This window comes from Microtus oregoni, unplaced genomic scaffold, assembly GCF_018167655.1.
Source record: "Microtus oregoni isolate MIOR12 unplaced genomic scaffold, Mior012 000015F_ref0000493, whole genome shotgun sequence".
NCBI lineage: Eukaryota > Metazoa > Chordata > Mammalia > Rodentia > Cricetidae > Microtus > Microtus oregoni.
This window is the reverse complement of record NW_024543074.1, coordinates 25945111-26071303: the sequence shown is the minus strand read 5'-3', so window position 1 is coordinate 26071303 and position 126193 is coordinate 25945111. Positions and strand designations below refer to the sequence as shown.

At 41.3% G+C, this 126193-nt stretch overlaps 1 protein-coding gene across 1 annotated transcript; it reads left to right on the top strand.

The window, feature by feature from the left end:
- Positions 1-50467: 50467 nt before the first annotated feature.
- On the top strand, positions 50468-123646 carry Ube2g1 (ubiquitin conjugating enzyme E2 G1). Its single transcript, XM_041664312.1, has 6 exons — positions 50468-50903; positions 98669-98771; positions 103998-104095; positions 108502-108680; positions 110677-110800; positions 120651-123646. Exons 1-5 carry the CDS (start codon positions 50858-50860, stop codon positions 110761-110763), a joined length of 513 nt encoding a protein of 170 aa, XP_041520246.1. The 5' UTR covers positions 50468-50857; the 3' UTR covers positions 110764-110800; positions 120651-123646.
- Positions 123647-126193: the final 2547 nt, after the last annotated feature.

The following is a 126193-nucleotide window of genomic DNA, read 5'->3' as shown; positions in this document are numbered from 1 at the left end:
AGGGCATGAGGTGCAGGAAGATGGTTCAGTGGGAAAGGGTGATTGCCACCAACGCTGACTACCTGAGTTCAGTTCCTGGGAATAACAAGATGGAAGCAGTGAACTGACTCCCAAAAGTTTCCTCTGGCCCCCACATGCACACCCAAAAAAATAATTAAAATAAAATACAAACATGTAAAATAAAAAAATTAAATAAAGCAAATGAGGTAAAATGTTAGTAAGAGATGAACCTAAGGCAAAAGTTATATAGACTTCTCTGATTTATACTGCAATTTTTCTGTACATTAGAAATGATTTCTAAGTACATGTTAAGTCAGAAGAACAACAATCTTGTTTTAAAATGGACAAAGCACTTGAGTAGATGCTTCTCTAAAGATACACAAATGACCAACAAACTCGTGAGAGGATGTTCGACATCGTTTAGGGAAATGCAAGGCCAAACCACAAGGAGATACCACTTCACACCGACTGAGCCACTGCAATAAAGAGAGGAAATGACAAGCGTGGGCCAGGATGCTGAAAAACTGGTAACCTCCGTGATGCAGGCACAGATGGGGACGAGTGTAGTGGTCCTCAGAAGGTTGAGCCTAGAATTGCCATGGCATACAGCAGTGCCCCTTCCCATACATACCCCACAGATTTAAAAGCAGGGATTCAAAGGGATTTCTGTGCACCCAGGTTCACAGCAGCACACACGTGCATATGAATAAAAGTGAAAACTAGTATAAAGTAAAGGTAGAGCTAAGAATGCAGCTAGGAACAGAGTAATAGTATTAGTATTTGTGTGGCCCTGAATGCAATGCCCAACATGGAAAGACAGAGAAAAGAAAGCTGTTGCAATATCTCAGTGGTAGAGTGTTTGCCTAGCATGCGAGAGGCCACACATAGGTCCTAGGTTCGATCCCAACACTGCAATAGTACCACTAAAATAATAGGGGAAACAATTTAAATGCTAAACATCTGAGAAACAGGCAATCTGTAATGTCGTATGCTCAAACAATGAAATATTATCCAGCCATTAAAAGGAATGACATACAACTCATCACAGATAATCCTCAAAAATCCTGCTGAGAAGCCAATCACAAAAGACCACACCATGTAAGACTCTATTCTTAGGAAACACCTTAAACAGGCAAGTCCATAGAGACAGCAAATTAATAGTTGCCAGGAGGTGGGAGGAGGAGAGACTGCTTAATGGGTGCAAAGTCTCTTTGGAGGGTGATGAAATGTTCTGAGCTAGCTATAAGTGACAGTGGCACAACACTGTGGAAACATTAAATGCCTCTGAATTTTGTGCATTAAAAAATGTTTGCATGGGGGGTAGAGAAATGGCTCAGCGATTAAGAGCACTGGCTGCTCTTCCAGAGGACTGGGGTTCCCAGCACCTGCATGGCAGCTCACAACTGTCTGTAACTCCAGTTCCAGGTGATCTGACACCTTCACATCAATGCACACAAAATAAAGTTAAATAAAATTTTAAAACTTGCTATTTTCTCTGGTTCTGGGAATAGAACCCAGGAACTTACATATGCTAGCCATGGCTCTCACTGGGTTACTTGCCCAGTACACACACACACTAGATAGATAGATAGATAGATAGATAGATAGATAGATAGATAGATAGATAGATAGATGATAGATAGACAAGCAGACAGACAGATAGATGATGGGTGATAATTAGGTATGTATATATGTAGGTAGATAGATGGATAGATAGATAGATAGATAGATAGATAGATAGATAGATGTGTGTGTGTGTGTGTATGTGTGTGTGTGTGTGTGTGTGTGTATACATACATAGTCTTAACTATATTGACCAGGCTAGCTCTGAATTTCTGGGATCAAGCAATCCTATTGCCTCAGCCTCCCAAGTAGCTGAGGCTGCAGACATGAAGCACCACACTTAAGATTTAATGTTATACAAATTTCACCACAGTTCTTGTTTCAGGTTTTGTGTTTGTTTGGGGGTTTTGTTTGTTTGTTTGTTTGTTGATGCAGGGACACATTATATAGCCAAGGCTGGCCTTGAGCTCACAATCGGCCTTAGCCTCCTAAATACTGAGATTACAGGCACGAGCAACAATGCCTGGCTCACCTCCGTTGTTTGATACAGACCGGGTGTGGTGGCACAGGCCCGTGATCCCAGCTACTCCAGAGGCAGAAGGGCTTCTGGAGCTCAGGGGCCTGGAGCTGTAGTGTACTCTAACCAGGTAAGTTTGGCATCAATGTGGTGACCTTTGGAATCAGAGACAATCGGTCCGTTTGTGCTGAAGAGTAGTAGGGGCACCCATGAGTAGCCACCACACTCTAGCCTGGGAACACAATGAGACCTCATTTTTTCATTAAAATATTTCATAGAATTAGCATTTTGTATAGTTTTATTAGTCCTTTGAGAATTCTGTACAATATGTTTTTGCTTTTTGAGACAGTCTCACTATGTAGCTCTGGCTATTCTGTAACTTGTTATGTAGACCAGGCTGACCTCAAACACACAGCAATCCACCTGTCTCTGCCTATCAGTGCTGGGATTTAAAGTGTGCACCACCACACCTGGTTTTATGTACCAATTTGTGCTAGTAAAATTTTGTTTGTAGACTGTTTTGAATTAATGTGGGGGCTGGAGAAATGGCTCAGTGGTTAAGGTCTGGCTGTTCTTTCAGAGGACCCAGGTTCAGTTCTCAGCACCCATATGGTGATTCCCAGCCATCTGTAATTCCAGTTCTAGGGGCTCTGATGCCTTCTTCTGACCTCTTTGGGTACTAAACACACATGGTGCAGAGACATATTCAGGCAAAATCATGCACATAAAATAAAATTTTTGAAAAATATACCAAGTGTGGATGAGATGCTGCCCAAGTGTTTTGAGTTGTGTAGAGGGACTAACTCCCCTGTAAGTAGAACCTGCCTGGCTCCTGTGAGTTCATTTACCCTCTTACTCCTCATGGCACCAGGACACATTTTCTTCCACAGGAAGAAAATTGAAAGTTCAGTCTCACTGGGCAAGGTAGAACACGCTTTAATCCCAGCACTCTGCAGGCAGGAGCAGGCAGATCTCTGTTAGTTCAAGGCCAACCTGGTCTACAAATTGAGTTCCAGGGCAACCAAAGCTGTTACACAGAGAAACCCTATCTCAAATAAAACCAAAACCAAATGAATAATAATGGTGATGATAATAATAATAATGAGAGAGAGAGAGAGAGAGAGAGAGAGAGAGAGAGAGAGAGATGGATGAGAACTTACCATTAACTCAATTCAATTTTGGGAGTCCAATCAGGGTGTGTATTAGTTGGAAAGACTTTTTCCTTTGTTGGACTATCTAACTTTTCTTCTTTGGTCCTAAATGAAGGAATAAAGCTATATATTTGGGTGATGGAGACAGCTTTAATAATCTTGACACAGCTACCCGAGGATGGCATCACCTCTTAGAAGCTAGGTAAATGCCTATGGATATTAACTTTTACCTTAATCTTCTTAAAATGAGTTTGCTCTTCTATATATATTTATTAATGTTCTGGGTATGGTTAAAAAATTCACAAACTTTTTAAACTGTGTATTTATTTATTATGTATGCAAGGCTCTGACTGCATGTCTGCCTGCAGGCCAGAAGACACCAGATCTCATTACAGGTGGTTGTGAGCCACCATGTGGTTGCTGGGAACCGAACTCAGGACCCCTGGAAGGGCAGCCAGTGCTCTTAACCTCTGAGTCATCTCTCTAGCCCCCAAAACTTCTAAAATTGTAATTGGAAGCAATTTAAAAAAATAATAAAGTTTGGGGGACTGGAGAAATGACTCAGCAGTTAATACCAACTGTGGCTCTTCCAGAAAACTTGAGTTCAGTTGTCAATACCCACACAAAAGCACAGACATATATTGTACACACACAAATGTGCAAGCAAAATGCACATATATAGCCGGGCGATGGTGGTGCACGCCTTTAATCCCAGCACTCGGGAGGCAGAGGTAGGCGGATCTCTGTGAGTTCGAGACCAGCCTGGTCTAGACAGCGAGTTCCAGGACAGGCTCCAAAGCCACAGAGAAACCCTGTCTCGAAAAACCAAAAAAAAAAAAATGCACATATATATAAAATAAGAAAAATAGTTTTAAGGTTGTAAATATCTAAAAAAGTAATAAAAATTATAAATAATTTTTAAAAAGAGTTTGCAGCTAGCCTGTCTCACAATACTAATAATAATGATAATGATAATAATAATACAATCTCAGCTGCTAAGTTTCAAGCCTGGGACAAACAGCTGAGGTGCCTCTTTAACATATCAAAGCTGGACCTGGCGGCCAGCTCTCTCAGCATCAGCATCCCTCAGTTCCAGGGTATGGTTCAAACATGGCCCTCTTTCCTGAACTCTCCCCTTCCCTCAGAGACACTTCTCTATATAATCCAGACTTTTGGTTATCTGCCCCTTCCTTTTGGATCTTTAGCTTCTAGACTGCTATACCTGGTTCCCCTTTTTCTCCCCTCCCTCTCCCACATGGCACAGCTCAGTCTGGCCATGTCCGCTCTGGACTCTCCCAGATGTGCCTGGTGCTGACCGTGCTCTCCCTCCTGTCTACAATGAGCCTTCTTCTCTACATACCTAGGAGTAGTCATGTCCTTTCCTTTCCTTTGTATTTCTTTTTTTCATTCATCTGTACTCAGGAGGCATAGACAGGTGGATCTCTGTGAGTTCAAGGCTAGCCTGATCTACATAGCAAGTTCTAAGGCAGCTAAATTATATAATAGAGAGACTATCTCAAAAAAGAAAGAAAAAAGAAAAGGAGGAAAGGGGGGAGAGAGAGAGAGAGAGAGTAAGAAAGAAGTCATAGTTAAATCAGATCTGGGAAGTCAGGCAGTGGTGGTGTACCCTTTAATCCCAGCACTCAGGAAACAAGCAGGGGGATCCCTGTGAGTTCAAGGCCAGCCTGATCTACAGAGCGAGTTCCAGGACAGTCAGGGTTACACAGAGAAACCTTGTCTCAAAAAACCAAGAATAAAATATAAAGCAAGTCGGGGGATACAGCTCAGTGGCCAAACATATACTTAGGATAGGAGGCATTGGGTTCAATCCCCAACATCAAAAGACAAACTGAATCTGCCAAGGAGTGAGCTTTCCATTGCAGCAGGCCTGGCTTCAAACTCCAGATTTCATAGACGTGGCCTCTCTGAGCCTCCTGTGTGACTGAGAATATTCATATGTACTTCTGAGGTTCGTTGTGAAGAAGATTCATGGCAACCACTGTGGAAATGGTTCCAGCCCAGAGCCTGACCCCCAGGAAGCACTGAAGAGGGCTGGGCACCACCGCTATGGTGGTGATGACTGCGATGCGGATGGGCTCTTGGCCCCTGCCACTCACCCACACATCCCACGTGGTCAGGGTGGAACTCAGAGCCCCAAATCAGAGCCCACAACTGGAGCACATGCAGACATCCTGAGATACTGTGCCCAGAGTTAGTCTCACTGCTTTTTGGCCTTGTGATTTTAGGAAATCGCTCATCTCTGTGGGTATTTCCTCCTCTGGAGAGCAGAGATAACATGGGATGTATATCATGGGGCTTTTGCGGTTTATATAAGATAATGTTCAAAACCTGTCTAGAACTTATGTCACTATCTTTTTTTCTCTTAGAAAGCAAGATCTAATTGGCCTTCCAGATGGTTCCACAGTAAAAGAACTTGCCACACAAGCAAGCTGATGACCTGAGTCCCATCACCAGAACCCATGTAAAGGTGGAAGAACAGAATCAACTTCCCTAAGTTGTCCTATGATTGCTGCATGTCCGCTGTGGCTCCTTCACACCCGTATGCATACACATCATAAACACAGTAATAATGTTTTTCATTTAAAGGAGCTGGAGCCCGGTGGTGGTGGCGCACGCCTTTAATTCCAGCACTTGGGAGGCAGAGGCAGGAGGATCTCTGGGAGTTCGAGGTCAGCCTGGTCTACAAGAGCTAGTTCCAGGACAGGCTCCAAAACTACAGCGAAACCCTGTCTCGAAAAAGAGAGAGAGAGAGAAAGAGAGAGAGAGAGAGAGAGAGAGAGAGAGAGAGAGAGAAAGGAGCTGGAGAAATGGCCTTGGACACTGCAGGAGCACGGTGCACATATATGCAAAGAAGCACACATGCATACACATAAATAAAAATAAATTCTAAAATATTTTAAATGTGGGAGTGTGTGGAGTATACCTTTAATCCCAGCACTTGGGAGGCAGAAGCAGGCAGAACTTTGAGTAGTCCTTGTCTACATACTGAGTTCCAAGCCAGCCAGGGCCAACATAGTGAGACACCATCTTAAATAAGAAAAGAAGCTCTTTCCTGCTGCTCCTCTCAAGAGGCAGGCAGGTCTTTGCCTCCCCCACCTCTTTCTCTCTGCCTCTCTCTTTTCTTCCACTGCTCTTGTCACCAGTGGCCAGTTCTTCCCCTCCCCTCTCCCCCTTTCCATTCCCTTTCTCTCAAAAAACTTTCCACATTTAAAAAAAAAAGAAGAAGAAGAAAAGAAAAAGAAACTGGGAGTGGTGGCACACACCTTTAAACCCTGTCTTGAAAACCCAAAAGAAAAGAAAAGAAATATCCCTTAAAGCAAAAACAAACAAACAAACAAAAAATCTAGTGCCTTACAGCAGGACATGAGGGTTTATGCTTATAATCCCAGAACTGGGGAGGCTGAAGCAGGAGGATCATGCATTCAAGTTCAGCCTTGGCTGCTCTGGGAGATTCTGTCTCAACAAGCAAAATAAAACAGGAAGAGAGGGGTCTCCTGTGTTGTCCATGTTGGAGTTGTTGACTAGTCACTACATTGGAGTTTGGTGGCCAGTCACCACATTGGAACTGATGGCTAGTCTCTGATGTTTACCCATCGCTGATTGTCCCTGCTCCCTGGGGGGAGCACCATACTGACTGCCTGGAATGGAGAAAGTACTGTGTTTTTGTTAAGTAAAATGGGGTTTCCACACACACATACTTTGGTCTTAGGCCCTGATGTCCGTGCCAAGCTGTAATGGGTCACAGGCTGAGCTCCATCATCAGTATAAACAGAGGAACACAAGGCACACAAGCCCTTCCTACCATCGCAAGCTTGTAGAAGCTACTCAGCAGCGTTGCCTACCGAGAATCAGAACAGGATAGGCCCCATTGTGGTCTTCCTGTTCAGCCCTCACCTTTGCCAGATCAACCTGACACTCTGCTGTGAGGGACTAAAGTGACCTCATTGTTTGAATGGAAGCCCCACTTCAGGCCCTGGCATCCATATACCCAAAGAGTATGGAATGTTTGGCTGGAGGCTCCACCCCAAACCTCCTCCCACTTGAAATTGCCTCAGTCCAAACTCCACCTCCAAGAATGCCCCCCAAACTATGACCCCTCTCCAGATATACTCAAGATCACTCCCACAGGGTATTTAAACTGCTCCCCAGAAAACAAACACGTGGTTTTCCGGTCTTCCTTTCCTGTCTCTTTGAGGGACTGGAAAGTCATCTGGCAGCCATTGTATCCATTAAACCTGGACTTTTTCTAATTTGGTTTGATTTTGTCTGATTCGGATTATTGCATCGTCAGAGAGGCTTATTGGGGTACAGAAACTTTCCACTCATAAGGACAAAGTACCAGGATGTAGATAAATCAGGGAGGCTGGCTGTTGACCAGGAGAACAGCCTAACAAAATGACCTGTAGTCTTAGACCCTGGCCTCCCAACACTAGCTCTCCCAACCCAAGTTCTCAGGGATTTGCCCTCTTGTGAGGTCTGAGATGAAGAGGCTTTGCCTACAGGCATTTTGGAAATCCCCAGAAAAGTAAACACACACATACAACAGAACTGGAGGACAGGACAGAGCCCTTGGATTTGGAGCAAAGCCTGGGTTCTAACACTGTGAGGGGACAATGGAACGTTTGCCCTCTAGGGCCCCAGCATCCCTTGTTGCCCTGGGGTATATGCTGGTGGCCCTGGAAGGTCCACCCAGTTTTTTGGTCTATGTGTATCTGGGATTCCTAGAGGACAGACATCCCACAGCATCTCCCACAAAGGGCCAGAAAGATCCACTGCATTGGTGTCTTCTAGTGGGGAAGGAGAAACAGCTCCAGCTGCCTTTCAACATATGGAAGCACAGAGCTAAGACTAGGAACTCCTGCTTTCCAGAGAACAGAAAAATATCCACGTGGTCATTAACAGGAAACATTTTTTTAATATATTATTTATCTTGATGGGGGACAACAACTTTCAGGCTACGTTCTCAATCCCTACCTTGCTGAAGTTGGCTGTCTCCTGTTCTACTGTTGTACCTATGACTCCATGCTAGCTTCCAAGTGATTCTCCTCTCCCCATCCCCCACCTCACGGTAGGATTACAGATATGAACCACCCACCATCCCATAAAACGAATCTTAAAGACATCTTGTTAAGTAAAGAAAAAAAACCATTACAGCCACAGACAGCCTTTACATGAGGTCACCTATATACTGTATCTAGATAAGCCAGTTTAGAGATTGAAAGTAAAACGAAGGTCATCGGGGCCTGAACTGTTGGGGGATAGGGAAGTTACTGTTTAATTGGTTCAGAGTTTCAGTTTCAGAAAATGAGAAAGGCCCAGAGACACCAGTGTTGACGATTGCACAACACTGACTAGGCACTTGGAAGCCTGACTGAGCTGGGTGTGGTGGGAACTCTGTAGTTCCAGACAACATTTGGGAGGCTTCAGTAAGAGGATCCCTGAGCCCCAGGAGTTCGAAACCACCCTGTCTGCACAACAAACCTAAAAATAAAAAATAAAAAATAAAGACAAGGGAGATCAATTAATTACCTCTCCAGCATGAAGTTAAACTCTAGGTTTAAGTCTCAGCACAGGGGTGGGGTGAGGAGTGGGTGGGATTAAATTGTAAATTGTATGCCATATGGCCAGGCTCCGTGTATATACCTGTAATCCCAACATGTGGGAAGTGGAAGAAGGAGGATCAGGAGTTCAAGATCATCCTTAGTTACATAGTAAATTGGAGGTCAGCTTGGACTACATGGTGTCCTATCTCAGAAGAAAACAACAAAATTATGCTTTGTATGTTTTACCATGCACTACATGTATCTCATCACATTTGTTTATGTATGTGATTGTGTGTGCGTCTGCATGCTCTGCATGTATCTCATCACATTTGTTTATGTATGTGATTCTGTGTGACTGCATGTACCACATGTAGCTCATCACATTTGTTTGTTTGTTTGTTTGTTTTTGTTTTTCAAGACAAAGTTCTTTTGTGCAGCTCTGGCTGTCCTGGATCCCATCACAAAAAAAAAAGGTTGGAGCCGGGCGATGGTGGCGCACGCCTTTAATCCCAGCACTCGGGAGGCAGAGGCAGGCGGATCTCTGTGAGTTCGAGACCAGCCTGGTCTACAGAGCTAGTTCCAGGACAGGCTCCAAAAGCCACAGAGAAACCCTGTCTCGAAAAACCAAAAAAAAAAAGGTTGGGTGGTGGTGGTAGCTCACGCCTTTAGTCTTAGTACTAAAGGTAGAGGTAGGCAAATCTCTAAGTTCAGGGCCAGCCTGGTCTACAGAGCAAGTTCCAGGACACTCAGGACTACACAGAGAAACCCCGTCTCAAAATTTTTTTAAAAAATGAGGGGGAGTTGCTTGCTGACATCCTGAGTTTGATTTCTGGTTTCCTGGGACCCACATGGTGGAATGAGAGAACTGACTCCCACAAATTGTTCTCTTACCACATACGGGCTGTGGCACATGTGTGCTACACACACACACACACACACACACACACACACACACACAATGCAAATAAAGAAAAACAAGAAGAAAAGGAGAGACCAGCAAGATGGCTCATGGGGAAAGCACTTACCTACCCAAAGTACAGTGTGGCAACCTGATTTGATCCCTGAGTCCCACAGTGGACAGAGAGAACCAACTCCCAAAAGTTGTCCTCTGGCCTCCACGTGTTCATCATGGCATACATGCACCCACACACAGAGAGACACACGCACATTAATAGTACATATATATATATATATATATAATAACAAATTTAAAATGTTTTACAAATTTAGAGTTTCTCTGTGTAGTCCTAGCTAATCTGGAACTCACTCTGTAGACCAGGCCAGCCTTGAACTAACAGAGATCCGCCTGCCTCTGCCTCCTGGCTTTTTTTTTAAATAAAAAGGGTGAAGAAGAAATTTCCAGCTTCACAGAATAAAAGGTGGCAGAAAAATCACCTTTTTCTGTCATACACAGAAAGACATACACTTTTCAGAAATCCCCAAGGACTCTTCTTTTGGAAGTAAGGAAGCTTGGGCTGCAAGTAACTCCAGGTGGATCAGCAACTGAACAAGGACACAAATTCTTTCTCATAATAAGGGGAAAAGTTGGCACCTTTGTGGTTCATTAGTCAGGGGCACCACAAAGTCATCAGGCTCCAGTGTCCTCATCTTTTCTCTCTGAGCCTTTTTTTTTTTTGAGAGAGAGAGAGAAAGGAGAGAAAGAGAGAGAGGGAGAGAGAGAGAGAGAGAGACTCACTATGTGGCCTTGGCTGGCTTGGAACTTGCTATGTAGGCCATGTTAGCTTCAAACTCACAGAGATCTGCCTATCTCTGCCTTCCTAGCGTTGGGACTAAAAGTGTGTACCACCATGCCTAGCTTCTCAGGAAAATCTTACTTTCAAGCCTCTGTATCTATTGTGCTATAACAAACCTCCAAAAAATTTACAAGTTACAGCTTTAGGCTCCAGCGATCTTGTGTTCGCTCCTGTGGTTCAGCAGGTAGGGAATCAGGGGTCAGCTAGACAGTGACTGTGGATGGGGTGTGTCTCTGCAGTGAGGGCTGCAGGCATCAGAAGGCTCCAAGGCCCTGTGGGGCTAGAGGCTGCTCACCCACAAGACTGGAAAGTGGGGGCAGCTGGTTCCTCTGCACATGGGCCCTGCACAAGATTGCTTAGATATCCTCCTCATAGTGTGGAGGTCGGCTTCCTCAGGGGTAGCATCCATCAAAGACCAAAGCAGCGAGGATTCCAGACATATTAGTCACAAAGACCTGTCCTAACCTACTGTGTCTGGGACCCAGTGACAAGAATAGCAGGAATTGAAGCTAGTTGGAGCTGGTACCACAAGCCACATCCTACGGCTTTTCATCTAACATGTAAGAAGGGAACAGACTCCTCCTGACACGTGTTCAGGTGCATTCGTCAGAAAGAAAAAAAGATGTCAGGATCTTTACTGGAAAACCTCCAAGTAGCTCTCCTTCAGAGCCTATGGCACAGGGTAGAGTCATATGCCTATGTCCCAGCTACAAGGGAAGCTGGCAAGGTGGCCACCACAGGAGACCACCTCTGTCCAAGAGGAAGAAAACACCAGATTTAGTGACACATACCTCTGGTCTCAACACTGGAGAGTTGGAGGTAGGAAGGCTAGAAGTTCAAGGTCATTCTCAGAACATAGCAAGCTCAAGCCTGCACTAAATGACACCCATCAGATGCTCAGCTCAAGAGTTAACAAGTGCTTGCTGCTTTTGCATGTGACCAGAATTCTGTCCTCAGCACCTCCATCAGGAGACTCACAACTGTCTGGTAACTCCAGCTCCAGGGGATCCCACACCGACATCTGGTCTCTAAGGTACTGCACTCACATGCACACACACACATACAGTCACACACACATACACATAATTAAAAGTAAAAATAGGGGGGCTGAAGAGACGGTTCAGCGGCTGAGGACACAGGTGCTGTTGTCAACTCACACACAGCAACTTCCAACCATCTGGAACTCCAGTTTCAGAGGGATTGATGTCTTCTAGAATCTGGCCTTTGCAGATACTGCACATATGGTGCACAGACATACACATAGTAAAAAGGCAGTGAGAGGGCTCCGTGGGTAAAAGCACTTGCTGCGCAAGCCTGACAGCTTGAGTTCAATCCCCGGATCCCATGTAAATGTGGGCGAAGAGAGCTGACTCATAAACTTATCTGACTGGCCTCCATATGCACTCTGTGGCATTGGTGTATATGCATGTCATGTGTACAATGACAATAATAGCAAATAATTTTTAATTAATAACAAAAACTAAAAATAAAATCTCTAGAAGGATTCACATACACATATATATGCCAGATATGGTTGTACATGTCTATAATCCCATCACTTAGGAGGTCATAGCTGAAACAGTAGGAGTTCAAGGCCAGCCTCTGCTACAAAAATAGTTCAAGAAGCATCGGCTTCTGGAGACAAGAGGAGGGGGGACAGAGAATGGGAATGAATACATGTCCACTGGGAGAGGAAACATCTTCCTCAGATGGATCCTAAGGAAGACTGAGAGGGTCGCTTGCCTATAACAAGGAATGAACAGACACATTCCCAGGAAAAGGAGGAGTGATCCCAACCTTTTAAATGATCTCATGACCCGAGTATGGTGGCATATGCCTTTAACCCCAGCACTTGGGAGGCAGAGACCAGCCTGGTCTACATAGCAAGTTCCAGGCTAGCCAAAGGTATGTAATGAGACCCTGTCGCCAAAAAAATAAAATCATCATCATCATCATCATCATCATCATCATCATCATCATCATCTTGTGATGTAGATTCCAGGGAAGAAATTTGAGGTGGCAGAAACTGGATGTGGTCCTAACCAGGGCTCCAGAAGTTAGTGAGCCTCGAGATGGCAGAAAGTGTCCAGCAGAAGCAGCTGCTGAATGCGGAGGATCCCGGGGCTAGGATCTCATGCCGGGATCCTCCTCTCTGGTTACAGTGAGGTTTCAGAAAGAATCCTTCCCCAGTGAGCCTGTGGACTAGTTAATTCCAGGTTTCAATAGCGAGCGACACCCTGTGGTCATTAACAGTTACAGCAGCCATGAACTATTCTGGGAGTGGCAAAACATGAGAACATTTCTTGGTAAATTCAGAGTGGTCTCAAGATGCTGGACCTCTTGCTAGGACTGCCTTTGCAAGAGTGGGCCATTAATTGTGAAAATAAGAGTGGTGGCCATGTTGTCTACTCAGCTGTGGACCTGACTGCAATTCCATAGTGGATACAAATGAGAAAGGCTTGTAAAAATGTGACCCTAAGTGTTCATAGAACCTAAGCCAAGCACAAATGATTAGGGCCTTCTGTTTCCTTGGTTTTCTTTTAACAACAACAAAATCTGGAGTAGTTTTGCTTTGTTTATTTTATATTTGTTTTATTTATTTTATTTATTTTATATTTTGTTTGTGCTGTAACAAATAAAGCTTGCCTGGAGAACAGAGTGCAGAGCTAGCCACACTAGTTAACCATAGAGGCCAGGCAGTGGTGGCGCACATCCGTTAATCACAGTACTTGGGAGGCAGAGGCAGATGGATCTCTGTGAGCTCAAAGCCACCCTGGGCTACTGAGGTTGAATCAGTCTAAAAGAAACAGAACCAAGTGATAGAGGCTCAAATCCCAGGACTAGGGAGGGGAAGATGGGAAGCGATGTGGCTGGGCGGAGAGGGGAATAGAAGGTGGGAGGAGACAGGAGCTCAGGATTCAGCCTGAGGTTTCATAGAGACAGCATTCAGTCTGAGAGACAGGATTTTTGACCCCATCAGTCTGAGGATTCGGCAGAGGTAAAAGGTTTCTCTGGTAGCTGGCTCCTTTACTTCTCTGCTCTCTCAGCATTTACCCTGATATCTGACTCTGGGTTTTTATTATTAAAACCAATTAGAATTCCTATTACAGTGCATGCCCTTAATTCCAGCACTGAAGAGGCAGAGATAGGGGAAGTTCGTGAGCTCAAGGCCAGCCTAGTCTATATATTAAGTTCCAGGACAGCCAGAGCTACTACATCATAGAGAGACCCTGTCTCAAAAAGAAAAGAGAAGAGAAAAAAATGTCAAAGCTCTTCTTTCCTTGCACTTTTTTACTTCCACGGGCACTAGGTATGGGTGTGGTGCACACACATAAATGTAGAAAAAACACTTACACATAAAATAAGCTTTAAAATCTAAATTTTAAAACTTGTGATTATGTGTGGCAATATAACTCAACAATAGATATTAAGACCATGTCTCAAAAATAAATAAGATGGGCATAGTGGTGTATGCCTTTAACCTCAGCATTTTAGAGGCAGAGGCAGGCAGATGTCTGGGAGTTCGAAGCTATTCTGGTCTACATAGAAAGCTCCAGACTGCCAAGCTGTGGTGGTACACGTCTTTAATTCCAGCACTCAGCAGGCAGAGACAGGTGGATCTCTGTGAGTTCGAGGCCAGCCTGGTCTACAGAGTGAGTTCCAGGACAGTCAGGACTACACAGAGAAACTCTGTCACGACAAACAAAACAAAACAAAGCTCCACACCAGACACGGCGACACAACAAGACCCTGTCTCTAAAAAGTTATAATAATAATAAAATAGTCTAAATAAATAAAGGCAGGGGTCTCCATACCCAGATTCCTATCAAAACTCTGGATTTTCTCCATAAATGTTTGCAACTTTCAACCTTGGCCAGAGAAGAGTCTTCTTGCAGTGCCTCATAATTAGTCCAAGTGGGAGGTGCCTGTGAGTGCTCCGCCCTGAAGGGGCCACATCCACCCTCAACCCCATTCCCAAGGCCCAGGGAGAATTGCAGAAGAGGGGCTTCGAAGAACAGAAGAGCAGAAGGATGGGGAAAGTGCTGGGAAATGCTGAATTTTGGACATGACACTACTGTTACATTCACGAATTCACAGAACACAAGATTAAGCTGTCAAATGCTAGCACAGATCAGGGAGGCCCCACCTCTGTCAGTTGATAGCGACTACAAGACTCATTTTTCTTTTAGAGTGTGGCCATTGATGGGTTACCAATGCTCCAGTGAATGCCCCACAACCAAGAATACACAGGCACTCAGTGAGTTATTAAAAAAATTTAAAAAATGAGCTGGTGGTGCATGCCTTTAAACCCAGCGCTCAGCAGGCAGAGGCAGGCGGATCTCCTCTGGGTCCTCTTGTAATCAAGCATCTTTCCCTAGCACTCTCGTAAGAATTACCCACATCAGGACCACCTTTATAGACTCATGACTTAAAGCACATTCCCTCTTGGATAAGAATTTTCCCTCCTTCTTGTCCCTGCCTCATGACACTCATGTTAGTCTTCCACTTCGGTCCATGGGAACCTGGAACCTCCTGAGTCCACTTCGTGTTCCCTAGCCATCAGGACCCTTGCTAATTCATGGACCTTCTCTGTTGTCATCCATAGCTCTCCTCCACATTTCTCTTCCTTTGGCTGCTCTGCCAAAGTTCCCGCCCCAGCGCTCCATTTCCCACCTGCACCCACACAGCTAGATGGAACCAAAGAGAAAGAACAGACTGTGCTTGCAGAGAACTTACTTTTTAGTCATCCCACAAAGCTCCAGCGGGTGCAAGACAGTGCCCAGAAAACCCCCTCCCTCCCCTGGGAGGTTTGCCTTCCCATCGTCCAGCACGAGTGTAGCAAGTCGTTGCCCCTGTCCGCGAAGCCCCTCCACTGTCCCCCTGCACTGTCTACTGACGTCCCGGCTTCAGTAAACACAAACAAAAGCCTTCACCCCCCACCACCTCATTTTAGCCCCGCCTCCACCTCAACTCCTGCCACCTTTCTCTGCTCAGACGCTTCTTCCCCATATCACCACTCCATTGTTCACTCTGTTGGTCTCTCTCTGCCCACTGGGCCATTCACCTAGCTCAGTGGACCACATCCACCTTAACTCGCATCTTTGAATCTCCGGGCTTCAGCAGTCTTTTCTTGGCATCACCTTAAGATAGAGCCTTCTGTTGGGCCAGGGATGCAGTTCAGTTGGTATTGCCTGGAGTGAACAGAGGAAGTTCAGTGCCCAACTCTACATAAAGCCAGATTGTGTGGCACATGGCTGTAATTTCAGCACACCGAAGCTGGAGACAGGGCAAGATCAAGAGTTAGAGGTCAGAGGCTGGAAGCTTGACTCGTGTTTAAAAACACTTGTTCTTACAGAGAACTTGAGTTTGGTTCCCTGAACTCAAGTTTGGACGTTTACAACCACCTGTGACTCCAGCTCTAGCTCAGGTTCTCTCTCTGGCCTCTGTGGGCACCAATACCCAGTGTGCACACACAGACAGACAGACACAGACACACAGAGACACACACACAGAGACACACACACAAATAGGTTTTATTCCTTGTTTAGGTTTTGTTGTTGTTGTTGTTGTTTGTTTTTAAGATAACAAGCTAGAGGTGGCTCAGTGGTTAAGAACACTAGCTGTTCTTCCAAAGAATCAAGGTCCAGCACCCACATAATAACTCAAAATTGACTAATTCTAGTTCCAAAAGATCTAGTGCCCCCTTCTGGTCCCCATGGGCACTGCATGCATGTGATTCAAAAGGCCCATAGAGTAAAATGAGAAGTTAAATGTCTTTCTTGGCTACATGGAAAGTTCAGAGGCAGCCTGGGCTATATAAGACTATTGCTGCCATGAGGACCAGTCTCCAGCAGTTCAGGCATTGAGGAGGAATCCATGGGGTTGGTGAATTAATCACTCACCTTGACTTTTCTATCTGAAGGAGTAAAACTTAACTCTCTGGGGCCAGCAAAGAAGACAAAATTAAACTCTCTGAGGCCAATGAAAAAGGAAGCACACACATACACACCCCCTTTAGGGTCTCTCTATCATCTTCTCGCTCATCTCTTTATTCTTTTTTTTTTACTTCTATCCAGATATATCCCTTCTGTCTCTCTTGATGTCTTCCTTCTAACTAACTTTATTTTTTCCCTTAGAGCTTGTATATCCCAGCAAAAGCTTCCAAGCAGTAATAAAAATTACAACGTTGTTACATTCTGTTGTTAAGTGATTGATTACAATGAATACAAGTAAAAAGCAGCATGTTTTCCATTTCCCTTACATGATTAAACATCTTATGTACGACAAGCGAAAAACAAGTTGTCCCAAGAAACCACATATATTTGTACCCAAGCAACTTGTTATAGATTAGCAGAGCATAAGAAAGCAAGATATTTTTCTCAGTCAGTTCTTTTGCTGGCCGGCTGTATTTTGTAGTTACAAAGAAAGGATCAATCACTTTATTATTTATCTCAAAAGGTAATCTTATAAAAAAATCTTAAAAGAATCACAAATCGGCCAGGTGGTGGTGGCGCATGCCTTTAATCCCAGCACTCAGGAGGCAGAGGCAGGTGGATCTCTGTGAGCTCAAGGCCAGCCTGGTCTACAACGTGAGTTTCAGGACAGGTTCCAAAGCAACTCAGAGAAACAATTAATTAATTAAAAATATTTAAAAAATCACAAATCTAAGCTGAGGGCAGAAATGGGTACAAGGAATTAATGATCACCCTTGATCACCAGTCCATCCTAGCAAGAGAGGGACATCAGCCAGGCTGCCGTTGTTCTTGTTTCTTGATGAGTCCTTCACTCAATTCTGTGCCTTTCTAAACTTTAGACTGTTTCCCAAGGTTTTTCATCTCAAAGCTATTAATACAAACAACTTAACCTAACCTTAAGCCATACTTAAAGTTTTGTTTTAACTATGATGCACACTGAAACCCATGAACACGTCTCTCGACATTAAGATTAAAAGAACTTGAGCTAGCCTAGCTTCTGGGACTCAGTTGTTTCTCTTAATCATTAACCTAAGCCACAGTCTATACAGCTCCTCGAGAGAAACTCATTCCTCTAAGCTGTGTGACACTTCCTTGTTCTTATTTTTTATCCTCTGCAGCCCCTGCTTTACCAAGGGCAGGGACAACACTATATCCTACCTTTACATATATTAATTATCCCACTAAATCTCTGTCATATCCCTCACTCTATTTATTTAAAAACCTCAATCATCAAAATTCTATTTAAACTAACACTATTATTGGGCAAGATCATTGCTTCAGTTAAACAGTACAGTTTAGGAGGAAATCATCTTCATAATAATCCACAGGTAAAAATGCCCAGCAGAGGGGGATATTTTCATGAGATAATCACACTACATTAAAGGCAATGGGAATCCCCCTGCACTTATTCACACCATGCCAGATGTCAGAGAAAAATGGCAGAGGCAAACATTTAAAGGTACAGCAGTAGCAAGAGACATTCTGAAGCCAAAGCCCTTGGAGCCTTACCTATCTGAGATTCACCCATCAGAGCTTTGCTTCCTGGTGGGCTGATCTCCCAAACTTCAGTTGCCATCTGTTGTTCCTCTGACATGGTCATTGGCATGAGACCTTTTCTCAAAAAATAAAAATTAGTTGCTGGAGAGATGGCTCCGTAGTTAGGAGCATGGGCTGTTCTTCCAGAGGCCCTGGGTTCAATTCCCAGCACCCAAGTGGCATCTCATAACTGTCTGTAACTCCAGTCCCAGGGGATCTGATATCTTCACAACAGAGAACATAAAATAAAATTAAATACTTTAAAAAAAAAACGAAGATAGAGGGTTGGAGAGATGGCTCAGTGGTTAGGAGCACTGGCTGCTCTTCCAGAGGTCCTGAGTTCAATTCCCAGTAACCACATGGTGGCTCACAACTATCTGTAATGAGATCTGGCTCCCTCTTCTGACATGTGGGCATACACGGAAGCAGATTGTTGTAAAATAAATAAATAAATAAATAAATAAATAAATAAGTCTTTTTAAAAAAGAATAGATAGATAGATAGATAGATAGATAGATAGATAGATATTAAGGGTGGAAGGATGGCTCAGTGTCTAAGACCCAAGTTCTGCTGCCAGTACCCACAGCAGACTGCTCAGAACTTCAAAACACCCACACACATGAAATAAATAAATATTTTGTTTTTTATTTTTAGATTTATTTATTTTATTTTTGTATGTATGAGTGTTTTATACAGGGGAGGTGCCTGATGCCCACGAAGGTCAGAGAGAATGACACCCTCTTCTTCTGGGCTCCTCAGGCCTCAGGTCTCAGGCACTGCATGAAGACATACGGCTCATGGACATAAAGGCAGCCAAACACCCGAATACAGACAATTGTTTTCTCGATTAAAAACCTAGGCATGATTATGCACATCTTTACTTCTGGCATTCAAGAGGCAGAGGCAGAGGCAGGAGTATCAGAAAATCAGAGCCACCCCTATCTTGAAAAACAAAAATAAAACAAAAGAATGACAAGGGATGGTGAGAAAGGCAAAAAGTATCTGCTGCCAAGCCTTACAACCTTAGTTCAGTCCCCGAAACACTAATGATTGAAAAGTTTCTGTACCCTGATAAACCTCTCTGCCAACACAATAATCAGAATCAGACCAAATTAAACCAAATTAGAAAAAGCTCAGAGGGGCTGGAGAGATGGCTCAGTGGTAAAGAGCATCGCCTGATCTTCCAAAGGTCCTGAGTCAATTCCCAGCAACCACATGGTGGCTCACAACCATCTATAATGAGGTCTGGTGCCCTCTTCTGGCCTGTAGACAAACACACAGACAGAATATTGTATACATAATAAATAAATATTTTAAAAAAATAGAAAAAGCTCAGGTTGCTGGACTGTGGTGGCACACGCCTCGGGAGGCAGAGACAGTCGCATCTTTGTAAGTTTGAGGCCAGCTTGGTCCATAGAGCTAGTTCCAGGACAGCCAGGACTATAACACAGAAAAACCCTGTCTTGAAAAAGAAAGAAAGAAAGAAAGAAAGAAAGAAAGAAAGAAAGAAAGGGGAAGGGAAGGGAAGGGAAGGGAAGGGAAGGGAAGGGAAAGGAAAGGAAAGGAAAGGAAAGGAAAGGAAAGGAAAGGAAAGGAAAGGAAAGGAAAGGAAAGGCAAGGCCCAGGTTTAATGGATACAAATGCTCCTGGATAACTTTCCAGCCCCCAAGAGAAGAGACGGGGAACGAAGACAGGAAAACCACATGTTTGTTCTCTTGAGTACAATTTAAATACCCTGCAGGAGTGGTCTTGAGTATATCTGGGGAGGGGTCATCGTTTGGCAGGCTTTCTCGGAGGTGGAGTCTGGACTGAGGTAACTCCCGGGGAAGGGGGCTTGGGATGGAACTTCCACCCAAACATTTCAGATTCTTTGGGATACCAGTGGCTGGGGTGAAGCCTAAACCCAAACATTCCAGACTCTTTGGGTATATGGATACCAGGGGTTGGGATAACACTTCCAAACATCGGTGTTGACAGAGAATCTACTCCTAAAAATTGTGACCTCCGTGTGACCACTGTGGCACACTCTACCATGCCAACACAGGGTTTCTCTGTGTAGCTCTGGCTGTGCTGTAACTCTCCCTGAAGACCACGCTGTCCTCGAACTCACAGACACCCTCCTGCCTCTGCTGAAAGAAAAGAAAGGAAGAAAGGAAGGAAGGAAGGAAGGAAGGAAGAAAGAAAGAAAGAAAGAAAGAAAGAAAGAAAGGAAAACTTCGAGGGGGGAAAGGGAGCAATCCTGTCTCAAAAAAACAAAACAAAAAACGAAAAGAAGGCGGATGCTGTAGCATAGCTATGGTAACATGCCTAGCAAGTCCATTTCAGGGCTACAGATACCGCTGATCATAAGGAAGTGGATGTGGCTTCGGGAAGATTAGCACTGCTGTCTGAGCCTCCAAAACAAAACAAGAAGACAAACAAAATCACTAACCAAGTGCATTGCTTCTCCAAAGCCTGTAAGGCAAATCAGAGCTATGATGGGCAGTGACCAAAAGGTGGCACCAAAAACTAAGGAGCAAACGCCAAACAAGAGGTCCAAGGGGATCAATGCACCACAAGGGGCTTCAGGAATTGGAGGGCACAGTGCTGTGCTACAGAGGGGAGGTCTCTGACGACATCTCAACAGGTGTTGAAATACAGGTTGGACTCTGGCTAGACCCCAGTCTTTCCATCAGGCACAGGGAGCCTCATTACTCAAGCTCCTCTACCTCATAGCCTGCCTTTCTTTGCATCAGGATCAGTTTGGGACTAAGGATTCTGGGAAAGGGGCAAGGCCACCCCTTTCCTCAATCCCTGCTTCTGGTAGCGAACGCTGCAGCTGTTCCTGGGTCCACTAGAGGTGCTCACATACACAAACCTTCTAGAACAGGGCATATCATCAATACTATGATGCCCGTGCTGAAAAAGAAGCAGTCCTTATATGATTTATCTAGAAGACCAGGGATATGTGTTTTCCTTAAACAAACCAACAAAGCAAAGCTAATATCAGCTCAGATGACTACAAAAGAGGCTGTGTGCCAGGCAGCAAGTCAGCAGAGTTCACAGGTCCCAACCATGAAGGGAAAACCCTGTTATCAACCACTTGGGGTTCCAGGTTTCAGGTTTTTCGTTAGTTTTTTTATTTTATTATTGTTTCTTAATGTAAAGCTTTTTCTTTGGTGTATGTGTGTTCCACATTCCACGGTGTATGAGAGGAAGGCAGAGGACAAGATCAAACTCAGGGGGCTGGAGATGTGGCTCAGTGGTTAAGAGGACTAGCTGTTCTTCCACAGGTCATGAGTTCAATTCCCAGCAACCACATGGTGGATCACAACCATCTGTAATGACATCCGGCGCCCTCTTCTGGTGTGTCAGCATACATGGAGGCAAAATGTGGTATACATAATAAATAAATCTTTAAAAAAAAAAAAAGATCAAACTCAGTTGTCAGGGTTGTCAGGTACATAGGCAGCAAACACTTTTACCCACTATCCTTCTTGCCAGTCCCTAGATTTTATTTCAGAAAGGAGACCTGGGTCCCTGAGTGGTGGCGCATGCTTTTAATCCCAGCACTTGAGAGGCAGAGGCAGGTGGATCTCAAAGCCACTCTCGTCTACATAATGAGTTCTGGGACAACTGGGGCTACAGAGAAAAACCCTGTCTCAAAACAAACAAACAAACAAAGGAGACTCAAGGAAGCCTCTGAGCTGCTAAATTTAGAGTCTCTTCCTTCAGACACACACCACACCATGCCCGTGAATGTGTGTGCACACATACACACACAGGTGCCATCAGATAAGATACCGCCAGTCAATGTTAGGCAAACCAAGGCTGAAAGTGAGTGTTTGCCCAGAAACTTCTAGGGCCAACGACATAGAGCTTATGAATCGTGGGTTTTATTTTTATGTTTGTTTGTCTTTTTTAAATTTTATTAGCATATATTAATTAAACAACAATAGTTTTGTTGTGATGTTTTCATGAATATATGATATATTTTATCATATTTATGGTCATCTCTTGTCTCTCAACTCTTCTTCTTTCTATGTATAATCTTGGAGCTATTTTGAGTTTGACCCAGAAGATGGACGTTGAAGTGGTGAATTTTGTAACTTCGATGCTCTAGTAAAAGTATTTCTACAGTAATTACGCACACTCTTTTGCCAAAGATGCTCATTATAAATTGCTTTTCTCTGACTTAAGTCTTTTAACTGCCTTGCCAACCTCCAGTCCCACAGGCACGGGGACTTCTGTTAGCCTAAGTGTCCCTGTCCTTTGTATTCACCATAAAGCCAAAGACAAACCTAGTTACCCAATCCTGGTGGTTGACTAGGTCAGGCAGAAGTCCCTGGAGGGGTGAGAGTCACAGTGGTCAACAGCTCATGCGTAAACACAGAGCCCTAGAGGAAGAGGGGGTAGGAACGCTTAGAGCCACTAGAAGGCCTCGCCCCTCTCTATCTGGAGAGGACCCAGTTGGATACCCTGAATTCTGGTACTTCTGTCACTTAACACAAGTCATCTGGGAAGAGAGAACCTCAACTGAGACAATGCCTCCATAGATTGGCCTGTAGGCAAACCTGTGGGGCAGTTTCTTGATTAATGATTAATGTGGGAGGGTCACTCCCTTGTAGGTAGTTCAGATGGCCCAGGGATGTAAACTAAAGCAGGTTGAGGTAGCTGTGGAGCCCAAACCCATATGCAAAGTTCCTCCATGGCCTCTGCTCTTCTCTGCTCCAGTTCCTGCCTCCAGGTTCCTGCTTTGAGTTCCTGCCTTGGCTTCCTCTAAAGATGGACGATAGCCTGAAAGGCAAATAAACCCTTTCCTCCCTAATTTGTTTTTTGATCTTGGTGTTTCATCACAGCAATAGAACCCCTAACAAAGACACCCAGCTCTAAAAACAAAGGAACTGACTAAGGCCTCTAGAGCCTAATCACTCACTAGGCTCCGCCTCCCAGCATTGTTGCCCTTGGATTAAATTTTTAACACACAAATTTGGTTATCAGGGCTAAAGATGCAATTTAGTTGGTAGAGCATATTAGGTACTTGCCTAATATGCAGAAAGTCCTGGGTTCAGTCCCCAACACCACATAAATGGGGCATAATGGCACGTACCTGTAATCCCAGTACCAGGGAGATAGAATCAGGAGGGTTAGCAGGTCAAGGCTAGCCTCAGCTATATGGAAAAGTCAAGGCTGACTAGTGTTGCATGAAGCCCTGTCTCACGCACACATGAGTGCATCCCCAAAATAAAAACAATGAGTAGGGGCTAGTTAAGTAGTTCAGTGTACAAGAAATAGCAGATATAAGTCGTTTCTATTAAGAACTCTAAAACTTGTGTTTGAAATAAGGAAGTCAAAAGAGTTTATCTTCCACTTTGTAAGACTTCTGCACAGAAGTTGTAATTCCCCACCTAGTTAAACCTCTATCAGCACAGAGGCTGCCGTTGTTTCAGGAATGTGACGACCTGGAGAAGTAACCCTTTCCCTTTGGAGCTGTGTTTCCTCTTCCTCCTTCATTTCCTGTGCGCCAGTTCTTTTCCATGCTAGTCAACTGACTAGGACGGTGAGGTCCGCCCAGAGCCAGCAGGGGAAAGATACAGTCACCACCGGCCCTAGAATAGAAAGCAAGAACACTTCCTGTCTGTGTTCGCTTTTCCAAGCACACCCTCTGGATCAAGAGCAAGTTTTGCTTGGTCCAGACACCTCAGCTGGAGTGGTGGTCTCTTTCTTTGCAACCCTGAGCTTATTTCTAACAGCTGATGAAGGAATTTTCCACCAAGTCTGATGACCTGAGACCCACAAGGTAGAGAACTGACTCTCTCAAGTCACCTCTGACCCCTACACATACACTGAGCGCACATATACAGGTACTTAATAAATAAGGAAATGTAATTTAATTTTATTTAGATGTGTTAGGTCTTAGAAACCTGGGACAAAAGGCTAACCTAGGTTTCTTTTACCATATCAAAGTGGACACTGGCCAGCCCTCCCGGCATCACTCTGTAGCTGTGGCTCCGCCCGGCACTTCCCACTCCGCCCCCTACTTTATGACCATAAACCTCTCCCTCCTAGAAGCTGGGCTTCTGCTGGGCTTCTGCTTCCCCTCTCCTGGCCTGATCCCCTATAACTCAGCCATTTTGGCTACTCTCTTACTCAGCAGCTCCTCTCTTGCTCTCCCTCCCCTTCTCTCCTCTCATGGTCTGGTTTATTCTGCCGGCCATGTTCAGCCTGGACTCTTCCTTCTGCCTGCTTTCCCCCTTAAAGCTACATAAAAATCTTTTCCATACTTTAAAAATAGTCATGTCCTTCTCCTTTTCTTTCTTTCTTTTTTTTTTGTTTTTGTTTTTTGTTGTTGTTGTTGTTTTGGTTTTTGAGACAGGGTTTCTCTGTGTAACAGTTCCACCTGGTTTTAAATTTGCTCTTATAGAACCAGGTTGGCCTCGAACTCACAGAGATCCACATGCCTCTGCCTCCTGAGGGATGGGATTAAAGGCGTGCGCCACCACTGCTCAATTTTTTATTTTATTTTTTCATTCAGTTGGTCAACACGTAGCAAATATAGTTTACTTATTTTACTAGTTCCAGTTTGAAGCCATTAAACAAAACTGCTCTATGCATTCTTTCCCTGCTCAGATCTCTCTCTCTCTCTCTCTCTCTCTCTCTCTCTCTCTCTCCCTCCCCCCCCCTTTCTCTCTGCCTCCCTCTCTCTCTTTAGTATATGCCTTCCTATACAGCCCAGGCTGGCCTAGAACTTGCCATCCCCTTACCTCTGCCTCCTGAGTACCGTGTAACAGGCATTATGTCACCGTGCTCAACTACAAAAGGATTTCCTTTATTTTTTTAAAGACAGGGTCTCACCAGCTCTGGCTGGCCTAGGACTCACTACATAGACAAGCGTGGCTTCAAATTTGCAGAGCTCCATTTGCTTCTGAGTACTGGGATTAAGGACATTGGTCAACAGAAAGATATTTTAAATTAATCAAGCAACTGCAAATTGAAAACAGGTAGGACTAGGCAGAGACAAATGTCTACCTCATCTTCAGCAGCAAAATGGGAGCGGTCCCTATACCCTACACCCACAGGCTACCTACCTCCCCTTGCTATTTGTGAATACAGAATCCTAGAGGCAGCCTCTAGCTTTTTGGAACTTTGGTAGCCAATCACCAGCTCCACAGGCCCTTCCCTGTAAAGGGTGTGTCGGGGAGGAGCAGGTCTACAGACCTGCAGAGGCAATAAGGAAGACCTGTGCTAGCCACAGCTGTGGTAGTGACCACCGTCTAAGAGGGATGGACTTGGGGTGTGCCTAGCACGTAAGGTTACAGAACCAGCAGTAAAACTTAAAGGCCTCCAGGACTTAAGAATTGAACTTGAACTATAAAACAATACCGGTCGGCCAGCACTGCGGCTCAGAAGCTAGCTGTGCAAGCTTAGAAACAGGTTCAGCCCCAGAGCCTACATAAAATGCCAAACAAGAGAGCATGCATCTGCGATCCTAACACTCCTTTTGGGCATTCCTGAAAACTGTCCTCTGACTTCTGCGAGTACAGTGGCATGAATGTGCACACATACAGGCCATAAACAGATCAATAAATGAAACATAAAATCCAGAGAGAGAGGGCTGGAGAGATGGCTCAGTGGTTAAGAGCATTGCCTGCTCTTCCAAAGGTCCTGAGTTCAATTCCCAGCAACCACATGGTGGCTCACAACCATCTGTAATGAGGTCTGGCGCCCTCTTCTGGCCTGCAGGCATACAGACAGAACATTGTATAATAATAAATAAATAAATATTTTTTAAAAAAAAATCCAGAGAGAGAGAAAACACATAGATTCTAAAAAACATAAATTTCATACATTTCAGAGATAGCGTGTCTGAAGGAAGTCTAAGTATTTGGGACAAATGAAAGCAGACCTGGAGCAGAGGGAGCAAGATAAGCAGGTCCAAGGAAAGGGTAAACTGGGGCCTAGAGGGAAGCATATAGGGTTGAGGGGGTGGATGGCTTCAGTGTGCCCTAAGAGACCATGACAAGGAGGCCCCACCCCCAAACCTGAAAGAAAAGGAAGTCAGTATCTCCAGCTGCAGTAAATCTTCAATGACAGGATAAGGGCAAGGTGAGTTGGGGCTTTGTGAAGAGCTAACCTGGACTCCTCAATCCTCCCTCCCCTTACTTCCCACACCAGAAGGGATAACAATCCAACCCACAACTGTCTGTAATTCCAGCTCCAGGGGATCTGTTAGTCCTCTTCTGGCCTCTTCAGACCCTGCATTCGAAGCCGGGCGGTGGTGGTGCACGCCTTTAATCCCAGCACTCGGGAGGCAGAGGCAGGTGGATCTCTGTGAGTTCGAGACCAGCCTGGTCTACAAGAGCTAGTTCCAGGACAGGCTCCAAAAACCACAGAGAAACCCTGTCTCGAAAAACCAAACCAAAACAAAACAAAACAGACCCTGCATTCCAATAGTACCTATAAATGCATACACTTATACACAGAAAATAAAAATAAATGTGTAACAACAGCAATGCACCTTTTGAAAGTTAAGGAGGGTACAGCAGGCTCAGAGTAAGGTGGTGCTGGCTAGTTTATGTTAATGTGACCAAGCCAGTCATTTGAAAGGAGGTACTGCAATGAGGAAAAACGTCCACAAGATGGGGCTGTAGGCAAGCCAGTAGTACCTTTTGTTAGTGGTTGATGGGGGAGGGCCCAGACCACAGTGGGTAGTGCCATCTGGGCTAGTGATTATGGGTTCCATAAGAAAATAGGCTAAAGCCTGGTGGTGGTGGTGCAGGCCTTTAATCCCAGCACTTGGGAGGCAGAGGTAGGTGGATCTTTGTGAGTACGAGGCCATCCTGGTCTACAAAGTGTGTTCTAAGACAGCCAGGACTGTTAAAACCCGGTCTGGAAATTCCCCCACCCCCACAAAAAAGCAGCCTGAAAGCGGTTGTGGTGGCACATGCCTTTAATCCCATCACTTAAGAGGCAGAGGCAACCAGATCTCTGAGTTCTAGTGAGTTCCAGGACAGCCACAGCTACACAGAGAAACCATGTCATGAAAACAAACAAAACAGAGAAAGAGAGAGAGAGAGAAGAGAGAGAGAGAAAGAGAGAGAGCGAGAAAGCGAGAGAGAGAGAGAGAGAGAGAGAGACACTAATAAACAGCACCCCTCCATAGCCTCTAAATCAGCTCCTGCTTCCAGGTTTCTGCCGTTTGAGTTCCTGTCCTGAGTTCCTTCAATGATAAACAGTGATATGGAAGCGTAAACCAAATGAAACTCAAATAAACCTTTTTCCCCAGGTTGTTTTTGGTCACGTGGTTTTGATTTGTCACAGCAATAACCCTAGCTAGGATAGGGGATAGCATAGTGTGTGGAGTATGGAATTGTAACAGGTCTGACAAGATGTAGAACAAAGATGTTTCTCTGTGAAACAGTCCTGGTTATCCTGGAACTCACTCTGTCGGCCTCAGGCTGGCCTCAAACCCACAGAGACCCACCTGCCTCTGTCTCCCAAGCGCTGGGATTAAAGGGGTGTGCCATCACCGCCTGGCCTAATAAAGATATTCCAAAGAGACACCTGAGTCTTTCACTCTATCAGAATAGTGAAGCAATGGACCCCCAAGAAATGGGAATTTCACCCCCTACCACTTGGGAGGCAGTGGCAGGTGGATCTCTGTGGTTTCAAGCCCAGCCTCTACAGAGCAAGTTCCAGGATAGTTCGGGTTACACAGAGAAACCCTTTCCCCAGGAATTCATGCTGGAAGAAGGTGCCATCCAGAGCACTCAGAGAACTTGTCCCTGGGTACGAGATCCCACGGTTCTAACACTCTGTCAGACCACCTTACAGACAGCGGTGGCTGAGCAGTGCACGGTGCATATCTTTGGCTCTCTACTTAACCGTGGGGCTGGAGAAATGACTCATGGTTAAGAGCACTTTTTGCCTTGCAGAGGCTCCAGGTTCCATTCCCAATACCCACATGGTAGCCCACAATCATCCGTAACTTCAGTTCCAAGGGAATCCATGCCCTTTTCTGGCCTCTGCAGGCACCAGGCACACATGTAGTGCACAGACATCCATGGAGGCAAAACATTCATGAAAAACAAATAAAATCTATAATAAGCAATTTCATCTCAGAACCCCAAAGATAGACTTGAGGGGAGTCACTGGATCTCTTTGTCCTTCTTCCCAGTGTGCAGATACTGAATAAGGCGCTTTTTGCTATTTTTTACTGTGACTTTGGCCTTCTAATTGGCTTCTTGAGGAAGGCTAGTCAAACTTGACTTCTTGGAGTACAGCATGTGAGCTTAAGTTCGGTAACAGGAGAGGAAGCTGAGAGCAACGGGAGTCCTGCTCCCATTCCCCTACTGAACCCTCAGGCTAGGGGGCACTGCACTGGATGCTATGCAGCTATGCAGTGTCCCGTGGAGCGAGGGCCTGGGGTGCCTGGGAGGACCCAGCGTGTGTGCTTGACCATGTGCTTTGTTCTCCTGGGTGTGTGTGGAGTCTGGAAGAGCAGCAGAACGGCGCCCTGCTATAGTGGGGACTTCGGCAGGCTTCCCAGCATCCTCCTTTCCCCACAGGGTTCCAGTTCCCTCCTATCCTCCAGACTGTCTTTTGCAGATCAGGCCTCAGGACTGGAACATGACTGCAGGGAGCACACTGTGTGAAAGGTCACGCGCACTGTCAGGGACAGGACTTCGTTGCCACTATAATCCCTAAGAGTTGAATAGGTGACATTCTGATAAAAGGCTCGGACAGTCTTGAGTAGATTTTGTTGAGATGTAGGGTTGTGCACGACTCACCTTCCACAGCACATCACAAACCTTAACTTCCCACCCAGATCAGAAAAGCCTAGTTTTCATGAACCATGTCACAAAACAGAAGAAAGAAGAGAGTCTAGTTTGATAATGATGTTCTAATTTTTTATTTTTACTTTATTTTACTTGGTTTTCATTTTTGAAGATAGGGTTTTACTGTGTAGCTCTAGTGTAAATCCCGGTCTCTGGCCGGCCTCCATCTTTGGAGACCCTGCCCCTGTTCCCCGCCAAGCCTTCATCCCTCCCCCGGAGGAGGTCAAGACAGCCCACCAAAATCTTGACCACTCCCCCAGTCTATTTAAACTGCTCCTCCAGAAAGTCCTGTCGCAGCTGTCCGTGCCCCCCCCCCCCCCCCCCCCCCCCCCCCCCCCGTGGCTTTAGCGGTTTCCTGGTTCCCCTCGGGGCAACCCAAGAGTGCAGGAATCCCATAAAACCTGGAGCCTTTAATCCCAGCACTTGGGAGGCAGAGGCAGGCGGATTTCTGTGAGTTCGAGACCAGCCTGGTCTACAGAGCTAGTTCCAGGACAGGCTCCAAAGCCACAGAGAAACCCTGTCTCGAAAAACCAAAAAATAAAAAAAACCTGGATATCCTTTAATTTGGCTTGTTGTGATTTGGCCTGATGGGGATTTTTGCATCAGCAGAGAGCTCACATGAGGAAGAATTCCTAACACCTGCCTGTCCTGAAACTCATGTTGTAGACCAAACTGGCCTCCAACTCACAGAGATCCACCTGCCTCTGTCTCTGCCTCTACAGTGCTGGAATGAAAGGCAAGGACTGCTACACTTGGTTGGGTTGTTTGTTTTTGAGGCAAGATCTCTCTCTTACCCAGAATGATCTGGAACATAATCCTCTTCCCTCAGCCTTCTTCCCAAGTAGGGTGATTACAGCATGACCCAATATGCTTGGCTTTTCTCATCTTTAACAGAGTATGAAGCTGGAAAGATGACTCAGCAGTTAAGAGCACTTGGTGTTCTTGTGGGGGACCCACATTCAGTTGGCTCACAACCACTTGTAACCCCAGTGCCAGGGAATTCTTGGTATTGCACACATGTGCATGTATACACACACACACACACACACACACACGTAAATAAAATTGGGGAAAATGGTTTGATAATTTATGTTTATTCCTGCATATGTCTATGCACCCCATGTATGTGAATTTTTTTTTTTGCCTGAATGTGTGTTCATGTACCTCTTGCATATCTAGTCCCCAAGAAGGTCAGAGAGAGTTTTTGATTCCTCAGAACTAAAGTAACTGATGTTTGTGAACTGCCACATGGGTGAAGGTATCAAACCCTGGTTGTCTAGAAGAGCCGCCAGTGATCGAAATGCTAAAATGTCTCTCCAGTTCCTTATTTTTAAAATAAGAAAAAATTGTTTTAAAAATTAAATTAAAAACCTCAAGGTTTAACAAAAGTCTGCTTATAAAGCCTTGTGACACACACACTTTAATCCCAGCACTCAGGATGGGAAGGCTAATAATGGGTTGTGTGTTTTAGGCCAACCTGGGCTACTTAGCAAAATCCTGGTTTTTAGTTTTTGTTTTGTTTGTTTAAAATAATAAATAAAATTTATTTATTTATTCTTGTGTGTTTGAAGGGGGGCTTATACACACCATGGTGCGTGGCGGTCAAAGGACAACTTGCAGTAGTCAGCTCTAGCCTTTCACCATGCGAGCCCTGGGGATGGAACTTGAGTGGTCAGGTTTGGCAGCAAGTGCCATTATCCGGGGAGCCGTTTCACCAGTCAGATCTAATTATGATTATACTCCCCAATACAGAGGCTGAAGCTATGGTGTCATGCATGGGAGGCAAGCACTCTTGCATAGAGCTACGGCTCTAGTACCTCCAACCCTGCTGTTAAGGGGAGGGGGGGGGAGTGGCAGAATATTCATATCCTTACCACCGGTGTTTTGCTATTTTACCTTTTCCTAAAAGATTCCCTAATGTTCCTTAACGATTTCATGGCTGGCACTTCTTAAACTCTGAAGGCACAAAGACCACTTACGGGCTGGAGAGATGGCTCAGAGGTCTGATCTTCCAGAGGTCCTGAGTTCAATTCCCACCAACCATATGATGCCTCACTACCATCTGTAATTTTATCTGGTTCCCTCTTCTGGCCTGCAGACTGAACACTGTAATAATAAATAAATATTTAAAAAAAAACAAAAACAAAGACCACTTAACTCCCGACAGGCCCCTGCCCCACGCAACAAAAAGAGGAAGGAAAACTCTCAGCCCACATTCTTGGGGGCTGCCTTTGCTGACTGAGATGAGAACTGAGGCGACGGCCCGAAATTAAACATCTGATGAAAATGATGCATTTTGATCTCATTCTCTCCTGTGTCTTGGCCCCTGGCCGGTATCCCGAGTCCCGCCCCTCCAACGGTCCCTAAACCACCTTAGGGGCCCCAGCTCCCATTTCCCTTTCAGACACTGGCTGAGGGCAGACTGGGAATTCCGTCTCACAGTAAGCCTGGGGACTGTAAACCAGTCACACCTGCTGACCCACTGGGGTACATTCCGGGAGGAGCTGGAACGACAGACACTGCGCTCAGTGCAGATCCGGCACCCAGCCAGTCGGTCGAGCTCGCCACCTATAGGTTCTTGGAAGCTGGCCCGGGCAAAGTCTGCCCAATACCCACTGACGACCAGAGAAAGCCCCGGAAACTTCCCAGGTCCAGCTGAGGGATGCTCGAGGCTTCTGGGGCGCCCATCTGCTTTCTTTATCATTCTAATTAACTGCCAGGGACACCTTTGGTCAACTGTGAAGTTATGCAAATGACTGAGGTTGGTATTGCTATTACTAAGAGGTACTTGGTTGCAAAACTGTTTTCTCTATTCTAGTATCAAATCCTGTCGATTCTGCACTGGGGGCCACTGCTCTCAGCCCCACCCCACCCCGTTGGAAAGCTGGTTGGGGGCTCTCCTAGCAGTGTAGGTGTGCGGAGAAGGAACTCAAGGAAATGAGCTGAGGCAGAGATTCTGTGCTGTGTCTTGTAGCACAGATCTAACCTCAGAGATTACTTGCTTCCGGGCAACTCAGTTTTCCTAGCCTGGAAGAGGGGAAAGAGCACCAAGCCAGGAGCTAAAAAGGCAAAGGGTAAAAAGCCCTTAGTGTCTTAAAGAACCAGAGCCTGAGGCAAGAGCATCACTAGCAGGCGCAGGAATAGAGGGAAAGAGGAGAAAGGAACAGAGGGAAGGCAGGAAGTGAGGGAGGAAGGGAGGAAAAGGAAAGAAATAATAAATCATGAATAGTTAAACTTGAATTTTGCAATAAGCAGCATTTTTTTTTAAGTTTTGTTGACTCCGGGCTTCATGTGTGCTAACCCCAACAACTAAATTGTTTTAACATGAATATATATCGCAAATGGATAGCACTATTTTCTTTTAGATTTATTTATTTTATGTGTATTGGTATTTTGCGTGCATGTGTGAGGGTGTCAGATCCTCTGGAACTAGAGTTACAGGCAGTTCTGAGCTGCCATGTGGGTGCTGGGAATTGAACCTGGGTCTTCTGGAAGAACAGCCATTGCTCTCAACCACTGAGCCATCTCTCCAGTCCCTGGATAACACAAAAATTTATTAACCAAAAATTGAATTCATATACCTCTAAAAAGACTTGAATGCCTTGAACATTTGAAATGTTTCTTTCGTGTTGTGCCAGGGCAAACCTGTGTGCTAGTCAGGGGCTTTCACTAGTCACGCCCTTCCTCCAGCCTAGCACCTGGTGCTTTCTGTGTGGGGGAAGAGGAGACAGAATCTCACTCTGGAGCCCTGGCTGGCCTGGAACTCACTACACAGATTAAGCTGACTTGCAGCTCACAGAGATCTGCCCACCACTGCCTCCAGAATGCTGGGATCAAAGGTGTGTGTGCCACCATGATTGGCTACAATGATTGTTCTCACGCCCAGAATGGGAGGACGTGTGGAACCCAGAGGTCAATTTCTAAGCATCACTATTTATTGCTTTCTATCTCACTTTCTTAAACCAGGGTCTGCATTGTGCCTGGTGCTAGGGCTAGTCCTCAAGTTCCTATGCTAGCTCCTCAGCCACACGACGGGTGTTTTTGCTGTTACTTGGTGGGAAAAATCTTTTGAGACTGGGAACTCAGAGAAAGACAAGCTCTGTGTTAACCTTCTAAAGAATCAGGCTGTGTCACTGTAGAAAGCCAGGGCAGGACACACCCCAAAGGTGGTTTAACCTGATGTGGCCTCCTTTAGACTTGTGACCAATCCAATACAATGGTTTCTGAAAGACTATTAGTCTAAGAAACATTTCTCCTTGGTCCAACCTGAAGGCAAGTTCCAATTCAATTCCCATCTTCCCTCCTAACCCCTCCCTTTGTCCTGGGGCCACTCACTAGGCTGCCTGTCTCCTAGATCACCCATTCAGCATGGTGGCCATTTCTGATGTACCCTGCACCCACCCCATCTCCCCAGTTCCACGTCCAATAAAAGCAGATCTCATCTTGCCACTCCCCGGCTACAGATCCTCCCACTTCGCATCTCAGGCTTAGTCTCAGCCCAGAGCAGCAGAAAAGCAGGACAAACCGGGACACTTGACGGAGTAAGACAAGTCTCTTCCAGTCACTAAGGAGAAACTGTTACTCACTCCATGAGTGGGTGAGAGCCCAGAGTCGGAGCTCCTGAGTAGGGGACTCTGTGACTCAGCCTGGGGTAACAGCCAGGCTTAATCCGGTTACAAATAGACCTCTGAGTTTCTAAATAAAAAATGTGAATCTAGCCAGGCAGCGGTGGCTCACGCCTTTATTCTGAGCACTCCACTCGGGAGGCAGAGGCAGGCAGATCTCTGTGAGTTGGAAGCCAGCTTGCCTGACAGCATGACTTCCAGGAGAGCCAGGACTACATGGTGAAGACATGTCTTGAAAAACAAACCAACCAAACAAAAAGAAACAAAACAAAAAATTTTAAAAGTCAATTAAAATGAAGAGATGCCATTTTTCACCTGTCATCAGGGGCAGAACAAATAATAAAAATGACCCAAATAGGTCCCTGAAACAGACTCTGCCTCACATTGTTATAGAGGAAATTCCATTGGGGCAGTCTCTGTAGTTATTAGTAACATCTACCAGAAATTTAAATACATAAAGTCTGTCCCCGCACAGGGGTACTCAGGCAGGTGAATGAATAATGTCCGTGTGGGTATTCGCTGCAGCCTTGTTCTCACAGCTAAAGTTTAGGACCTAAGAGAGGCTAAGTTTATGCTACAACCATCCAATTAGATGGTTTTCTTGTTTTGTTTTGTTTTTTTAATTTCATTTTTGTTTTGCAGTTCTAGGGATTATACCCAGGACTTTGAGCATGTTAAACAAATGATCTACCACTGGGCTGTGCTCCCAGCCTGATGAAATATTATGCTTTATTAAAAAGAATGAGGGGTGCCGGGCAGTGGTGGCATGTGCCAGCACTTGGGAGGCAGAGGCAGGCAGATCTCTGTGAGTTAGAGGTCAGCCTGGTCTACAGAGTGAGTTCCAGGACAGGCTGTAAAGTTACACAGAGAAACCCTGTCTCAAGAAAAGGGGGTTGGGGATGGGGAGAGGGCTTAGTGGCTCAGTTAGTAAGTTAGGCAAGTATGAGGATTTGAGTTAAAATCCCTAATAACCATTCCTGGGATTAAAGGCATTTACCAACATGCCTGACTTTTTGGTGGCTTTAATTTTTCTTACACACACACACACACACACACACACACACACACACTTCATATGTATTATATAGTTTATAATTTATGTATTATATATATAAATAATTTCAAAAGAAATGAATTTCCCATCACAGGGCTCCATGAGAATAATGAACATATCAAGCAGCTGCTCAGCCCTGCCTGAGCTAAGAAAGCCCTGTCCCCTGCTCTACAAGTTTGCAGGGGGGAGAATGCCTGCTCTAAAGCTTCAGCTAACCAACCAAGTAAGCACTTAGGTAGTGGCCATCAGATAGCCGTGGATGGCATGGTGGAGGGGGCGCAAGAGAAAATGTCACAACTGAAATCAGGATGTAGTGTGGGTCACCTGTCACCTGTCACCTGTCGGATAGGAGCACTTCTCTGGCTCTGGACAGATAACCATGGGTTAGGCTGTCTCTGCCAGGACTGGAAGAATCAGGACCCTGACAGCTTATGCAGATGTCAGTTACCAGGCTTCCCCTGCCTCCGCCTTCTGGAGCCCTTGGATGGCCCAAGGAAAGAATGAAAACCTTAAGGAGCAAGGTTGGGGTACCTGGGTGGGGGGCACTGGCTGTCCTCTGACCTCCACATGTTCTCCTCCTTAGTTTATGCAACGTCCCCCAAAGCAAATGAATAAGCAGCCTGGTATGATGACTTGCGCTTTTCTTTCCTTTAGAGTTTCTCTGTGTAGCCCTATATGCTGCAGAACGTGTTCTGTAGACCAGGCTGGCCTCAGACTCAGACATTCCAGCTCTCCAAGGCAGGCGACTCTGAGAATTTGAAAGTTCCAGGCCAGTCAGGACTATTTAGGCTATTGCCTAAAAACCAATAACAATTAAAAACCAAAACAAAACCTAAATAAATGTAATTTAAAAAAAACTTACTTTAAGTCAGGTGTGGTGGCATATGCCTTTGATCTCAGCCTTCGAGAGGCAGAGGCAAGTGAATCTCTATGAGTTTGAGTCCAAACTGCTCTACATAGGAGTTCTAGGACAGCCAGGGGTATGTTAGACCCTGTCTCAAAAAACAAACGAGCAAAAAAATTATTTCAAAATGTAAATATTGGGCTGGAGAAATGGCTCAGTGGTTAAGAGTATGCACTGCTTTTCCAGAGGACCCAAGTGCGTTCTTCCCAGCATTCATGTCAGGCAGCAGACAGCCTCCTGCAGCTCCAGCTCCAGGGGATCCAAAGCCTCTGGGCTCCACAGGCAAATGTACTCATGGGCGCAAGCCTGTCCACACATATACACATAATATTGATATTCATAAAATGAAATCAGAATCCTTAAAAACAAAGCTATGAATAGAATCACGTGTTCCTAACTTCCCGGGAAGAGGGGGATGCAGACAGGAGGGTATGCCTTCTGGCCTCACTTTGGCTTTTTCTCCTCTCTACCACGCTCAGCAGCTTACCTGCTTGCCTGCCCCTTCACCTCAGCATGTTCAAAAGAAATGGCTCCCACCCCATGCTAGAGCCAGGGTCCTATCCTCCCCATCGACTTCTCCGAGTCCGCTTTCCTCAAACAAGGATGTCTATGCAGACAGGTGGATGGCGGTCTGGAGATGCCAGCTACCCTGAGTCTCAGAGAGGCCTGACCTTACAAACATTTCTGACAGGCTCAGTATTAGGTCTTTCTCTTAATACTGGAGCCAAGGAAAAATATTCATGAATCAAGCATGCAAGCACTTCATTCCCAGCCCCTCGTTCCTTCACCTTTTCAGGTTTTTGAAGCAGAGGACTTAACTTGTTTTATTTCATTTCATGCTAAGCAAGCACTCCACTAACTGAGCGGCATCTTTAGCCCACACCATAGAAGACTTGAGTTCCTGTGCTAGATGAGCCCTGGCTACCTGACCAAGTTACTCCCCTGCCTGGGGCCTCATTGGCAGGGACAGAGGCTTGGCCCAGAAAGCTGCCTGTGATCAGGTGTCCCCAGGTGGCTCTTGTGCAAGAGGCCAGTTGATAGACTTTAGGAGGTGGCCTCCTGCCACATCTACAAAAGAGGAGCTTGTTTTCCATTCTTCTTGAGAATTCTATCCAGAAGCTGAAGACCGAGCCAAGCAAGTTGGGGCTTCTGGGAATACAGCATATGCTCTTCTGGGTGGGCTTTGACTCATAAAGTTGCTACCATTCAACCTCTGTCTGAGGCTGAGAAAGAAGCCAAGAGCAGAAGAACAAGGTCAGCAGGAGACCAGAACTGCCAAGGCCTGGGACATCAGGAGCCTGGATTAAGTTAGCCATGCCTGCCTTAGCCTGAGGTCAGGAAATCCAATACAGCTTCTGCTTGCTGTAGCAGTTGGGGAAAATGCTGGGTGATTCTGGTTGTTCGCAACCAAGGAGGTAATGGACACACAATTCCACTCACATTTTAAAATTAAGTTTTTTGGTTTTTGTTTATTACTAAGTTTATTTATTTAGATTGCTTTTTTTTTGTTGTTATTTTTTGGTCAAGTTTTCTTGCTTTTTGTTTCTTTTTGAGACAGGGTTTCACTATGTAGCCTCGGCTGACCTGGAAGCTCCCTATGCAGACCAGGCTGGCCTAGAACTCACAGAGATTTGCTTGTTTCTGACTCCTGAGTGAGTGCTGGAATTAAAGGCATATGCCACTATGCTCAGCTGTTTTTATTCACCTTGGTGCTGTGGCACACATGAGCTAAGGTGAACATGTGGTCAGAGGACAGCTTGCACTAACTAATTCTCTCCTTCCACTCTGTGGGTCTTAGAGATTAGACTCAGGTTGTCAGGTTTAGTAACAAGTCCCTTACTCACTGAGTCATCTTACTTACTTCACATTTTCAGTAAGAGAGCGGCAGTAAAGATTAATAACAGAGTGGAGAAAGTTTCATAAATTCCTGTCAACATTGCTTGGGCAGGGGCTGGAGAGATGGCTCAATGGTTAAGAGCACTGACTGCTCTTCCAGCACAGCTGGGTGGAATACAAGCATGTGAAACTACAGCTCCAGGAGATCCAATGCCTTCTTCTGACCTCTGGGGCACCCAAATGCCATGCATGTGTATACACACACACTTTAAAATAGATCTTAACAAACAAACAAACAACAACAACAAAAAAAAAACCTAAAAGAGCCCAGCTTGGTCAAGCCTGGTGTTGCAGCACAGGTGTTGCAGCACAAGCTATAAACTCAGCTGCTTGGGAGAACGAGGTAAGAAGATGGCAAGTTCAAGGCCAGTCTGGGTCCCATAGCTGAACTCGACCAACCTGGAAAACTGAGTGGGACCTTGTTTTAGAATAAAAAGCAGCTGGATCCCAGGGGCTCACTTGCCAGTCACGCTAGCTCAATCTGTGAGCTCCAGGCTCTGTGGAGGATGGTCTTTTAAAAGTAAGGTGTAGAGGGGTTTGGAGAGATGGATCAGTGGTTTAGAGCACTTGTTCTCACAGAGGACCTGCGTTCAATTTCAAGAACACATGTAGAGTCTCACAACCTCTTACTCTTGAATTCAGATAATTCAAGAATCTGACATCCTCTTATGACCTCCATGGGTATCAGGCACATAGGTGGTGTACTCATTTCCCTCCCCCATCTCCCCAACGGCCCACATCTTTTTTTTTTTTTTTGGTTTTTCGAGACAGGGTTTCTCTGTGGCTTTGGAGCCTGTCCTGGAACTAGCTCTTGTAGACCAGGCTGGTCTCGAACTCACAGAGATCCGCCTGCCTCTGCCTCCCGAGTGCTGGGATTAAAGGCGTGCGCCACCATCGCCCGGCTTGGGGTGACATTTTCATGGATGTATATAAGTCAACATTTATGATGTTAAAATTATGTTTTAAATATATGTGCTTTATTGTATGTCAATTATAACAACTATAAATGTGATGTGTTAAGCACATCCTTGGTACATCCAGGCGCTGGAAGTGTACAAAAAGATTGATTCTCATGCATTTAAGCTAAAGGAGTTGGAAGCTTCAGTAGGAATTCCAGAAGCCGTAAGGGAATGTATTATCTCATCTACACGGAAGGCCAGAGGCCACAAGTATAGGCTGATTGACCCTACTTCTAGTACCAGACACTATATTTACCTACAATTACGGAAATTGCAAGGGAACTTAGCTCCAAATAATGGAATCTCCTCTAACTGGTTTTTAAAGGATAGGTAGCTCACACAGTCTCTGACTCAGGGTGGGAGTGCTGGAGACCTGGGTTTGGAAGTCATAAAGCCAGACAGAAACAGTATCTAAATTTTATCAGCAGAAGGCCTGTGTTTGTTTATTTATTGAAACTGATTAAGTAATTAATTTAGTGCTGTGCCTGGTCTTCAAAGCCAGGGCTCCGAATGTGCTAGGCAAATATTTTGCAGAAAGCTTGCATTTTGCTCCCGTTAGGTACACTGCAGTTCACACTGGAACAGCCCTAGGACATTCTCTCCCATAGTTCCCCCAGTGCTTCTTGCCAGGAGTCTCTCTACTGCTTCCCTACTCTCCTGCAGCAGGCTTCTGAGTCAGACAGCTGTATCTGATTGGATGGACTTCCATGACCTGCCAGGGCTCTCAGCTGAGGGGAGGCAGAAGAGCCTTCCAGCATGCAGGGCAGAGGGGACACTGTATTGCCACAGAATGAGTTTCTGTACTGGGTGATCACACCCCAGTAATGGCCCACGCTCTGGGAGAGAAAGTTATTTATTTCCACTTTCCAGTTAAGGAAACCAACACTCAAAACCTGAAGCCACTTACCCACGGTTACACAGTAGAACCTCCTTGCTCTAGGATTCAGAAAACGTCTTCCTGTCTCCACAGTTTGAACCCTGTAGGTAAGATGAACGGAGAAAACATGGCACACCATTGGCTGCCCTCTCCTTACGACATGGCTCTTCCCTTGATCCAGAGTTCTGTAATGCAGGTACAGTTGGTTCACAGAAGGAGCCTGGAAAAACAGTCGCACAAATTACAAAAGGCAAGCCACCATTCTAATTGTCCCCAAAACAGGATAAAACCCACAGCTCAAGATAAAAACAAGAATACAAAGCCAGACATAGTGAAACACAACTTTAGTTCAATTCAATATACTCTAGTGGCAGAGGCAGGTAGATTTCTGTGAGTTCAAGGCCACCGTGGACTATGTAGAGTTTTAAGAAAGCCAGTGTTATAGAGACCCTATCTCAAACAAACAAACAAATACCCCAAAACCCGAGAATACAAAGAAACACAAATGATTTATTTTCCTAGTAATAAGTTCTATTTTTTTAAAATTGTAAACCAAGTTTTAATGCTTTATTTTAAAAAGCATTCTGAATCTTTTTTTTCCCCCACAGAGCCCATGTGTTAGAGGCTTAGCCCCCAGTGATTCTTTTTTTTTAATTTTATTGATTTTTATTGAGCTCTACATTTTAAGTTCTATTTTTAAGTACATATGTATTTTTAATTTTTGAATATTTATTTTATTAATTAAGTGTATGAATGTGTATTACATGTGTAACTGGTGTGCTGGGTGTTGGATTCCCCCTGCAACTGGAGTTACAGACAGAATCCACAATGTGGGTTCTGGGAATTGAACCATGGTCCTCCACAAGAGCAGAAAGTGTTTTTAACAGCTGAACTAACTCTCAAAAAAAGTCATAAGCAATTAGTACATATGCACATATGGAACAAGGCACGTCAATCATGCCAGCCTGGGCCTATACTCACTCACATCTAAAAGTCTCAGCCTCTGCCTCAAAGAGTCTAAACGAAGTAGAAGAAATGATAGCATATGCATGGTCTCTGTGATCTGTTTTTTGAGACAGGGTCTCACTGTGAATGGGTAACAGAACTATGTGGACAGGGCTGGCCTGGAGCTCACAGAAATCTGCCTGTCTGACTGACAGTTTTGTCAACTTGGCATAGTCTAGAACTTTCTGGAAAGAGTCTCAAGGGAGGGAGTGTTTAGATCAGGCTGGCCTGTGAGGTGGGCACATCTGTGGGGGAATAATCTTGATCACGTTAATCGAGGCAGGAAGACCCTTTCCTAGGCAGGGGACCCTGGTCTGTGTAATAGAGGGGAAGCAAGCGATGTGCAAACATACCTGTATTAATTCATTGTTCTCTGCTCTTGACAGGAAATGTAATGTGACCAGAAGCTTCACGTTCCAGCTACTCTGACTTCCCCACAATGATGGACTATGGTCTGAAACTGTGAGCCAAACTCTTTCTCCTTCTGGTTGATTTTGTCTTACGGTAGCAATAGAAGGCTAAAAGAAGAGTCTCCTTGCCTCTGAGAGGTAGGTAGTGAATACAGGAGACTCCTGAGTCAACCACAAAGCTAAATTCTTTTTTTTTTGTTTGTTTGTTTTTATTCAAAGGTTTCTCTGTAGCTTTGGAGCCTGTCCTGGAACTTACTCTGTAGACCAGGCTGCCCTCGAACTCACAGAGATCCACCTGCCTCTGCCCCCGAAGCACTGGGATTAAAGGTGTGCGCCACCACTGCCTGGCATAAAGCTAAATTCTTGATCTAGGGAGAGAAGACTGCTTGGGACAGATGAGGACCGATAGAGGCCTTGTTTGATGCACCACTGCATCTCTAGTTTACTGTGGGTTGTCACATATACAGACCCTGAAGATACAGACCTGAGAGGAATGCAAGAGGCTTCTTTAGAAGGCAGTGCCAGGCACACTGGTAGAGGAATGGAAAAATCTTCCCACCTGAAATACAATGAGCCAGGGTAAGTGGCAAACACAGAGAATATCTGGGAACTAGAAGGACATGTTCATGTCCCTTTAATGTTGACCCACCTTGCTGGCAGTCTACTCCAGCCAGAGAAAGCTCTTTGCAAACACAATGTGCCACCTTGATATGCCCAGGGGCCTTAGCACTCCCGGCAGCTCCTTTAGAAAAGTTACTGGGAGCTGGGGGAGAAGGTGGGGATTGAGAGTCTCACTCTATATTTTTAAAGATAGATTATCTATCTATCTATCTATCTATCTATCTATCTAGTTATTTATGTATGTATATAATGTTCTTCCTGTTTATACATCTCAATGCCAGAAGGTTGTGAGGCACCATATGGTTGCTGGGAATTGAACTCAGGACCTCTGTAAGAGCAGCCAGTGCTATTAACCTCTGAGCCATCTCTCCAGCCCCTCACTCTGCATTTCAGACTGGCCTAGAACTTACAAATGTAGCCCAGGCTACCCTCAATATCACAGCAATCCTGCTTCAGTCTCCTGAGTGCTAGGATTACAAACGCGAGCTATTGTACCTGGTTTTGTGTAGTACTTTGTTTGTTTGAATCAAGGTCTCCTTGGTCTCCTTATGTATCTGTGATGGCCTGGTACTCACTGTGTAGACCAGGATAGCTTCAAACTCCCAGCAAACCTCTCCTGAACCTGGAATTATAAGTATGGCATCACATCTGACTGCTGTTCTTATTTGGACAACAGGGTTATAATATCAGACATATTTCCATACCCGCTAATGAGAAAGCAGGTACAGGTATAATAGGGGCATACTGAGTGCTTTGGAGAGACTTTATCAAAGGGAGATGGGGGATGGCCTTGGTCTTGTATGCAATTCCATATATACTTTCCAGACTGCAGTGCTGTGCTGGGGGACACCACCCATCCAGGTGAGTTCTGCTGAAGCACAGAGGTGCAAATTCTCATTCAGAACCTCTAAGGCCCTGGGTTCAATGCCTTCGATTTTCTTGGATAATAAAATCCTTCGATAGCAAGATTTATCTCTGAACGTCAAAGTAGGAACTAGGTCCTGAATGTTTCAAGACTGCTGTTTACTCCCAACCGTGTCTCATTTGCACACACCTGCTGAATGACTATGTGAAAGAGACATGTGTTGAATGAATAAGGAAACGTCTGGAGTTTCAGCCTTCAGGAATGGAACAGTCATCCTATGTGAGCTGTGTTTGATCTCCCTGAAGGAAACGGGTCTGAGCAAACACGATCTGCTGTTTAGAAAGATTAGCTTCCACAGCCACTGCTCTCAGGATTTGAGCCACTAAGGATTCACACAGCTTTTTTTTTTTTTTAGCGTCAATAGATGATAAATTTCTCTCTCTAATGTGTTTCTGCAAGTGTGCACAGGCAGGTGCCATGCTTAGAAAGAAAACAGGCAGAACAGGGTATGGTGTTGCACACCTGTGGTCCCAGCATTTGAGAGTTAGGGCCAGAAGGCCAGGACATGTCAAGTTTGAAGCCAGCCTAGTCTACTTAGAGTACTGAGTCAGCCAGGAAGACCCAGGCATTTAAGGAAAAAAAAAAAAAAAAGCTGGCATGTCTGTACTCTCAGCACTCAGGAAGTAGAGATAAAAGGACCAGGAATTCAAAGTCAGCCTTGTTTACATGAGACTTTGTCTCAAAAAATAAAATAAAGAAAGGGGCCTGAGTAGATGGTTCACTGAATAATTGTTTGCTGTGCAGACATGAGAACACAGGTTCAGATCCCTAGCACCCCCACGAAAGGGAAGCTTGAGAATATGCAGCTGTAACCCCAGCTTTAGAGACTTTGTCTCAAAAAATAAAATAAAGAAAGGGGCCTGAGTAGATGGTTCACTGAATAATTGTTTGCTGTGCAGACATGAGAACACAGGTTCAGATCCCTAGCACCCCCACGAAAGGGAAGCTTGAGAATATGCAGCTGTAACCCCAGCTTTAGAGACTTTGTCTCAAAAAATAAAATAAAGAAAGGGGCCTGAGTAGATGGTTCACTGAATAATTGTTTGCTGTGCAGACATGAGAACACAGGTTCAGATCCCTAGCACCCCCACGAAAGGGAAGCTTGAGAATATGCAGCTGTAACCCCAGCTTTAGAGACAAGGGTTGCAAACCAGGAAGATCTAAGATTTGCTGACCAGCCAGCCTAGGCAAAGAGCAAGCTCTCTCAAAAATAAGGTGGAGAGCAATTGAGGAAGACATCCGACATCCATTCTGAACCCCACATGAGTCCATCTAGATGAGCACACCAGTACACACACACACACACACACACACACACAGTGTCATGACACACTCTAGTATCAACTTAAATAAAATTAGCAACAACGTTTTTGCTAAGACTGGCAAATACCTGGGACGAGTGAGATGACCAGACGTCAGGGATGAGGGCCACCTGGGATAAAATAAAACCCTGCAGAAACAAAACCCAGAACCTAAAACCGAAACAAATAAAAATGTGTTTAGATGACAAAAACAGGGTCCCAAGGGACAAAGCTGCTATTGAGCTTTTAGGGTGTCTAGAGGCATCTGTGTACACATTACTTTAGCATGATCCTGAAAGGATCCAGGCATGGTACCACAGGCAAGCAGTCCCAGCCACTGGGAGGCTGAGGCAGAAGTATGTAGAGCTCAAGGCTGACATGGGCAGTCTACAAAGATACTATCTTGAAAAATAGGAGGAGGAAGAAGACAAAAAGAAAAGAATAGGTTTGCTCAAACCTGTGCTATTATTGCCCAATTCAATTTCTTTCCTTCATAGTCAAACTTAGTCAAAGAGAGGAGACTCCTCTCTAGATTCTTCTACATGACTTCATACTGCAGCTAGGCTAGAATCCACTCTTTGCCATGGTGGAGAAAGCCTACTAGGTTCCCTGTGGTTTAGAAATCATACTGGCCTTAACCTATTAATGCAGAAATTCGATTCTCTAATTATAAACAAATCTTAGATTCCCGGACATACCCAGTTTGAACATAATACATTCTTTTTGCGTACTGTTGGATTCATCACTCGTCTTCTCCTCTAAGATTATGGGGACTGGAGATATGGCTCAGTGGCTAAGAGCGCTTCCTGCTCTTACAGAAGGCTTGATTTCAGTTTTCAATTATGTGGCTCACAACCACCTGCAACTCTAGCTCCAAGGCACACTATGCGTCTGGTCTATGTAGCCATCTGCACTCATGTAACATGTACACACATACCCATGTGAGCATGCGCACACACACACATGCACACTCTTTAATAAAAATTAAATTTAAAACTAACTCACTAATCTTTTTTTAAATCCTTAATTTTATTTACTTGAGATAGGGTCTCACTGCGTAGCGGAGGATAACTCGTTCTACAGCTCAATTTAGTTGTTATTTTTGTTGCTGTGACAAAATACAATTTGCTGTGAAAACAACAGCTTAAGGAAGGGTTTGGTTTGGCTCCCAGTCTGAGGATTCAGTTTACCGTGGTGGAAGACTGACAGCTTAGATTGAGGCAGCTTGGTACACCTCACCCACAGTCAGAAAGCAAAGAGAGATGGAAGCTGTTTTGCTTTCTCCTTTCTTTTTTTAAATTAAAAAATTTAGCTGGGTGTAGTGGCACACATCTTTGCTTGTCTTTTTATTTAAAGAATATGAATGAAATAAGAAAACAAAACAACCCCCCCAACCCAAAACCAAAATCAAAGCATAAACAAAACATAAAACCAAAAGAGCAACCAAACAACAACAACAACAACAACAAAACCAAAAAACTAAAAACCAAAACCAAGGTAACTGACACACACAATCTTGGGGGTTGGGGATTTAGCTCAGTGGTAGAGTACTTGCCTAGCAGGCACAGGGCCCTGGTTCTATCCTAGCTCTAGGGGGAAAAACATAAAATAACAAAAGACTAAAGTGTATGAGTATTTTGCCTGCCTATATGTCTGTGTACCATGTGTCTGCCTGGTGCCCAGAGGTCAGAAGAGGGCATTAGATCCCCTGACACTGGAGTTACCGTGTTCTGTGGGTGCTAGGAATTGGGCCCTTTGCAAGAACAGCCAGTACTCTTAACCAATGAACCATCTCTTGGGCTGTAGCACGTCTTTGTATTCAGTCCAGGAACTCAGCCATTGGGATAGTACTGCTCACACCTAAGGTGGCTCTCCCCACCTCATAGAACTCAACGTAAGAACTCCTTCTTGGACACGCTCTGAGATTTCTCTCCTAGATTATTCTAGATCTTGTCAAGTTGACAACATCAACCATCACACCTAGATAGACTTCAAACCCTCAATCCTGCTGTCTCTGAGTCTCAAGGCCTAGAGCCTTGTGTCATCACAGTTGTTTAAAGTTAAAAACATTTCTTTTGGTGTGTGTATGTGTGTATTAACCACGTTGAAGTTTTTGTGTTCTTCCAAAGCATCAAAAAGGAAAAGAAACTGAATACTTCATAAACTAGTTTCACTTAAAAAGTTATTTGAGATCAGACTGGCCTCAAACTCAGTGATCTGCCTGCCTCTGCCTTCCAAATGCTGGGCTTAAAGGCGTGCAGTACTATATGTGGGCTTATTTTCATTTCTATTTCATGTGCATGGGTGTTTGTCCTTCAAGTGTCAATACCACAAGAGGGTGTTGGAACTCTTGCAACCGGAGCTACAGACAGTTGTGGGTTGGGACTCAAATTTGGGTCCTCTGGAAGAACAGCTAGTACTTTGGACTACAGAGCCACTGCTCCTGCTCTAAACATAAAATCTTTTTTTTTTAAAGATTTATTTATTTATTATGTATACAACATTCTGCCTTGATGTATGCCCGCACGCCAGAGAAGGGCGCTAGATCTCAGTACAGATGGTTGTGAGCCACCACGTGGTTGCTGGGAATTGAACTCATGACCTCTGGAAGAGCAGCCAGTGCTCTTAACCTCTGAGCCATCTCTCCAGCCCAAACATAAAATCTTATACCCATTGTCTCAGTGTGTGGGTGCACCCCTCATGGGTATTAGAGTTTCTAATTATATTTTTTCTGGCAGTACCTTAGGTATAATTGATCTCTTTTATTTCCCTACTCTGCCCAGAGTACTACTTGATCCTATTATGCCATATTTTTCTTGGAAACCTTCCTCCTGGAATCTTCTATATTACCTTTCTAGTTTGAGCTGATTGACTGGGGTCATGCTTACTACATGGTCATCTCCTTTGGCTGCTCCTCCTATCCTGAGACCACTACATCCTAGATATGAAGTTTAGTTCTTTTTCTTGTACCTTTATTTTGCTGGAGCATAATAAATAATAAATCTTTAAATAAATAAATAAATAAATCTTTTAAAAAAAAAGATTTTATGTTTAGAGCAGGAGCAGTGGCTCTGTAGTCCAAAGCACTAGCTGTTCTTCCAGAGGACCTAAAGACAAATTCATATAAGGAATAAATGTAATTAGAATGTATTACATTATTTGGCTCTCTTATTCCACATTTATGAAGTCAAAATAGTATAGAAACAATTTAATGAAATAATTAAATGATAATTGAATTTAGAGAAATAAAGGATGAAAGGTAATCTAAGACACTACTGATTAAATTTTTTTTTTTTTGTTTTTTGTTTTTTTGAGACAGGTGCCTGTCCTGGAACTAGCTCTTGTAGACCAGGCTGGTCTCGAACTCACAGAGATCCGCCTGCCTCTGCCTCCCGAGTGCTGGGATTAAAGGCGTGCGCCACCACCGCCCGGCTCACTACTGATTAAATTTAAGGTAATTTAAATCACTACTGATTGCAGCAAAAATAAACATATAAGATCTAAAATAGTTACATAAGAAAATCATTATAGGACTATATCTATGCATATGTGGGAGAGAGATGTTCATGCATGTGGTGGTCAGAAGACAATTTGCAAATATTGGTTCTTTCCTTCCACCATATGGGTCCCAGGGATCCAACTCAGGTCATCATACTTGGTGGCAGACACCTTGACCTGCTGAGCATCTCAATGGCATTCAGGCATATGCTTTAGAGAAATGGGGTAATTACCACAAGAAATATATATATATATATATATATATGTGTGTGTGTGTGTGTGTGTGTGTGTGTGTGTGTGTGTGTGTGGAAAGGGCTGGCCTATGGCAAGAAGGACTTAGGAATGGAAATAGGCTACCACAGGCATTTTTGTTTTTCACTATAAGCCATCATACCTTGCTTGATTATGAATTATGGCTATTCATTGCTTCAGAAAAATTTAAAATTGGGTTGAAGATGTAGCTCAGTTGTTAGAACACTTGTCTAGTAGATAAGAAGCCCTGGGTTAAATCCTTAGCAGTGCATTAAAAAAATAAGAAAGAATAAAAGATACTTAAAAAAAGATTTTTTTTGGAAACATGGTTTCTTTGTGTAGTCCTAAAAAAAGATTTATTTCATGTATATGACTGCTTTGCCTGCATGTATGTACATGTACCATATGCTTTCCTGGCATGGAAGCCAGAAAAGGTCAGATCCGTGGAACTGGAGCTGTGGTTCTGAGCTCTTGCAAAGGATCTGGGTTTAGTTCACAGAACCTACAAGGCAGCTCACAACTGTATTTCTGTTTCTAGGGAATCTCTTTCTGACCTCCAGACGCAGTGCACACACATGGTGCACATATTTCCATGAAGGCACTCACACATACACATAATATAAAAATAAATCATTGGAAAAGAAAAAGTTATTTGAAAGAAAATGGATGCACCTAGAGAGAGAGTGCATCATGTTAAGTGAAATAAGCTGTGGTTACACTTAAGAAGACAAATGTGGCCTGGCAGTGGTGGTGCATGCTTTTAATCCCAGCACCGGAGAGGCAGAGGCAGGCAGATTCTGTGAGTTCAAGGCAGAGCAAGTTCCAGGACAGTTAGGGTTGTTACAGAGTAACTCTCCCTCAAAAAACAAACAAACAAAACAAAACAAAACAAAACAAAACGACAGATGTCTCTTCTCTCTTAGACGTGGAATCTAAATTTCAATACAAACTGAAAGTAGACTGGAACTATAAGAGGAAGGGAACCGGCCGGGCGGTGGCGGCGTATGCCTTTAATCCCAGCACTTGGGAGGCAGAGGCAGGCGGATCTCTGTGAGTTTGAGGCCAGCCTGGTCTACAAGAGCTAGTTCCAACTCAACACATCAGGGATACTTGCACATACATCAGTGTTCACTGAAGCACTGTTCAAAGTAACAAGTTAGGGACTCTACATATGGGTTTACCAAGAGATAAATGGATAAAGGAAATTATACATACGAGCAAAGTCATGTCATTTGACTAAACATGAGTTTTGAAGCTGGATCACATGATAGGTCTGTTTTTGTTGTTGTTGTTGTTATTTTTGAGGAATCTGATGGTTTTTATTAATTACTCTTGTGAAAGAATCCCTTAGGGCCTAGTAAGAAAAAAATTGAATATGTCAATGTTGGAATTTTATTGATATATCTCTTTTATGATATGGATTTATTTTAGACAATTATTAATAAAAACTTATTAATTTAAGTATAAAAAAAAAGAGCTAGTTCCAGGACAGGCTCCAAAGCTACAGAGAAACCCTGTCTCGAAAAACTGAAAAAAAAAAAAAAAAGAGGAAGGGAACCAGTGGGAGAGGGATGTGGGACAAGGTAATTAAGAACGTGTGTGAACACGAGCAAAGTACATGTATGAAAGTGTCATAATGAAACTCATTGTTCAAAAGGATAGGGGCTCGGGAGATCATCAAGGATCATGAACACTCTCTGTCTTTGAGAGGACACAGAGGACAGTACCAACATTTACAATCCTGCAACTGCAGTTCCAGGGCATTTGATGCCTTCTCCTGAGTTTTGGGCACCAGGTGCCCACACAGTGCACATAAACTCACACAGGCTCATACACATTAAAACAAACAACAATCCTTGAAAACAAGACCCAGCAGGGTGTGGAGGTGAATGTCTTGCAGTGGGAGGTGGACCTCTGGGTTTGAGGGCAGCCTGTCTGCAGAGCAGTTACAGAACATCCAGGGTGCCGGGCGATGGTGGCACACACCTTTAATCCCAGCACTCGGGAGGCAGAGGCAGGAGGATCTCTGGGAGTTTGAGACCAGCCTGGTCTACAGAGCTAGTTCCAGGATAGGCTCCAAAGCCACAGAGAAACCCTGTCTCGAAAAACAAAACAAAAAAAAAAAAAAACAAACCCAAAAACAAAAAACATCCAGGGCTACACATAAAAACCTTGCCTCAAAAAACCAAACCAAACCAAACTCCGAAATCATAAAATTGGCTTAGTCCGTAAATTGGTAGTATTCACTCAATGCTTATTTGTTCCCTTGGTCTGGTGGGACAGTGCTATAGGGAGGTAAGCCAGGGTCTTGTGCCTGCTAGTGCTTTAATTTTTATAACACACCTGCTGGAATCTGCTTCTCTTGTTCATTTTACTTGGAGCTCACCGAAGCTGCAGGCCTTTATGGGTAGAAATGTAGTTGCTTTCCTATGCAGAGTTTTTGTTTTCTACAGTCCAGGTACAGGGAACTAAGGATTAAACAAACATTTAGTGAAAGAACAAACAAAATTGACTGTCATTGTTATTTTTCCTTCCCTTTTCGTTGACTCTTCATTGCTACGACGTTGGCAGCACAAAACTTGGAAACGGGGAAGATTAAATACAGCTGGATAAGGTTTATTTTTCCTAACCTTGGATTTCACATAGTAGGTGCCTTTCTAGACAATTTCTATTATGGATTCCATCCCCTGGCGAAGACAGGGTATCATTCTGTAGTGAAGGCGGAGTCTTCTCCCAATTGCCCTGCCTCAGCCTCAGTGTTGGTATTACAGGTATAAAGCACCCACTCAATTAACCGGGTATCAAGATTGTGCTAATCACAACTCCACACTGTGCTCAGTCTTACTAATTGTTTATTTAAACGTTCTCTGCTATGAGATTCAGAACATTTTATATCAAGGATAATTCTGTGCATTCTTTATGAATTATCACCATGCTTAAAATGGGGCACACGAGTACTAAATTCGGCTTTGTAACAATAACTAATCCGCACACCTCGTATATGTAGTGCTAGATGGCTGCTGGGTGCCCGCTAACAACTCGACAGCTGCCCCTCTGGTTCCGTCGCTCAGACCTCCTACTGACATCAGGAGGCAGCGTCCTGACCCTTCGCGACCTCTTTGTCATGGCGTCCGCGGGGCGTCTACCAGCCCAGGATTCTGCAGTCAGGCGGGCGTGGACCTTCCCAAGATGGCCGGGCTGAGCCCACGGCGCGCGGTGGGCGGGGTTCCGCCGCCGGAGGCGGGGCAGCAGGGCCGAGGGGTCGGGCTAGCAGGCGTGCGGCTTCCCAAGTAGGCAGGCTCAGTGCGCTTGCGCGGAGCGGCCTGCGAGCAGTGAGGCAGTGGCGGGGGAAGGCACCGGTGGGGCCGACGGGCGGGCTGAGGAGGGAAGCGGGCGAGCGAAGTCCCAGTGCGCGCCGCGGCGGCCCGGGTATCCTCCCCTTCCGGGCGTGAGGCGCTGAGAGGAAAGCGGAGCGGAGCCGATTCGCATCGGCAGCTAGGTGCTTCTCCGGTCGCCCCAGACCGGCCTCCCGCGGCTTCGGCGCTCCAGTCCGCGGGGCCCGGGTTCCTTAACACACCTAGCCCCAGCCGCCGTCAGAGCTTGTCCGCAGTTCCTCGAAGCCCCGGCGGCAGCCCGGGCTCTTGGCGGGGAGGATGACGGAGCTGCAGTCGGCGCTGCTACTGCGAAGACAGCTGGCAGGTGAGCGGTGGGGCGCCGGGCCGCGATCGCAGGCTGACGAGCCCCTCGCCTCCCCTCGCCCGCTCGGAGGCCGCGAGGGTGGGAGCCCGCGGGTCTCGGCCGGCCGGCCGGCGACTGTGCTGGCCCGGCTCCGGAGGGTGTTGGGGGCGGGGACGCGCCCCAGCCTCGCCCTCGGACGGGCCGGGCGCCCAGGGCGGCTGCCCCCTCCCCCACGGAGCTGGGGCGTTGCGGGGGAGGGGCGTGGGTCCCGGCCGGGCCGACCCTCCCCGAGGGGCGGATCCCGGGCTCAGGTGCGGCGGAGGCCGCGGGACCTCAGGGACCCCGGGTAGCGTGCGGGCCCCGCGCCACTGCGAGTCCGAGTCCCGGAGAGGGGAGGCGCGCCAAACTTCTGGCCCGGCGGCGCGGGGTCCGCGGAGTTAGGGCGGACAACAAAAGCGACGGCCGGGTGGCCAGGGTGCTGGCGCGGGACGCCGAGGGCTCGGCGGGGTGCGCGACTCCGCTTCGCCTGCCTCCGCCTGGCACGAGCTCGGGGCTGCGCCGCCCGTCTGGGGGAGGGTGGGCGCGGGTGCCGAGGAGAGCCGCTCGCTGGCCGGCCGGGGCTTTGTGCTCGGCGCGGCTCCTGCTCCCGCGCAGGCCCGCAGCCACGGGGCTGTGGCCCTCCTCAGGTTCTGGCCAGGGGCGGCGGCTGAGTGCCTCCCCCGTGGAGTCTCTGTCCCCCTCCCCCATTGTCCCGGCCTCCGGCCGTTTGCGGCTTCCAGGTTGACTTTTTAGGGGGTTGGCTCCTACTCTGCTAGGACTGTGTGAGGGGAGCATGCGCGCTGGAGGTGTACGTGTGCGGAGTGGAGGGGGGGGAGGGAGGAGGCGGGTTGGTGGCTTCACAATGCCGCCCCACGTGCTGCCAGATTTAAAGAGAAATGAACCGGTAGTTACCCCTGCGGTCCAACGCCAAGCGTGTGCCTAGCTTGGGTCCGGGCGATCTTACCCCTCCTCAACCTGTAGCCGGTTCCCCCCCTTTCCCCGCCCTCCTCCAACCAAGCGCTGAGAGATAGATGAAATAGATTTCTGTGAGTTTGAGGTGTCAAATCACCTTTATGGCTTCTTAAGGAAAAGGTCGACAAGGGCTGGTACAGATTGTATAATTATGTTTATTATTAGACCATGAGCTAGCAGGTTTGGACTAAAATTCTAGATGGGACAGTGATTTTGAAGTGAATGGAAAAGTTATACCGGTCAGAAATACTTTTGTTCGAAAGAAGTGAAATAATTTATTTTACTTAAAAGCATCCTTTTACTGTGGTCTTTTCCTCCCTTTATTTTGTTTTGGGAGAAGGAATGAAGAGTTTACTCTCCTTAAGAATTTTTTATTACAGGCATGTGTATCTCTGAATTTGAGGCCTTCCTGGTCTACAGTTGTGAATTCCAGCACAGCCAGGGCTGTTTAGAGAAACCCTGTCTCAAAAACAACAAAACAGAATTAAAGAACAAAACAAAACAACTTTATCTGAATACGTTTTTATTATGTAGCAAATCATTAAGTAGACAGTAAGAACTAAGTATTAAAACAGAAGTGTTATGTAATGGAAATAAACATCTTTAAAAGTGCAAAAGATTTTAACAGTACTACTATATTAAAAAAAAAAAAGCACTACCCTGGCCGTCAGTGATGAAGCCTGCTTTAATACCAGCACCCTGGCTGCAGAGGCACGCGGACCTCCAAGTTCAAGGTCAGCCAGGTCTACAGAGTGAGTTCCAGGACAGCCAGGGCTACACAGAGAAAATGTGTCTTGAAAAACCAAACCAAAACTAATGCCCATTTGTAAATAGAACCTTTTTGGGGGCCGGTGGGGACAGTGTTTCTCTGTGGAGCCATTGGCTGTCCTGGAACTCGTAGATCTTTCTTGTTTCCCAAGTGCTGGGATTTGAATCCTTTGTCAGCACGGTAGGCTCGTATCCCTTTTTTTCTTCACAAAAATAATAGACAAAATATTTTTAAGGTTCTTAACCAATGGTTGATTTTTCTTAATGAGGTATCCTAAAATATATTGCAAGAGAGAATAGAACATGATTAACTTTTCAGGCTTCTTATAAAGTTACTTAGTTGTAAATTACTATTTACAATTATTTTGCTTTCTTGATTAGGGACAATGTAATAAGAAAGTCATTTTTTAGGGATTTTAATTAATTTGTTCAAAATGTATGGAACAAGGTTTGTTAGTTGAAATGTGAAAGTATTAGATTTATTTAGTACCTAAAATAAAGGTGCTTATCAAGATGCTTTACTTTAGTAGCAATTTATAAATGAGTTTTCTAGTATCACTTGAAAATAATAAAGAATGATAAAATGTAATCTCTTGAAATCAGTGAACTTACAAGATTTGATAATAAATGCCTTAAAAATATTAAAATACACTGAGTAGGTAATACAAACGTGTTAAATGTTCTCAGCACTAGAATTTCAACATTGGCTGCATTTGTTGAGCTAGTAGTCTGCCAGTAATAAAAGATTTTGATTTATTACCTGGGAGAATTTATCCTGTAATGAAGAACTTTGTTCTTCAGTACTTTAGCAGAACTCTGGGTTACAGAATTTTTCATCTCTGGTACCTTTAGGGCAATTGTTGGCTGTGCAGGGTTTTACCTGTGCAGTAAAGGTTACAGCATTCCTGTTCTGTACCCACTAAATACTAGTAGTAGTGCATACCCTCATTTGTGATAGTGAAAAATGTATCTGTTGCTAAAAGTCCCCTGAGACAAAGTCATTGGATTATGGTGTTTCACCATTTTGGCTATTGGGAAAGCCAGTTAAGAGCACCTTATACACACTCATGAAATTGGATAGCTTGTGTATTTCTTTGTGATATTATTAGGTTATGACTTACTCCCTTGCGGATTTAGTTAGTAGCAGTTTTCTGTGATTTATTACATTAAACACCAAGAAGTCCCTCAGTACAATAGACTAATTAAAAACATTTTAAAGGTATTATAAACGTGGGGTTAAAATAGAGTACAGAGCCTGGCATGGTGGCATAATGCCTTTAATCTCAGCACTTGGGAATGAGTTCAAGGCCACCCAGGTCTACATAGATCCAGGACAAACCAGGGCTACATAGACACTGTCTTAAAAACAAAACTACTGGAGAGATGGTTCAGAGGTCCTGAGTTCAATTCCCATGGTGGCTCACAACCATCTATAATGAGAACTGGTGCCCCATCTGTCCTGCAGGAATACATGCAGGCAGAACACTGTATACATAATAAATAAATATTAAAAAAATAAACCAAACCAACAACAAAATGCAGAGTACAAGAATTAACCATTTTTCCTTCTGACCAAGAGTCCTCTTTGAGGTTTTAGAGATTATTTTTTACATTTTGTCTTAATTGAGACAATGACTTGCTTTGTAATTCAAGGTGACTTTAGAACACCTGACCTTCCTACTTCTACCTCCTTAGTCCAGGTTACAGGCTTCTGTCCCAGTTATAGAGGTGATGCACTTAATGGCTTCTTTGCTGAGGACTGGCATGTACCAGCCACTGTGATGAGTATTTTACGCATTATCTTATTTAATCCTTCCTGAAAGAAAACGGAGGCTTAGCGAGGTTAAATAACTTGCTGAAGGTCAAATGAATGCTGCTAAGGGAATTGCTAGAGCCAGGGCCTTCTTATTTTATAGACTTCTTGTTTTCAGCTGGGTAAATTGCTCCCTGGGGAACAGTACTTGACACAGTCAATGAGGTAGAATTTTACCTTATTAAATTTTTTTATGTGCATGGGTATTTGACTGCATGTATGTATGTTTGTGCACTACATTTATGCCTTGTGCGTACTTGGTGCCTGAAGAGGACATCAGGCCTGCTAGAACTGGCATTATAGATAATTGTGAGCTATCATGTGGAGACTGGGAATCTGACTAGATTCTCTGGAAGAGTAGCCAGCTCTGTTACCTGCTGAGTCATCTATTCACTCCCTTGAAGTAGAAATTAAGAATCAATTGTCATGTGTGATGATGCATTCCTTTAATCCCAGCATTTTTGAGGCAGAGGCAGATGAATCTTTGAGGTCAAGGCTACATAGTGAGATCCTTTCCATCATGAAATACTGCCTTATTGTCTGTACTGTATTGTTTTCCATTTTAGTAAAACGTATTGTATAAAATGACACATAAAATCTTAAGTGCTGGAGATGGCTCAAGGTTTAAGAATATTGACTGTTCTTCCAGAGGACCTGGGTTTGATTCCCAGCACCCATAGAGGATAGCAACTGTCTGTAATTCCTATTCTAAGGGATATGATGCCCTCTTTTGGGTTCTGTGGGCATTAGTCACACACAGACATACATGAAGGTAAAATTTTCATATGCATAAAATGAAAATAAATCTTAAGCTAGGTAGGTTTAGTGTAAATCCCAGATTTGGGAGAGAGCCTATGTCAGGAATTTGTTGGCAATCTGTCTCAAAACACAACAAAATGAGCAAGCTAAAAAATTATTTATCCATTTATTTATTTATTTTTGAAAGAGTCTCATGTAGCCCAGGCTGTATCCAATAATGACTTGAACTTCTGATCCTCTAAGTCTTCATTATGTGACTGCCTGGATTAGTTAATACGTCATCAGCCAGGTTTTATGCTATCCCGAGTATTGGAAATAGAACTGCACTCTAGGCAAGTACTTTACCAGCTGAGCTATGCCTCTACATCCTACTTTTCCTCCATTTCATAGATATTCTAAAAGAGGAAGAATCCTCCTTTATGCAGTAACAAAATATTGGGGCTTTTATAATAGAAGCCTCAATTATGTATGTTAAAGTAATCTGAAAATTTCTATACCCTTTGGTTTCTTGCTAAGAACATTGTCATGTCAGATTTTGTGTGAGGAGCCAGTGAAAATGGAGAGTTTTCTGGCCTTGTTTTAGTTTGTATTTGTTGATATGGCTCAGGAATCCAGTGAGCATCTTTATTCATTTATTTATTTTTCTTTATTTTGTGGTGCTAGAGATTGAACCTAGCTAAATGCTAGGTACAAGGGCTCTTCTTCTGAGCCACTCTCTAAGCCCAAGAATTCCGTTCTAGAGACAGTTTCTCTGTGTAGCCCTGGCTGTCCTGGAACTCACTCTGTAGACCTGGTTGGCCTCTAACTCAAGAGATCCACCTGTGTCTGTCTCCCAAATATTGGGACTAAAGGTATGCACCACTACCACTGCCCAACTTCTAAGAATCTAATTTTAAAAACAGTGCTTCAGTGATCATGAAACTGCTGATTCTGAGCCATATATAGTTCCCTAAATCATTTTTGCCCCCGGAGGATTTCCTGTAGGTATCCAGTTTCTCATTTTGGGCTATTTTGTCTTATCAGTAGCCCCAAGTGTTAATTTAGGCTATTCAAAGAGTACTGAAAAAGCAGGTTATGATGGCACATACCTAATCCTACCACTTCAGCAGGTGTTTTGGATCAAGTTTAAAAAGAAAGATCCCACATGTCTAGAAATGGGAGAAAAGTTTACAATTAAACTACTGATTGTTCAAGTACTAGGAGAGTTTTCTTTTATTATTATTATTATTATTAAGACAGACTTTTACATAGGCTAGGCTGGACTTAAATTTGCTATGTGGACAGGAATGACCTTAAGTTTCTAAACTTACTGTTTTTTCTTCCTGACTGATAGGTATGCAGATAAATGGTTTTATTCAGTGCTAGGGATCCTACTTAGGATTTTGTGTATGTTAGACAAACACTACCAATTCAGCTACATCCTAGCCAGACTTGGGAGTTTCATTTTGTTTGGGTGGTTTTTAAAATTATTTATTTGTATTTTATGTACATTGATATTTTGCTTGCATGTATTGTCCGTGTGAAGGTACCAGATTCCCTAGAATTGAACCTGGGTCCTCTGGAAGAACAGCCAGTGCTTTTAACCTCTGAGCCATCGCTCTCTCTCCCTCTCCCTCTTCCTCTCCAGGATCAAGAGCACTGGCTGCCCTTCCAGGGGTTATACTTAGATTGTCAGGCTTGTCTGGCAAGTGCTTTTATTCACTGATAGATACCTTTCTCTAACCCCGGGGAACAGCAGTTCTCAACCTGTGAGTTGTGACCCCTTTGGGGGTTGTTGAATTATCCTTTCACATCTGAAAGTTCAGATATTTATGATTTATAACAGTAGCAAAGTTCTAGTTATGAAGTAGCAACAACAAAAACTTTATGGTTGGGGGTCACCACAACATGAGGAACTGTATTTAAGGGTCATGGCATTAGGAAGTTTGAGAACGACTGCCCTCTGCAAGATATATTTGACAAAAGCCAGTGTATAAGAAACTGAACTGTACAGTAAGACTAATACATTTAGAAAACAAGTAAAAGACAGACATTTCATTGAAGAAGGATACACAGATGGCAGATAGGCAAATGAAAAGATGTTTGATATCAGTAAATGTTAGAGAAATGTGAATTGAAAGCACAATAAAATATTGCTATATAACTATTAGAATAGCTTAAATTAAGATGTATGTAGAAAAATTCATCAAATGTTGACAGAAAGCAAGATCTTTCATATATGACTGTTGGGAATATGGAATGGTGCAATCATAGAAAATCTTTTTTAAGTTCTTTTTCCTTTTCTTCCCTCCTTCCCAGTCTCTCTTGTCTGTCTGTCTGTCTGTCTGTCTATCTGTCTATTTAGATATTTATTTATTTGTAGGCAGGGTTTCTCTGTAGTTCTGGAGCCTATCCTGGAAATCACTATGTAGATCAGACTGGCCTCGAACTCACAGAGATCAGCTTGTCTCTGCCTCCTGAGTGCTGGGATTAAAGTATGTTCCACCACTGCTTGGCTTTCAGTCTCTTTTATGCCAGGGTAGCCAAGGATGACTGACCTTCAGTCTCTGATTCTCCTATCTTCACCTCCCAAGTGCTGGGATTGTATGCTTGTGTCGCTACACAAAAAGTATTTTATTTTCTTTCATTGGCAAGACAGATTGATCCTTGTAGCCATTTTAAAGCTTAAATTTTAAATTACATTTGTTTGTGTGTGTGGGCACATGTGCCATGGTATGCTTGTGTAGGTCAGAGGAGTCTCTTATCTCCTATCATACAGGTCTTCCAGATCAGACAGAGATCCATTGAGTCATCCTGCTGTCTCCTAGTCTAATATTTATTTTGCTCTCACTTCCATCCTTTGCTGTCTTTCTTTTACCACATTGCAAACATTTTAAAGTATGCAGTTTGTTAGTTTAAGTCAATTCATTTTAGTAAAACACATTTAGAATTTTTGTGTCTTCCAAGTTTTTCATTTAATATACTCCTTTTCCATTATTTTCCTTGCTTTTCTGTGAAACTGATACTTGAGTTACTTCTGTATAAGTAGAAATCATACTATATTTTGATGTAGGAGGGTCATCTGTCTATGTGTTACTTTCATTGGTTAATAAAGAAACTGCCTTGCTTTTTGATAGGGCAGAAAGTTAGGTAGGCAGAGTAGACAAAACAGGATGCTGGGACAAAGAAAGCAGAGTCAAGCAAATGCCATGATTCTCTGACCCGATACTGACATAGGTTAGACTCATCCCGGTAAGCCACCACCTCGTGGTGCTACACAGATGATTAAAAATGGGTTAATCAAGATGTGAGAGTTAGCCAATAAGATTTTAAAACTAATGGGCCAAGCAGTGTTTAAATGAATACAGTTTCTATGTAATTATTTCGGGTGTAAAGCTAGCCAGGTCGAAAAGTAGCCCACGCTCCTATTTACAACAATATTTATCCTTTTATCACTTCGCATGATATCCTTGGGGTTTATTCATGTTGTACAGTATAACGTGACTTCTTTTCTCCCTCCTTCTTTCCTTCCTTCCTTCCTTCCTTCTTTCTGTTTGTTTTTTGTTTTATGAGACAGGGATTCACTGTGTACCCCTGACTGTCCTAGAACTCTGTAGACCAGGTTGGCCTCGAACTCAGAGATTTGCCTGCCTCTACCTCCTGAATGCTGGGATTAAAGGCATGAACTACTACTATGCCCTGACTTGTTTCCACCTCTTGCTCTTGTGATTAGTGTAACTGTGAATATATTTATGCAAATACTTCAAGACTCTGCTTTCATTTCTTTTGGATATGTACCCACAAATATGTTTCTGTTTTGTTTTATTTTACTTTATTTTATTTTTTTGGAACAGGTCTTCACTGTATAGCTTTTAGCTGGCCTAGAACTCACCATGTATACCAGGTTGATCTTGAACTCAAAGACATCTGTCTCTGCCTCTCACGTGCTGGTATTAAAGATATGCACTACATTAACGAGTTGTTCAAATTTTAATTTGCTGTATTTATTTTTGAAAAATGTAGGTTTTCAGTAAAGTTGAGCAGTACTGTTTCTTATGCTTCCTTTCCTAGGAATAAAGAGGTTCTTCCATGTTCTGCATCATCTACCAGAAGAATGTAATTAACATTTGTTATTGAGTAGCTTACAAGTGGTGGTTCAAGTAGTTCATAAGACTAGATGTCACAAGTAGTTCCAGCCTGTACTGGAGTCCAGGATTCCTAGAAAGCTGCTGGTTTTGAGTCTATGTTGGAATCCTTGAAGAATAGGTTTTAAAGACAGTGAAGGAATCCTTCTAAAACAGAATAGATGAAGTTGCAGTGAGCAAGCAGGCAAAAAGCAAAAGCTTTTTCTTTTTCTTTTCTTTTTTTTAAAAAGTATTTATTTATTTATTCATTATGTATACAATATTCTGTCTGTATGTCTGCAGGCCAGAAGAGGGCACCAGACCTTATTACAGATGGTTGTGAGCCACCATGTGGTTGCCGGGAATTGAACTCAGGACCTTTGGAAGAGCAGGCAGTACTCTTAACCACTGAGCCGTCTCTCCAGCCCCAAAAGCTTTTTCTTCCAAGGCAAAAAGCAAAAACTTTCTTCTTCTGTGTCCTTTTATGTGATCTCCTACAGGCTGCCACAAGGTGTGCTCTAGATTTAGAGTGGATCTTCCCACTTCAAATGATCAAATCGGGAAAACACTCCTAAGCATACTGGTGTTTTAGTTGATTTCAGATGTAATTAAGTTGATAACCAAGATTAGCCCTCATAGGTCCACCCTTTGATTCCTAGACTCATGTATCCTAACTTTGAGAAAAATATTAGCCATATATTAGATGCTGATTCTAAGCATATGTTGTCTTCAGGAGAACCCTGGCCCTGTAGTGTACTTTAAAGGGTCATTCTAAGCTGGGCCGAAGTGGCACATGCCTTTAATCCCAATTCTGAGGAGACAGAGGCAGGCAGGGCTCAATGACAAGGCTAACCTGGTCTACAGAGTTAGTTCCAGTACAGCCAGTACTATTGCACAGAGAAACCCTGTCTGGAAAAACAAAACAAAACAAGGCCATTCTACTGTTTTACCGGGTCAGCTGTTCAGGATGGTGAAAAACTTGGTAAGAAGCAGTGAATTACATGAGCATACGCCCGATGTCAAACTTCTCTGGCTTGAGGTGAGCTTCTTGGTCAGAAGCAATGCTATATAGAATACCACGAGGGTAGTAAAATTCTGTAAGTTCATGGATGGTAGTTTTGGCAGAAACATATGCAGAAAGGACAAATCTAAAACCAAAGTAAGTATTCCAGTAAGGACAAAGCATTGCCCTTTTCACAATGGAGTTTACTATACTTGGTTGCTGGCTGGTTGCCCAGGGTACTAATGTCATATTGGGCTTAGTGTTAGTCTCTGCTGCTGGCAGATCTGTCACTGAGCCATAGCTGGAGCTAGGTGCAGCCTCAGTTGCTGTAGAATATCCTGGATTAAAGGGGTCATGGAGAGAAGTTAAGGCTTGTCTACTATGTGGCAGAGTTAGTCCCTGACAGGAACCCAGAAGAGGGTATTGGTGAAGGTGCAACACAGTTACAGTGAACATGCCAGTGTTTTGGAGATGCTGTACTGTGAGATGACCAGGAAAGCTCAGACTGTAGAGGTACCTAGTCTGAGCCTATAAGAAAAACTGTGTGCTGTGGATGACTGAGCTGGGCAAGTGCTGCTGCCAGGTTACTTTGAAATTCAGATTCAGAGGATCCTGAGTGGGTCCCAGACATTAAGCACTGACTCTTTACACTGTTGGGCTTTGGTTTTGCTTTGATTTGAATGTACCTGCCCTTGTTCTGACCTCTTTGAGTAAGAAAGTATGCAACTTATTTTTTTTTAAATTTATTTATTTATTATGTATACAATATTCTGTCTGTGTGTATACCTGCAGGCCAGAAGAGGGCACCAAACCTCATTACAGATGGTTGTGAAGCCACCATGTGGTTGCTGGGAATTGAACTCAGGACCTTTGGAAGAGCAGGCAGTGCTCTTACCCTCTGAGCCATCTCTCCAGCCCCCTGCAACTTATTTTTTATTTTTATATTTTATAGAAGCCTACAGTTAAGATATTTTGAAGTTTTAGATACTTCAGATATTTAAAGAGATTGAATTTTTAAAGTTTGAGGTTTTTTTACAATTTGTTTTGTTTTGTTTTTGAGACAGGGATTCTGGAACTCGTTCTGTAGGTAGACCAAGCTGGCCTTGATCTCAGAGAGATTTGCCTGCCTCTGCCTCCAGAGTGCTGGTATTAAAGGCTTGTGCCACCCACCACTGCTTGACTCATTTTGATTTTTGAAACTGCTCTGGCTATCTAATCTATACTTATCTGGGATTTGTTTGTATCCCATGTTGCCTTCAAGCTCGTGATCCTTCAGTATTAGCCACCCAAGTGCTGAGACTACAGGTATGTGTCACCTTGCCCCTCTTCAGCTTTTTCTATCCTCGCATAATGGAAAGAGAGGATGAAACTCCACCTTGGAAGAGGGATATTTGCTAACATTCCAATTTTTTTTTTTTTTTAGTTTTTCAATACGGTTTCTCTGTGTAGCCCTGGTTGTCCTGGAACTCACTCTGTCTGTAGACCAGGCAGGCTGGGAACAAAGATCCACCTGCCTTTACTTTCAGAGTGCTGGGATTAAAGGCCTATGCCACCACCACCATGTAGAATTCTTCTATAAGGAAGATTTCTGTCTTTCTTCCCACTTAGTTGTTTAGTTAGTTATTTATACGTATGGGTTTGAATATTTTATTTTATAGTTTGGGATATTAAGACTTTTCCAGGAATTGATAGAGTTGGGCCATATTGTGGAGGATTGGCAAATTTTAAATCTTGCTCTTTTTATCCATATTACCCCCATTACAGATGGTTGTGAGCCACCATGTGGTTGCTGGGAATTGAACTCAGGACCTTTGGAAGAGCAATGCTCTTAACCTCTGAGCCATCTCTCCAGCCCCCCCTTTTTCTTTTTTTTCTAGTAACTTGGTTTTCATCTGTGTCTGCTTTGTTTAGTCATCATTTAAGTTTTCATTTTGGAAATCATTTCTAATTTCCTTTCTTCTCCCTTCTCTTTCACCCCCTCTCTTCCTTCTTTTTTTATCTTTCCCTCCCTCCGTCTTTGCCTCTTCCCACTCTTCATTTGTGTGCCTACGTGTGCATATATAATGAATGGATGGATGCAGAGGCCCATGCAGTAGATGGAACTCATCAGGCATTTTCTGTTTTGCTATCTAGTTTATGAGACAGTTCCTTTCACTAAACCTGAAGCTTGAGATTTCACCTAGGCTAACTAGCTAGTGAGCTCCCAGTATCTGTTTGTCTCCACCTTTCCTCCCTTTCATCCCTTTATGTTACAGGCATGCCAACCCCCCCCCCCCCCCCAGCGCCTAGGTCCTTGTGTTGGAGAGAAAGCACTTTTACATTCTATGCAATCTCTCCAGTTCTCATTTCTAATTTCTTTGTAAATGTTTTATTGCATGTGGGGGTGGCTGAGTATTATGGTTACATGTGTTCACTTCTTCCTCTGTCTATGGGTTCCAGGGATCAAACTGTGTTTGCCAGGCACGTGTGGCACACCAGCTAGCAGGGCTACATAGAGAAACCCTATCTCAAAATAACAAAGGGTGCTTGGGAGTCTAGTGGGGGATAGGGGATATGGGGGAGGGGAGGAGATTGGAGGGACCAAAAGTCAAAAAACACCTGAAGTATTTGCCCTACCCCCACCTCATCTTGATTGGTATACCTCCTATTCCTGTCAGCCTTCCCCTAACTAGAATACTTTCACTTACCTTGTGAATCATCCCAAGGGTCCCTTGGAGACTGTTTTTTTATGGGTCAAGTAATAATTAAGATTGAAGTAAAAAATGAGATATTTTAGCTGGTTTCCTTTATTCTTTATTCCTAATTCTTTCATGATTTCCTATTTTAAAATGAGCTAGATAAAAGTTTTTTCCCCCTGTAGGTATGGTAAGATATTCTGAAGATAATGTGATTATATTACTTAAGTTTTTTAATAGATAACATTGACCCTGGAATTTAATAAGATGTTTTTAGTCTCTAGGTGCAAATTTTATAAATAGTTTTAATTTGGAAAATAAATAGTGCCCAAAGTGAGATATTCTGTGAAGCCTTTATTATTTCAAAACGTTGTAGGTAAAATTTTTTTTTTTTTTTTTTGGTTTTTCGAGACAGGGTTTCTCTGTGGTTTGGGAGCTTGTCCTGGAACTAGCTCTTGTAGACCAGGCTGGTCTTGAACTCACAGAGATCCGCCTGCCTCTGCCTCCCGAGTGCTGGGATTAAAGGCGTGCGCCACCACTGCCCGGCTGTAGGTAAAATTTTTTAAAAATTTTATTTTTATTAAAAAAGTTTTTTTTTATATGTGAATGATTTTGTTTGTTTTGTTTTTTGAGACAGTTTTCTCTGTGTAGCCTGACTGTCTGGATCTAACTCTGCAGACCAGACTGGCCTCAAAGTTACAGAGATCTGTCTTCCTCTGCCTCCCAAGTGCTGGGATTCAAGGTGTGTGCCACCACCACCTGGCTAAATTTGTGCGTGAGTGTGAGTGTTAATGAGTATTTTTGGCTGCATGGTATGTATATGCACTACATGCATCCTGGTGCCATCAAAGGTCAAAAGAGGGCATTTGATCCCTTAGAACTGAAGTTATAGAAGATTGTGAGCTACCGTGTCAGTGCTAGGAAACAAATCTGGGTCCTCTCTATGAACAGCAAATGCTCCCTAGAGCTGAGTCATCTTCAGCTCCGTAATTATTTTTATTTATTTATTTTGACTTTTTGACACAGGGTTTCTATGTAGCCTTGTTTGTCCTGGAGCTTGTTCTGTAGGCCTCAAACTCAGAGATTCGCCCATCTCTTCTTCCCAAATGCAAGGACTAAAGGTGTACGACATCACTGTTGGCTATTTTTATCTATTTGTGTATTAATGTTTGCCAGGTGTGTGCATGTGTGCCTGCGGAGGCCAGAAGAAGATGGCTGATTCTCTTTAGCAGAAATTACAGGTGGTTGTAAGATGCCTTACAAGGGTGTTGGGAATGGAACTCAGGTTCTAGAAGAGCAGCATGTTTTTAACCACTGAGCCTTCTTTTTAGCTTACTTTTAGGTAAAATTTAACTGCCTTGAGAGTTTTCTAAATTAGCTACCTTACCCATGTATTATATTGATCGCTATTTGCCAATCTGCTCTTTATTACTAGAACGACAAATAGAAAATTCCTAAGAATCTATTTTCCATCAAAATAGTTTTCATTATTTGAATTGTCTTTAAACATTAATTGGGTTTAGGATATACTGGTAAACATGTTTTTTGTTTAGTACAGAAGATAGTCAAACGTTGTAATTGCTATAAAATAGTATTGTAGAGGGAGTTGGGTGAAATATTGTGATATCTGAGGGTATCAAAAGGGTAAACTTGAAATGGCAATGACACTAGGGGAATCTTAAAAGTGGTTCAGCAAATTGAGAGGTGGGGATAGATGACTTAACAATGTAGGGCACTAAACTTAAGTATCTATCGTTAGTCTTAAGACATCATTAGGGGGGCTGGAGAGATGGCTCAGCGGTTAAGAGCACCGGCTGCTCTTCCAGAGGTCCTGAGTTCAATTCCCACATGGTGGCTCACGACCATACAATGGGATCTGATGCCCTCTTCTGACACGCAGGTGTACATGCGGAGTAGTCATACATAAAATTAAATAAAGTTAAAAAAAAAAGACATCATTAGGGCCCTCAAGAAGATGATTACCCTGAGTTTCTTTAAGTAGGTCACTTAGATTATATATAACTGCTCTATAGATACTTGACAGTAAATACATTTTGAGATTTCTTGCTGCCATATTCAGCTATGTCCATAAACTTTGCTTTTCCTCCCTTTATCCCACTCACCCACCTAAGAATTGGACAAAGGCTTTTTAATTAATCCGTTGTTGTGGATCAAGAATTTATTTTTTATTTTTTTGGTTTTTCGAGACAGGGTTTCTCTGTAGCTTTGGAGCCTGTCCTGGAACTAGCTCTTGTAGATCAGGCTGGCCTCAAACTCACAGAGATCCGCCTGCCCCTGTCTCCTAAGTGCTGGGATTAATGGCGTGTGCCACCACCGCCCAGCTCTTTATGGCATTTTTTATACACACATAGTTTTGGCTGATTTTACTCCATCTGCTCCCAGTAGTCCCCCTTCCACTTTCATATTTTATGTATCCTATTGCCTCCCACCTTTCTTTCATTTAAACACATAATTAGAAACTAGGATCTGTGTGTGAGAGAGAACGTGTTATTTGTCTTTCTGAACCTGGGTCACCTCACTCAACATATTTTCATTTTCTCTTTTCCTATGAAATTCATGATTTCATTTTTCTTTACAGCTCAATACAAATCCATAAAAATATGGAAAACTCCATGAATTTCTATCACTCTAATTTTAGTTTCTGTGCTTTTGAAATAATCACTATCCATGTGCTTTTGGTAGAGAGACAGAAGGATGGTTTAAACACTGGTTTTTGAAAAAAGCACTTGTTTGTTGCTCTCCTGTTATTTCTCTCTTCTGGCAACAATTTGAGTATCCTTGTTTTGGATTCTCTTAAACTATTCCCCAGTAGACAGAAAGCTGTGTACCTAACCTGACATAAGCTGGATGGTGGTAGTACACCACTTTAATTCCAACATTAGGGAGGCAGGGGATCTCAGAATTCAAGGCAAACTTGTTCTAAGTTTCAGAACAGTCAGGGCTTAACAGACTAACTTTGTCTTGGAAACAAAAAAGATACCTGTACTAAATTGTGCTCTGATGTGTGTTGTCACCTTCTAACCTCTCCCTATATAGATAGCTATAGGCAGCAGCCCTTTCAAACTCATTTTGGATATTGTGAATTATGTCTTTTTTAATTTTTCTGTTTCTGTAGTGTGCTGGAGATAGATCCAGGTTCTCAGAGATATAAGCAACTCCTCTTCTACTGAACTACACCTCCAGTTCTGTAGTTTCCTTTTAAAATGGACCTTTAAAATTTTTTATTTTTATCTTATGTGTATGAGTGTTTTTGCCATGTCTGGTGCCTCAGGCCTGAAGAGGTCATCAGATTTTCTGGAATTGGAGTTACAGATGGTTGTGCACTGCAGAGTGGGTGCTGGTAATCAAATCTGGGTCCTCAGGAGGAGCAGCCAGTGATCTTAATTGCTGAGCTATTTCTCTAGCTCCAGAACTCTTAAGAATTTTTTACTTAAGTGTTTTGTTAACATGTGTATGTATGTGTCCTTCGTGCATGATCTGGAACCTGAGGAGGTCAGAAGAGGGTTTAGATAACCTGGAGCTGTAAGTTAACAGTGGTTGCGAGCAACCCGGGTGGGTGCTAGGAATAGAACCTGGGTCTTTTACAGGACAACAAGTTCTCTTAACTGAGCCGAATTTTTAACCCATAAAAGTCACCTTTAGGAATATCTTGTAGCAACATAATCACCTTTATCAGAAAATGGTATTATTTTTATTGTTGATAGTGGTTGTGAGACTATCTGATCAGGTTTTATATCAGCTGCTAGAAATCTTGCACTGAATGGTCATCTAAAATTAAGTACTTGTTAGTTGAGAGGTGAAATTGTAAACCTTTGGGACTCAGATAATGCAGTTTTTTGCTTCTGTATTGCCCCCCCCCCCCCCTTGGTTGTTTCTTTTATTTTGAGACAGGGTTCCTTTCTATACCCCTGGCTGTTCTGGAACTTGCTGCATAGACCTGGCTTTCTCTCTCTCTCTCTTTTTTTTCTGAGACAAGTCCTCATTATATAGCTAGGCTAACCTAGAACTTGTTATATAGATCATGTCTCTTTAGTGCTGGAGTTAAAAGCATGTGCTAACTCCCCTGACTTTATTTTTTTTAATTATTATTTTTTAAAGATTTATTTATTATATATATACAGTGTTCTACCTGAATGTATGCCTGCACATCAGAAGAGCTCACCAGGTCTCATAGATAGTTGTGAGCCACCATGTGGTTGTTAGGAATTGAACTCAGGAACCTCTGGAAGAGCAGCCTGTACTCTTAACCTCTAAACCATCTCTCCAGTCCCCTTATTATTTTTATTATTTCATTTTCAATTTATGTCTTTGACTGTTTGCCTGCATGTGTGCCACATGCATCATGTAGAAGCCTGTAGAAGCCAATAGAAGGCATTGAATTCACTGGAACTGAAGAGCTACCATTTGAATGCTGGAAACTGAACCTGAATCCTCCCCAAGAACATCAAGTGCTCTCTTAACCTCTGATCCATCCCTCTAGCCCTAATAATACACTTAAAAGTATATCTTGATATATTAATATTTCTGATTCTATTAATGTTTCTGCCTTTTCCTATTTCTATGCCCAATTCCTATTATTTTGCATTTTATGTGTCTCTTTAAAAAATGCTGTATTTGGATGCTGGGAATTGAACCCAGGTCCCCTAGAAGAACAGATAGTGCTCTTACCACTGAACCTTCTCTCCAGCCCTTTGTATTGATAGTCTCACACCCCTCAGCTTGTTCTTTCTTTCTTTCTTTCTTTCTTTCTTTCCTTCCCTTCCTTCCTTCCTTCCTTCCTTCCTTCCTCTTTGTGTGTCTCTCTGTGTATGTATGTATGTATGTATATATGTATGTATGTACTTACTTACACATCCTGGGGAGCTTAGTGTAACGGGAGCATAGACATCTTACCAGTGGCTACACCACTGAAGAAAATATCTCTCCATTCTCCAGCAAGCACTCACTGCATATAAAACCTTAGGGAGGGGTGGGGCTTCATAAAGTCCTCTTCCAGCAACTGGTAAAACTGCTTATACATGCTCAGGGAAGGGTGGGGATTCACAAGCCTTTAAAAAGAAAAGGGCTGAAAAACCTCAAATAACCTTAAGATCAGAAAGGCTTAAAACACAGGAGATTATTACTTAGTTAAGGTTGTCAGGCATATCTGATCAGTGTTATTTAGTAATACAGAAGCTACCATCTGAAATGTCAGAGCCTTCTGGAGGCTTCTGCACTAGCAGTTTAGTTACTCTTGCTACAAGTGAATTTTGATGCAGTGTGACTTAAGTTACAGGTTGCATCTAGCAGTATAGGGTTACATCTTGCCACATAGCTTCCCTGTTGAGGCCTAGGAAGATAAACTTAGCTGTTAACAGCACTAATGACTACTGCATTATATTACAGTACATGCCTAGAACTTGGCATATAGTAGGCATTCAGTAAATATAGGCTAAATAAATTATGGTGTTAAGAATCTGCTGAATTTAAGTTTTTGTTGGGGATGTTAGAAAAGGAATACCTAGATTACCAGCACATTATATTGGAAATTAGTTTGTTTATATTAGCTCTTAGAGTCTGGAGGAGGGCATCAGGTTCTCTAGAATTGGAATTACAGCCAGTTATGGGTGCTGGGAATTGAATCTTGGTCGTTTGGAAGATCAGTCAGTGCTTTTTAATGCTGAACCATCTCTCCAGCCTCAAAGTAATCTTTTTGATAATAGAATTTCCACAGCCATATTTGCATTCGCAATCAGTGTCTTTTTTCCTCAAACATCTCCTCCTTTGCCTTTTCACTGTATTCACTTCGATTCCTGCTAACTGTAAAAAGCTTTACATATGGAAACTTAACTGCAGCAGCTCACCTACTCTGATGGACAGTGGGACCTGAGCATAATTTATGTCTTTTTTGTGTATTCAGTGTTCATACTGTGAACTAGTATTATTAATACTTGGTATTTATTGTTAGTATAGGAAATAAGTAAAGCCTTTGAGAAAGAAGGAAGAAAGCATCCATAGAGTTAAAATTAGTTTTCAGATTAATGGTATAAAATCTTTTTTTAGGGCTGGAGAGATGGCTCAGCAGTTAAGAGTACTGACTGCTCTTCCAGAGGTTCTGAGTTCAATTCCCAGCAACCACATGGTGGCTTACAGCCATCTGTAATGAGATCTGGTGCCCTCTTCTGGCTTACAGCCAGGGTACTGTATAAATAAATAAAAAACCAAAATCTGTTTATAAAAAACAAGTTGTGTTGGACTGATAAGGTGGCTTAGCAGGTAAAGACATTTGTCACCAAGTCTGATGACTCAAGTTTGATCCCCTGAAGCTACATGGTGATAGGAGAGACCCCTATTCCTGCAAGCTGTCCTCTGACTTTGTACATGCTGTGCATGTACAAGCACAGCATGTACAAAGCACACATAAAAATAAATAATGCAGTTATGTAATTGGTATAGGAGGTCCTTCTGTTTATGTGTTGCTTTCATTGGTTAATCAATAAAGAAACTGCTTGGCCTGATAGGGCAGAACTTAGGTAGGTGGAAAAGACATAGGGGAGGAAGAAAACAGAGTGAGAGAGCCGCCATGGAGGCGCCTGGTCAGACATGCTAAATTTTTCCCGGGAAGCTACGACTTCATGGTGATACACCGATTATTAAAAATGGGTTAAATCAAGATGTGAGAGTTACCCAAGAAGAGGCTAGGGCTAATGGCCAGTGTTTTAATTAATATAGTTTCTGTGTGATTATTTTAGGTGTAAGCTGGCAGGCAGCCGGGACAAACAGAGGGACCCTCTCTCCACCAACATGTAATTCTGAATATGATATTCTTATCAGTAACAGATACTAGAATACTGTTAGTAAAACTTATTCAAAAAAGTTATTCAGGACTTTTAATGTAAATTATGTAAAGAATCTTTTCCATTTTATGGGCTTTTTTTTTATGTTCTTCCTCTCCCTTCTCATTTCGAGTCTCTGAAATCTGTTCTATTTTTAGTTGTAGGTCTACATACTGAAGCCATCTCTGGTTTCATGCTTTGAAGATCAGCAAGAGCTACTCCTTGTAAGATGAGAGTTGTGTAATAGGTAATTAGAGGCATAAACAAGTCTTAGTAAATCACGAAATGTTATTTTTTTTTCCAGAAACAGTAATGTAATACCAAATGCTTGTTGGTGCTATGACTGAAGAAACTTCAGTAAATACAGTTGCTGACTGTTTGCTTGACAAGTAATTATTAGACATGATCATTTTTGTTATTAAAATTTTATTTATATAGTGTTGCTGATCAGGACTTAGGGCTTCCTAAACAAGTGCTTTGTCACTGAACTATATTCCCAGTCTTGCTTACTTAAATATTTTGTTTGTTTGTTTTGTTTTGTTTTTCAGGATAGGGTTTCTCTGTAGCTTTGGAACCTGTCCTGGAACTAGCTCTTGTAGACAAGAGATCCACCTGCCTCTGCCTCCCAAGTGCTGGGATTAAAGGCATGTACCACCACTGCCCAGCTCCTGCCCACTTAATTTTTTAAGATTCTTTTTAAGAGATGCAAAAGAGGGCCAGGTATGGTTTTGTATAGCTTTAATCTCAGGACGATCTCTGAGTTTGAGGCCAGCCTAATTTATATAGGAAGTTCCAGGGCAGCTGGGATTATATAAAGAGATCCTATTTCAAAAAATAAAACAAAAAACCCCCACTATATCTCCATTTTTATTATAAACTGATGGCTGAATAGAATTAATCCAAATTGAGCGACACTTAAATTTCTTTGGTCATTAGACTCTGATCAAGGTTTAGATTGAAAATGTTGGTTCTTTGTTTTTATTTTAAAGGTTGTCTTTACTAAATATTATGGGATAGATATAATGATACCCCAGTTTTTTAATTTTATGAGCTTTCTTAAAAATCATGCAAATCAGTTAAACATTACACAACAAAATTAATAAGGCATAAAGTCTGCATAATTCAGCAAACTCCTGTACAGTTTAATTCAAAAGGAAAAAAGAAAAAAATAACACTAAAAACTTTTGGAGTCAGACTTAATATTTTCTTTTTTCTTTTTCTTGTTTAAAATGGTCTAATTATATATCCCTGGCTGGCTGGCCTGGAACACAGAGAAATCTCAGCTTCTGTCTGCCTGTCTTTGTGTCCCAAGTGCATGCACCACCATGCCTGGCATTTTATCTTGTATTTGTGTCTGGCCGATTAGTGTTATCACTTTTCCTGTCTCTTCTGGGTGCCTAGATTATACAGAGATCATGTCAGACATTTACATCTTTTTGTAAAGATATATTTTTAGTTATTTCTGAATGTACACCATGTGTGCCCAAGTACCCTTACAGGACAGATTCCCTGGAGCTGGAGTTACAAGCAGTTTCTAACATCCTTGGCATGGGTGCTGGGAACAGAACCCAGGATCTTTGGGAAAGTAGCAAGTGCCCTATATTAGACTTTAATAATGAAATAGTTTGTATTCTGATTTAATTTTTTTGATGATTTGCAAGTTGAAGCTTGATCATCATCATTATTATTATTATTTTTTACAAAGCATATCTGAATTTTGAATTGGGACGTTTCTAAGGGCAGTTAAATGCTTACACAGTAATTTTGGATATCTTTTTTTTACCTTTACAATTCTGTTTTTTGTGCCAGAATTTTTGTCCAGTTTTTTGAAAAAGCATGTATGTATTTATCTTTGCCCTCTCTTCCTTTTTAATTTTTTTGTATTTATGCATATGGGTGTTTTGTCTGCATGTATGTCTGTGCACCAGGAGAGGGTATCTGATCCCATGGGACCAGATACCACCATGTGTATGCTAGGAATTGAACTCAGGACCTTTAGAAGAATAGCCACTTTTAACCACTGACACATCCTTCCAGACCCCTGTTGTAGGAGACTGTTTGTTTCCGGCTGCTCAGCCCCAAAATAACCACACAGAAACTGCATTAATTAAATCACTGCTTGGCCCATTATCTCTAACTTCTTTTTAGCTAACTCTTACATCTTAATTTAACCCATTTCTAGTAATCTGTGTATCACCACAAGGCTGTTGCTTACTGGGTAAAGTTCTGGCACCTATCTCCGGCGAGACTACATGGCTTCACTGATTCTTTTTTTCAGCATTCAGTTTAGTTTTACCCGCCTAGCTCTGTTCTACCCTATCAGGCCAAGCCAGTTTCTTTATTAACCAATAAATGGTATTCACAGCGTACAGAGGGGAATCCCACATCACCTCCCCTTTTCTGTTCAAATAAAAAGGAAGGTTTTAACTTTAACATAGTAAAATTACATGTAACAAAACAGTTATCAAGTAAGAATTACAGTTACAATATTTATATGTACTTTATCTTTCATAATTAAGGAAACTATGACTATAACTATATATTCTTCAATGCTATCAAAGACTACAGGAGGATATAATATTACCTAAGTAAACCTAAGTTGCATTGTAAGCAACTTCCAAAACTCTAGAATTGACAGAGATCTCTTTCTGCCTGGACAATCACCCAAAGTTCTTCTGTACCATTAGGGCATCCATCTTTACCTCCCTTAAAGAATGTTAGCATTTAATGAATTGTTCTTTGCAGTCTCTAACCACCAAGACACAGGCACCTACAGCACCCCTAATCTTTCTTTTTTCCTTTGTTTTCTTTTTTTTGAGACAGGTTTTTTTTTTTTTTTTTTTTTTACTTAACTTTATTATGTTTGTTGGTGTGAAGGTGTTAGATCTCATGGAACTGCATTTTCAGACAGTTGTGAGCTGCCATGTGGGTGCTGGGAATCGAACCCGGGTCCTCTGGAAGAGCAGTCAGTGCTCTTAACCACTGGGCTATCTCTCCAGCCCCTGAGACAGGGTTTTTATGTAGCTTTGGAGCCTATCCTGTAACTCACTCTATAGACCAGGCTGGCCTTGAATTCACAGAGATACACCTGTGTCTGCCTTCCGAGTGCTGGTATTAATGGTGTGTGTCACCACAGCCTGGCTCCACTAGTCTTTTTCATCTGTTCTTATACTGAAGCTTTTGGCCTTTAGGATAATAGACTGCTTAGGGAACTTTCTCTTCACTACACCTTTATAGTAATTTTTACTATGTAAATGGTGGGAGCAGTTACAGGCTTGTTTTAGCAGCATTTACTTTCTAACCAATGTCCACAATTTATCTAAGTTGACAGTTGGGCTCTGGTTCTAAGTGATAATGCCTCACACCTATTTTCTCAAAGTTGATATTTGTTGGAGCTGATCTTACAGTGATGTATGTTACCAGCATTACCCTGGCCTCTTGGGTGCTTATTACCACCATAACTATGACTGTCGTTCATATGTGAGAATTTTGAGGGTCTTCCTCAGTCTGGATGGCATGGTGGCTCTTGAAAGAGGAGTTTTACCTTGTTTTTCTAAATTAAAACATTTTCCTCTGAGTTTTACATGTCATTTATCACCTTAATTTGTGATAATTTTATTAGATTGGGGTAGGTTAACTTTATGAAAAGCTGTTTTATTAGTTAGCTGTGTGTTTTGTAGTGACTCTGGAATAGAGGATACCACGTTGCACATCATTAATTCCAGTACTTGGGAGGCAGAGGCAGGCAGATCTCTGATTTCGAGGCCAGCCTGGTCTACAGAGACAGTTGCAGTATATCTAAGACTACACAAAGAAACCCTGTCTTGAAAAACAAAACAAACAAATAAAAAAGGAGAAATAAACTTGCTAGAAAGATGGCTTAGTGATTAAGGGTACTTGTTGTTCTTGCATGGGACCTGCTTTTGGTTCTCAGCACCCATGTAGGGGCTAACAATTGTGTAACTCTGGTTCCAGAGGATCTGATGCCCTCTTCTGGCCTCTGTGAGCCCTGAAAGTATTTGATGAACAGACATACAAACAGGCAGAATACCTTCATCTCCCAAAAGAAGAAGAAAGAATTTCAAGAGAATAGGTCACAGGCAATACATTGATTTTTCCACTCAAAGAAACAGCACACCTTGAGTAATGACTGTTAAGTCTAGGACTGGAAATATTTGGGAGACCTTGTCATAGTAAAAACAAACAAATAATGACCACTGTACTGGCAGCTTGAAAGACTGATATTGGACAGATTGCACTGAGCAGTATGGGCAGATAAAAGAATAATTTCTGGGGTTTGAAACACGTTGACCTTTAGAATCCATAACTTAATAATGATAAAGTTAATAATAGCACAACACTCTAATGGTCACCTTAAGATGTTTCGAAACTGGGTGGTGGTGCATGCATTTTACCCTAGCACTTGGGAGCCAGAGGCAGGCAGATCTCTGGGTTCAAAGACAGCCAGGACTACACAGAGAAACCCTGCGTGGCAAAAACGAAAATAAATAAATATATAAAGTAAAATGCCTTAAAAATTATGTTTCAGGGGGGCTGGAGAGATGGCTCAGAGGTTAAGAGCATTGCATGCTCTTCCAAAGGTCCTGAGTTCAATTCCCAGCAACCACATGGTGGCTCATAGCCATCTGGCCTACAGGCATACACACACAGACAGAATATTGTATACATAATAAATAAATAAATATTTTAAAAAATTATGTTTCAGAATCAAGTTACTCAAGAACCAACACTTCCAGTGTTTGTTTTTGTGTAGGCAGAATTCAATGTCAAGTCAGGTATTTTTCTCTGTCACTTTCCACTTTATTTAGCAGCTCCCCCCCTTTTTTTTTATTTAAAAAGAAAAAAAGGACAGGGTTCTCAGGGGGTTTCACTTTGCCCTGGATGGCCTGAACTCACTATGTCGACCATGTCTTTGAACTCACGAGATAGATCTACCTTTCTATGCCCCGAGAGAGTTGGGATTAAAGGTGTGCTCCACCATGCTTTTACTTTTTAATTACTTACTTTTATTTTACATGTATGGGTGTTTTGCTTGCATGTATGTCTGCACCACGGCTGTGCCTGGTGCCTTGGAGGCCAGAAAAGGTGTTGGATCTTTGGGATTTGTAAATTGCCACCTGGGTGCTAGGAATTGAATGCAGGTCCCCTGGAAGATCAGCCAATGCTTTTAACCTTCTTCTCATCCCCACTTTTTCTTTTTTCTTTTCTTTTCTTTTTTGTTGTTGTCTTTCGAGACAGGGTATCTGTGTGTAGACCAGGTTAATCTCAAACCAAGAGATCCACCTGCCTCTGTTTTCCAAGTGCTTGGATTAAAGGCATGACCACACCTGGCTCTTAATTTTTTTTTTTTTTAAATTTTTGAGACTGTTTTTTCCACAGAACCTGAACCTGGAGTTTGCCGATTAGTAGAAAAGCTGGCCAGCAACCAAAAGAATTCTACTGTTTCCATTTTTCCAACACCTAGCTTTTACCTTGAATGCTGGGATTCTGAACAGTCTGAACCATTACATTAACTCAGCCCGCTGGGCTGTGGTAGCACATACCTTTAATCCCAGCACTTGGGAGACAGAGGTAGGCGGATCTCTGTGAGTTCGAGGCCAGCCAAGTCTACAAGAGCTAGTTCCAGGACAGGCTCCAAAGCTACAGAGAAACCCTGTCTCGAATAACAAACAAAATAACAACAACAACAAATAACATTAACTCAGCCCAACGCCCCCCCCCCCCCCCAAGACTCCTGGATAAGCAAGAACAGTAGCCTGTCTCTTCTTTATCCAAAGTTTTGCTTTAAAACGTTATATTTACCGGAAATAAAACTCAATATGAGGAAGTTAATGAAGAATTCTGGAATAAACTGCTTTTGAGTTTTAAATTGCACACCATTCTGAGTATTACGATGAACTCCCAAGTTGTCCTGTTCTGTTGCTACCTGTAATACAAACTATCCTTTCACTTGGTGTATTCATGCTGAAACTTGTAGTCACTTCAGTAGTTTTCCTGCTGTCCACGTGTTCAGATAACCGTTTACGTAATAATGATGGAGAAAACATAAGAGCCATGATGCTGGTACCTCAGACATGCTAAAGAAGAGCTACAAAGTACTTCATTTAAGCCAAAAATTAAAAAATAATAGTTCTTGCCAGGTGGTGGTGCACAATTTTAACCCCAGCACTAGGGAGGCAGAGGCTTGTGGATCTGAGTTCGAGGCCAACCTGTTCTACACAGAGAGTTCCAGGACAGTCAGGGCTTCACAGAAAAAGCCTGTCTTTAAAAAAAAAAGAAGGAAAAAAAAAAAGGAAAATACTGAGTTTGTGAAAAAAGAAAAAGATTCATCCTATTTTTATTCTGCAAAAATACCTTTTCTGGTGGCACTCAAGTAATAATCATGAGCCCTAATCATAATTTTAAAAATTAGGAAAACATTTCTTACATTATTCCTTGATTACTCTTTCTTGTTATAATACTTATTTCCTATTATTTCCTCGTTCTAACAAATTTACTTTACCTTTGAGTAGTAAATTGACCCTGTCTTAAATGAAAGCGTTAGTATTGCTTTAAAACCCAGTGGAGTTCGAACACTTTCCATATATGTATATTGCTTTAGATTTTTATTTATTACACGTACAGTGTTCTTACTGCTTGTATGCCTGCAGGCCAGAAGAGGGCGCCAGATCTCATTATAGATGGCTTTGAGCCACCATGTGGTTGCTGGGAATTGAACTCGGGACCTCAGGAAGAGCAGTCAGTGCTCTTAACCTCTGAGTCATCTCTCCAGTCCGTATATTGCTTTTTTCTCATGATAATTTTTGCTCCCCCCCAGAGATAGTTACTCTAGAGACAAAAGCCTTGGGGCTGTCTTTTGCAATTGAAGAGGTAGGCACCTCCACCTCTTGCAAAAATAGAAATAAAAGGGGGCGGGACAAACCAAATCAAATAGAAGTTTGAAAAAAAAAAGGCAGTACAATCTCTTGCTTTCATACATAGGCCAGGAGGGCTTAGCTTTGTTATAGTCTTGATATCTTAAGTCAAAGGATTATGTAAAACTTAGATCTGCTAACACTAAATGCTGATAAATAAATGAAACCTTTAGATTTAAGTCCAAATTTAACAAATATTTGAGTGCATACTTTAAAAATTTTTAAAATAAGCAATATTTTAATGAATAACACAAACAAGATAATAAGCTAGGCAATTAAGTTAAAAGGTCTAACCTGTTACTGATAAGTACCTTTCAGGGAAATAAAGCTGGGGATGTGCAAGAGCAGTGTGTTCTTTTAACCACTGAGCCATCTCTCTGACTGATTTTAAGGTTTTTGACTTGAGCAAATGAAAGGATTGAACACAGAAAAGAACAAGGAGAGATTATCAGTGGCTTAATTTTGAATATGTCAAGTTTGAATTTCCAGTTAGAGTTTAAAAGGAGCAAGTTGGTTTGGTTTGCATTTCATTGAAATTGAGGTTTGGCTTAGAGATATAAAATGGGACATTGGGGCGGTGGTTGTGCACGCCTTTAATCCCAGCACTCAGAAGACAGAGGCAGGCGGATATCTGTGAGCTCGAGGCCAACCTAGTCTACAAGAGCTAGTTTCAGGACAGGCTCCAAACAGAAACTTTGTCTCAAAAAAACAAACAAACAAAAAAACCAGAACAACAACAACAAAAAAATGGGACATTTTATTAGTGCCCCCCCCCCCCCCAGATGCTCCTTGAGTCTGAATGTTTTTTTAAATGTAGACAGTGTTCTGCCTGCATATATGCCTGCAGGCCAGAAGAGGGCACCAGAGTACACAATGGTTTGTTGTGTGCTACTATGTGGTTGATGGGAATTGAGCTCAGCTCCTCTGGAAGAGCAGTCAGTGCTCTTAACCTCTGAGCCATCTCCTGGTGCATTAGCTTTAAGAGTCGGAAACTATCAGAAACTGATGAAAGAGAATAGAAAATAGTGAGATATAAAATATTTGTATTTGGTTGGCCTCTAAGTCAAGCAAAGAAAGTTTCATGTCAGGTAAGGTAGGGATGAAGTTGCCACTGGAGATGAATGGTATTATTGAGGAAGGCAGTTTTAGTGAAATGGGCCAAAACTACATTGGTCTGAGCTTGAGAGAATGAGAGGAAAGTGAGTATAGGAAATGAAAAAAACTCTTTAAATCATCGTACCTTAAAGGGCACAAAGAAGCGCCTGAGGTTAGATTGCTTCATTTTTGTTTCGGTTAAGTTGCAGAATTGTTAGTATATTTAATGTTGAGAGTGACTTTGGTTGAGAGGGAATGATGGACACAGGAGGAAATTGGAATTTTGAAATCCTATCTTTGAGAAAACAAGATAGGATCTATCTATTCACTGCCTGTTTTGGAAGCTTTAGCTAAAAGCATGATCTAGAGCAACATGAGAGATGGTAGGGTAGTTACTATATGGGTAGAGAGTCAGAAAGGGTAATATGTAAAGTGTAGAAACAGTTTAGAACATGAATAGAGGCTTCTCATGAGCATTAGTCATTGTTTCCCCCCAAGATTTATTTTTATAGGGCTAGGCACATGACATAGTGGTTAAGTGGGCTTACTACTCTTGAAAGAACCTGAGTTCTGGCCCAGCATCAGGGTCGGGCAGCATACAGCTGCCTGTAACTCCAGCTTCAGCATATCTGGCACCGTTTGTTCTTCTTCTTGGACTCTTGCATACACATGACTTGCTCACATGTAATATTTATTTATTTATTTATTTATTTATTGGTTTTTCTAAAACGGGTTTCTCTGTGGTTTTGGAGCCTGTCCTGGAACTAGCTCTTGTAGACCAGGCTGGTCTCGAACTCACAGAGATCCGCCTGCCTCTGCCTCCCAAGTGCTGGTGCCGGTGTGCCACCACCGCCCAGCAATATGTAATATTTATGTTACTTTTATTTGTGTGTGTGTGTGTGCGCGTGCACACAGGGCTCTTGTTGCTTTTTACTGCTGAGCCATTTTTCTTCTCTATTAATATTTATAAAATTATTATTATTGAATGCAAGGACTTAGTACACATTAACTATTTAGTGATCCCTTCAGTCCTACAGCTATCACTTGGAGAGGTAGCTGTAAGATTTTGTGTTTGAAACTTTGAAAGTTTGTATTGCTTGTAAAATGACAATGTGCTTTCTGTAGCTAGTTTATTTTATTCAGCCTTGTGAGTTATTCTTGAAATACTGGCATTTCATCAGTCAGGTGAATGAGTCCAAAACTTCTAAGTAAGTCTTCTTTATCAAAATGCTGGCCACCACAGGTGCCACTTACATAGCTTATTCCAGAAAGACAGACTTTCATAGTTTTAATTTGATTAAAATTTTAAGGTCTCTAAGGTGTTTAGTTTTCTCCAATATGTAGGCAAAGGTTCTTCTAGTGAAATTGTAACTCTGTAACAAAGTTGAATTCCTTCTAAATACTGGGTCGAAGTAGTAGAGAGACTACATGTGAGGCAATTATAGCTGTAAGACTAAATGTAAAGCTGGAGCAGATCACATGAATTTTGTAGACATTCTCACTGACTTTGGATATGTATATTTCGTTCCTATTTTGAAATGCGATACAGAAAATTAGGGGCTGGAGACTTGACTCAGCAATTATGAGTGCTTACTGTTCTTTCAGAAGACTGGAATTCAGTTGCCAGCACTCACATGGGATGGATCACAATTCCCTGTAAGTCTAGATTCAAGGGATTTTGCACTTCTTCTGGATTCTCTGGGTACCTAGACTCACGTGTCCCACATTCCCATTATTAAACATTATGAAAATAAATTTTTAGGAGACTGGGGAGGTGGCTCAGTTGTTAGAGCACCGACTGTTCTTCCAGAGGACCCAGCCTCATTCCCAGTACCACCCACAGGATAGTTTACAACCATCTGTAACTCTAGTCCAAGGGGAATCTGACACCCTCCTCTGGTATGGTATGCTACCATCTATGCACTCATATAAAAATTTGAAATGTCTTTAAAAAAATACAGGAAATTAAAATCAGTATCAGTTTAGTGTTTGAGCCCAGAACATCTTTTAGAGAGATAGTGGTTGATGAAGAGTCAAATCTTTTTGTTTTTTTGGTTTTTTTCGAGACAGGGTTTCTCTGTAGCTTTGGAGCCTGTCCTGGAACTAGCTCTTGTAGACCAGGCTGGTCTCGAACTCACAGAGATCCGCCTGCCTCTGCCTCCCGAGTGCTGGGATTAAAGGCGTGCGCCACCACCGCCCGGCTTGAAGAGTCAAATCTTAGTGAGATTTTTGTTGGGCTGTTGGGAAAGAAGTGATGGGTCTAAGGTAGAGATTTGTTAAGAAGATTTAGGGTCAAAAATCCTTTTAGGAACCATTATAAAGAAGGGTACATTGATGCACAGTGGTGGCACAGGCCTTTAATCCCAGCACAGAGTTTGAACCATGACTTGAAATCCTCATGGTGGAGGGAGCGAACTAACTCCCACAAGTTGTCCTCTGACCACCACATACTCAAAGTGGCATGTTCACATGTGTATGCACAGACACAAAAGTAAATATTTGTAATTTAAAGTCTTTAATAAAAGATAGTATTTTAAGTATAATTGTGGAACTAATTATTTTAATAAATTATGTTCTCCAAAATATTTCATTTGTTAATGAAATGTTCAGCATTTGAAAACTATTTATTATAAATGAATTAAATGGATCCTATAGTTTACAAAGATAATAAAATAAGGGAAGGGCTATAGAAAGATAAGAAAAGGGGACTGGAGAGATGACTCAGTGGTTAAGAGCATTGCCTGCTCTTCCAAAGGTCCTGAGTTCATTTCCCGGCAAACACATGGTGGCTCACAACCATCTATAATGAGATCTGGTACCCTCTTCTGGCCTGCAGACATACATACAGACAGAATATTGTGTACATAATAAATAAATATTAAAAAAAGAAAGATAAGAAAATTATGATACCAGTATTAATGCGACTACATTTGCAGATTTCAGGTAACAGCATGCTCTAGGTGGGAAAGAGTAATATCTATCTGTACTGTACTGGATGTAAAACTTCAAGTTAAAATTAAATACAAATAAGTTTCTGAAAGCACAGTTTATATTCCTCAGGCACCCAATGAACTCTAAGAAGTTTGTGGGTTAACTACCACTTGAGAGACATAAGTGGGTGGATCTCTTAGTTCAAGGCCAACCTGTTCTATATTTCAAGTTCCAGGCTAGCCAGGGATGCAGGTAGACCTTGTCAGAAAAGTTTATGGTTAGCCAGGTGGCGCACTCCTTTAATCCCTGCACTCTGGAGACAGAGGCAGGCAGATAGTGTGAGTTCAAGAACAACCAGGGCTGTTACACAGAGAAATCCTATCTCTTTTTTTTTTTTATGAAGAAAATGGGGAAACAGTTCAGTATGTAAGAGTACCTGTTGTGCAAACATGAAAATTTGAGTTTAAGACCCCAGAACCAACAAAAAGCCAGGCAATGGCTAAGTGTGCTTGAAACTTGAGTTTCTATGGAGTGGAGACAGATCCCAAGAGCAAACTGGACAGACAGCGTGGCTAAAACTTCAAGAATTTTGAGAGGGTAGCGTGCAACCTTTAATTGCAGCACAGTGAAGGCAGGCAGATATCTCTGAGTTCTAGGCCAGCCTGGTATGCATAGATAGTTTCAGCCAAGCCAGGGTACATGGTGAGAACCTGTCAATGAAACAAAACAACCTCTTCATGCCTATGCCCATTTTTTCACTTTACTATTTGGACCTTGTGCTTATTTAAAACTGTCTTCAGGACTAGTTTGACTACGCTTGTGATATTGCAACTCCTCCTCCTCCTCCTTCTCCTCCTTTTCCTCCCTTCCTCCTACCTTCTTCCTCCCCCCCCCCCTTTTTGGAGGTAGCATTTGCTTTGATTCCCATGCTATGAAGGGATACAGTTCATTCAGGTGAAGTCACAGTGGTAGCTGGTCATATGGTGTTCACCAGAGTCAAGAGAGATGAATGCTAGAGTTACATATGTGTGTGTGTGTGTGTGTGTGTGTGTGTGTGTGTGTGTGTGTATGTATGTATGTATGTTTTTGGGAGACAGTTTCTCTGTGTCACCTTGGCTGTTCTGCAGCTGACTCCGTGGACCTTGAACTCACAGAAATCTGTCTGTCTCTGACTCCCAAGTGCTGGGATTTAAAGGTGTGTGCCACTTGGCTTTTTTTTTTTTAATTTATTTTGTTTTTATTTCATGTGCATTGGTGTTTTGCCTGCATGTATGTGCTGTAGGAAGGCTTGCAGCTTGTGGTTATCTGCCTACTGGGGCGTGGCCTCTTATACTATATACGTGGATGCAGAGCCTGCGTCCAGCCCTTTTTTTCCCTCCTTTTTGCCGGCTGCTTGTTTAGATTGTTGGATTGCTGGATTTGATCTATGTCCACGGTTCTGATTTGGGAGTTTACCCCTAAATAAATATTTCTCGTTTCTGAGCTAGTGTGGGATTTCTTTCAAACAGCCATTCATCACTTGGTTCGTTCATCATGCATAAGGGTGTCAGATCCTGTGGAACTGGAGCACAGACAGCCATGAACTGCCATGTGGTGCTGAGAACTAAACCCGGTCCTCTAGAATAAAAACCAGTACTCTGAAATGCTGAGCCATCTCTCTAGCTCTATTATTATTATTATTGTATTATTTTAAAACTGGGTCTTACTATGTAAACCAGGCTGTCCCTAGAGAGATCTGCCTACTTCTGCCTCCTGAGCACTGGGATTAAATTAATGGTGTGTGCCACCACCCCTTGCTTTTTACTACATTTTTTACTTATTTTGTGTAGGTCTGTGTATGTGTGAGTACGTATGTGCCATGGGCATATATATAGAGAGAGGTCAGAGGACAGCTTGTGGAAATCAGTTCTATAATATGAATTCTTGGTTTTGAATTAACAACAAGCACTCTTATCTTCTGAGCCTTCTCACTGACCTCAGCTCCTAGTTGTTAGAATTTTGGAGGCATTTCAGAAATTTCTTTATTCTGGTTTTTAGTCTTTTTATTTTCTAACATTTAATTGAATACTCAATACTTAATTCTAATTCATGATCAGTTGAAAGTACTTAGGTTGTGGATCTTAAAAAATGTTATTATTAAAGATTTTACCATGTTGTATTCTCTGGCTGACCATGAACTCTGGATCCAGTGGCTTCTATCTTCTAGAGTGATGGGATAAGAGCTGTAGGCTACCATATCTGGCTAGAATGTGAATCTGTCTTTTGATTCTTGTAATGTTTCATTTTGAACTCAATGAGTTTTAAAAGTGTTTATATTCACCTGGTAAACATTTGTCTAACCTTTTACTTTTGACTTCTCAAAGTCTCCTTTGTAGGTTTGTCTCAGACCCCATATAACTTGGATCAAGGTTACTCTTTTTTTGGAACCTATTTAAGATGCTTTTATTCATTCACATGTGTAAATGTGGGTTTACTTCTGTAATATTAGTCTTTTTGTTGTTGTTACCTGCGATTCTGCTTGGTTTTCATCATCTTTTAAAGCTACTTGTTTATTTGTTCTCATTCTTCTCATCTTACAAACATATTTTATTTAATTTTGTTTAGGATACCATCAATTTTTGAATGCTTTATTATTTTGTAATAAAGCTACTATGTAATAAACTGCTAACATGGTTAAATGCTATTAAGCCATGGCATATCATCAGTTGTAATATGCATACTGATTTCAAATAAGTCAGATAACTAAAATGTGAAAAGGGTGCATTTTAGACTTGATGAACTTGGTAGTTTGTAGATCTGTGGTTATTACTCTAAAGCTGAAGCCTTAATACACTTCAGTCTATTATATTAATCAAGTAGATTTTCTGTTTCTCTCTCTCTCTCTCTCTCTCTCTCTCTCTCTGAGTTTTTGAGACAGGGTTTCTCTGTAGTTTTTTTTTTTTTAATGTATTTTATGGTTTATTTAACTTTATTTTATGTGCATTGGTATGAAAGTGTCAGATCCCCTGGAACTGGATCTTCAGACAGTTGCAAGCTGCCATGTGGGTTCTAGGAATTGAACCCAGGTCCTCTGGAAGAGCAGTCAGTGCTCTTAACCGCTGAGCCATCTCTCCAGCTCTTTTCTGTAGTTTTGGAGCCTGTCCTGGAACTAGCTCTTGTAGACCAGGTAGGCCTCGAGTTTGGACCACACCTCCAATGCAGTGGGTGAGGGAAGTGTAGAGGCCCACCTGCCTCTGCCTCCTGTGTGCTGGGATTAAAGGCATGTGCCACCACTGCCCAGCCTTAAGTCCACTCTTTTTTTTTTTTTTTTTTTTTTTTTTTGGTGTACCTTGGGTTTTTTAAATTTTCTTCTGTATTCTCAGCATTCTTATGTTGAAAATACCATTCATGGCTTTCAAAGTGAAAGGATGTTTTGTCTGTTTACAGAATTTGGAGCTATATTTTTCTTCCCTTGATACCCAATGGACTGTTCCTGTATCTTTTCGCATATAGGGTTACGGTAGCGAAGTCTGGGGCCAGCCTGACTATTTTTTTCCCTTTGTAGGTGACCTACTTCTGCCTGGGTATTGGCAGATTTCTTTCTTTATCCTTGAAGTTCAGTAACTTCATCAGAATGTATCTCGGTCTTGGTGTGATTCTCTATTACATTTCCTGTTAATGGTAAGCCATTTCAACCTGAGTTCAGGAAAGTTTCTTAGATTTCTTTTAATATGCTTTAATTTTTAGATTTCTTTCATAAGCATCAGTTTTATAATTGCTCATCTTCATTTCCTGTTTTTCATTTCATTATTTTCTAAATGCTTCCTTTGTTCTATTGTGATGTATGTTCTTTCCTTTTTTTAAAAAAAATATTTTTATTTTATTACTGTTTCCCTGTGTTTGTCTGTGTGAGGATGTTGGATCCTCGAGTTTCAGATAGTTGTGAGCTGCCTTGTGGATGCTGGGAATTGAGCCCGGTTCCCCTAGAAAGCAGTCAGTGCTCCTAAGCACTGAGCCATTTTCCAACCCGTTTGTTATTTTCTTGACAGTTTTCCTAATTTTTTTTTCATCAGTATCAGCACTGCTGCTTACTGTTTATAATTGTGTTTTATTTTGCTTATTGTTTTGTTTTTTCATTTTGTCAGTAGCTTCACTACTTCGTTTACTTTTTGTTATGTATGTCTGTAAGCAGGCTCTTTACATTGTTGCTTTGTTTACAAATGCTTTTACTACTTGTAAAAACAAGGTAAAACTATATTGATTTTTGAGAAGTTGGGTTCAAAACAGTTGCAGAGAAGTCATGTCAAAATCTGTTCCCCAAGAACACAAAATAAATGGTTAATAAATGGTTTTGATCAAGTCTGTGCCAGCTACTGTGTTTTGTTAATGATATGAGATCTGGAAAAAGTTTAATGATATTTCTTTCTGAATATGTATAAAGTGCTTTCGCACATAGTAGAATTCTGTTTGCCAGGTATGTTTCTGTGTATCAGGAAAGAGTACTTAATTACTTTTTACTAATAATCATTGAAAGTCAATAAAGGTCATTTTTATTTATTTATTTATTTATTTTGGTTTTTAGAGACAGGGTTTCTCTGTGGCTTTGGAGCCTGTCCTGGAACTAGCTCTGTAGACCAGGCTGGCCTCGAACTCACAGAGATCCGCCTGCCTCTGCCTCCTGAGTGCTGGGATTAAAGGCGTGCACCACCATCGCCCGGCTTAAAGGTTATTTTTTATTTAGCAATTTACCATGTAGACTAGAAGAAATTCTTTGAATATGACTTATGTATTCTTTGCTATCCATGTGTACCACAATGAAAAGATCTTCTGTAAGAATTTCTCCTGAATGCCAATTTGCTCTTTGTATTATTTTGGGGAGTGGGGGGAATGAAGATGGTGAAAAATGTGCTCCTGATCTTTATTCAGAGTTGAAGGCAATAGTGGACATTGGGGCTGTGGCAAGTTGTGGTTAATGAGTGAGATTATTACTGTGACTTTAAATAAAAAAGGTCATCTTACCTGTTGATGGAACAGGTCCTCTCATGAGCAAGTTTGTGTTCATTCTCTGTCTCCTTCCTTCTGAGATGCAAACATTTTTTTTTTGTTACTGATGATGTTAGCAGGGATTATGCTAGAGTTTTGCATATGGAGATTATTATCTCAGCAAATTACTCAATAGCTGGAATTAGCATTTGATAGTGCAAATTGTAGCTCATCTCCATCAATTACACTTTTCAGACTTTAAGGATTCCAAACTATTGTGCTTAATATATCAGTAATGCAGTTTCTTTCTATGATATGGCCTTTTTTTTTTCTTTTTAAACTAAGCCATTAGTTCACTAACCATTTATTGTCAGAGATAATAGATTCTGAGGCTTCTGTAAACACAAGTTCATATTCCTTTAGAGTTAGCATTCTAGTTGGAGAATAATTAAACATAATTTATAGAAAGTAGTAGAATAAGTGGAAAGTAAAAGAGGACAAAGAAATAAAATTTAAGAGTATGAGAGTAATTAGGGTGACATTTGGTTGAAGAATGTTCACTGAGGGAGTGAATATGTGTAAAAGGTATAACAAGCACAGCGTCTGCAAGGGAAGATAGGCTTAAGTATTGCAGGAAAATGAAAGAGACAGTAGCTGAACCAAGAAACAGAAGGTTAGAATGGGATGCTGGTAAATTCTGAAAGACCTCGGTACACCCTCACCAAGTGGTCAGGCCACCCTATGATTAGCAGCATGATTTGGATTTACAGGGTTTTCTCTGGTTACTAGATTGATCATAGAAACAATAAGGAAGGTATTTTTGCCTAGCATCCAGAATACCCATTCAAGCTAATATTTATAGCTGAAATGAAACTTTCACCAACAATACTGCTATTTTAGTTTTGTTTTCTGTTAGAAAAAGAAATTCTGCCTGGGCTGTGGTGGCACACTCCTTTAATCCCAGCACTCAGGAGACAGGCAGGTGGATCTCTTTGGAGTTGGGGTTAGCCTGGCTTACAAAGAGAGTTCAAGAACTGTCAGAGTCATTATACAGAGAAACCCTTTCTTGGAAAACTAAAAAAGAAAAAAGAAAAAAGGAAGTTCTGGTCAAATCACAATAGATTTGTTTGATTGCATATCTTATAGGTGAATAACACTGTCAAATAAGTTATCGCCCTGACTTAAGTAAAATTGGGATTGTGTATGCAAGCAAAATGAATAAAATGTAAAATTACAAAGAATAAAATCTTAAAAATCAGTATTATATGTTATTGTAAAAAATCAAATAACTTAATACTTACAATTAGAAATGTCTGCTATTAAATAGTGCTCCTCCCTCAGGGCAACTGCTTTCATAAAACCTTTTTGGTTCAGATTTCCTGGGGATTTAACGCCATGCTTCTAAATTTGCTCACACTGTTTGTTTATTTATTTGTTTTTGGGTTTATCAGCTTTAGACATTCTCTCTTGACTTCTTGCTCTGACAGATGTTTTCAGTCCCACTTCTCACTACTGATCTTCATTTATTGGTCACTGACCTGGCACCTCTCTGGGGTTCTGCCCAGAAGATGTAGCCTTCCTCCTTCGCCTCAACCCCTCTGTGAGTATTTTGCTCCCTACACATTGCTGATCAGTTCATGTTCTTCCATCTGTCTCCATCCTTTAGAACCATGGGCAAGCTGTGTAGACTTTGAAAAAAATTAAGCATTTTTATTGGCTTAGGTTCATACTGGCACTTTGGAACTCTTGAAAAGTAAATTAGAATATTAGAACAAAGGTTTGTTTTAGTCTTTTTGTATGTATAAGATTTTTAAATTTTGTTTTGATGTTAAATTTTTTAAAGATTTATTTTATGTACATGAGCGTTTGCCTAAAATGTCTGTGCACTTCCTGTGTGCCTAGTACTCATGGAGGTCAGAAGAGGGTGTCAGATGACCTGGAACTGGAGTTACAAGTGATTGTTAGCCACCATGTCAGTGCTGGGAACTGAACCCCGGTTCTCTGTAAAAGCAACAAGTGATCTTAACAACTGAACCATCTCTGCAGCCCCATTGTGTTTTTTAATGAGGTAGATTAGATATGTTTACTGTATTTTGTCCATCAAACAATGAAAATTTCTCATGGATCATGTTATCTTTTACTCTTCATATTATAATATCATATTTTATTTTATAGGTTTGTAACATGCTTTTTTTTTTTTTTTTTTTTTTTTTGAGGGGGTTTCAAGACTGGGTTTCTCTGTGTAGTGTTGGAGCCTGTCCTGGAACTCACAAGCCTGCCTCTGCCTCTGGAGTGCTAGGATCAAAGGTGTGCGCCACTACCACCTGGCCATTCTTTTTTTTTTTTTTAAGATTATCTTTTTATTTTTTATGGATAGTGGTCTGCTTACATGTGTGCCTGTATGACAGAAGAGGGACCAGATCTCATTACAGATGGTTGTGAGCCACCCTGTGGTTGCTGGGAATTGAACTCAGGACCTCTGGAAGAGCAGCCAGTGCTCTTAACGTCTGAGCCATCTCTCCTGTCCCATAACGTTCTTTTCATATCCTCGTATTGTAGTACTTCCTTCAATTTGATTTTTTAAAGTTGTAATTAAAATTATTTGAATTAGCTGTATCTGAATTTATCCAATGAAGAAATATTTTTATAAAATCTTCGGTTATTTCTTTCTGTATAAACTTCTAGGAATAGCCATTGCTAAGTCAAGATGATAGGCTTTAAAAGTTTTGATTGCTTTTAGAAAGGTTTTGCTAACCAGTCAGCACCTTTACCACCCTGTACTCCTGCCACTACTGTATGTGAAAATATAACTTTTTCTAGGTTCTTATGGCCATCAGAAATGTTTAATTTTGCTAGGTTAAATCTTTGGGGTACATACCCACTCATCAATAGTTTTTTGTATTAGGAGATTGAGGGGAAAATGTGCAGAAGGAATTAGTTATCACCTTTGATCACCAACCAACCCTAGCAAGGAGAGTACATCAGCTAGCAACAATTGGGCTGCTTTGTATTTTTGAACTCAGTTGTGTATCCTTATAAACTTTAGATTGTTTTCTGGGGTTATTCATCTTAAAGCTATTATCAAAGTATCTGATATATCCTGAGGTTATTTCAAAGCTTTGTTTCAGCTAATGATCCACACTGAAACCTGTGACTGTATCTTTCAGCATTAAGATGAAAGGAATTTGAGCTACCCTGGCTCCTGAGACTCACCTGTTTTTGTGTTGTTTTTTTTTTAATTTTTTTTTTAATCATTAACCCTTGCTATGGCCTATGCAGCTCCTTAGATGAATTTCATAGGCCCTGGCTGTGTAGCATTTCCTTGTATTTATTTTTGTTCACCAAAACTCTGTAAAAGCTAACATTATTATTATCATCAGTTTAGGGAAGAATCACCTTCAATTCACAGATAAAAATGCCCAGTAGAAGGGGATAGCTCCATGATACAAACACACTACATTACACACATCATACTAGATGCCAGAGAAAGATAGTGGCAGCAAACATGAAAAGGCACAGCAGAAGCAAAAGACATCTCTGGTTCTGTGGTCTTGGTCTAGGGGACTGCCTAACCAAGATTGACCCATCACAGGGATTCCTCCTGGTGGGCTGACACCTTGAATCTTAGTTGCCACCTACTGCTCCTCAGACATGGCCAGCCACCGGTAGCTTTCCCTAAATGGACTCTTTCTGCTAATGCTGTGCTAGTCTTCATTCCATCTCAAGATGTTATCACTATTTTCTCTGTTTGCATGTACATAAAATAGGAGGTGATGTTTTCCCTGTCTGCCTGCCCTTGGCACATGATTTTAAGATTTTTTTAAATTGATTTTTATTGAGCTCTACATTTTTCTCTACTCCCCTTCCTGCTTTTCCCCTCCCCTTCAATCCTCTCCCAAGGTCTCCATGCTCCCAATTTACTCAGGAGATCTTGCTTTTTTCTACTTTCCATGTAGATTAGATTCATGTATGTCTCTCTTAAGAGTCCTCATTGTTGTCTATGTTCTCTGAGATTGTGATTTGTAGGCTGGTTTTCTTTGCTTTATGTTTTAAAACCACTTATGAGTGAGTATATGTGATAATTGTCTTTCTGGGTTACCTCACTCAATATGATGTTTTCTAGCTCCATCCATTTGCCTGCAAATTTCAAGGTGTCGTGCTTAGCTCCTTTACAGTCAAAAAACCACAGACAGCAGACAGTAATCCAATTCCTTTGGGGAAGAGACTACCTTAGTTTTATTGTCCTGACATTTTAGACTGTTTCTCTCTCTTCCTCACCCGTTCTCTTCCTATCTTCCTTTTTTTTTTTTTTTTTTTTTTTTGGAGACAGTTTCTATTATATAGTTTTTGATGTTTTAGAACTTTCAGTGTAGAGCAGGTTGGCCTTGAATTAGTAAGATCTTCCTGATCCTGCCTCCTGAGTGCAGGGATTAAAGGTGTGACTTATTTTAGGCTGTTTTAAAGCAACTTTCCCACCTACCCACCCCCACCCAAATGTACCTAAAGCCAAATGTGGTAATGCATACCTGTAATCTTAGCACTTCTACAATTCTAGCTTTTGAGAGGCTGAGGCAGGAGGAGCACACATTCCAAGGCCTCAAAGAGATCCGCCTGCCTATGCCTCCTAAGTGCTGGGATTAAAGGTGTGCACCACCACCGCCTGGTAACTCTTAAATTTAACCCATATTTCTTATCTATGCTCAGTATACTCATCTTGGTAGCTTTTCTCCGTATACTCATCTTGTTTCTCCTGACTCCAGGCTTCTTCATCCCAGCATCCGTAATTTGGTTTTCCCACATATACTTCCTGATTGGCTACCTGCCAGTCAGTTCTTTTTATTTATTTATTTATTTATTTTTAAGATTTATTTGTTTTATTATGTATACAGTATTCTCAGTACTCTGCCTGCAGGCCAGAAGAGGGCACAGATCTCATTACAGATGGTTGTGAGTCACCATGTAGTTGCTGGGAATTGAACTCAGGACCTTTGGAAGAATAGGCGGTGCTCTTAATCACTGAGCCATCTCTCCAGCCCCGCCAGTCAGTTCTTTATTAACCAATGAGAGTAAACCTAGTCACAGTATACAGAATGATTATTCCACACTCTCTCAACTGTGGGCTCCTGTAAATTGAAAATAAAGAGGGAAGAACCAGGGCATAGTTACAATCTGAACAAAGCAAAACCAAACTTCAACAGTGTAACAACTCATTGGCTAATAACTGAGACTCACTAATGATATTCTGGGCTCCTCTAAGGGAATTCCATCTTTTTCAGCTCCATCTTCTTGCAGCACACAGAGCTTGTCTTTTAGGCTCTGACTGGCTCCAGTCCTTTGATGGTGCTGTTCTTGGTGGTTATCTCATGGTACTGGCATCTCCAAAATGCTGGAGTCTTTCGCTGCAACTCTCGCATTTTGACCACTTGCCTTTTTTGGGCTTTCTTCATAGTGCTGATTCTCAGCATCTCTGGATGACCCCTTTAAGTCCTGGACCTTCATCTGCTACTTCCACAATCCTCCCCTAAACATGTTCGGTCAGGTTTATCACAGCAATACTCTATTATCCTGGCACCGACTTGTCTTAGTTAGGGTTGTTATTAATATGATGAAACACCATGACCAAAACAACTTGAGAAGGAAGGAGTTTATTTATTTGACTTACACTTTCATATCACTGCTCCATCATCAAAGGAAGTCAGGACAGGAACTCAGAGCAGAAATCTGGAGCAGGAGCTGATGCAGAGGCCATGGTGGGGAGCTGCTTACTGGCTTGCTCCCCATGGCTTGCTCAGCCTGCTTTTCTATAGAACCCAGGACCACCTGCCAAGGGGCGGCCCCACCTACAATAGACTTGGTCCCTCCATCCCCCACCCCCCATCAATTACAAGAATATTGATGTAGAAGCAGCGTAGTTGGCGAGGGAACAGGACAGGGAATTCTGGCCACGATTTTAGACATTGCTATATCTCTTGTTAGTTAATATTTGTTAATTCACCGGACATCTATTATTATGTTAATTGAACCATTCAACTCAGGGAAGGCTTTTTAAAAGTTCAAAAAGGTTTTTTTTTTGGGGGGGGGGTGTTGAGACAGGGTTTTTCTATAGCTTTGGAGCCTGCCCTGGAACTAGCTCTTGTAGACCTGGCTGGCCTCGAACTCACAGAGATCCGCCTGCCTCTGCGTCCCAAGTACTGAGATTAAAGGCGTGAGCCACCACCACCAGGCTGAAGTGCTTTTATAGATACTCCAGTATGTTAGGAGAATATACTGTAATTTCAGTTTGTACATTTAATAAATTTGTGGAACATTTTTTTCTGTTTGTTTAGCATGTTGTCGTGCCCTAGCTCTCAGCAGGGCAGCCAGAGTAACCAACACTATTCTAATGGAGGCCTTGAGGTCCTCATTCTGTAAAAGAATGGCTGGCATGTTAGGGAAATTTAATGTTTTGGATCCATTTGGAGTTATTTCTGCTTTCTATGTCTTTAACAATGAGACTAAAATGGACTGTTCATATAGGGAGAAGCGCCCCAGAAGCCACAGGAAGAACTTGCATAGACATAAATCCACATAAATAAAAAGAAAGTCTTTGTTCAGTTTGGCCTGAAACTTAACTATGTAGCTTAGCTTTCCCTTGAAGATCTTTCTGTGTTAGTCTCCTCAGTGCTGGGATTACATGCATGAACCACCACACCTATATTTTAAAAATCATTTTTATGTATATAGTTCATGACCAATGCCTATATAATCCTAGCACCCGGGGAGGCAGAGGTAGAGATAGGTATATTTCTCTGAATTCAATGCCAGCTTGCATAGCCAGATCCAGGTCAGCAATTGCACTTATCCACTGAGGTATCTCTTTAGCCCCACATTTTAATTTACTATTTGTGTTAGGTGTGTGCAGAGGCCAGAGGACAACTTGCCAGAGTAAGGTCTCTCCTGCCATATGGGTTCTGGGGATTGAACTGAAATATCAAATAGTCAAGCTTTGGCAGTAGAAGCACCTTTACCTGAGTCTTTTAACATTCAGAAGTAGTGTTAAGTGAGGAAAGTCAGGAGTCTTCAATTTCGGAGTGAGGAGTAAATGGAGTGGTTGGTTGAAATTTCCAGAACATACCAAGTGTTACATGACATGTATTACTGGGGAGACGTTAACACATGCCTACTTAACACAGATAGGGAGGGGACTGATGACAGATCAAAGTACATATACCAACAAAGTCCAACTTGAAGTCACTTATAGGAATGTGGGTGGGGCTTATTTACAGAAGAATGTATGACTCAGATGATGCTGGAGCTCACTCTATAACCTACTGGCAACTCAACAGGTTAGAGGGTGTCCTTTCTAGTTTCTTCTGGGCAGATCAGTTGGTTCCTGCCTCTTCTAGATTGTTCAGCAGTTATAAGAGTAATTCTCAGCAGTCTTTACTGCTTATATACTCTTATATACTCTTGGGAAGGGAGGGCCTAGTGAATCTAGTTAGTTTCAGGGACTTCCTGAAGGTTTTTTAAGTTTATGCCCAGAGTTTAAGGAGCTTCCTTCCCTGTTGGATGCAATGTTTCACTTCTCTATAACCCCCCTCCCCCTTTATTTTATTTTATTTTTTTATTTTTCAAGACGGTTTTTTCGTAGCTTTGAGCCTGTCCTGGAACTAGCTCTTGTAGACCAGGCTGCCCACAAACTCACAGAGATCTGCCTGCCTCTGCCTCCAGAGTGCTGGAATTAATGGCGTGCATTACCACAGTCTGTCTCTCTGTGAACATTTTTAAATGTCCCATTTCCTCCTTTTCACATTCCATGTCTTAAAAGAGTTTTCCTGGGGGCTGGAGAGATGGCTCAGAGGTTAAGAGCACTGACTGCTCTTCCGGAGGTCCTGAGTTAAATTCCCAGCAACCACATGGTGGCTCACAACCATCTGTACTGAGATCTGGCACCCTCCTCTGGCGTGCGGGCATACATCAAGGCAGAATTTGTATACATAATAAATAAATAAATCTTTAAAAAAAAAGTTTTCCTTCAATTTGGAAATTTTTAATATAGGAAGAAGCTGTTAAACAACTCGAATGTCAGGAGTCCAGATTAGTAGAGGAAACAGGATTGAGATGTTTAAAAAAAAAATCTTGTAGAAAAAGGTTGGTCTGTCAAAGCAATTTGCTACACCCATGAGAAAACAGGCTCAGAAAGGCCTTCTCTTTAAAAAAAAATGTAGTAAAATATTTATACCATATATTCTCCTATATATGTATATAGTTTGGTACAGCAGCTTTTTAAAAACTTAATTGATTCTTCTGAATGTCATATTATGCACCTCAATCCTACTCATCTCCCCATCCTTCCATATTCACCCTCTGCTGTTGCAACCTTTCCCCAAAAGAAAACAAAGAATAATAAAAATAAAACAAACCAAAAAAACCCATCTCACCATAGAAGCTGTGGTGTGTCACCTCGTCTGTCTTTTTGCCCAAACAGCTTTACTTGTAGACATTCATTGCAATGAGTCATTGGTCTAGTTTGATATCCCTGACATCTGCTACACCATCAATACTGGATCCTCACCAGGACTCATTCCTCTTAGATATCCTGTTGTTGCCCTGTGTCATAGAGATCCTGCAGAACAGCTTTATATACTGAGAGATGGTATGTCCTGGTCTGGTACACCATAGTCAGGTTGTATAAGCAAGTAGGTAATGAGGCCATAAATTTTGTCAAGCGAATCCTTTGGCAGAATATTGGAAAGCCTTTACAGACTGGTTTTGCTTGTCTTCTCCGTGTTCCAAATATCTTTTGGTTAGGAAGTCAGCTTGCTGTAGCCTACTACTAGCTTGAAGGAAAAATATTCTAATGGTAAGTAGTTTTAAAGTCCCTCATACATTTTACACAACGGAGTACTGCTCAGGGGTAAAAACAAAACAAAACAAAACCCAATGTCACCTTGAAATTTGCATGTAAATGGATGGGACTAGAGAAAACCCCTTCCTGTGTGGGAACTCAAACCCAGAAAGATAAACACGGTGTGTACTCACTCTTCAGTGTAAATGTGCAAAGGATATTGAACCTATAGTTCATGATCCTAGAGAAGCTAAGTAACAAGGTGAACTCTTAAGAAAAACATACATAGATACACCTAGAAAGGGGGAAATAGACATGATTGCCTAACAAATTTGGGAGCATGGGGGTGGGGGGGGGAGAAGGGAGGGTGGAAGGAGAGGAGGAGGGGGAGGAGGAGGAGGACTTGAGGAAATGGGATAGTCAAGATGGAGGAAGGACAGAGGTGAGAGCAAGGAATGAGATATTTTGGTTAAGGGAGCCATGGGACTAGCAAGAAACCTGGCACTAGAGAAATTCCCAGGAATCCACAAGGATGACCCCAGCTAAGACCCTAAGCAATAGAGGAGAGGGTGCCTGAACTGGCCTTGCCCTCTAGTCAGACTTAAATATTTTAAATGTTATCAGAGAACCTTCATCCAGCAACTGATGGAAATAGGCAGAGACCCACAGTGGAGCACTGGGCTGAGCTCCCAAAGTCCAATTGAAGAGTGGGAGGAGTGAGAATAGGAGCAAAGAGGTCAAGACCCTGATGGGGACACCCCACTGAAACAGTTTACCTGAGCTAATGGGAGCTCACCAACTCCAGCTGGACAAGGAAGGAACCAGCATAGGACCAAAATAGTCCCTCTAAATGTGGGTGACAATTGTATGGCTGGGGCAAATTGTGGGACCGATGTCAGTGGTACCAGGATTTATGCCTACTGCTTGTACTGGCTTTTAGGGAACCTGTTCTCTTTGGATGGATACCTCGCTCATCTTTGATATAGTAGGGAGGGCTGTGGACCTTCCCCAAAAGCAATGTGCCTTATCCTCTCTGAAGAATGGATGGGAGGTGGTTTGGTGGGATGGGTAAAGGGAATAGGAGGAGGGGAGGGAGAGGGAACTGAGATTGGTTTGTAAAATGAAAAAAATAGTTTGTTTTCTTATAAAAAAAGAAATCAATAAGGATGATTGTGCTTTTTAAATCTGTAGTAGGAATGTAATAAAATCTTTGCAGTAGCATTGTCTGTTAGTTACTTGTCTATTGCTGTGATAAAACACCATGACCAAGGCAGTTTATAAAAGGAAGTGTTTAATTGGGCTTACAGTTCCAGAGGGTTAGAATTCTTAATGGTGTGAAGGCATGATAGCAGGAATACCTGAGAATTTAAATCTTGAATAGCAAGGAGGAAACAGGAAATACATAACTAACCTCAAAACCCACCCCTATTGACATACCTCTTACAATAAGGCCATACCCCTAATACTTTCCAAATAGTCCATGATCTGGGAACCAAATATTTAAGCTGAGCCTATGAAGGCCATTCTCATTCATACCACCACTGATATTTTTCTAGTATTGACTTTATTAATAAAGATTGAGGAAAGGAATGCTTTGGCAGTTAGAGAAACACCACTTCCTGTGCTAGTGTGGGAAATTATTTTGGTAAGCCATACCAGGGGCAAACACTGTTAAAAGTGAGATAGATACTGGACATTTTTCTGCCTTGCTTTTACATTATTTATACAAAATAAGCAATGGACACAGTAACATGCTGGTTAACAAAGAAAAAAAGCACAGAAAGTGTGTACAAATGTTTGAGACTTTAGGATACATTGACAAGAGTGAGAAACAGTGCTAAATTTTCAAGGATACTTTATACATATATGCTAATTTCTGAATTTACGTGCTTACATTATAAAATTTCATTAGACTTCTACTGAGAAATGCAACAATGAGATAATTAGGATTGTACAGTGAAGTGCTCAAGATAGAAGTTTGAGACCTGAGTTTGGAGCCCCATACCCTTAAAAAAGCTTGGTGCAGTAATACACATGTGTAGTCCCAGCATTGGAGGACACAAGTGGATCCTAAGTGGACCACTAACGAGACAGAATAGCTGAAAAGGTTGGAAATAAGATAAGTCATGTATAAAACTATTACCTATAATCCTTTGTCTTTACTACACCAAATTCCTGTCAACAGTAAAGTGCGTATGTGTATTCTTTCTAGTAGCCTGCAACATAGTTTGGAATTAGTGAAAGGTATGTGTGCATAAACATAATAAAATTGAAATAGTTAATATCTTTAAAAATTGTTAATATCTTTTAAAAATTTAAAAATTTAAAAAGTGCCTGAGTGGTCGTGGCGCATGCCTTTAATCTCAGCACTCTGGAGGCAGAGTCGGGCAGATCTCTGTGAGTTCGAGGCCAGCCTGGTCTACAGAGTGAGGTCCAAGACAAGCCAGAATTGTTTCATGGAGAAACCCTGTCTTAAAAAACCAAAACCAAACCAAACCAAAAAACCTTTTCAAAAGTAAGAACACAAGCCTCGTGTTTTAAAATACAGTATTTGTTTTATCTGTTTGCTTTGCTTATTTGATTAGTAAACTCTCTTTGAGACAGGTTTTCTCTGTGTAGCTGCCTTGTCTGCCTGCCTGTGCTTCCTAGGTGCAGGTATTAAGGACGTGTGCCACTATTGCCCAGCTACAGTGTAATTCTTGACTTTAGCTGGTTTTTTGTTTGCATCTTAGCTTGTACATTACTTTCTTGTTGCTGTGACAAAATAATTGGTAAAACAACTTAAGGAAGCTGAATTTATTTCAGTTTATGGTTTATCAAGTGTGTTCATGCCGGGAAAAATGTAATTGCTGGAGTTTGACTGTGGTACAGTGATGAGTGGGAGGGAGTATGAATCCTAGTACTCTGCTTGCTGTCTCCATTTTTCATTTTTATGCAGCCTTGGAACCACAATTCATGGAGTGGCCCCAACCACATTCCATGTTAAACTGTTTTGGGAACATCTTAGACACACACCAGAGGGGTGTCTCCTAAGTGATTCCAAGTTGAAGTATGTTGACAAATGAATATGGACCTGATATCAGTATATGAAGTTACAGGTTTTGAACTAACAACACTTGCTTACCAGCTCTTTGATGACCCTTTGTTATTAGCTTTTCTCTATCTTGCTAGTTTTTGTCTCTGTTCTTGTTTTTTGTCCTCATCATCCACTCTCCATGCCAAAGCATTATTTAGAAAAATCTCACGATACCATTGCTATTTCTGTAGGCACCAGCTATTCCTGTTGAAAGCTGTGGCAGACAGAGGGGTCAGTACACACAAGCAGAAGAGACAGAGTTTCTGTTCTCTTTGTGCTCAGAGACTTGTGGTCCACACAGGAACTCCATCCAGAGATGTGTGTATCTAGAGGCATCATGGCAAATAGGTAGTTATTAGTGTAAGTAAGAGTTGGTAAAATGTAGCAATTCCAACGCAAAGGTGCTTTTGGTTCTTTATAAAGGAATTATAAAGGCTATAGTAAAAACTTACTATTCTTGATTTGATTTGACTTTGTTTTCTTTGAATTAAAATTCCTGGAGAATTGGCCTTAGTTATTTTCATCTTCACAGGCTCTCTTAAAACCTACTTAGAACTGGGCGATGGTAGCTCATGCCTTCAATTCCAGCATTCGGAAGGCAGAGGCAGGTGAATCTCTATGAGTTCAAGTCTAGCCTGGGCTACAGAGTGAGTTCCTGCACAGGCTCCAAAGCTACAGAGAAACTCTGTCTCAAAAAAAAAAACAAAAACACCCCCCCCAAAAAGAGAACAGAGCAAACACACACACACACACAAAATCAAGACAAAACTTACCTAGAATGCTAAGACCTGTTTGGATCCTAGGGTAGATGTAGGAAGACAATACAATTACATCTGGATAGTTCGCTGTACCTGTGTCTTGTAGTATGGAAATGTGGTCATGAGACAGCATTTTTATAGTTTTTATGGTTTATGACTTCTATATGCTCAAGTTCTGTAATTGTTGGAGAAAAACTGCTTTAAAGTTTTGATTGAAATTTTCTTTTTCCACAGAACTCAACAAAAACCCAGTGGAAGGCTTTTCAGCAGGTTTAATAGACGACAATGATCTCTATCGGTGGGAAGTTCTTATTATTGGTCCTCCAGATACACTTTAGTAAGTATATAGAATTGACATCTTCAAATAGTTACTCCTTTAACTAGAATTAAAACTTAATTTTGAAAATTGAAATTTTTTTTTGTTGGTTTGTTTTTGTTTTTCACGATAGGGTTTCTCTGTGTAGCTTTTGGAGCCTGCCCTGGAACTAACCAGTCTGGCCTTGAACTCAGAGATCCACCTGCCTCTGCCTTCTGAGTGCTAGGATAGAAGGCGTGTGCTACCACCGCCCAGCTGAAAATTGAATGTTTTTTAAAGGAGTAAGCAAAATGATTGTATCTAATATCATTTGTGTTCATTTTGGTCACATTTAGAGCCTTTGTGTTATGCTTGAAGCTCCTAATGTCTAAAACCTTTTTTTTGGATTTTTGAGGCATGGTTTCTCTGTGTAACAGTTCCGGCTCTTGTGGAACTTGCTTGTAGACCAGGCTGGCTTCGAACTCAGAGATTTGTTTGTTAAAATTAAAGGTGTGTGCCACCACTACCTGGCTAGTTTTACTGTTCTTAATGCCTTATCATTTATTAAAGAACAAGACTGCAGATATCTGGAATTTTTTTTTAAAACAGAGTTATTTTTTAAATTTAATTAAAATGAATCAGTTATTTGTTTCTATGTGTGCGGGTGTTTTGCATGTATATCTGTGTACCATGTATGTGCCTGGTGCCTGAGGAAGCCAAAAGATGGCATGAACCCTCTAGAGTTAAGGATGGCTGTGACCCACCCACTGTGTGATTGCTGTCAATTGAACCTAGGACCTCTGGAAGAAAAGCTCTTAACTGCTGAACCATCTCTTAAGACCCGAGATGTTACATAGGACATATTCTGTATATCTATGTCTTAAGAAGACCAAAGAGCCATGCCATTTAAGCTGGCATAGAGGTCATCCACATGACAAACAACCAACCAGATAGAAAGAGCCAAGAAGCTAAAAATATTGGGGAAACCCCAATGTGTTAAGTTTGCAGCCCTGTGGGTTGAAGGACTCTTTTGTAGGGGTCACATACCAGCAATCCTACATATCATATTTCCATTGTGGTCCATAACAGTAGCAAAATTACAGGTCACCACAATGTGAGGAACTATATTAAAGGGTCACAGCATTAGGTTGAGAACCACTTTTCTTTTTGTTTGTTTGTTTGGTTTGGTTTTTTTGTTTGTTTGTTTGTTTTTGTTTTTCGAGACAGGGTTTCTCTGTAGCTTTGGAGCCTGACCTGGAACTAGCTATTGTAGACCAGGCTGTCCTCAAATTCACAGAGATCCATCTGCTTCTGCCTCTCAAGTGCTGGGATTAAAGGTGTGTGCCACCACCGCCCGGCCGAGAACCACTTTCTTAAAAGGAAAGAAAGATAAAGAAGACAAGGAAAAACAGAATACTTAAAATGATGTTTACAAGGCTGCTAATTCTATTTAAGTGCTTTATAGAATATTTTATTAAATTCTTGAAAAGTGTTTATTGACTTAAGTGCAAGGAAGTGATCTTATAGTTGTTTCAGTAGTGTGGGCTTGAGAGTGATTGAAAACAAATTAGCATGGGTTTGAGTAATGCTACTATCAGTTCACTGCCATGCAATGGCCTGCGGCATTAGCTCAGGAAAAGTACTGTTGTAAAGTTCTAAAAACATGTGCTATTTTGTGACGTTATCACTAACCTTTAATTTAGTCACTAGAGGGCATTCCATACTGTTTACAGTCTGTGTAATCTGTGACTAGTTCATTCAGGTATTAATTTCAGACTGATAGTTACTGAGTCCTTTTTACCCGTCTCCACCTAGTATAGATTTATTACTTTTATATCCAATATTGAATTTTTCTATTGCTGTTTAGATTTTCTTTGTCAGGCATGGTAACACATGCCTTTAATCCCAGCACTTGGGAGGCAGACTCAGGTAAACTCTTGAATTTGAAGGTAGTCTGATCTGTAGAGCAAATTTCAGGACAGTCAGAACTATATAGAGAAAGAAGCCTTGTTTTAATGCCCCCCCCCAAAAAAAAAGTTTCCAAAGTTTTCTTCTTCATGTAACATTTGGAAATGAAGCAGGTCCAAGTACTCTAGGCAAGTGTTGGACCACTGACTCAGAGCCCCAAGAACAGACTTTTTTTTTTTAATTGAAAAAGGGTCTTAATATGTAGCCTGGGTAACTTAAATTTAATAGGCCTGCTGCTTTACCTGTTCCAGTGCTAGATTATAGGCATGTTTTTGTGATTTAATGTACAAAAACAATAAAAGGTTTTGTGGTAGAAACATGACCTTGGTTTTTCAGATGTTCAGCAGTTATGTACCTCTTTAACATCTTGCTAATGTTACTAACACTTTCTATATTGAGAGATTTTAAATTTTAAATTCATTTATACTGTAGTGTATTTCCTTTTGTTCACCATAGTTATACCTTTTTGTGCTTGAACAATAGTAAATACATTTCACCTACTTTGTTATTTTACACTATGAGGATTTTAGTCCCTGTGTGCTAACTTGACTGCTGAAGTTTGTTTGATTGACCCCACTAATTAGGTGTTTTTGGGGGGATGGGGTGAAGTAAGAGAAGCATGTAGAAGCTGCTGAGGTGAAGTAGAGGATAAGTCAATAAATCCATTAAAAAAGCATTTAAGAACTAGCACGGTTGTTTCAGGTATTTTTTATTCAAACAAAAACATACACCTTAAAATTTTAGGACAACTTGTCAGTTCAGTTACTTTTAAATAATTTAGACAGGTAGTGGCAACTTTATGATGAGAATCCTAGTCAGCTATTAAAAAGCTTTTTAAAATATTTTATCTTTCATTTTTAAAAATTTTATGTGCATTGGCGTTTTGCCTGCATGTGTATCTGTTAGAGGATTTTGGATCACCTGGAACTAGAGTTAGAGACAGTGTGAGGTGCCTTGTGGGTGCTGGAAATTGAACGCGGATCCTCTGGAAGAGTAGTCACTGCTCTTTAACCACTGAACCATCTCTTCAGCCCCTGAAGCTTTTGAATGAATCACATCAACCAAAACAAAGTGACCTGGGAGAGATGAGGTGCAGGGAAATTTTTTTTCCCCGAGGATATTTTGATGTTCTTTTACTGCAAGTATGGTGGTCAGAGGACAACTTTGTTAAGTCAGTTCTCTACTTCCACCTTTACCATGGGTTTTGGAGATGTAACTCTTGTTTCTATGCTTATATGACTAGTATCTTTACCTATACAGCACCCTTGCTGGCATACTTCTGTTTATCAGACATTTGTATTTTGTTCAGAAAAAAAGCAATGAAAATTATTTATGATTAAAATTTCAACTTGTACTGAAATGTACAAAACACAAAGGATCCCATGTCTTACATCCTACAATTTATCACTATTATATGTAATGTTGTGTCTCTTATTTTTGTGTCAGTATACAAATACCCGTTCCCATCTTTCAAAAAAATTACTTATTAGTGTGAAGCTGCATAATGTGTGTGTGGGTATGTGGTCTACAGTATAGATAGGGAGGTCAGAAGACAACTCTTATGAATTTGGTCCTTTCCATCCAACTTTAAGTGGGTTTGGGGGATGGAACTCAGATGTCAGGCTTGTTTTTCAAGTGCCATTATTTGTTAAGCCATCTTACCTGTCCAATACATACCTTTTCAGGTCTTGCTTTGTAGCCCAGGAGGACATTGAACATTTGATCTCAAGTGCTAGAATTACACATACATATTACCATTGAATCATTTTTGCTTCGTAAGGTAACCTAATCAAGTTGGACATATACATGAATGGTTGTGAGCTGCCATTTGAGTGCTGGAAATCAAATCTGCATCCTCTGCAAGAACAAGTGCTTTTAACCACTGAGACATCTCCATAGTCCCCAGCTAGTGTTCTTAGGAATCATCTGCTTAGGGATTGTCAACCACAGTGCACTGGGTCCTCCCATGTCAATTATCACTCATGGCAATCTCTCACAGATATTATCACAGGCCAGTCTGACTCAGGAGATTTTTTGTTTGTTTGTTTTTGTTTTTTGAGACTGGATTTCTCTGTAGCTTTGGAGCCTGTCCTGGAACTGAATCTGTTGACCAGGCTGGCCTTGAACTCACAGAGATCTGCCTGCCTCTGTCTCCTCTGAGTGCTTGGATTAAAGGCACATGCCACCATACCCTACTGCCGGACTTTCTGTTAATTGAAATTTTCTTCTCCTAGTTGGTTTTAGGATCAAGTGGATAATAAAAATTAACTAGGACTCACTCCACATTTTTTTTTGTTGATAGGTAGCATATTGGACAGTACATTATTGATATTGTAGAGATTACCACGCTGTAAAGTCAATGGCATAAAACCTGCTTGGGAAACACTTTTGTTTACTATTGTCCTCCTAATGGGCATATAAATACCAAATGAATTTTTAAAAATGTTTTTATCGGGCTGGAGAGATGGCTCAGTGGTTAAGAGCATTGCCTGCTCTTCCAAAGGTCCTGAGTTCAATTCCCAGCAACCACATGGTGGCTCACTACCATCTATAATGAGGTCTAGTGCCCTTTTCTGCCCTTTAGGCACACATGCAGAAAGAATATTGTATACATAATAAATAAACAATTTAAAAAAAAAACAAAAAAAGTTTTTATCATTTTGTGTAGTGTTCTGCCTGCATGGACACCTGCAGGCCAGAAGAGGGCACCAGATCTCATTACAGGTGGTTGTGAGCCACTATGTGGTTGCTGGGAATTGAACTCAGGACCTTTGTAATGCAGTCAGTAATCTTAACCTCTGAGCCATCTCTCCAGCCCCCAAATGAAATTTTATTACATGATGAAATGAATAAACAAGTAGATAAGTAGAAGTGGCAGTCTGTTTCCAGATAGAGAACCACAAAAATGTGCCTAAACTTTGAGATGAGAAAGAGGTTGATGGGTGTGACTGCAAATAAAGAAAAATGATCATTTGAAACCAATATAGAAAATTCAACAACTTGAATCATGTAGACAAGGTTAAACTCAAAGTTCATTGAAGACATGCACTGAAAAGCGTTGTAGCATAGCACCAGTGTGATCTGATCTGAACACAATGATTCCTTTTATTTCTACTAACCTGGAGAGTTTAACAAAGCAGTATTTATGATAGTTTATTAAACTGTGTATTTGCAAGGAACCATAATTATTTTTGTCTTCCTTTCTGTTTTTTTTTTGTACCCTTTTATTTGTCTGATTGACTATGTACTTGTAAAGAATACTTAAATTCATGAACTTGGTTTTCTTTTATTTTTTTCCAGCGAAGGTGGTGTTTTTAAAGCTCATCTCACTTTCCCAAAAGATTATCCCCTCCGACCTCCTAAAATGAAATTCATTACAGAGATTTGGCACCCAAATGGTAAGTTTTCTAGTTTACTTTTATATTTTCAAATAAGATGATTTATAATTAAAGATTTCACAAAAATCTCAGTGAGATCACTTTGAGATTTCATGTTTTTGTGCGTTTGATCTTGTATTAGACTCTAAAGAGAAGAAATACAAAGAATTTATTTATTTATTTTTTTAACTTAGTTTTCTGCTTTTTTTAGAAATGAGGTATGATAAGTTTGAGTTCCAGGTCGACTTGGACCTCACTGTGTACCTCATGTTGTCCTTTTTTTTCTTTTTTCTTTTTAAATTTATTTATTTATTAAAGATTTCTGCCTCCTCCCCGCCACCGCCTCCCATTTCCCTCCACCTCCCCCCATCAAGTCCCCCTCCCTCATCAGCCTGAAGAACAATCAGGGTTCCCTGACCTGTGGGAAGTCCAAGGACCACCCACCTCTATCCAGGTCTAGTAAGGTGAGCATCCAAACTGCCTAGGCTCCCCCAAAGCTAGTACATACAGTAGGATCAAAAACCCATTGCCATTGTTCTTGAATTCTCAGTAGTCCTCATTGTCCACTATGTTCAGCAAGTCCGGTTTTATCCCAGGCTTTTTCAGACCCAGGCCAGCTGGCCTTGGTGAGTTCCCGATAGAACATCCCCATTGTCTCAGTGTGTGGGTGTACCCCTCGCGGTCGGTCCTGAGTTCCTTGCTCGTGCTCTCTCTCCTTGAAATTTTGGTAATCTTCCTGCTTTAGGCTGCCAAGTGCTCAGATTACAGGCAAGAACCACTGCTCCACTAGTCTTTTAGAAAAAATACCTTTTCAGGAAATGGTCTCTGGGTTGGGAATATAGTTCAGTTGGTGGAGTACTTACCTAGCATACACAAAGCCTTGGATGTTATCCCCAATCTTTTATAGAATGGGTGTGGTCATATAAACCTGTAATCTTCTAGCTACACAGCAAAGAAAATTGTAACGGTATATGCCATAATCTTATTAAATAACAGCATTATTCATGTTATCCAAAAAGTAGCAATAATACCAATGCCTGCCTCTGAAAGTAAAAGCAAAATGTTACATATAATGCAGTTTGATTTGGTAACTGAAAACGTGAAGTGTTATGGTGGCTGGAAAGCTTGCTTAGCAGATAAGTGTGTAATGTTCTTCCATCACCAAAGATGGATTTGAAGAACTCATTGTCTGTTTCAGAAAAACCACCTGTAAAGGATCCAAAGCCTTTGGTATATGTGGTCATCTGTCCTCACATTAACAGTCACACACAGAAGCATATTCATATATGGAAAATAATTTTTCAAATAAATGACATGGAATGATCATTCAATAATTCCATTTATATGAAATTTCTAAAATGTGTGGCTCTGACTCAGAGTATATTCATAGTTGCTTAGGACTGCTGGAGAGTTAGGAGGGAAGGAAAAGGCAATCAGTTGTACAAGGTTTTGTTTGGAAGTTAATGAAAGTTCCTAAAGTTGAGTGTGATTTGGTGTAAGACTCAGTAAGTGTATTATCTAGAAACAATTAGACTGTATTCTTCAAATTGTTGAATAATGTGGTGGGCTTTAAGGTTTTTATGGGGATGCCTGGCTATTAAGTAAAAGTTCTTTCCATGTAAGGCTGGTAATCTGTGCTTGGTCCTTGGAGCCCATCTTGAGATGGGGATCCCATTACACTAAAGTTTTCCTTTGGCCTCTACAAATGGGCTATAGCACACATGCTCACATATATACACAACAATAATAGAATAAATTTCAAAGAGATATTATATGGCAAATAATAGTTTTGCAGCATGGCTGCATTTCAGTTTGGATTATCTGTTTTGTTTGTTTATTTTTGAGATTGGTTATTCACTGTGCAACTTTGACTGGCCTGAATTACCTACATAGATTAGACAGACTTTAAACTCAGAAATCGTCCTGCCTTTGTTTCCTAAGTGCTGAGATTAAGGGTGTGTACCTCAATGCCCAGATCATAAAGGATTTTCAGGTGGATTTAGGAATAAAAGAATAGAGTAATAAAGCCAGTTCTAAAGAACATTGAGATGAAAAGGAAAAAAAGCAGCAACAGAAGAATAAAAGAAAAAAGGAGAAATCAAGCATTTGGCAAAATATGAGTAAATATTAAGTGTATAGCTAGTTTAAGAGTTACAAAAGAGGGCTGGAGAGATGGCTCAGCGGTTAAGAGCACTGACTGCTTGGGACCCAGGTTCAATTCCCAGCACCCACATGGCAGCTCACAACTGTCTGAATATCCAGGTCCAGATGATCTGACACCTTTACACCAGTGTACATAAAATAAAGTTAAATAAACCATTAAAAAGAATTAAAAAAAGAGTTACAATAGATATCTCATAGGGAACATAGTTGTCGCCCAACATGTATTTGGGAAGTTAATTAAACCAGAGATTACTAGAATTTAGAAAAAAAGTATGGAAAAACTTTACTCCTGAGTTTCTGTTGGCTGTATAAATTACTTACTTCTTTCAAAATGTGAATTGCGAGCTGGAGGGATAGCTCAGCTATTAAAAGTTAGGCTCACAACCAAAAATAAAAGTGTGATTTGGACCTGGTGGTGATGGTGCACTCTTTGAATCCCAGCACTTGGGAAGCAGAGGCAGCCAATTCTCTTGAGTTTGAGGCCAGCCTGGTCTACAGAGTGAGTTCCAAGACAGCCATGATATAGAGAAACCCTGCTGGGAATTGTAGGGGGTTGGAGGTTGAGATTTGACAGGATTCTAATTTTGGTCATGGAAACATGATCTCTAACGGAAATGTATTCCACCAACATTTAAGGGATAAACCTTGAAAACATTTTGCTAATTGAAATAAGACAAACTAAAAGAACAAAAATGTGTGGTTCTACTTCTATGAGCTACTTCAGTAATTAAAATAGTGAAAACTGGGATGTTTCTGGATTCTGAAGAGTTGGGGAAACTGAGAACATTGTTTGCATACACAATTTGAATTGAGGAAGAGGAATGATGATTATAGTTGCATATTATTGTGATCCCCGCCACCCTTCAAGACAGTGTTTCTCTGTGTAATTTTGGCTGTCCTGGAACTCAGTCTGTAGACCAGGCTGGCCTTGAACTCACAAAGACCCACCTGCTTCTTATTTTTAATTCTTAACAAAAATGGTAGAAATTATAATTTCATCCTATGCCTATGCTATAATAATAATAGAATTCATGCTGGGCGGTGGTGCTACATGTTATCCCAGCACTCAGGAGGCAAAGGCAAGTGTATCTTAGTGAGTTTGAGACCAGCCTGGTCTACAAAGAGAGTTCTGGGACAGCCATGACTGTTTCACAGAAAAACCCTGTCTTGAAAACCAAAAATAAAACAAAAATAAATCATGTCAACAGATGTTTCATAATAGATAAAAATCTTAAAGCTGTTTTGTTTTTGAAGTGATACAAGAAAATAAAAGTCTTTAAAATTCTAAAGATTTAAATCTAAAGTGGTTTAAGATTCTAGTTTATTAGTTGTGGCTCTGAAACAGGGCTTGTTTGGTTTGTTTTGCTTTTGGCTCCACTGTCCTGTCACTCGCTTTGTAGATCAGGCTGACCTCCAACTCCCAGGGATCCACTTCTCTCTGCTTCCCCAGTACTGGGATTAAAGGAGTTATCTTAACCACTGAGACATCTCTCTAGTCAGTACCCTCTCCCCATTTAAAATTTTCACTTTTTTTGGGGGGTGGGTGGGTTTCGAGACAGGTTTTCTCTGTAGCTTTGGAGCCTGTCTTGGAACTAGCGCTTGTAGACCAGGCTGGCCTCGAACTCATAAAGATCCGCCTGCTTCTTCCTCCTGAGTGCTGGGATTAAAGGCGTGCGCCAGCACTGCCCGGCTTAAAATTTTTACTTATTGAAACTTGAGGGCCATCTTAGAATTTTTTTTAAATATTTATTTATTTATTTATTATGTATACAATATTTTGTCTGTGTGTATGCCTGAAGGCCAGAAGAGGGCACCAGACCTCTTTACAGATGGTTGTGAACCACCATGTGGTTGCTGGGAATTGAACTCAGGACCTTTGGAAGAGCAGGCAATGCTCTTAACCACTGAGCCATCTCTCCAGCCCCCATCTTAGAATTTGAAAGGAAAAAAATTAAGACATGACAGCTATAAATGCTGGGAATAGAGAGATGGAGAAGTAGAAAAGTCATGTCTTTTAAATTAGGGACAGCAGTGGAGGTCTGAATAAGCTGTAATTTTAAAGAATGTAATATAGTTAAGTTTAGCTTATATTCCTTTGGGTTTTGAGATGGCTTCTGTGCATTTTGTAAAATCTGTAGTATTCTCAAAACCTTAGTAGATTACATTTGGGAAATTTACATGTGAATAATATTTTATACTTGTACTTATGGATAAGTATCACATTTGTATAACCAAATTTAAACAATTCTTCTATAATTTTACAGTTGATAAAAATGGTGATGTTTGCATTTCTATTCTTCATGAGCCTGGTGAGGATAAATATGGTTATGAGAAGCCAGAGGAACGTTGGTTGCCTATCCATACTGTGGAAACCATCATGATTAGTGTCATTTCTATGCTGGCAGACCCGAATGGAGATTCACCTGCGAATGTAGATGCTGCGGTAAGGTATTTGTTGCTTGATAACTGCTGCTTCCGTCCTTTACCTTTTCATTTTCTCTCTCAATGACACTCAACTTAAAATTTAGTACTTATATACATTATTTCTCTTTCTGTATATCTATCTATCTATCTATCTATCTATCTATCTATCTATCTATCTATCTTTCCGAGACAGGGTTTCGCTGTAGCTTTGGAGCCTGTCCTGTAACTAGCTCTTGTAGACCAGGCTGGCCTTGAATACACAGAGATCCGCCTGCCTCTGCCTCCTGAGTGTTGGGATTAAAGGCGTGCACCACCACCGCCTGGCTTCTGTGTCTTTATTTTTATACAAATAAAAATTTATCACTTATAATTGCTTTGAAGTATATAGATATTTTGAGATAGCTAATTTGAACTGGTTGACATGCATTACCTCATTAGTTTTTGTAGTAAGAATAACTAAAATTTACTCTTTTTCATTAGTATGCAAAGTAACGGATTTCATTATGATCATGTACATATAGTTGTATCTTGCTGTAGTTTGTCTTGGTTTGAGGACTTTTTTCTTCTAAAGAATAAAGATTAAGGGCCGGAGAGATGGCTCAACAGTTAAGAGCACTGTCTGTTCTTCCAGAGGCCCTGAGTTCAATTCCCAGCAACCACATGGAGGTTCACAACCATCTTTAATCAGATCTGGTGCCCTCTTTTGGCATGTAGGCAGGACACTGTATACATAAATAAATCTTAAAAAAAAAAAGAATAAAGGTTAAAAATTGCTATTGTCTCTGCTTTCTTTAAATGGATTTTTTTTTTTTTTTTTTTTTTTTTTGGTTTTTCGAGACAGGGTTTCTCTGTGGTTTTGGAGCCTGTCCTGGAACTAGCTCTTGTAGACCAGGCTGGTCTCGAACTCACAGAGATCCGCCTGCCTCTGCCTCCCGAGTGCTGGGATTAAAGGCGTGCGCCACCACCGCCCGGCTAAATGGATATTTTTATAAGAAAGAGAAATACAGACAGACCAGCTATTTTTGTGAGCATTTCCTGGTATCCATTTGTTTGGTAAAAATTGATTTTTATTGTAATGGAAATGTGTTGGTGCTCATGCTGGAGGGTGATATGACAACTGTTGCTCCTGCTTTTTCACTGCGGAACTCAGCAACTCCATATGATGTACCTCAGTTGTCTCAGATGGAAGACAACCTGCATGTAATTGTTTCCAATAGTGGAAGTAGCTGATTTTCCCGTTAATTTTAATGTTTTATTTGTAAATTGTGAACTGAAAATTGTGACTTTTCCAAGGACTTTCACTTAAAAGTGTGTGTGTATGAGACCAATTTTTTGATGGATTTTGGAGAGCAGAGGATACCTTTTGGAGTAGCTTCTTTTTCTAGCATGTGCCTCTCTCCCTAACTCAGGTCATCAAGCCTTCTAATCCTTGAGCCATTTAGCTGCCTGCCCCCCCCCCCCACTTCTATTTTAAAAGAGAAATTTTCTAGTTATTGTAGTTAGCATAAGAGTTTTCTATTTGTAATTACCATTCTAGTCCCTTACAAAACATCTTGCTCTTTTGATGGGGGTGGGGGATATTAGGGTTTGAACCTATGCCCTTAGGGGCAAATGCTCAGTGCCTGAGCTATGTTTCTAGGTGAAAATACTTTGTTTTGAAAAAAATTGGAGTGTTTTGGATTGATTTGAACATTGGAGTGTTTTGGACTGATTTAAACCTATGTCTTTGCACAAATTAGGCAAGCAAGCTAAGCTACAACCCTACCATAACGTTAAAAGAGCTACAACTACAAAAGGATAACCTAAATAGGAGCTGGGCGATGGTGGTGCAGACACTTAACCTCAGCACTTAGGCAGAGGCATGTGTATTTCTGTGAGTTCAAGGCCAGTCTGGTCTAGGACATCCGGGGCTACACAGAGATTCCCTGTCTCAAAAACTAAACTAAGTAAAACTAAAATATTTTATTGTAATGGGTTTATATAAAGTAATTTTGTTTTATTTGTTGTATCTGCAGAAAGAATGGAGGGAAGACAGAAATGGAGAATTTAAAAGGAAAGTTGCCCGCTGTGTAAGAAAAAGCCAAGAAACTGCTTTTGAGTGATGTTTATTCAATAGCTAGTAACTTCAATTATTTCAGGGTAAGTTCACTTAAAAAACATACAACTCTTGTCTATTTTGGTCAAATGCTAATGCTAACTTTTGCAAATCATTTGATTTAGCTATTTGACTTGTATTTATTGGCTTCATTTTATTCCTCTAGTTCTAATTTACTATGGTTTACTGTTTCTCAGAGCTATAGAAAATCACTTGTTTTCGTCTCTTTTGGGGCATTCAGGTGTTCTTAATTTGCTGTTCTGTCTTAAAATAGTTTTATGATAATGGTCTCTTTATTTTCACTGGTAGTAACTAAAGAATCTTTTTTTTTTTTTTTTTTTTTTTTTTTACTGTGCTGGCAGTAAAGTGTGCCTTGCACTTCCTGGGGGGAGGTATTCCATTACTGAGCTAAAACTTAGCCCCTATTGCCAGTAAAATTTCTAGTAATGAAGAAGTCAGTTTGGTTTCTTCCATTTTACCCTGTCCTTATCTTCTAATCCTCTTCTGGGCACTGAAGTATCTTGCATCCTCTTATACTGAATATTATATATGGTAAAAGCTAACTTTTGTTTTTGTTTGTTTTTTCCTGTGGTAGTGAAAGAAAGACTGTAGAGCTTGGAATGAGTCCAGTTGTTATTTATTATTTAGTATTCATGAAATCCTGGGTTCAGTCCTGTTCTAATTAGATTTTTTTGTTTCTGTGGTAATATACCAACTTGTTGAGTAGACGTCTTGATTAGTCAGACTTTCTATTGCTTTGATAAAGCACCATGACCAAAAACAACTTTGGATGGAAAAGGCTTAATTCATTCTCATAACTCTTAGATCACAACACATCACTGAGGAAAATAAGGGCAGGAATTCAATGTAGGGACTTAGAAGCAGGAATTGAAACAGATGTCATAGAGAAATTTCTCACTGACTAGCTCCTTATTACTTGCTCAGCCTTTCTTATTTATACAATTTGAGGCCACATGTCTAGGCATGGTACCACCTTCATCCCCCATAGCAATCATTAATCAAGAAAATGCCCTATAGACTTGCCTACATGCAGTCTAATAGAGGCATTATCCCAATTGAGGTTTCTCTTACCAAATAACTCTAGTTGACAAACAACAACAGAAATACCAGGAGAGTTAGAAAGGGTTTATTTCAGTTTACAGGTTATAATCCATCATAGAAGGAAGCTGGGCCAGGAATCTGGAGGCAGGAACTGAAAGTGGAAACAATTAGGAATGCCTGTTCTAGCTTTCTCATACCATAATTGGCTTAGCCTGCTTTCTTAAACAACCCAGGACCACTTGTCATCCACATTGGGCTGGGCCCTCCCTCATTAATCATTAATCAAGAAATGCCTCACAGACATTCTCAAAGGTCAATCTGATGAAGACAATTTTTTAACTGATGTTTAATCTTCCCAGGTGACTCTAGTCCAGTAGTTCTCAACCTTGCTAATGCTGCAACCCTTTAATACAGTTCTCATATTTTGGTAACCTCTAACAATAAAACTGTTTTCTTTATTACTACTTCACAAGTATAATTTTGCTATTGTTATGAATTATAATGTAAATATCTGTGTCTTTGATGGTAGCTGATCCCTGTGAAAGGTTCCCAACTCACAGGTAGAAAACCACTTCTCTAGTTTATGACATGTTAACAAAAACTATCAACAGATCCCCAGCACCAACAAAAAAACCCAGATGTTGTACATTGGAGCAGTGGAAGGCAAGAGGACCAGAAATTAAAGGTCACCTTTGGCTATGTAGCAGATTCAAGACCTGCAGGAAATACATGAGATACTATCTCAAAATTATTAAAAGAAAAACCTTATTTTTAATACAGTGCTAACACCATTGGGCAGCTTTTTTAAGTTGGTTTTTTATTTCCTTTTTTTTTTCTTTTTCTTTTTTTGGAGACAGGGTTTCTCCGTAGCTTTGGAGCCTATCCTGGAACTAGCTCTTGTAGACCAAGCTAGCCTCAAACTCACAGAAATCTGCCTGCCTCTGCTTTCTGAGTGCTGAGATTAAAGGTGTGCACCACCATTTCCCAGCTGGCTTTTTATTTCTTAATAAGGCCAATAGAGTACATTTTCTCTAAATCTCTAGTCATTATTATCTTCTACCTAGTAGGGAGTCAAAGATGAAGGAACCCATCTTGACGTAGAAAAGGACATTATGTAGATAGATGAATTGATCACATTTTTTATTTGAATTAAATGTTGGGGGTGTTTAAAACTATGAAATGTGTGGTAGGTGCAGTGATGCATGCCTGTATAATCCCAGACCTTGATATACTAGACTGGAGCATTTTGGATTCCTGGTCAGCATGGACTAGTTAAATTCCTGTGTGAAAAACACAAAAAGTGATAATAAATGAAGCGTTAAAACATTTTCCTGTATTTATTTGTGTCTTTGTATGCCTGTGTATACAAATTCTAATGCATTGGCAGGTGTATATGCCATGGCACAAAGGTGTAGATCAGAGGACAACTTGGTGGGAACTTGTTCTTTACACCACATGTATCCCAGGGATTGAGCTGCAGTTGTTGGACTTGAACTGGGTTGTTGCACTGTCTTGCTGGCATTGTAACATTCAGCACATCATAATTCATGTAGATTGCTGTACATACACCAGTTTTAAGATACTATACTATATTCATTTGTATGTTTATATGCTTGTGTATATATGTATATTTATTTGCTTTGTTTGTGTTTTGAGATAGGTTCTTGCCTTGTAGTCCTGGCTGGTCTGGACTCACTGTTGATCAGGCTAGCATTGGACTCACAGATCCTCCTGCCTCTGCCACTTGAGTGATGGGATTAAAGCTATGTGCCCACACAGCTGGCTCATGTATATTTTTGTGCTTCTGGGAATGGAACCCCAGGTCTTGTGCATTCTAGGCAGTCATTCTAACACTTGAGTTACACACTCCTACTCCAAATTTTAGAGTTAGAAGTTAACACACTTCTAAGGTGTCCTGTTTTTTGTTTGTTTTGCTGAGCATAAAACTTAAAAAACTGTTTAAAACTATTTACTCAAGTCCTTGAAATTTGTAATGTTCCTGAAACATTTCTGTTACTTGACCTAGACTTTATTTCACTTTTTGTTAGTTTCTCTGCCCTGTCTTTTGTAAGTTTTATCTTTTGATTGAGATTGGCATCCTAAGATGGAAGGAAAGAGAAGCAAATCTGTTTTCTACAGATCAACACTGTTACTTTGTATGCCACTAGAAATGATGATTTCTGTTGTTTTGCATCATAGATAAGGGTATTATACCAATTCCTTATTGCTTTGTAATTGTTCCAGATTTAGTGATCTCAAACAATATTTGTTATCTTATACTTCTGAGGGCCACTCAATCCTCTACATTTAGGATATTTATTTAACTCCTGACTTTACGTCCCTCACATAGCTGAAGGACAGGTACAGGTGTTGATGGTTAGACTGTACAGTCAAGATACCTTAAGACAAGCTGGATGATCTATATCAGTGCTTACTTAGGTAGTTGTGTGCAGTATATACTTGTCTTTGAGTGTTGGCTGGAGTCCTCCTTTGGCTCTTTTTTTAAATTTAAGTTTTAATCAAAAAATAATATTTACATATATTTTGCCCTTTGTACCCAAGGAGGCAAGAACAGGGTTTCCAGATCTCCTAGAATCAGAGTTTACGGACAATTGTGAGTTATTGTGTGGGCAACTGAACAGGAATTCTCTGGAAGTCCACTAAGGATCTTAACTGCTGAGCTATTTCTCTAATCTCCTTCTTTGATTCTTGTCACTTGGTAGTCACCAGAAATCAACTCATAATATGGCAGGTGTTTCATCAGAGAGAGCAGGAACAGGGTAAGAGTGGATTCACAACTAAGTGTGGTAGATATTCCTGTCTCCTCTCCATAGGAAACAACCTGGTGGAAATGTTGCCTACAGATAAAACATAGCTGGATTCCTACCTGGGGACTGCCTTCATGACACCACTTCTTGGTGGTTATTTGAACATGATGGATTACAGTTTTGGGGGTTTCTGAAGGGCCATCAAAATGTGATGCTTACCTTTGTTTCAGCAAGCCCCTCCAATAAAACTGGCTCACTTCCTTTGAGTTCCTTAAAAAATAAATAAGGCAGAGACTTTCTACATAGCACAGGCTAGCCTGGAACTCACCTCCACCTCAAGTTGTGGGATCAAAGGTGTGTACCCCTATACCTGGTTCACTTTGATCTTTGAGAGCACTTGTAAACCCCACATAAGCAGATTTAAGCCTCACCATCTGCAATTAGAAAGCATTGTAAGACTCAAGCACAGCAAGGACACATACTGCTCAAAAGAGAATGTGAGTTCTGTTCTCAATACCTACATCAGATAGCTCATAACTGCCTGTGACTCCAACTCTGTAGTATCTGACATTATGACCTGCTTACACACATAGACATGAAAGTACAAAGAAATCATTCGGTAAAAAACTAGGGGCAGGCAATGCAAGCAGATCTAATTTTGAGGCCATCCTGGTCTACAAAATGAATTCTGAGATAGCCGGGGTTACACAGAGAAACCCTGTCTCCAAAAACCAAAAGAAAAGCTTGCCTAGTTGGAAATTTGGTTTGTGAATTTTGAGAGCAATTTCTTACAAATACATGTGTCTATATATATATATATCTGTGTCTGCCTCTGTCCCTCCCAAGTAGTCATAGTCTATTTTCTGTTTGAGAATGTACTGCCAAGTAGTTATCCTAAGGATTTGGTGAGTTTCATATTTAGATCATTTAAATATTCAACTCTATATTTGCTTAAGATCAAGAGTTCTGAATGGGTCTGTGGAGTTGGTCCAGTGGTTAAAACTGACTGTCCAAAGCCTGACAGTAGTTTAGTTTCCAGGACCCACATGGTAGAAGGAGAGAACTGACTTCCAACAAGTTGTCCTTTGACTTTATTTAACCTGTATACCAGGGCATACAGAATAAATAAAATAATTTAAAAAGTAAAAAGTCCTGAACTATTGAGCCTCCTGATCACCTAGATTCTAATAAAATAAAGGGGAAAAGTGAAAACTCTACTAAACATACTATAGGACTTACTCCTCCCTCCCTCCATCCCTCCCTCCCTCCCTCCTTTTTTTCTTGGGAGGGTGTCTTTTTTTTGAGACAGGGTTCCTCTGTAGCTTTGGAGCCTGTCCTGGAACTAGCTCTAAAGACCAGGCTGTCTTCAAACTCACAGAGATTCACCTGCCTCTGCCTCCCAAGTGCTGGGATTAAAGGCATGTGCCACCGCCACCCGCTTTTACTCGTTTTTCTAATAACTAAAACTATCTTCCCTAAATTTAAAGATCTGGTATAAATACAGAAAGTAAATCTATAAATAAAGAAAAATATCAAGCTTGGTCTTGGAGTTCCAGGCTACTCCCTCCAAAGAGGAGGGGACAGTATCTGTTTATTTTCCAGTTGATTTTTACTTGAATGTTAGAACTTAGTGGAACAGTTCCTCTGAAGATAAACATCTCCAGATTTTTAGATTAAGAAACAAGAGTAGAAACTAGGAGAGCTTAGTTAATAGAGTGCTTGCTATATGCAAGTGTGAACACTTGAGTTCTGATCCTTAGCACCCAAGCATGGCAGCACTCATTGATCCCTCTGTGTTTCCAGTGCAGAGGAGATGGTAAAAAAGCAGCTCATATTGGAGGTCATTGACCAGCCTATCTAGTGAAATTGAGCTCCTGGTTTAGTGAGATCCTGTACCAAAAAGTAAGGTGTGAATTGGGGGACTGGAGAGATGGCTCAGTGGTTAAGAGCACCGACTACTTATTCCAGAGGCCCCAAGTTCAATTCCCAACAATCACATGATCTGATTGATACCCTCTTCTGGCATAAAGTCAATAGAGGCTCATACACATACAACAAATACAGAAATAAAAAAAAAAAAGCCGGGCGGTGGTGGCGCACGCCTTTAATCCCAGCACTTGGGAGGCAGAGGCAGGCGGATCTCTGTGAGTTCGAGACCAGCCTGGTCTACAAGAGCTAGTTCCAGGACAGGCTCCAAAACCACAGAGAAACCCTGTCTCGAAAAAACCAAAAAAAAAAAAAAAAAAAAAAACCAAAAAAAAAAAAAGTTGGGGAAGCTGACACCATGTGGGAATAAGGAACTTGCTCCTTAGCCTGACTACCAGAGTTCAATTCCCATAACCAGCATGGTTTAAGGAGAGAACCTACTTGTGCAAATTCCTACTTTCCGGGCTGGAGAGATGGCTCAGTGGTTAAGAGCATTGGCTGCTCTTCCAGAGGTCCTGAGTTCAATTCCCAGCAACCACATGGTGGCTCACAACCATCTGTAAGATCTGTCGCTCTCTTCTGACATGTGGGCATACATGGAGGCAGAATGTTGTATACATAATAAATGAATAAATAAACATTTAAAAAAAAAACAAAAACAAATTCCTACTTTCCTGACTTCCACGTGCATACATTTCTCTACATAAACAACACAATACTTAGTGTTTTTAAAAATTGGGGAAGAAGATGGGAATGACTGAGGAAGATGCCCAATGTTGACTTAATGGTCATATACAGAAAAGAAGCCGGAATAAGGAAGTGGTTGTTTGAGACAAATAACTATTAAATTTGATATATTTGTAGTATTTTTGAAAGTATGAATTACTTAACAGTGCCGCTAGAAGTTAATAAGTAGGACATGGTTACATGGCTTTTAGTTCAACATCATTGTTTGATATGAGTAAGTTCCTACATTTATCTTTTCTAGCAAAAAAATTAAAGATTTTTGGAGAGAAACTTTTCTTTGAACCTAATTTAACTGAAAGGGGTTTGATGAGGTTATCCTAATTCATTGAAATGCTCTTGATAGCTGTCTGTGTTTGATACTAAAAGGCTTAGTTGCCTGACTTTCGGTGTTCAATGACTTGGCGGTTACATATCTCTTTAATTTTTTTTAAGTTTTTTTTTTTTTTTTTTAAGAAACATCTCCAGTCAACTGTTTCTTGGTCCTGAAATTTCTCATTGTTTATATCATAGGCAAATGATTATGGGATGTCCCACTCTGTACCTGTTTCTCTTTTAGACCTGGGAGATTTGTTAGCTAAGTGCTAACTTTGGAGAAACATTCAGTGACATTACCTCAAAGCTACACTTCTGTTGTGCGACATTGTCCTTTGAGTTTTAGTATATGTCTTTATATTTTCTACTGAGACATATTTCTACACACATGTATCTGTTACAAATGCTAAACTGTCACCCTGAGGAAGGTAATATAATCCTGACTGGTGAATCTCATTCTTTGTAGAGGTAAGGCAGACAAATGATTAGTACAACTCTTTTGCCAAGGATTTTAGCAGTAGTTGACTCAGTCCTAGGAACTCTTAAGTTGTAAATCAGGCACATGTAAGACTACAGATTTGTTTCATACCATTCTTCCTCCAATAGCGCTTTTGCAGACTTTTTTTGGCAGGGATGTTCTATGTAGCCCTGGCTGTCCTGGAACACAGAGATTCGCCTACCTCTGCCTCCCAAGTGCTGTGTTCTAAGGTGTGGGCTGAGCCACCACTGTCTGGCTCAGTAGAGCTTTTGATGTAGTCGAATTTTGGGGTGATTGTAAGATAAATTTTATTCTTAGCCTAATAAGATTGATTAAATTTCATGTCTTATGTGAATTGGCTTTTCTATTTAAATTTTATTACTTGACTCCCTAGAGATCTTCTGCTTGCTTTTACCCAAAATTGTGCTTGGCATTAGATGTGGATTTCTGGGAATATTTGTTATGGTGGTTTAAATGAGAATGGCCCCTTCCACTCAAGAGGATTGAATGCTTGGTCCCCAGTTGGTAGAATTGTTTGGTTGGGAATGATTAGAAGTTGTGGCCCTCATGGAGGAGATGTGTCACCGGGGGAGGGTTTTGAGGTTTCAAAAGCCCAAGAATCCCCAGTTAGCTCTCTCTCTCTACCTCCTACTTATGGATCAGGATGTAAGCTCTCAGCTACTGCCTCAGCGCCATGCCTGCCTGCCTGCTGCCATGCTCCCTGCAATGATGGTCATGGACTCACCCTCTGAAACTGTAAGCCACAAATAAACTCTTTCATCTATAAGTTACCTTGGTCATGGTGCCTTATCATAACAATAGAAAAGCAGCTAAGACACATGGTCTGAAATAGAGTGGTAATGGGAGCTATCTTTGTGTTCTGTCCTACACTCAAAGCACACATTAATAGAATAAAGGCTCTTCAATGGCCACTCTTAAATAGGATTAAAATAACTTCATCCTTGTGTTTTTCTGACTAGAAGCTATCATTGTTAGCTGTATGATCAAATCTCACTTTTCTCTGCAAAGGGGGGAAATGTCATGTGATAATTTTATTTATCCAGGTTTACAAAACACTACTTGGCACATCATAAGCATTTGATAAGATGGTAGCTTTTTTTTAAAAAATGTGTTTCTTTAAATTTTTTTTACATTTGTTTTTATTTCATGTGTTTGAGTATTTTGCCTGTACATATGTCTGTGCACTATATTTGTGCAGTGCCTGTGGAGGCCAGAAGAGGACACCAGTTGTCACTGGAACTGGAGTTACAGACAGTTGTTAAGTTACCATGTGGGTGCTGGGAACTGAACCAGGTCTTCTGGTAGAGTAGTCAGTGCTTTTAACTACTTAGTCATTTCTTTAGCCCCTGCGTGTGTTATGTTGGGTTGGAGGCTATCATTTGTGGGAGGTTCTGTGAGAAAAATGGGTTTGAAGTGAATGTACAAAATTGGCTAAAAGCAAGCAAGTTGAAAAGTAATCTTAAATTGTTTTTCTTCTTTTTTAAAAAAAATTATTTTTATTTTATGTACATTGGTGTTTTGCCTGTAGGTATGCCTGGGTGATGATGTCAGGTCTCTTGGAACTGGAGTTATAGACAGCTGTGAGATGCCATGTGGGTGCTGGGAATTGAACCTGGTTCCATTCAGAAAGGCAGTCTGTGCTTTCAACCTCTGAGCCATCTCTCCAGCCCCTTAAATTGTTTTTCTACACATCAATATTTCTAAATTTCCAAGTCACTTTTACTAATTTTAAATTTTGTGTGTGTGTATGCATAAGTGCAGGTGACCACAAAGACCCAAGATTTTATATCCCTTGGACCTGAAATAACTTGGGTGCTAGGAGCCTAACTCATGTCCTCTGTAAGAGCAAAATGTGCTGTTTACTGCTGAATTATCTCTCCAACACCAAATTACTTTTAAATAATCCATTTGTGGTTTCTGGATGTGAAGTATTTGGAAATATTTGGAATATTGAATAATCTGAAATGCTGCTGTAAAATGTAGCTGGTTAATTAATATCTACATTGTTCGGTGTGACTGCCTCTAGCCACATAAGGCCAGCATGGCCAAATATCCGAAATTGACTTTTAAACTTTTAAAGATACATTTATAAAACATTTCTTCAGCTATTTTATCTACATATGAGTGTTTTGCCTGAATGTTTGTAAGTGTGTTAGAAAGTATCAGATTCCCTGAAACAAATGGTTGTGAGCTACCACGTGAGTGCTGGGAGTCTTAACTCAGATTCTCTTTAAGAGTAACAAATGTTCATAACTGCTGAGCTATTACTCCAACCCATAGACATTTATGCTTTTAAAGACAAGGTCTTGCTGTGTAACCCTAGCTGTCCTCAAATTCATGATTTTGGGGGTCTCAACTTTGAGGGCTGGGATTAGAGGTGGGTATTACCTTCCTAGCCCCTTAATTTCTTTTAGTTTCATAATTTAAATGTAAAAGTGTATAACTATTTGTGGTTAGCAGCCACTATATGATAAATAAGCACATAAGTAAACTTCAATTGAAATTATGAATATAAGTAATAAGTTCTGTTTAATTATTTATTTGTAGTTTATTAAATAATGCTGTTTGTTTTTGTTGTAGGTCTCCAATTGAGAAACATGGCACTGTTTTTCCTGCACTCTACCCACCTATTGCTGGACTTCTGTTGTAACAAGTTGGCAAACTCTGGCTGGAACTGGGCTGCAATAAAACATGCCAGTCATTAATGCTGACAAGAGCCTAACAAGTGCCAACTTACAGATGATTACGCATTTTGAATTCTAATGAACTGTTTTAACCTTCAGGAAGAATTGTAAAGACCTGTACATAGCACAACATGATCCGGATAATATATATACTGTTCATGTACATCCACAAACACACCTTGTACCAAATAATGCTTTCTTGTAGTAGAATAAGAATCGTGTAAATTCTAAAAGACTTTAGCAGGTTTTCTTTTCCTATTCATCGTTTCTTATCAGTTCAAAAAGATTCCTTAAAGCATGTCAGGTGAAAACCAATAAGGATTAAAAGTTTCCATATAATTTCCTTTAAACCATTGAGTCTTCATTACACTCTTTCCATTTACTAATTTTTTGTATTTTCTTTGTTTTGCCACACTTCCTTTCCTTTTATCTCTTCTATCTGCCAGAAAGTTCTCAAATCACTTAGTTAAAATACTGAAATACTAGTAAATTACTTGATTTTTCACGATGACCTCAGTGGGGTCATCACTAGGTGCTTTGTCCTTTTATACTTGGATTCACCCATCTCTTGGATTGGATGTAGCAATAACATTTTCTGGCTGTTGAGAGCTCTTGATCCTAGTCATTATCTCCTGAGAACTTTAAAAAAAAAAAAGAAAAAAAAAAGTAAGGTCTGTTCTAACTAAGTTCAACTTAGCGAAATTTATTCCAAACAATGCAAAAATCCAGATTTGGTTTTATCTTTGCCCTTAAGTTGCCTAATATTAAGGTTGGATAAATAAAGCATGCACAACTACAGGCTTTCTACATCTGGGATTGCTATTAAAAATGCTATTTGTCCTCTTACCCTTATCCTTAATCCTTCATATTTCTTTATTTCTTCTTTACTGCAGATTTTCCTCACCTATTGTACAAAGAAATTGCGATGTATATTTTCATGTAATTTGATTTTTGAATTTTTGTCACCTTATGTAGTGAGTTCTTCCAAAATATAATTTTTTTCCAATAATTGTCAAGGTGTTGGCTTTTATTGTATTAAATGAAGGCTATAGTACTAAATACCAGAGAAGTGCAGTTTAGAAAAATCTCAGGTTGATTCCTTATGCAAACAAACTTAATACTTGAAAATCTCATGGCCATGGCAGTATATGTATTAGGTTCTGTCTAGATTCTTTATCTGAATCTAAAACCATTATAGGGGTGAGTCTTTGCTAACTAACATACAGATTTTGTCACTGACATAGTGCACTTAGATTTTTGTTTGAGCATAAGTATGTTTTCTAGACAGTTTCTAAAACAACTTCAATGATGGGTAATAGTAGTATGTTCAGTGTTAAAAGACAGGCCGGAGCTCCTCCTGTCTGGTTTTAGCTAAGAATGGAAAGTAATGTTTGCCATATAAGAGCTAGAGCATAAGACTGTACCTGTTACTTGATGATGTTTGATTGTGAGAATAGGTGGGCCTCTGCCCCATGGGGTTTGGATAAGTTTTTTATCAGAAAAGGGAATAAAAGTTTTGCTGTCAAAGCCAGACCTTTCAATCTCTTAAGTCTTTTTTTAAAGCAGAGTGGAAATGAACAAGGATGTAGTTATGATACAGCACCATTTTTAAATCAAAGTTTTCTCGGGAGCATTGTAAAATCTCATAAACATTGTCAAAACCCTTAAGTGTGTAGCAGCTGTGAACACCTTGATTTGATTTCACTGGAGCCCAGTTCTCTTTGAGAACTTTTAGACACCCTTTCTCCCCCAGACTAGAAGTTATCCTACAGTGCTTTTGTCCTCCTACAAGGGCCTGGGAATGCAATCCTCTTCACTCTCCATTCAGAAATTGTCCTCACAGTGGTTGCTTTGGCCGTGTGGAATTTTTGCTCTCCTATTGCTATGATTCTAGCTGACAGTTGAATTAAAATCCAGGGTTTGACTGCTCTGCAAGTAGTAAATGACCTAGTAACTCAGGGACAGCTATTTCTGAACTTGCAAGTGCCACGGTAATGTAATTATTTTGGGATAACCGTGTGGTTCTTTGTACTAGATCAAGGACTGCTGGAGAGCTAAGAGTGACTGCCTTTATCCTGAAGCTCTTTCCCCTCATGGTGCCCCTACCATCTTCTACATATGAAACAGAAGCCTAAATGTTAGGGCTTACTTTCCTATCAGAGATGTCATCTGTGCCTTTTCTAGTGTTCATCTGACGGTGTGGATTTAAATGCCTCTACATTTGATTTAAAACTCACACTCAGGTGGCTTTTGTCCCACTAATGCATCATTAGTGTGAGGCAATTCTGTTTTAGAAAAAGTTCCATCCTTACCCCAAACCTTTGCCACCTATGTCAGCCATCAGCTACATCTACAAAATTCTTTATAGAACTGTTGGCTATTACTTATTTTATTCCAAGTTCTTGTAGAGGCTTGCAAATTTCAGTCTATGTTTGTAATGAGATGATATTGGTGGCTTTATGGCCTTAAGAGTTTAAAATCCACACAGTGATTTCTTTGTCATTAGAAGGTAACGCTTGAGCGTTTGGTTTTTCTATTAGTTCTCTGATCACCTGGCTGTCATAGTATCATTTAATGGCCTTTGTTCCCAGTTGTGAAGTTTTATTTATATGCTCATTCACTCTCTGCAAGCCTGCCCACTTTGGGTCTTGGTGCCTGTGTATCTTTGTCTGGTCTCTAGTTGGTGGAATTACCTTCTTTTTGTACTGCCACTTCTCAACATTTTTGAAGTTTGACATAATGTTGCTTCATTCCAGTTTTTTTTTTTTTAGTTCTGTAATTTGTTGATTGTATTTAACTATGTGAGTTTTGTTGTGATGTTTACTGTATTGTAAAGCACCTTAATCATGTGATGGGTGCTCTATAAATCAATAAATGATGACTTAGAGGCTGTATTATGAGCTATTTTGGTTTTAGGTGCAGGTCTCAAGGAAGTGCGATGCTTTCTGTATAAACAGCATATGATATCAAATGGTACATACAGAAACCTTGATAGCTATCAACAAGCTTTATTTGAAGATGAAATTTGAAAACAGGAGTTAAAATTTGATTTCCAGTCTGATAAAATGCTCTTTATATTTCCAATACATGTTCAAGCATCATTTCAGTTCATGGTGAGTTAGAAGCTTAAAGTGAACAGTTGGCGGAACATTATTGGGAATCTGTCTTGCTTAAACTAGGCTAGCTCTACCATAGAGATCAGCTAATCTATGAGAAACCTAGACTCAAAAGTGAACTGATGAGATCACCTACCCTCCAAGCAGATTGCCATTCCTACTGGGTGAGATTTAGTGACAAAAGAGACAAGAATGAACTTCCTTCCTTCCTTCCTTCCTTCCTTCCTTCCTTCTTTCCTTTTTCTTTTCTTTTCTTTTTTTTTTGGTTTTTGAGACTGGGTTTCTCTGTAGCTTTGGGACTAGCTCTTGTAGACCAGGCTGGCCTTGAACTCATTCAGATCTGCTCGCCTCTGCCTCCCGAGTGCTGGGATTAAAGGCGTGCACCACCACTCCCGGGCTCACTTTCTTTCTTTTAAAGATAACAGTATCTAGCTAGCTTCTTGTCTTTCTTGAATCCTTAGTTTATGTGCATTTAGTGTTGGAACTAATAACAGGCTTGATGTATTGATGATGTTATTCATCTATAAGTTCCTAGTGACTGTTTAGCCTCTTTATAAATCGAAATATGGAGCCAGATATCTTAGAGCTGAATTAGAAACATGAAGAAAATTCTAATCCTGATAAATATTTTTGGAATGAAGTTACTATAGAAGAGTTTGGATGTTGCCTATGAATTCAATTTTATACTTAATTATCATTCCTAGGTAAATAGTAGATAATTTTCATGTTGCTTCAAATGCTTGTTAACATAACATAATAGTTGTTAACTATTATGTTCTGTTTGCTAGGCCCTAGGCTTCCAAGGAATTTTTTTCCCCCTTGCCCTCAAGAAGATACAGGAGTAATCAATTTAAACTTCATTTTCTGGAAGCCTGTAGAACTCAGCAGAATTTAGTTTGCAGGGAAAATTACTTTCTGGCTATGGTATTTCCAGGTGTTTGATTTCAGGTATACAGTCTAGCTGCCAAGGTAGGAGTAGACTTTTTGGCTTGCTGAATTGGTACCTATACACTGACCTTTAATGATAGGATCACAGACTTTTGAATCCTGTTCACATATGAATTAAAGAGCTTTGACAGTCAGTTGCACAGAAAATCCTGGCAAGAAAAATGACTCTTCCTGCAGCAGTATTCATTAGAAATAATTGTAGTGCTGAGGGTGTTACCCGGTGTCAAAGGACTTGCTTAACATTCAAACCCCTGGGCTTAATCCCTAACACCACAAACACACAAAGGGTTGGAGAGATGCTCATTTTGGTAAAGTGTTTACCATGTAAATATAAGGACCAGAGTTCAGACCTCCATCAAAGCAGTTCTTGTCTAAAATTTCAGTGCCGGGAAGGTGATCAGGAGGTGTCTGCTTGGCTTGTCAGTCCATCCAAATATGTGAGCTCCTGTTTCTGTGAAAGACTATCAAAACGTGAGCAGATTGTGTTGGGGTACACCTTTAATACCAGCATGCTGGAGGCAAAGGTCTCTAGTTTGAGGCTGTCCTAGTCTGTAGTGAGAGTTCTAAGACAACCAGGGATACACCCATAGACCCTCTCAATAAAATAAGGTGAAGAGCAAATGAGTAAGGTCCCTGGAGCTTTGGCCTCTGCAAACATGCAACATGCTACACTTTCACACAAACCCTATAAAAGAAATCCAGCACTTGAATGCTCACACAATAACACTAAAAACTGTTTATTAATCAAGTACCTCCGTGATAGCAGATTTTGTTACATGTTAAAAAGATCAAAGTATCTCAAGAAGAAACTAATTTGAGCCAGATGTGGTGGATACCTCTGATTCTAGCACTTGGGAAGTGAAGGCAGGAGTATCAGGAGCTCTAGGCCAGCCTGGACTACGGTAGCCCTTTTGTCATAAGAAGTGAAAAGAGAAAACAGGCTCAGGTTAATTTACTGAGGTTGCAAAGGAAGACAGAAAACATGCTGCAGAACAGTTATCAGCACTTCGCAACTACTTAAGTAATTTTAGTGTTAGGATCTTGAGACTTTTTAGGCGACTTCATATAGAGGAGTCTGTTTATGCCTGAGGCTGGCTCACCTAGCCATCAGCAGACAGGAGATTTGATCTCTGGCTCTTTTATTGAAATTGACTAATACTGTGTTCTTTACCCACATGTCGCTAACCCAGAGCCACCACTCTAAACATTGACCTGCCTATGCTTTCTTCACTCTCTAGTCTCCTGCTATGCCTGGAACATGTGTTTTTAGTACATAATTGTTCTTAATGTATTTTAGTACCTTCCCCTCTTACTTTTTCTAGGTGTTTATCAGCCAGGGGTTCCCCCTTCTCAGAATTTTAACCCTTGGCCCTAC

Bases quoted from the DNA above. Each gene is read 5' to 3' on its own strand.
- Ube2g1 (XM_041664312.1), top strand. From the start codon at position 50,858: ATGACGGAGCTGCAGTCGGCGCTGCTACTGCGAAGACAGCTGGCAG. The intron at 98,772-103,997 runs GTAAGTATATAG...ATTTTTTTCCAG, and splicing joins GGTCCTCCAGATACACTTTA to CGAAGGTGGTGTTTTTAAAG. The intron at 108,681-110,676 runs GTAAGGTATTTG...TTGTATCTGCAG, and splicing joins CTGCGAATGTAGATGCTGCG to AAAGAATGGAGGGAAGACAG.